Here is a 144179-nt window from a genome sequence, read left to right on the forward strand (position 1 = left end):
GGCTTTTGTGTCAGCCCACTGCTACCTTCACCCAGCTCCATTTCCTCATAGGAAACTGCCTACAAAAGAGATATACACCCTTTCCCAAGCATGCCTCTCTCTCAGGCATGGTTACCAAAGTCCATTAAACTTGACTAGGCCTGACTTCCTTCTTGTCTATGAGGCCCCTGGGGCTACTCAGGTGCTGCCCTTCTCCTCACTCATTCAGCAGGTGCTGCTAAAGTCTGGTCCATGCGGTTGCCTACATGGCACATCGACTATCTGAACCCCAAGAGTGGGAAGATGACAGCCCCTCAAAACAGAGTGACCTGACCCTTGTGAATGACACAGTCACATGCCCTGGAGTTACTAGTTGGAGAGACTGAGGCATTCAGTGCTTAACTAACTCCTAAGACCTGGGGGGAGTTCAGTCCGATGCCTAGCTAGTATCTGTTATGTTCTGTTACTCCACGGGATGGAGAAAATTTCACTGGTTCCCACAGTGACTTTTATGAGTTTTATCTACATGTTTTTCTGTATCAGCTGGAAATTTTTAGATTATCGGTGTTAAATTTAAATAAAATATATCTACCATGATTGCAAAGAAGAAATATGTTACCAGCAGGGTCAGGATTAGTAAAATTGATTGGGAGTAATAAGCAAGATGTGGTTGTAGGGGCATGAGGTTATATTGGGACCCCATTTTTCTGTTGACCAATCTCTTCTCTTCCTCCAATTTTATTTATAGATTTATGACATACATGAGTGTTTTTCCCACATGTGTATATGTGTACCATGTGTGTGACTGGTGTCTGAGGAAGACAGAGGAAGGCATCAGATTTCCTGAAGCTGAAATTGATGAGCCACCACGTAGGTGCTGGGAACCAAACCTGAGTTTTCTATAAGGGCAGCAGGTGCTTTTAACTGCTGGGCCATCTCTGCAGCCCTCCTTCCTCCATGTTTTTGATAGGGAAAACAGGATCTCATTTAGCCAGGTCTGGCATTCAGCTCTGGAGTTCACTGTCCAGCTGAAGATAACCTTGAACATCCTATGCTTCTGCATCTGCATCTCAAGGACAGAGATTACAAGAATGGTGTACCACACAATTTATGCCATGCAATGGATAGGGCCCAGGGCTTTGTGAATGCCAGGTGATGTTGTAACCTGGAGTGACAGTCATCACATCTTTCATGGGAACAGTAAGACAGGTAGAGGAGAGTTGCCTGGGGAAGGCAGAGAGGTCCTGAGGAGGTCTTTGCTATGGAGTCCTGGCAGCTGTCTCTGTTTTGATGTCTGCCCAATCTGGTTATTCTTCCAGCCTCTGGGATAGGGCCCCTGATGTGTCCTAGAACTTCTTCCCTCAGCTTCCCTGGGTGCTCATGTCACAGAGGGTGCAAGTGGGAGAGATGTAACTTGGGTCACGCCCACAGTCCCATCCCAGACTCTGGTGCACACAGTAAGAGCTCCAAGCAACTTCCAGAGTAGCACTTATGTCCTGTAAGAGAAGCTGAATGTTTGGCTTTCATACGTTTTTCAATCAGAACACCAGAATTTCAGCAGTTGGGCCTCCTTTCTTCCCCCACAAGCTCCTAGTATGTGGGAATATAGGCCTGCTGTCCCTCCACCGGGGGTGTCCCACCTATGTCATGGTTTGTGTCATTCCAGAATAGCTATGAATACATTTGTAGATAAAATATCAGCTCACAACGTCAAAAGGTCGGATATTTCTGAGTTTTCAAGTTCATCAGACTTTGAACAAATAAGACTTGTCTAGAAAGGAAGAAAAAAAAAAGAAAAATGTAACTTTTCCTGGGAAAAGCCTCTGAAATCCCCAGAAGTAATTGTCAATACCATGTTGATATGCCCATATCAGGCATGGCATTTTCCATGTAAGTGCATTTCTCTTACACAGGTCCACCTTCCATTAAAGGGTCCTGTGGCTCTCAATAATTTTGTTCTGAATATGTGAATCACCTTGGTATTTTGAGAGTTGAGGCACCGGGCAGGTCACCTGGATGGCTGACATCCTGCACCCCATGATGATCATCTTGACAAGAAGTTCAATTTCAAGTACAACATGGGGTGGCCTGGTTGCATCTCAGGGGACTCGAAGGAGCTCTGGGGTAGTTCACGCCTGTGCAGTAATCCTGCAGTGAATTAGGAAGAAAGTGCAAAAACACATGCCTGGGAGGAGGCCGGATCCTTCACATTTCAGCCCCGGAATCCCAGGGGATGCTCTGCAGTGGGGGCTTCTCCAAGCTCTGCAAACAACTGAGACGTTTTCCTACAATGTTTTCCTCCTTTAATTTGTAGTGTGAAGTCAGCCTGGCAAGTTCTCTGGTTTGGTTTTCTGGATCGGAAGGCAGGGAGAGGAAATTGATTTGAGCTGGATGAATCTGGGGTTCATTTGCTTTTAGACAATCAGATAGCGGGGTACAAGGGAGGCTCTCCAAACTCACAGAATGTGTGTACTTTGCTTTGGGGGAAGTTTAAACATCAGGGCTTGGGCTTAGCCTGGGGATGACAGGGGTGGTAGTTCTAAGCCAGAGTATAGGCTGATGTTCCAGGGAAACTTAGAGTCCAGATGCAGCCCCTGGAGGAAGCCAGCGGACTCCAGGAACACAAGAGAGAAGCCCTTTCTACTGACTTGTTGGACAATGTTCTGCAGCCTTCTTCTTCTCCTTATTAGCACAAGCTCTTCAAATGAGTCGTGCTCCCGGGAAATGTCCCAGACCTACCCGGGAGAAGTGGGGGTGTGATGGCCACAGTACCTCCCTGGGAAGTGACATTTGTTCCCTTGACCAGCACGAACTGCTGGTGCAGACCTGGCAGGTCCTAGAAACAGGGGGATGTGGGGCTTGTGTTCTCCTCTTGTGCTGTGTGACCTTCAGGGTCTCTTTGGTCCTGTTGGGCGACACTTGAGTCTGTAAATGCTCACACTGAAGGGATGATGCATTCAGCAAGGTCTCTTCGATACTGAGTCCCATCAACTTTCAGTTTGAAGATAAGTCTGCGAAAAGCTTGAGCAGTGAGGATAGATTTCAACCAAGTTATTTGCTAAAGGTTGCCTCTTTCTGCCTCAAGACAATGCTCAGCATTCCTTTTGCTTGGCTTGATTTGTCTTAAAAAAGAAACATCTCATCAGCACAGTGCAGGTTCCCCATGTCCTTACATGTTTTCAAAATGTCCACTGTGGAAGAACTGGATAGAAACCTCCAATGCTCTAACTCTCCCTCTCCTCATCACCAAGTGGCCCCAAATGAGAAGCAGCTCAAAACTTGAGCCATCCTTGGTGAAACTGAGGCGTCAGCGGCAGGGCAGGGTGGGGGTCGCAGAGATACTGCAAGTAAAAGAACGTGAACATCTTGACCAGAAGAGGCTGGATCTGACCAGCCTTAGACTTGGCCATGTTGGTGGTGGATGGTAGATACCACCAGGACTCCAGATCCTCTGACTTCTCTTTCTGCTTATGCTGAGATGGCTCTGTTCTCGCTCAGACCCACAGCCCCCTTCCCATACAGTGCTAAAAGGGATTCTGTCTTTCTGCCACTATCTAACAATGAGAACCATCTTCCTGGAAGGCCACTGGTGACTCTTCTTGGACATCCTGGACCTGTGGCTGTCCCTGGAGCAGGCACCAAGGCTGGGCACTATGATGTGTGGAAAGGTTCTAAGCAAAACAGTCATCAAAATCCAGGGGTAGTGGCACACATGTGTAAGTAATCCCAGCACCCAGAAACAGGGCAGGAAAATCGCCTGCTGGCTTCCCAAGGTGATTAGAGTTGCACTGTCTGAGATGAGGCTATAACTCACCAGTAGAATACCAGCCAGCTGCTGTGAGGCCCTGATTTCAGTGCCCAGAGTGGTGGAAAGATTTTTTTTTTCAATCAAAATCACATCACCTTGTGCCCCCATACTCAAACCTATCTCTGCCTGCTGTTCTCTACTTTCACCAGCATTTAGTAATGTCAGTCTTTCCAACCTTAGCTTCTCTGGTGGGCTCTTGGTGTCACATCCCATGGATTCGATATTTGGTGGCGTCGGGACTCACAGGATGTAACATCTTCTCATGTCCCTGTTGCTAGTTTTTACATCTTCTTCTGTGAGGCATTTAATATGTTCTGCCTATCTTTAAAAAGGGGGGCTGTCTTTTTCTTGGTGAATTCCAAGAGTCCTTGGTGGAGACACACATGGTGGAGACAGGCTTTTGATTCACCTGCGTGTCCATCCCAATACTTTCCCCAGACGGTGGCTTGCCTTTTCACTTTCTTAGTAGAAGTTGGTTGATATCAGAGTTGCAGGTGTTAACGTGTTGATGTTCAATTCATGAATTAAAAAAACAGATGATCTTACTATGCAGCCCTACTAGCCTGGAACTCAAGGCGATTTTCCTGCCCTGTTTCTGGGTGCTGGGATTACACGTGTGTGCCACCACCCTGGGCTTTTGATGACTGTTTTGCCTAGAACCTTTCCACTTTCTCTTCTAAATTCTTTCCTGACTCAAGGCTGTGAAACAGAATTTTTTTTCTGCTCTCCCTGACATTTCATAGTCTAAGCTTTTATGTTTAGACCTATAAGCCACCTCAAATACATTTTTTTGGCATAGGAAGTAGGGGTTGAAGTTGACTTTTTTTTTTCCTATGATACTTCCCTGGCTGCCCCAACACTGCTAGATGAAAAGATGAGACTTCCTTGCTGAATTTCTTTGGGCCTTTATCAAAAGTCGCTTGACCATACATATGTAAGGCTACTCCTGGGTTTCTCACTGTGCCTCTTTGATCTGTTTATCAGTCTGTACATCAAAGCCACACCAGCTCACTAGCTACAGCTGACAGAGTTTGATATCGGGGGGAGAGAATTCTCCCTGCCCGTTTTCAAGATTGTTTGAGCCATCCTAGATTATTGCAAATACTGTATAAATGTTAACGTTTTCGTGTTAACTTTTCAGAAATGTTTGCAGGCATTTCAGTTTGGATTATGTTGAATATACAGATTGATTTGGGGTGGAGGTGGGGCTTCTTGGTAACATGGAATTTAAAGTCCATGAACTATATTTCTCCATTTTTTTAGCTTATAAAAATTACTTTTAGAAACTATCCTTTTCCTTTTCTGCATAGATGTCTAGCATGGCTCATAGATTTTTATTAAAGTTATTCTTAGACAGTTCATGTCTTCTCAATGCTACTCTGTGGATGGGACTATTTCTTCAGTGGGGGATGTTCTCTGTGTGTGATCGTGTGCAGCATCCGAACACTTTGTCTGTCTTGTTTGTGATCTTGCTCAGCCACTTGCCAGTTCCAGCAGGGTTTGCACGCCTATGGCATCCTAGAATACTGCCAGGTCAGCAAAGAAAAGTAGTTTATTCCTTTTATAAGTTTGTGGCTTCTATTTTATAACTTTGTATTGCTCTATTCACTGGCAATGTTAAGAATAGGTGCATCACTTTATAACAGACTTAGAGAAAAAGTACTGGCAGTTTCAACACAGCATAGTACAGGGGTGGTAGATGTGTTTTATGGATGTGCTTTACCTTAAAGAGCACATCACTGCTCCTTATAGTGCAGGGTCTCTCTTCTGCTCATCAACAATTGGCTGTTGAGTTCAGCAAATTCTTTGGTCTGTACATAATGAAATGGTCATTTCTCCCTTTGTTTTGGAAACTTGGAAAAAGTTAAATTGACTGATTTTTTAAATCTTACATTTACCACGTAATCCAGACATAAAAATCCTCTTCTAAGGATATAGTGGATTGATTGTGAAATCTTCCCACAGGCTCAGGTGTTTAAACACTTGGTCTCCAGATGGTGGTGCTGTGTGAGAAGTTTATGGAACCTCTGGAGGGCGGAAGTGGGATGCTATAGAGCCTCAAGGCCCGGCCTCATGTCCTGTTCCTGCTCTGGCTCTTGAGGGGAGCTGTAGTGTGACCAGCCAGGATCCTGCTCCTGTGCTCCTGTCTGCTGCTATGACGGCCCCACCATGGTGGATTCTTTCAAACTGTGAGCCAAAATAAGCCCTTTCTCCTTTAAGTTGCTTTTCCCAGGGTTTTTTTTGTTTTTGTTGTTGTTGTTTCCCTCACACTGGAAAAAAGAATGTAAAGTAACTAAGATGGATGAAATCCATTTTATTTATGGCTGAATTTTTAAGAATATTTTATTAACTGTTTTACATGCATGCTTTACAAAGAACATTGATCTTTTATTTATATAGTTTATATTATCTGTTTTAGTTTTTAAGATCAGGGTTATGCTGGTCTCAAAAAAAGAATGACCAGAAAGTGGCCACTCCTATACTACTTTCTGAGGTTTGTGTGTTGCAGGCCTGATTCTATCCTCAAATGTTTGCTGCTGTGTACAACCAAAGCCTGTAGTGTCTGAGTGCATGCGTAAGGTTTCCCATGAATTTAGTGAACTTAACCAATATAATTCTATATACATTTTTGAAATGCTTTTAAAACAAGTAGATTTTATATGCTATCTGCACTGCACCAAAAAAAAAATGAGGGAAGTCTTAGGTTTGTTATCTCAGCTCATCTAATATGGGGAAATTTAGCTATTCACAGTGTAGAAATGTTAAAAAATAATGTTATACACACAATTTGCATTTAGAAAATTTCAAGTCCTTGTTTCAATTTTGGTAAGTTACCTGTTTTGAGTAAGTTTTCCTGTTGTAGAATATTGTTTTTAGATGTATTACATTTGTTTATGCTGTGGAACATTTGTTTAATGATGCAAAGATGTGGTTGCATTTGTTTAACTCTGTGAAGCTGTGTTACTGTGCCTGTCTAAAACACCTGATGGTCTAATAAAGAACTGAACAGCCAATAGTGAGGCAGGAGAAAGGATAGGTGGGGTTGGCAGGCAGAGAGAATAAATAGAAGAAGAAATCTGGGAAGAAAGAAAAGAACAAGAAAAGGAGAGAGGACACCAGGGACCAGTCACCCAGCCATGCAGCCAGCCACAGAGTAAGAGAAGAAAAGTGTACAGAAGTTGGAAAAGGGAAAATCCCAGAGGCAAAAGGTAGATGGGATAATTTAAAGTTAAGAAACACTGCCTAGAAGCAAACCAAGCTATTTATAAGAAAGAATAAGCCTCCCTGTGGATTTATTTGGAAGCTGGGTGGTGGGCCCCCAAAAGGTAAAGAGCAAAGAGCTAAGAGCCAAAAAACAACCAACAACATTTTCCTGTTCTGATTTGCAGAAATCATTCACATAAAGTTTCCCATGGTATTTTGGTATTGTTTTTCTTTATGAATGTCCTGTGAGTAATTAATAGCCTTTTCTCTGTCATTGACACTGTTGATAACTAAATCTTGACTTCTCAATTTTTGCCTGATTAGTCTATTTGATGTTGACAAAATATCAATTTTTATCAGTATTTTAAAATACCTCAATTTATAATTGCAAAATATCTTTTTAAAAATTTCAACATTTTCTCTAATCTCTATTTATTTTTTTACATGAGCTTTGGAACTTTATTTGCTCCTCTTCTTCAACCTTTTGAAGAAGAAAGCTATTGGTTCTCACCTGTTTAGAGGAGAATATTCATGACAGCTGTGCCTGTATGCATACATCATATACAACACTTCCGCTGACTTCCAAATGTTTCAATACATCTGGTGCATATGAAACAGGATGTTGAAGCTCCACCTTTCCCAGTGACTTAAAGGTGACTTTTCTATATCTGATGGCCTCTGTAGTATGTTTTGTTTCATTCGCTGATGAGAAACTGGGTGCTAGGATTTTATATTCTGTGTATCTGGTGTTGTTTTTCCATAGTCTGTTTTGATTTTTTTCCTGATTAATCATTGGTTTTTCACAGTTTTTCTGTGATGGACCAGTTAGGGGATTTTTGTGTCTCTGGAGGCTGATGCTCTCTCCTCTCCTTCTGGCAGTCCTATTGTCTGTTTATTCCTTTGTTTCTGTTTCCTCTACATGGTATCAGATTGTGTTTAAACAACATATCCATCTCCTCTGTGTTACTCAGCTCGTGGAATTTCTACAGGTCTGCTTTCCAGTTTTGTGGTACTCCCTTCATCACCCTCTAGCCGGCTCACTGGCTATCAGAATGAATCTTCACTTCAGATGCTCTTGTTCCAAAAGGGAAGTCAGTGTTCCAAAAGGGAAGTCTGGAGCAAGATGGGAGCTGGGGGCCGGCCTCTAAGTCTCAGGAAGAGGCTTGGGGCTCAGGCGGATGGGCGTGGGGGCAGGGCGTGGAGACTGCAGGGTCTGCCAGGGGTCTTGGAGAAGGGGATCCTTCCCGGTGGGGCTAGCAGGGAACCTGCCCGGTGGCCAGAACCTGGGGCCGAGTTGGGCAGGTCTTCCCTGGAGTGGCTGGTGCCCAGGGATGGGGTCTGGGGCAAGGAAGGGTACTCACCAGTATTCCAAAAGGGACGTCCGGAGCAAGATGGGAGCTGGGGGCCGGCCTCTGAGTCTCAGGAAGAGGCTTGGGGCTCAGGCGGATGGGCGTGGGGGCAGGGCGTGGAGACTGCAGGGTCTGCCAGGGGTCTTGGAGAAGGGGATCCTTCCCGGTGGGGCTAGCAGGGAACCTGCCCGGTGGCCAGAACCTGGGGCCGAGTTGGGCAGGTCTTCCCTGGAGTGGCTGGTGCCCAGGGATGGGGTCTGGGGCAAGGAAGGGTACTCACGACTGTTCCAAAAGGGACGTCCGGAGCAAGATGGGAGCTGGGGGCTAGCCTCTAAGTCTCAGGAAGAGGCTTGGGGCTCAGGCGGATGGGCGTGGGGGCAGGGCGTGGAGACTGCAGGGTCTGCCAGGGGTCTTGGAGAAGGGGATCCTTCCCGGTGGGGCTAGCAGGGAACCTGCCCGGTGGCCAGAACCTGGGGCCGAGTTGGGCAGGTCTTTCCTGGAGTGGCTGGTGCCCAGGGATGGGGCCTGGGGCAAGGACGGGCACTCACCAGTGTTGTAAAAGGGAAGTACGGAGCAAGATGGGAGCTGGGGGCCGGCCTCTAAGTCTCAGGAAGAGGCTTGGGGCTCAGGCGGATGGGCGTGGGGGCAGGGCGTGGAGACTGCAGGGTCTGCCAGGGGTCTTGGAGAAGGGGATCCTTCCCGGTGGGGCTAGCAGGGAACCTGCCCGGTGGCCAGAACCTGGGGCCGAGTTGGGCAGGTCTTCCCTGGAGTGGCTGGTGCCCAGGGATGGGGTCTGGGGCAAGGAAGGGTACTCACCAGTATTCCAAAAGGGACGTCCGGAGCAAGATGGGAGCTGGGGGCCGGCCTCTGAGTCTCAGGAAGAGGCTTGGGGCTCAGGCGGATGGGCGTGGGTGCAGGGCGTGGAGACTGCAGGGTCTGCCAGGGGTCTTGGAGAAGGGGATCCTTCCCGGTAGGGCTAGCAGGGAACCTGCCCGGTGGCCAGAACCTGGGGCCGAGTTGGGCAGGTCTTCCCTGGAGTGGCTGGTGCCCAGGGATGGGGTCTGGGGCAAGGAAGGGTACTCACGACTGTTCCAAAAGGGACGTCCGGAGCAAGATCCAGATGCTCTTGTTTCGCCCTTAGCATTTACCTGTGTTCCCTTGACTGACAGTTTTTTATCCACCACTGACGTTCTGGAAATTTCTGTGTAGCGTTTCTGCAGCACAAACCGTGTGTGTGTGTGTGTGTGTGTGTGTGTGTGTGTGTGTGTGTGTGTGTGTGTGGTGTGTGTCTGTCTGTGTGTCTGACAATAGAAATGTGTCTCGTGTGTGTGTGTGTGTGTGTGTGTGTGTGTGTGTGTGTGTGTATGTTGTGTGTTTCTCTTTTCCCATGAGTCAAAGATCTCATTTAGAATATCATCAATTCCAAGAATAATCAACAATAAGTCAAATGACAGCATCAGACAGATGTTTTACCACCTATTTGAAGAAAACTAATACTAAACTCTTATTGTCAGACTTCAAAGAAAATGTGTGTCTATTTTGGTGACAAATAAATACTTGGGTATTCTACACTACATGTAAAACTAATAAAAATCCTAACAGTTTTTTTGTTTGTTTGTTTTTACTTTATCAAATCCTAAATTTTATAAACATGTCATTCTGGTAAATAGCAAGAAAAAAATCTAAAGGTAAAAATATATGTGGTTGAAAAGAAGCCTTCTCAAACGCTACAGGTACAGCGACAGTAGATACAGAAAGTGGTGGTTGACCTAGGAGTAGACGGTAGTAGATCCTTAAAGTCATTTCTGGTACACATATAAATTTAGTATATAAGAAATGCGGCATCAAGATCAGTGTGCCATGGATTATGCTAGAAGCTCTGTTGAAATCAGTAAATTATTCGACAACCTCAGCCAATGTGCTACAAACTACTCACAGTGCATGTTATACAAAGGTACATAAAAGAGTTAAAGGTGAAATTTTCAATGTAAAAAATAATTGAAGCCAAATGTGAAAGAACATTATTCATAGAACTTCAGAGTGGGAAAGAACTAAGCATCCAGGAGAAAAAGAATCTCCATGCAGTATTGAATAGCCTTCTCATTTTGGAATGAAAGTTTGGCCACTTATACATATCAACCTCCCTTCCTGGTTCGTCAAGTTCTGTTCAAGTCAAGTACAAAGTCAGCTGATACGAAATTCTGCAGAAGAGTGGAGTGAATTTCATGTGCAGAGAGATACAAACAGCTATATACTCATGGGAAAACACCAGCCTCATTCTTTGTTAAGTAAGTTAAGCGGACAAATGAGGAGATGCTGTCCTGGGTACTTTGTGTTGCTCTCACAGAATGCCACACTGGGAAATTTATAAAGAAAGCGGCACACTTCTCACTGTCCAGGGGGCTAGAAAGTCCAGTGTGTCTCACAGAGGCTGCATTTGGTGAGGGAACTTCTTGCTATGTTTTCCCTGGCAGATGTCAAAGCACAGGAGGCAATATTACATGCAGGACAGGTGTAGAGGAATCTGAGGAACTTCCTGTGTTTTGAGACAGGGTCTGGCTATGTAGCTCTGGCTAGACTTGTGCTTCTTGGCCCAATCCCCTGAGTGCTAAGACTACAGGGAGGTACCACTGTTCCCTGGTAACCTGGCCTTGCTCCTATCATAGCCCAATGTTTGTGATAACTCACTTCGATGCGTCTTGATTTACGACCCACCTCCTGACACTGTTACACCAGCAATGAATTTTGGAAGGGACATTCACGTCCCAGCAGATGGTCTATGAGGTTAATACAAAGCAATTAAGTCTTAATAGACTATGTTGGTAAAGTTGGTTGAAAATGGGTGTTTTGTAGACTTAGAGTATAACTATAAACCTGGACTTCGCCCATGTTTCTTTTTACCCAGGACCTCACTTTAGATACTCATTTTATAAAGATGTATGCACATGCTTATTTTAATAACAATAAAAGAACAAGAATAATCATTCAACAGTGAGGAACTCATTAAATAATTGTTGATCTATCCACAAAATAGAATACAAAATCAAACATTAAAAGAATGAGCTCTGCCCTGATATGAAACCAATCTCCAAGTTACATTTTTAATTGAAACAATCAAGACGTGCTAAAATATGCATACTATACACACACAGCCTCACATTCATTTGCATGTGTTTAAAGACTGTAAGACACTCCTGTGATGGCTCCAGCTGCCAGTGAGCTTTGATGATTGGGGCGGAGGGAGCCTTCCCTTCCTTGTGTACTCTCTCTAGTCTGTTCTCCAGTTTAATTTTTGGTAATGAACATAAATTATTTTTTATTAAGTATTGTAAAGCATTATTTATAGACCTTTACCTATTGACATTCTAAGAAGCATGGGCTTATAAAATGCAGCCGAGGCACCAAGATTAGAACCCTCTATGTCTGTAATTGTGTTTGAACCTACAAGTGTGGGGGATGGGGATCTCAGTGGGCAAAGAGAGGACCTGATTTTGGATCTTCCTCAGCCATATAAAAAGCCAGGCATGGAGGCAGATGCCTGTGATCTCAGCTCTGTGAAGCAGAGACAGGAGAATCCTGTGGGCTCACTAGACAACCAGGGTAGCCAATCCATGAGTGCCACATTCAATGAGAGACCCTGTCTCAAATTCTAAGATGGAGTGAGGAAGAGGACACCTGGTGTTGACTTCTGACCTCCATAGGTACGTGCATGGATACAAACACACATGTATACTTGAGCACATAGCACACAGACTCACACAAAACAATATGTAAATTTAAAAGAAGAAGTTTACCTGTTGTGACTGTGTAAGATGAGTTTCTAGTCCTTACCACACAGAACCTGTCTCTTGTTGTTAAGTGTAGAAATACACTGTAGACCACACGGTGCTGTTTATGCTTGCTGGCCCCAGTGGTGACATCAGGACAGTGTTATGAGGATTCACACTGTTTGAAGCTTTTCATGTGGTCCTTCTCCCCTCTTACATACTGATAAAATATTGCTTACACAATCTGTCCTTTGGCTCCCTCCTCTTGGCAAGCTTTCATTGTCTTCAGCAAAGGATGTTATTCTGAGCTGGACCTGCTGGAATGATGAGCCGTTAGCAATGTATTTGCATTATCAGACCAACTAATTAAAAGACACCAAATGTAAGGCAATGCTTCATGGTTTGGGGACACTGAATTAGGCTTTACTTTGGACAAGCAGGGCATATTCTGTGGCACCTAGGTATGGATGGCTCCAAGATCTGAGCTAAACAATGTAGCCTGTGGCATTCTGGCTTTTTCTCCTGTCTTGCATTTTCAAAACACTCTTTTGTTGGAGCTGTCAAAGCCACGTAGAGCTCCTATCCAGCCCTTCATTTTGAGTGATAGAGGTGACGATTGGCCAATGTCAATTTACCAACCTATCAGTACCCATAGTGTGCCCTTCTGGGTACCAGGGACTGTGAGATGCACACAAATGTAGGATGTAAGGTTCTGCTCTCAGGGAGGTGACAGCTCACTGGGGAACAGGCAGGAAGTACAATAAAGCAAAATCACAGACCTGCAGCAGAGCTTAAATCAGGACAGCCCTAAAGTCTGTTACAGGAAGGCGCCATGGCCAGTAGTCACCCAGCACACACTAGGAGGATGCTGGAAAACAGTTGGCCCTCTGTGACCTTAGCCCATCATGAGCTTACTCCCAGATGAGAGAGGATAGGGTCTCCTGAGAGAGCTCCCTGAGGAAAGCCTGTGGTGGCACAGGAGTTGAACCTCCAACCACTCTTCTAGGAGCAGGTGGCAGTTCTGAAAAGCACCTCTGGATTCCACATTTGAGTCTGTGGGCTCAGGCACAAGGTGGCATCTCAGAGGCCCAAGTGAGGGGCTACAGAGACAGCCCAGTGGAAAGCACTTACTACTCTTACAGGGGACATGGAATGTTTCCAAAATTCAAGTCATGTGGTCCAAAATTGCCTGTAACTCCAGTTCCAGGGGATCTGTCGAAGGCATACATATATACACATAAAAAAATAAATTAATCTCCAGGCCCCAAGTGAGACAAGTCAGAGAACTCATACCTTGGGGTCAGTGAGAACAAGTTAGTACAGTCAGGAACCTGGGTTCCTGGGACTTCCAGTGGTATGCTAGCACTCCTACTCCCAAGGAAATTCTTCCTTCAGAGAGAGAGAGACCACAGCATTTGGTCAGCTCAGAGCTGTGACTGTCCCTAAGTGGGTATAGGGAGATCACACAGGTAGCCTGAGTTCCTTGGTTAATGACTTGAGCCCTGTTTAGATGAAGAAGTGACGCAAGCTTGGCAATAGTCTCAATGTCGCTAGAAGACTCCTAGAGCAGAAGGCAGAGAACGATGTGAGGACTGAGCCTGGATGTACATTCCCACCATAGATGTCGACGGTGCACGTGCTGTGTGCCAGGCAGCTCTGACATAGCCAAGAGCACATTGACATGAAGAACAGGACCCCCGTGTGTTGTGGCTGTTCCTAGCAGTGCCACAGTAAACAGGACCACCCTGTCCTTGCAGGGTCTGCTCTCTTGGTTCATGGAGCAGGGCTGAGTTGCCATGCCAATTTGCCTTCCGTGCCCTTAACGCTGCTTTTATCCCCTCTCATGTTGCCCCCCTGAGCAGAGCTTGGACTGCAAAGGTCCAAGTCCCTCTTCATTTAGGATTCCTTCCAGGTCATTTGGAATTCATTCCCGGGACACGCTCCAGGCAGATTCCCATTTTGCTCAGTGCTGCAAACATGGAGAACACACTGGAAAGCTCACTGACTTTGCTGTTTAAACAATTATCTGCAAACTTAATGTTCCCTAAGTTAGCCAGGGCTCAGAGGTGCGTACATGTCTGGTTTGAGAAGCAGAGAGTTTTATGGGAAGGGCGCAGAACAAAAGCAGACACGCTGTTCTTGTACTCAGCCGTGGACGTGTTCCCAGCTCTCATGGAATACGGTGCCTTGAGTGTTGTCTGTTTGCAAATGTCTCCAAAGTGGCCCAGCATCACAGTGCTGCTCCCAGCACACAGTTCATTCACACAAACCCCTCCCTCCCAGTTCTCAGGCTCGGAAGGTGGAGGTGGCCCCAGCTCCCACCAGACTCGCCTATAGGGACAACAAGACAAGCTGACATTGACTGACTCCTTCCACTCCTGGCCAGGTTCTTGGTGCTCATGTTGGCTTTGTTTTCTCCAAGATGGTTCCAACTTAGATGTTTCCAATTACACTTGGCTCAGCCACACTGGCTGTGCTGACGTAAGCCTGTCATCAGCGTCACCATCACCATCCGGGGACATTTCCTGTGGACGTCTTGCCAACTGTTGCTGGTTCCACTAATGGTCCTCTACTGTCTGTCATGTGCCAGGCCTGGTGCTAAATGCTGGGCAGACAGCCATGCACACAGCATCTTGGCTTCAGGAGCCCATGCTATAAGGGAGCAGAGAAGCATGGTTTGAAATAACATAAACGGAGATGTGCAATACAGGGACCTTCCAGGCTGGGCAGATGCATCAAGGAAGAGGTTCAGAGCCACAGTGTCCTGGAGGGTGAGTCATAGTGAACCAGGGAAGAAGAAACCATGAGCTCGGGAAGTTCTCCAAGGAAACCTGAACTTGAGCCCAAAGCCATGATCAGATGTTGGAAGGGAGTCGTCCTGGATTTCTACCTCAGGTCAGCATTGCAGCTACCACTGACTGGAGCTTAGAAGCCCTTCCTATGAAAGGTGGTAGAGAAGAAGTGTGCCCTGTCTCCTCTCACTGGAATCCTCTCTTTAGGATTCTCAGCAGCCCCTCAAAGAACAGCATGCTGGCTCTTTGTTCCATCCTGCTTTACCCAGGGACTCCAGAATCCAGGCCCGGTAAATCAGTCTGTGCACATCTACAAGGTACCGGGGAATCCAGAATAATACTCGGTAGATTTAGCTTGGCATTGGTGAACAACTGGAGACTTGGAATACTCACTTAACACGGTTTCTTCTATTGACATATTTACCATTTACAGAATATTGATTGCGTGGTACAACAGATGAGTGGGTAGATACACATTATACACAAGCATATTAGTAATCCAATGTGCTAGACACAAACAGAACCTGTGAAACACTGAGACTTGGAGATTTTGAGTGACTTCCACACACAGTTCGTCAGTGATGAAGCTGAACTTCCATACAAGGCAGCCATAGTCCCAGGGCTTTACCTTTGGAGAGCTGGGAGGGCAGGCATTCACATGGAGCAAGAGTGCCAATGTGCAGGCAATGTGCACTCAGGCCCACCTAATAGCTAGGTGGTCCTTCGTGTTTCCCAGACTGGCTTGGACTTTTGAATACAGTGATTACCCATGTACTTGTCATGTGTGTTTGGCCACTGATCACATCTGCAATGTTCACTGTGTCCAGTAGACTATGACACTCTAGCATGAAAGTCCATAAATTAGAAAACTTCTTTCTCAGAAGAAGACCCTAGCCTAGGAGAATGAACAATAATTTCAAGTTCATCTACTGCTTTCTTAGTCCATACGTAGTTCATTTCCCCAGTTGTTCCTCCAATGTCTCTCAAAGTATTCATTCTCTGACTGAACTTAATTAAAGATCACCATGGCTGCGCTTTCTATAACTTCTTTATGTCTTTTAATTTATAATGACTCCTTCTAGTTAATTTTTTTATTTTACATTAATTTTATTAAAAATGAAATTTGTTGCCTTGTGGAAAGCTTCATTTTTAGGGTCTAGCTCATGTTTTTACCGTGGTGGTATGTAGTGTGTTTATCTGTCCTCTACATTTCCTGTGACTAGGAGTTAGGGCTGAAGACTTGATCAAGTTACAAACACTTGGTAAAAACACTTGGACTTCACATGGTTGGTCCATCAGGGGCACCTGACAGGTTCTCCCACCATCCCTGATGTTGTTGAAGATCATAACTGCGTATCATTCCATGATGATGACATGTTGTCCCCTCAGCAACCAGCAAGTAATGAATAGCATAGTAGCTGGCAACTGGCTGATGGTTGCAGCATCATCTGATCTTCCTTAGCTGATGCATGTCTTTAAAACCTGTGTGTGTATTTATGGACTAAGGGAATGGCTCAGTAAGTAGAGTGCTTTCCCTGCAAACGCGAGGACCGGAGTTTGGGCCCCCAGAAGTCACTTCAAGTTGAACATGTTAACTCATCAGTCATACTAGCAGTCCTCCTGTGAGACAGGGCCAGAGACAGGAGAAACCTTGAAGATGGGAGGCCAACTAGCCTGATGTATGCGGTGCTGAAACATAAGGCTGGACACCTGAGGTTGTCCTCTGGCCTCTACATGTGCTGTGGCATAGACTCACCTATAGACTCACCTATACTGAGGTTCAAACACACACACACACACACACACACACACACACACACACACACACACACACAATCAACTAAATTGTATATGATTTTATATTATATTTTGTGTCTATAAAGTACTGTCTTTTGACTTAGGATTCCTATGTTTTGTTTTTAATTCTTTAAAAAAAACTGGAACACTTCTAAAAACAGAATCTCATTCCATGGACACTTACGTATGCACTTAGTCCAATATCCTTGTGGGAACAATTGCTAGAAACAGAAATCCGATTTACTCACATGGAAAAGTTGGATAGAGTTGGCAAACCTCTCTCCTGTTTGTCAGATCCATTTCCTTGTCCCTCCTACAGCATGGTGTAGGGTGTACCTTCCTCCAGGCCTCCTGGTTCCCCAGGGCTCAGTGGCCAAATTCCAAAACACTGGTGGGTGTGTGAGGAATGTATGGAGAGACTGAAAAAGAAGGAAAGAAAAAGATGTTCCAGGGAACTTCAGAATTCAGAGGCTAGAGATCTTCAAAATCTTCCTAATTTGTGTTCTTCTGTAAAGAGAACATTATAGGATATCTAATAGTTAGATCTGTGTCCTTTTTTGGAAACTATAGGTCTTTTGTTTGTTTTCTTGTTTTTGAGACAGGATTTCTCTGTGTGGTTTTGGTGCCTGTCCTGAATCTCTCTCTGTAGACCAGGCTGGCCTTGAACTCACAGAGATTCCCCTGGCTCTGTCTCCTGAGTGCTGGGATTAAAGGCACACACCACCACTTCCCGGCAACTATAGGTCTTTCTAAAGAGACGATACAGTGCTTCTTAATGAACACTTTCCCTGTTCTTCTGTCTTTTTCTCTGTCTCTCTCTGCCCGTCTTTCTCTGTGTGTCTCTCTCTGTCTCTGTCCCTGTCTCTCTGTCTCTCTCTCTCACATGCACACAGAGTCCCCATCTAGATTTATGGATTATCATTATTTCCACAATCAATTCCAGTTATCATCACTTTTGGTGCTCACACAGCTGTCCCAAAGGTAGCGCCGGTAGGATGCGCTTCCAGCTGGTCCCCATGTACTGCTGACACCACCATTTATTTTTGATGCCTCCTTTATTTTTAATTAAAAAGTATGCTTTTTTTCCCCTCTCTGGCATGACTAGATGTCCCAGGATCTCCCAAGCATTTTCCAGAAGTAGAAGGAGCCATTTGTACCCTGGGGTCTCTACAGCCTGGGGAAGGATGCTTGGAAGGCAGAAGGCTGCTGTGTGTGTGCTGCCTGCTGTTGACAGTTCTTGTCTGGAGGGCCTGCGAGCGGATGAGTTGTGATTCATGCTACTTCACTTTAGATGCAGCGTTTTACTCCTTTGACATTTTAATTATACGTGTTTGCTCTTTCATGGAAAAAAAATTGAACTTTGTTTTCACTTTATCCTCCCATAATTGTATCATTTCAGATTTCAACATGGGTGTCAGTGCAGGAGACCACACAACAGAGGAAGCATTGCATCAGTTACCTTCAGATGCATCTCTCCAGGAGCTCATGGGATTGTTCTAGAAAAACCTCTATTCTGTGTCATTTGCAACCTAAGTTCATTTATTTGGATTTATATTCAATTATGCTTATTTTATGTTTGAATATGTAAAACACACGCCTAGTTCAGAATTCAAAAGTACATGACAAGGCTCTTTAGAGATGTTTTTCATTCGTTTCTCTTGACTCTGAGCCCCAGAGAGGGGTATGCATTATCCTTTTGATGTAACTTTTATATATACTCATTATTTACCCAAATTAGCAAAAGGAAGATAAATATATAGGTAGGTAGATGATAGATAGATAGATAGATAGATAGATAGATAGATAGATAGACAGATAGATGGACAGACAGATTTTGGAAGTTGTTATATGTAGCTAGAATTTTCCTGCCTGGCCCACAGTCGGCAAATCTCTCTCACCTGCCAGTCCCACAGTCGATCAGACCCGACCAAGTAAACACAGAGACTTATATTGCTTACAAACTGTATGGCCGTGGCAGGCTTCTTGCTAACTGTTTTTACTGCTTAAATTAATCCATTTCTATAAATCTTTACCTTGCCACATGGCTCGTGGCTTACCGGCATCTTCTTTTCACATGCTGTTTGTCATCGTGGCGGCTGGCAGTGTCTCTCTGACTCAGCCTTCCACTTCCCAGCTTTATTCTCCTCCTTGTCCCGCCTATATACTTCCTGCCTAGCCACTGGCCAATCAGTGATTTGTTTATTGATCAATCAGCAACACACTTAACATACAGACCATCCCACAGCAGTTATAAGCTAATTAATGGTATTTTTCTCACTCATTTTAAAGGATGACATAGATGCCCATTGAACGGATGTACCATAAGTTTCTCCAATCAGTGCCATCTAGTTGATTTTTTTAAAATAAAATACCATAAAGACTGCATATGTTTTTTGCTTTACATTCACAGCAATGAGTCTTCCAGATGCCTTTCTCTCAGTAGTATGTGGGTGTGTGGCTTGGTGATTATCCATAAGCAGCATATGTACATGCTGGTATAGTTTGATAAATATTGCTCATTTCCTTGTCTGCCAAGCTGTGGCATTCTGTTGTGGAATATTTGTTTACACCATGTGAAGATATATTGCTGTGATTAGTTTAATAAAGAGATGGATGATCAATCGCTAGGCAGGAGGCATAGGCAGGACTTCCAGACAGAAAGAGGAAGTAGGAGGGAATGAATCCAGGGGTGGGAGAGGACACACAAAATGGGATGAGGTAAAAGCCACCTGGTAGAACATAGATCAATAAAAATATAGGTTAATTTAAGTTATAAGAGCTAGTTAAAAACAAGCCTAAGCTAGAGGCCAAGCTTTCATAATTGATAATAAGTCTCTGAATCTTTATTTGAGAGCTGGCTGGTGGGACAAAGAAAGACTTATTACAGCATTCTGTGTCTACATGGAAAATGCATCAGCACACATGTTTTCTGCAGGGTCTATCCACAACATAGTGAGCCATCAGACCTCTGAGTCTTGGCCCATCTGAATTGTGGGAAACACTACTTCAAAAATGTTTTGCTCTGTCCTGACTGCATGTAAAACTGAATGAGTCTGTGGAGCATTTTCCATTCTGTTTTGATGAATTGTCCACTCAGTTCTTCTGCCCATTTTTATACGTCAGTTTTGGTCATTTATTACTTATGCTTTTTAAGAACACTTTAGGGGAAATACCCTGTTTGAGGTATATGGTTCATGTTTTCCTATGGTCTGTCACACTATTTGCTTAGAGTTTTTTCATTCCAGTTAAAAATCAATGTGGATATTGTTGGTCAAAATGCTATTCACTAACATAGTGTTACAACATGATACCCGTGTAATAGAACAAATGTTAGAAATAAGGCCCTCTACTGCTTTTGAAGCTGGTCAAGTGGATGGTTCAAGTGTTTCAAAACTCAGCCCTATTTTCCAGGTGACTCCCATATTTCATCAAGGATCCAGACTTATCCCATAGTAAGATTAATCAACAAACCTTGGGTGCTATTCCCTAGTCTATCTATTAAAGAAGAACTTTGGATGACAACTATGAAATCTATCAGTTCTGCCCTGGAAATGTGGCCTCATTGGCCTCAAGTGGACTATTATATAAGCTGCTAGCTTGTCAATTAAAAGAGAGAGGGCAGGAATTTCCAAAAATCACAGGAAGGATTTTCTAGAAGTCTGTTTTCATATGTTTGTTTCATGCATAGAAGTGTGACTATATCAAACTTCCTCCCAGCAGGAAACAGACATCGCACTGCCAATAACAGAAGGAGGATGTGTTTAGGGAAGAGAGGTAGGAAGTAGTGGCCTAGGATCAGTAACAGCCACATAGTCATCCCTGTTAATTCAAGGTGGTAATAGGGAGAAGATCCCAGAAGGAGTACTTAAGAAAGTCACCGTAAAGAAGAGATCACTTTGAGGGCAGCTAAACACTTTGGTAATGGGACAAAGTCAGTTCAAAGTGACTTTTATATGTTTTGGCTTCACCCCTCCCTGCCACATTCAGGGTACTCAACACAGTCACTTCTACCCTGCCAATGTGTCCCATAGCTATGAGCCTCCTGGGAAGCAGAGGGTGGAAGGACCAGACTGTATTGATTATCCTCATCAGTTTGGAGCTTCCTGTTCCCCCTTCACGGGAACCTTAGGCTTTGGCATGACCAAGTTCTCAGTTCCATTTGTAACACCCTGCTGCCCCGGTGTGGGAAGCCTGTGAGTGGGCATGGATCACTAGGCTCTAGGGTGGGCCTGTTAGAGCAGCAGCAGGCAAGAGCTAGCATCTTCCACTTCCTTTTCTCAGTGGTGGAAAAGCCAGAGAAACAGTGACGCTCAACCTGGAGGACCTGATGTGGCTGCCAGCATCGCTGCTTCTGAGGCCAGGGCCCCACAAGACACACCTAAAAGTGAGGAAGACAAGACCAAGGAGTCATCATTCCCCTGACTCGTTCACCCACTCAGGAAGGAAAGGAAGTGTAACTGGTTTGGAGTGTGTGTGTGTTTGTTTGTTTGTCTGTCCAAAGTCCTAAGTCAGACATAAATCCTTAAAGTCTAGTATTTTCTGTTTAATGATTCTTTAACTTTCAGAAAGGCCGTCTTCAAAATGTATCTTTTATTTGAAACCAAATCAAAGTAATTTGTGTTCACTTAGTGGACACTGTTCCCATTCACCCACCAAGTCACTGCTGTTCTTGGTTCACATGGCCTTCCAGGCCTTGGAGGCAGGACCGTAGAGTTTGTACAGCTTTTCTAAAGTTAGTAGATAGGCTCCCACACAGACTCAAGGAGATTTAGACACCTTAATTAGCAACCAAATTTGTGGGAAATTGTGACCACAATACTCCATCCCCTTTGCAGTAATGTTTGGGGCAGTTTGGAAGGACTTGGGAACCTGTCAGTGGGTCTCTCCTTTCTCTCACCCTTCTGCCTTTTCCTGTTTGAGAATTCTTTTCTGCCAATCTGCAGCCAGTGCTTAAAATTAAATTCTTCTACATTATTAAATTGAGTATTTGGCTTAATATTTTAAAATCCGAGACCAGTTGAGGCCCAAAAGCACTCTATCAGTGCCTGACATTCCCTGTTGAAATTAAAGCTTGCTGAGAAAGAAACTCAGCTGATGGATGGAGATGGAGAGCTCCCTGGTGGCGCTGCTCCGTTCATGGGGCTCTGAGCACTTCTCTCCAAGTTCAGTTCTAAGCTCTCAGGCCTCCAGAGAGTGTCTGGCAAGTTGGAAGTGCAACATGGCCCCAAAGGAATCTGTGCTCTGATTTTCTTCCCTTCCTTAATATCTCCCAATTCTTTCAATGGTGTCATATGCCTCACTCAGGACTTCCCCAGTCCCCCGAAAGAAAAGCGCTACATGCAGTCTGACCACTGTGAACACATTTGGAACCTTGGCTTTGTGTTTAAGCAGTTCCTTCTACACTCAGCCATGAAAAAGTGCGAATTTCCTATTGGCTGGCTTTCATCTAGTTTTTTTCTCTCTTTTACTTTTTTGTCCCTTCCAAGACAAACCAAACAAGAGCATTAAGGATGTCTTAGATATGGAAGTCCAGGCTCAGAGCTCACAATAATTCACTTGCCTTTCCTAGTGATGTTTTGCTTCATGTTAACTAGAGAAGAATCTGGCAACCCAGGCCCTGTATAGAGTTCCTGGGAAATATGTCCTTTTTATGTCTAATTTTTCTGACTAGGATCTAAGTGATCTAAGTGCAGGACATAATCCCAGAGTCTCCATTTGTCTGTTTGATCAATGTGTTTCATCTGCCTCTTTCAACATGGCTTTTGGGTTTTTTATCTCTACTCTAACAGTGTATGTTTAAGTTTATAACTGAAGTCAGCATCCTTGGTACCATTGTGAATAAGAAGGCTCGATGCCTTTAGGACCATGCCACAGTCCTCCAAGGCACTCGATAGTGAGCAGACATGGGAAGTACCACACTTTATATCCAGGCATGTCTTGGATGGAGCTGTGGCTATAGGCATGCAGTGAATTAAACTCTGTAAACTCTTTGGTGAGCTCCAAGTGGTCATTCCTGGGTTGGGGAGATAGCCCAGTTGGTACAGTGCTTGCCACACAAGGATGAGGATCTAAATCTGATCTCCAGAACCAAGGTAAAGGAGCCATCATGGTGCTATAATCCCAGCACTGGGCAAGTGTCCGGCACAGCAATACAATCTCAAAGACAGAAAACTAAAAAAGTGCAAAGGAAATCAAAGGTAGGGCCGGGTCCAGTGGTGCAGGCCTGTATCCCATGTACTGGGGAAGTGAACCCAGGAGGATCATAAGTTCAAGGTCAGCATAGACTAGAGTATGTTCAAGACCACCTGAATGACTTAGAATTATTCTCAATATTTAAAAAGAAGGGCTGGGGGTAGAGTAGTTCAGTGGGAAAGCACTGTCTACCATGTGTCAAACACTGAACTCAATCCCCAGGACCTCCAAAAGGAAAATCAAAACAAAACTAGACAGCAGCAGGATGACCTGGTGTTGCTCCCTGGGAACTCATTTATCTTGAATGTGTGATTTTTAAATTCCTTTTCTAGGCCCACTTTCCACATTTATCCAGATTCCCTAGGAGACCTTGTCAATGTCAGGTAGCACTTCGAGTGTTTTGTCCTTTGGAGTTACCATTTCCACCTAACTGGCTCACTACTGGGGTACAGAGTTACCATTTCCACCTAACTGGCTCACTACTGGGGTACAGAGTTACCATTTCCACCTAAGTGGCTCACTAGTGAGGTATAGTTACCATTTCCACCTAACTGGCTCACTACTGGGGTACATTCAGGATGCTTCCCACTGCTGCCATTATAATTAAATCTTCCTTAACTATATCCGAGTACTCGATCTCAATTCAAACCAAAACCTACAAAGAGAAATATTCTGTTAGATGATTTACACACCTTCCTTCACATTTTATTGTCAAAACTGACTTCCACCTACTACCTTCAAGCCAGCCTCCTTCCATCAGACTGTCATGGGAACTAAGCATGTTTGTTAAAATGTTTCAGTACAAGTAAGCAAACTTGAATAGATTCCTTTTTCTCATTTTTATTAGTTCATACAGTATATTTGGATCATATCCACTCCCCTCCCACAATTCCTCTCAGATCCAAGACCCATTCCCTATCTACCCAATTTTGTGTCTTTTGTTTTTAAAGCCCATTAAGTTCATTTATGCCTGCCTGTCCATATAGTCTTGGATGTGTGGCTTTCCACTGGAGCGTGGTCAACCAAGCAAGGGCCACACTCCTAAAGAACACTGCATCTCCCTCTCCCAGAAGCTGTCACTTGCATAATTCCTTGGCTAGGGGTGGGACTTCATGCTCGCCTCCATGCTGGGATTTTGTCAAGTTTATAATTGACATTTCTTTCACTGACATTGGGTTTGAACATTCATGCAATGTTTTATTGCCACCAGCGGTTCTTACTTGTGAATCAACTGTTTATGTTTCCATTGAGTTATCCACCTCTTTCCTGTTAGTTTGGAATAGGTCTTAAGCTAACACCTCTAGTCTCTTAATCTCTAAGGAAATGAGAAACCATTATTTTAGCACAGTATTCTCTCTAAGGATCTAGTGTGTTGGTCACTTCTTCTCATTCTAAAAAAAAATACCAGAGAAGGAATTTAGAGGATTTGTGCTGGACCTCAGTGTCTGGAGTTTCAGCAGTCCATGGTCAGCCCGCTCCATCGCTTCAGGTGGAAGCCAAGGTAGAGCATCATGGAGGAATGGGAATGATGAAGTAGGGCTTCTCACCTAAGGCAGCAGGAAGTGGAAGAAGAGAATGGGCCTGACGCAGTCATCCCCTGAAAAAGCATGCCTCCAATGACATGTTTCTGCCCATCATTTTCCTCCACCACCTGCCAACAATGCCATCAGAATATAAACCCATAGGTGGGTTTGATTAGATGATGGGCCTATGATATGTTATTTTAACAAACTAAAATCTACATGGAGACATTTTTAATTTTAGGGTTGCTCAATGGAACTAAACCTCTCACAACTGTAACATCAGCATCAGGACCAATTCATAGACTGTTAGGGGAACTCTTAAATGACAAAAGGTGGGTTGAACCACAGCAAAGTCCAGTGATTGATTTCTACCTATGTCATTAAAATGTCTATTGTTTTTTGTTTCTGTATTTTCAGTAGGAGCTTTGATAAGTAATGGTTCAATTGATTGGCAATGTTTTGAAATGTTCAAGTAGCTGGGGTTCAGCCATTCCTATATAATACATATCCCTACACATTCCTTACAATCTCATCACTTTCCTGAAGCCCAACTCTGTATGTGGGCCAAGCCTGCAAGAACATTTCATAACCAAACCATAGCACCGAGTGATGTGTTCATACAAAGCATACACTTAAAGCTACTTCCTTTTATAGTTGTCTGTAGGTGTGGGCTAAACACTAAGCTCTCTATTGGATGGTACACAATGAGATGGAGTACGAGGAAAGATGTAAACTTTTACTTTTTACTTAAATAATTACAATAAAAAAACCCACTTGACTCTTATCTAATTTGGATTTGGGGGTTGTTCAGAAATCCTAGATGTTGATGTGGTGGTGTGTGTTGATTGTTCATCAGAATGTTAAGAATGCCAGGGCAAGGAGTTAGAAGGAAGGGGGTGTTATATCAGTCCTGGAATGGTCTACCTCTGGAAGTCTTATTGCATGAAAAAAAAATAGAATCCCTTTTTTTCCCTTTTGTATGTTTTGTTAGTGACAGTTGAATGTATTGTGTAACTGTGCATTCCATAATCTATTCCAACATGCTGCCAATTAATAGACACTACAATAGTCACAAGTCTATCACTATAACAAATTATTCTGTTGTTGTTGTTTTGTTTGTTGTTTGTTTTTCTGAGACAAGGTCTCATTATGTAGCTCTGGCTATCCTGGAACTCACTATGTAAACCAGGCTAGCCTCAAACTCACAGAGATTTGCCTGCCTCTGCCTCCCAAGTGCTGGGATTAAAGGACCCCACCATGCCTAGCTACCATAAATTCTTGTAACAATCAACTTGTAAAGAGAATAAGGTGTATTTTATACCAAAGTTTTAGACATTTCAGTCTGTGATTCCTTGGATCCTTAGAGGCCACGGTGAGGTAGCATATCCTGGCTGTCTGGCAGAGCAAAACTTCTCAATGCATGATCAAGAAACAAAGAGGAACAGGAAGGGGCTGGAACCATTCTATTCCTTTGGAGGATATGATCCCAATTATCTAGAAGGATGTCAACATTTTAACAAGGGTATAAGTGATGTATTTTGAGTGAATTTGTACATGATGAAAACTTAGTACCTGAGAAATCTGAACTTTCTATTCATCATAAAGAACATAAAAAAACAAACATCTTTCCTCTCAGTCATTCTTAAAAGAAGGCATTAAGTGGGGCTTCCTTCTTTACACAGTGGGCCCTCTTGGACATTTCAGATCATGGTAAATCAATTGAATCATTACTTAACAAACATCCTACTGAAAATATTGGAAGATAAAATGATAGACACAAGTAAAAATGAATCACTGGGCATTCCTGTGGTTCACCTTACCCTTTATCTTCTAAAAGTCCTCCTGTAAGTCTATGAATTGGAGGGTCTGGTCCTGATGTTGCAGTTGTGAGAGATTCAGTTCTATGGAGCCATCCTAAAATTAAAACTGTCTTCATGAAGATTTTAGTTTATTAAAGTAAGCTATCATGCCAGGTGGTGGTGGTGCACGCCTTTAATCCCAGCAGTTAGGAGGCAGAGCCAGGTGGATCTCTGTGAGTTTGAGGCTAGCCTGGTCTACAGAGCAAGATCCAGGACAGGCACCAAAACTACACAGAGAAACCCTGTCCCAAAACAAAACAAAACAAAACAAAACAAAACAAAACAAAACAAAAAAGCTATCATTGGCACATCATCTGAGGACTTATAGTTTTAGCTGGTATCATGTCACTCCACATGAGGTAAGAGATTGACTGTGGTAGTTTGAGTGAGATGTCCCTGCTAAGTCACAGGCATTTGTTGGATCCTTGTTCTCCAGGCGGTGGCTGTTTGGGGATGAGGAGTAGGCATGGCTTTTCTGAAAGAAGTATGTCACTGAAGGTGAGCTTTGGAGTTTCTAGAAGACTTGCACCATTTCCAATGTGTTCTGCTTCCTGTTTGTGCTTTAAGCTGTGAGCTCTCAGTTCTTCCTCTTACACTTGCAACCTCTACTCCACCGTCATGGAATAGTATCCCTCTGGAACATAAGCACCAAATGAACCTTTCCTGTTAGAAGTTATCTTGAGCATGGTGTTTTATCACAGCAGAAAAGAAACTAATACAGCAATGCACATAGCTTATGTATTTAATTTAATTTTCTTCCTTTCTTTCTTTTCTTTTTTTTTTTTTTTTTTGGAGCATCAAGGGTGACCTTCATCCCAGTCTTTGCCTGTATTCTCAGTCTCCCATTAAACATAGTGATTTCACCCTGGGTGTTAGGCTTGTGTCCTGCAGGTTTTGCCCTTGACCCTAGAGTACCATACTACGCAAATACAGTTTCCAGCCTTAGGTTTGCAGGCAGCTTGGTCACGTGGCTGTCCCTCTCTGAAGGTTTGGTTCAATAGTAGAATGCTAGTCTTTGTTTCCTTTCCTATTCCATTTCCTGCAGGCAGAACTTGGCATGGGGAAGATCTGTTTTGGCCTCCATCCAGGTAATTTAGTAGCATGAGTGTCTCATTATGAAGTGGGCTCACCTGTAGGATGGTCCCATGGTCTGGACACCAAGGCTGGCATTATTATTATTAAGATGCTGCTTCTGTACAACATATGTTTTCAGTATCAACTGTTAATTTCCCCAAATACCAGCCTAGAGAGGTTCCTGGAGGGCCGGCACTTTTCTTTGTTCTTTCTGGGAATTGGGAGAGAAGCTAACCAAATTCCAGCTGTCCTCTTCACATGACTATTTAAAATCAGAAATGACAAAGACGGCAATTAGAAAAACATGTTGCCAGCACATCTCTTCATGGACATGAAGAAGGGTCTTTCTTTTGCTCTGAATCCTGAAGCAAGCATTTTAATTTGGGTCACTAAGGACTCTTGAGAATGGTACATGTAACTGTCCTTTTGTTTTAAAGAAGTGTGTATTCTCTTAGCCCATTTGCAACTTACTCCTACAAAGCTGATCTTTTCTGGGGTTAAAAGAGAAAGATTATGCACCAGGGTTACTCTGCAAATGTTTTGTATTAGAGCAGAAATTGCCTTCATGTACCAAGTCGTTTAAGCATCTATGACAATGTCGCCAGCCATCTGGGCTGCTGGGAACACTAAATCAACCTGTTGTATTCACAAAACCAAGTAATTTATCTGTCAGGTGGTATTTCATTTAAAACATATTTCTGTGCAAAATGAAATACGTAAAATCGCCCATTTCCATACCCAAGTCTAGCGCTTCCCATTATTTCCACAGATAAAAATTGTCTTTTTAATGGAGCAAGAAGGTCCTTGGGCACACTGGCCTACCACCCCAAGAAGGACCTTCTATTTGCATTATGTAAATGCCCATTGACAGTCAGAAGAACTGAGAGATTGCTTTTGATGACTGTGCCTCTCTCAACCAACTTTTGAGCATTACTTCCACGCGTGCCAGAGCCAGGAGGTCAGCTGAGATTTTCTGTGACGGCCTCGTGACGAAGTATCAGTCCATTATCCAATTTGATGCCATAAGAAGCCAGCGCTGTATTTCATAGCCTTATACTAGGGGCTGAGCAAGCTTTATGAAGCTTGAGCTTAATCTCCTTTCAGATTTATGCTTCCCAATTCCCCAAATGCACAAGTGTCTTCTCGCATTCCCTCTATGTCAGATGTGCGCGGTGGGAAAGGTGCCTGTGTGGCCACGTGTGCTCTTGCTCTGCTGAATTGCTTCGTTTCTCCCCCATCAGAAAGACCAAGCAGAAGCAGGAAGAGAAACAACTGGCTTCCTTCCACCACCTTTGTACTTTTCTCTCCCTAAGTAAATGAATCTTCCCCAACTTGATGCATTTAATATGGGGACCCCAGCCTAGTATAATTTCTCCAGACCTGGGTTCTGATAAATGACACAGTGTTTCAGTAGGATTTATGGACCCTGCTCACCTGGGGAAATGCAGTTTGCTCTTTCTTCACAAACAGAAAGGAAATGTGTGGGAATCAGGTTTCTCGTGCCCACGGATGCCAGGAGGAAGCAGAGGCGGGCTGCAGAGCAGTTCTCAGAAAAGGCTGTGTGGAAAGAGAAGAAACACATCTGTAGATCCGAAAAGGTTACCATTCCAGTTCTGGAATCTACTGGGTGAGTTTTCCCAGGTTCTGTATTGGCTTCGGAGTGTGTCTATTCCTACTCAAGGATGCTATGTGTCTCAGTAGGTCTAAGTGTCTGTCAGCCAAACTCCTAGACCAAGCTGGACATGATCATCAACTTCTTGGCTTCTTGCCTCACCTTGGGCCAGACAGTTACAGGAGCCTCTCCTTTGAGCAACTGAAAGTGACTAGTGATTTTGATACTTGACTAATTAAAAGGGCAGATGCCATGCAGACTGGTGCTGTCATCATTTTAGGGCATTATTCATTCATACTTTCTTGATTACCACTCAGATGTCACCTGAAGACTTCAGGAGTGATCTGATTCTCAGTTCCCTGTGCAATGAGTTTGATGATGACGACACTCCATGACTATTAAGAGTCAGGAACCCCTTGAAAAAATAAGGTACAACACACAGAAAAGTGGTCCAAAGGCTTGGCCAAGGTCTCTGGCAAGCGAAGCTGCACTAGGTGAGAGGAGAATAATTGTTCCCTGCCTCCTGCTCTTCCTTGCTGCTTTCTCAAGGTCCCCATAACAACCACCTCATACCCCAGCATCAGCGCCATCTTGTATCTGTGACTACTCTGCCTTCCCATCCTATGTCCCTCACAGTCTCCTGATGCACCTGACTAGCCTTCAGTGGTAGCCTCTCCATCCTGGAGAAAGTGGGAACTTTGGCCTCAGCCTCTTCTTGCCTGACTATCACCTTTCCTGTCACCCAACAGCTGCTTAGATCCCCAGATGTACCACATGGGCATACGCACCCCCATGTTTTACCTTGGCATACTGTTCTCCAACTTGGTGTTATAGATTCTTCAGGTGATAACTCACATGGTCATTCCCATGCATGCACTGGGGACTCTTCAGCACCTGATTCCTTGTATCCTTCCCTGAAATTTGATTGTTTTCTGTCCAAGGGCAGTCCTAAGAACAGAAGTATAGTGTGGTCCAGATGCCTGGAATGTCCAGTCCCCTCAGCCCAGGGAGTGGAACTATTTTCTCTTCCAGCAAACATAAAACAAAGCTCTGGACCACTTGCCTGTCACGTGCCTCACTGAAGCTGTCCCCCAAGACCCTGTTAGTGGGAAATAGCCAAATCAAGCCAGCTCTGACCACCTGGGAGCACAGGCTGTGAGGTTTGCCCTCCTTGGTTTTCATTCTGGGGTAATGGTCCTCTAAATGGTGGCAAGGCCACTCATTGGAACTGACACCCGTGATGGGCTCAGACAAACACTAGGGCCTAGCAGGCCTCCTGGAGCTGGATGATGGGGAGTGACCCAATGTGGTTATCATTTGATTGAAACCATCAGCTCATTTCCCATAGGTCGAGGGATATCAACGAGCCCCAAATCAGAACAGACTGGGCCTCATTGTTTGATTACCATAGCAGCCCCAGCTGACTCCTGGTACATGGACAGTCAGGGGAGTGGAGGGCGGGACTTCTCCGGGAAGTCTCTTTTGCATCTGCTCACTGTAGACCTGAGAGTCAGAGGTAGTCCTGGAAAGCAGGGCACCCTGTCTAAGAGCATGGGGACTGGGGGTGTAGGCCACATTACCCTGTGTGAATGCTGGGCTAGGGCCTAGATGTCAGAAAACTCCCTCAGTTTTTACTTTTTCTGAAAAACAGCCAATAAAGAAATTGAGTGGCCCAACCCCAAATCCTTTCTTGAGATCTTGACATGAGATTTGTGTTTAAACAAATATAAGAAATGATCCTCCATAAGCTGTTCTGGTCAGGTTGTGGTCCCACCCATCAGCTTGTTACTAGACTCCAGTCTCTCCTGCAAGGTGGTCTGACAAGTTGCTGAAAAGATGTGAGATCTCTTCCTGGGAGAGCAGTTCAGACCAGTTCCTCCTCAGACCCCTGGCTTAGCCTTTTCCTTCCCTGACATTAAAGTTTCTGATGAAACTTCCAATTTCCTCCTTCTTCTAACAATGATCCTAATTTTGTTTACTTTAAAAAATTTTAATTTTATTATAAAAAAACTTAGCAAATAAAAAAATCACATCCAGAAATTAACCAGACCGAGGACTGTACAACTCAATAAATTTCTAGACAATTGACTAGCCATTCAGAAGAGAAGCTGTGGAGTTTCACACTGGATTTTATACTTCTACTATCCAGTATGGTTTGGTTTTTGTTTGTCTGTTGTTTGTTTGTTTGTTTTTGGTTTGGTTTGGTTTGGTTTTGGTTTTTCAAGACAGGGTTTCTCTATGTAATGGCCTTGGCAGTCCTGGAACTCACTCTGTAGACCAGGCTGGCCTCAGACTCACAGAGATCCACCTGCCTCTGCCCTCCATGTGCTGGGATTTCTTCCTAATTTTTCCAGAGGCCTGTGTGACTAAAGCCTTTCAGAGAAGCCATTTAGGTATTTGTCCCACCTGGACTGGTCCCTCAAAGGCTGGTATGGGAGCAGTTCTGGGCCGGACCAATGATGACACACATCACTGGCACTGTGAACATGGCATTCCTCCTGTTCCCTATCTCTCTTTCCGGCAAGGAGAAACTAATTCTCAGGTTCTTTGTATTCTAGAGCAGGAATTCTCAACCTTCCTAATGCTGCAACCCTTTAATATAGTTAGTTCCTTATTGTGATGATCCCCAATCAAAAAATTATTTTTGTTGCTACTTCATAACTGTAATTTTTCTACTGTTGTGAATCATAATGTAAATATCTCTGTTTTCAAATGGCCTTAGATGACCCTGTGAAAGGGTTGTTCGACCCCAAAGGGGCAGTGACCCACAGGTTGAGAAACACTGTTCTAGAAGTTAGGGGTAGCATGCTCCTTTAAAGTGAGTAAACTACCTGAAAAAGCCATCTTAAAGGGGGAAGGTTTCCTTACAGTTCAAGGGTACAGACCATCATAGTGGAAAGACATGGTGGCCGAAGCTTGAGGCAGCTGGTTGCACTTCATCTGGACTCAGAAAGCAGAGGAAGGTGGGTGCTGGTGCTCATCTCACTTTCTCTGTTTTATTCAGTTCTAAACTACAACTCATGGAATGCTGCAGCCCATGTTCTTTCTCATCCCTAAGTAACCCGATCATGGAGACCCTCATGGCCACATCCAAAGTTGCGTTCCTCTGGTAATTATAAATCTCATTATATTGATAATCAAGAGTGACTTTCACAGGGACCTTATGGCACCAGGAAGTGTGTGATGTGAAAAGTGAACCCTACAGTTGTTGTGAGTGCTGAGAGCTCTGTGCATGACCAATGACTCAGGCACCAAGCCTGGGCTCACAGGACAAAGAGTAGTACCTCTGATTCCTGAAAATTTTCCTTCCAGTAAAAAGGTCTTGAGAAGTGGGAGCAGTCCGGACTTAGGCACCAGAGGAAGATCTCTTTTCCATAAACAGTTGTTTGCTCATATAAGCTGTGACCCAGGGCTCAGTGACCTGTGGATAGTTATATGGGCATAAATTAACACCGATGGAGTGACTTAAAATCTGCCACAATGTCGTTGGCTTTTTAAATTGTTTTTTAACATTAGCATGCAAGATAATGGATTTCATTGTAGCAGTTTTATACACACTTTGCTCCCGTTCCTCTTCCTCCCTGTTCCCTGCCCTTGTCACTCACCCCTTCCTGCACAGTCCTTCCTCCCCACTCCCAGTGCCCCTTTTCTACCCTCAAGTCAGGCATACTCCTTTACTTTCTCTAGTATTTTTTTCCCCTCACCACTCCTCCAGATCTCTTTCTCCTCTATCATAGTCAAGCTCAAAAAGTTAGTCAACATTCTCAGCCACAGGGAACTACAAAGTCAGGATGCTTTTAGATTCCATCATCCCAGTCAAAATGATTAAAATGTCATCAGGAAAACCAGTGACAAGAAATGGAGGTTGGGATGTGGGAGAGTGAAACTTTCATCCCTGCTGGTGGGAATGTAGTCATGCAGATCCTGTGCAGATATATATGGGGTGGTCTCAAACAGTAAAGCTAGAACTGCCATATGACCCAGCTAAACCATTTCCAGCTATATACCCAAAAGACCCAGTGGACCACAGAGACATTGCACTTACATGCGCCTATCTGTACTATTCACAATAGGCAGGAAATGCACCAGCCTAGACCACTGTCAAACCCTGAAGGGGAGAGTTTATAAATGTTCCATGCATGTGCAGTGGCATTTTGTTCAGCTATAAAGAAGAACGAGATGCCATTGGCAGGAAAACAGACATACAATGCCACTGACAGGAGCATGGCCATTGCTGCTACAAACAAAGGCGACAGACAATAGACACTGGGCATCACCTGACAGTGTAAGAGTTGACCTCAGGCAGGCTCTAGTGCAGCAAATGTATCCACAATGTTTCTATTGTCATGAAGATATTGGAAGGAGGAAGAAAAGGAAAATGGAGAGTTGTAGAGACAGGAGGGAAGTCAGTGTGGACACTCTATATATGCCCCATTCTAGGACACAGCCTTCACCCCCAGTTCCAGCTACAAGACATGCCATGCTAACAGCCCTGTGCTGGTATCAGGGGCACACAGAGTAGCAAGCATCTTACTGTGTGAACCTCCAGAGTCTAGGGCCATACTTCAACAGTCCCACTCTTCCTTCAGTCGTGGGTTGTTCATGGCACAGGAGTCCTCTCAGCTAGCCCCAGACATCTTCAAATGAGAAATTTGCAAGCTCCTGTTCCACAGAGAACCTGGCCCAACATCTACCACACAGTTTACTAGGGAATTCATTTTGCTGCCTCGGTTTACTTGATCTGTGAATGGGGGCCATAGCACTATCACGTCTCTCTTCTGCAACAGTTACAACAATTGTTTTTAAAAATCCTTAAAATGTGGGAAGAGGAGAAGGAGATAGGGGGAGTTGGGCATTTCCTGTAATCCTAGCACTTGGAAAGTATGAGCAGATGAGCACAGATTCTAAGGTCTTCCTCAGCTACACTGGGCTATACGAGACTCTGTCTCAAAAAAATGAAAAGAAGAAAAGAAGGGAAGAGAGAGGGGGAGGGAGAGAGAGAGAGAAGAGAGAGAGAGAGAGAGAGAGAGAGAGAGAGAGAGAGAGAGAGAGAGAGAGAAGGAGAAGAGAGAGAGAGAGAGAGAGAGAGAGAGAGAGAGAGAGAGAGAGAGAGAGAGAGAGAGAGAGAGAGCATATGAGCTACCTAGGCCTAAACTGACCCAGTTTACAGGCATCTACATTGAGCTTGGTACATCAAAAGGCTCTGCAAGTGATAGCTGTGGGCAGTGTCACTCAGGACAACTAGGGACGATGTAAAAATGACAGTAGCAGCAGCAGCAGCAGCTGAGACATTGCTCTCAGTGTTCTCACGCTGAGCTGTTCAGCTATGGGGCACCAGGGGGACACCCCTTGTGTTGCCTGTTTGAAGGGACACCTCGGAGATGCAGAGTTAAGCACTCAAGGGAAAGAGTTAAACTTAAAATTATCTGCACCCGTAGATTGATTCTCTATCCTGAGGTGGTTTAGGAGCACAGCTTTGTGTAACTGTTCAAATCCTTTGTTTCTGTTTAGCTGAATCTGGCCCCAATGGTTCACTAGGATGGGTAGCAGGTATCCATTTGTTCAGGGGTTCCCTATCAACTGGCTTAAGTCAGAGGGGGTCTGGGCCTGATAGATTGGGACCAGACCATCACATAAGCGTGTCTTCCTCCACCCATCTTCTGCCTTCTCTGCTGGCAAATCAGCGGGTGCTGAAGACAGGCCTTGCAGTATCCCACGGCTGGCAAACGGCTTCCTCTCCTCCCTACTGCTTGTTCCTGGAGCCAAATCAATAGTCTCGGAATCTTCCAATCTGCCCTGGGCAGAAAAGGGAGTTTATACAACACATCCAGAGCCCACAACACACTGCTTTTGTAAAGTGCCTGTGACCCTGACCTGTGCCACTGAGGTATAGCCTAGGCTGCCCTGAAAACCACGCTGGGAGACACTCTCCCTTCCTCCCACAACACAGAGCACAGCTTAAGCCAGCTTGCACGAGAGGTGTCCTGTGACTCAAAATGGCTATTCAAACCAGGTCCCGGTGGACTGCGGGGCTTTGGAAAACCTAGCTCTGGTTCCTGTGTGCAGGAGGATGGTGACAGGGTGATGCTTGCCCATTAGGCCGCTTCATTTCCCCTATGGTTCATCCCGAAAGCCACCCTTGTCTCCAAATACTGTAGTGGAACCCTGGAAAATAATAAAGGTATTTTGTGGAAAACTCCTTAGGCTGTGGGATAAACCCGGAGCACTGACATGTATAGCTGGAGGCTTATTTTTAGACCCTCTGGAGAGCGAATGTGTGTGAGGGAAAGTCGGGGAGGATAGCAGAGAGAGAACGGTTTAAATCATAATAACTTCATAAAACAGAGTTTTCTTGTAATATTCTTTGGTAATGTTGAGCTGAAAATAGATTTACAATCAAAATGGGCTTAATCTGATATTAAAGAATTCTTTTAAAATCCCCCAATCAATGGAGATTTTCCCCCCTTCAGTTTGTTTTGCTTTAGCTCCTCCAAGAGGCTGTGGGTGTAAAGAAATATATTGACATTAATTAAGGTGAGTTTCCTGTTGCTTAGCAGGGGCCTCCACAGCAAATAAACCCCCGTTAGCAGGGTTGTTGATCCTAGGGGGACAGGATTCAGGATGACATGAGGGCTTTGTGGCGGCAACACACCGGCATGTGAATGTTCCCATGGTGATCTGCATTTCTGAGTCCAGACTCAGTGCATGCAAAGGGTTTCAGTCTAAGCCTTCCCTAGGAGTTAGGCTCTGGGATGCACCTCGAATTCCAACCCAGTTCCCTGACTCCTCAGATCAGACACTAGGAAATGAGCAGGTATTAGAAAAGGTCTCCTCCAGGGCTAGGGCCCCTCTCCAGCCCCTTTATAGACAGTTTGGCATTGTCTTCAAGTACTAAAAGTAGATAATTTTTGCTTGGCACTTTGTCTTAATAAAGACCCTCTTGTACTGAGAAGCAAATGTATTACACAGCACACCTATAACTTGAGTTGATGACACCTAATAAAAATTCTTAATTAAACATAATTTGTATTAATGATAATATTATAATCCCAGCCATAATTCCTATATTTTGCATATAACATCATTCAGTTTTGAAACAAATCACTGTTTTACTCTCACTCATCTTCATATTGACCAGAAGAATGAAATCATAAGAAAATGTGCTAAGGAACACGTCCGTGTACTAGTCTCCGGACTAGTTGTGTTAGAAGCTGTCCATTTTGATGGAACCCTTTTCATGCACCACATCTCAAGTCATTTTAAGCTCAGGTCTTTGGAACATAGTTTGATAGCCGCATCCACTTCTTGTTAGATGCCACACTAGCTCGCCAGGGTTATAGCGTGTTGTCCAGCCACTCTCTGTGTCTTCCTGCTCAGACCGTGTCCATGCACCCAGGCAATGAATTCCACAATTTGATGAGTACAGCCATGAATACAGTTAGGAAACCTCACTCTTTCCCAAGATGCTTCACTCTCCAGCTTCTTCGGCCCATGCATGAGGGATCAGGGGACAGGAAAGGCTTTAAAAGAGACCCAACCACGATGGCTGGTGATCCAGATGTCCCCACACTTGGCTCTAGTGACAGCTCTGGGGTGAGAAGTCTGCAGTACATTCACTCGGGGTTCTTAAGGAGGCTCTCAGGCCTCCAGATCCCAAGGCACATGCACAGTGCCTTCTCTAGTGGCTTTCACGACTTCAGAGGAGTGTCACACATGATTGATGAACCCAAGAAGTGAAAGGCGAAGAGGCAATGAATGATAAGCTGAATACACCAGGCAGAATGTCAGATTTTTTTTTAACTCTAATGATTTCTTGTAGATCTATCTTGGCTATAGAGATCATGAATAAACTCAGGGCCAAATTCTGAGTCACTCACAGGTCCTCTGTTTTTCAGATATGGAGGGAAGAGTGACTGCCTTTGACATACCTGGCTCATGGCCCCTGTTGGCTTTACTGTGATTGGCAGATGACAGAGGACAATAGTGGCTGGAGTTGCTCTGGACACATGCACACAGGACTGGTGGCATTTGCTGAGGAAGAGCCAGGAGCTCTGCTGTTTGCTCTGTTCATGTTTGCTGAGGGCCTGCACACATGCAAATAAATAAGAACCACATGAAAGCTGAAGAGTTTAGAGATGTCAAAAGTCAGTGTAAGCTCAGGGAGCTCAGACCTGCTTCCTGTGTTCCCCAGGGATACCACTCAGACTGATGACCTGAACGTAATGGCTAGTTACAGGAGGGCCAGGAGCCTGTGTCTCCGAGAAGCCCTAGAGGGAAGTCTTGGGAAAATGTGAACATAGCCCAGCTTTGACCTAATAGATGAGAACTGACTACATGTGATAGTTGCTCAGATTTCAGAAAAACAAAGTAGGCCAAAAAGCCAGAGCAGCTCAAAGAAGTTCTAGAGCTTGCCCTTCGTTATGGTTAGCAGCAAACCCCCAGCACAGCCAGTAGTAGTAGGCTGAACCTGTGTTCTTTAAATTAGTGAGCAGAGTGCACCCAGAACCAAGAGAGGGACAGGTGAAGTTAGAGAACCCTAAAGTTACCAAAGGGGCTGCCTTTCTGCAAATCTAGACTGCTCATCAAATGACGTCACTGGAGACAGTCAGGGCCTTTGGCACCAACGTAGCACCAGAATCAGGCCACATCCTTTCCCCTTTCCCTGGTCTCCAGTTTCCAGGGGCATGTTCTCTTTTATCTTTAAAACAAACTTTTGAAAAGTAACTTGAATTGGGTAACTTGAATTAGGTAGTTTGTATTTCTTAGAATAATGGGAAATTGCGTCTTCTGTCATGCTATCTGACTTCTATCTACCCTCTAGGAGTAAAGGGAAGTACTCATCCTAGGACCATTGCTATCATAAAAGTATGAGGGACTCAGGCCACAGTTGACTCATGAGGTTGAGAAGAAATGAGAAACAGCATATACCTTTGGTGCAAGCTCAGTTGGGAATTTCCAAGAAGGGTAAGATATCAGGAAGTCCTTGGCTTATCTGCATGTGTCCATCTGGTAGTCTCCCTTTTCCTGAAACATTGATTGGAGATGACTTCTCACCTGTAGACCAGGGAACATTAGCCCTGTCATTGTGCTCACATGTCAACTCAAGTTTCCACACTTCACAACTTGTTCTCCAAATTTCACGGTACTATGGAGCTTCTGGTCTCCTGAGGAATTGATAGAACATTCTCTCTAATGAACCCAAGCCTGACTTCATGAGTTTCTCCCCTAGGAGTCTTGGTCATAGCTTCTTTGGATGGAACAGCTCAAATATGAATCTGTCTCTCAAAAAAAAAAACACAACTTTTCATCCTTTAAGGACATCAACTGGTCTCATCTCTATCCTTATCTTCCCAAGGAAAGCATCTTGGAGCACTGTGTACCTCCCTCTCCAGCCAAAGACTCCATGCCTTGCCCCCAGGCAGAAGCCAGTGAGTTTAAGATTCTTGAGTGAGGCACTCAGAACTGGACCCAGGTGTGACTAGACTGTGTACTCTAGATGCACACCTAAGATGATCAGCATTGCCTTGTCGGTCTCCTTTCATCTAGGTTCAAATTCTAAATGGTAGATGTGAGTATGGGCATGCACACACACAAAAAAAAGTGTGCCTAGCCAGCCTCCAGAGTGAACAGGAAGAGTTAAGGCAGCGGCCCCTGGTGACTTAACCACTTGCTCATTCCCTGTGATAAGCTGGAGACGCAGGCGAGGCAAAGCGGTCTGGTACAATGCTTATTTTTTCCAGATTCCAAGGCTGAATTAATTGTGTACACCTCAAGGAACGTGTAGAGGAAACAATAGGCAGGCTTCCTTTAAAGTCATCTTATTAAGGGAAACGCGTCCGGGCTTCTCTCTCGAAGGGAACCCCACTCTGCCTTATCAAACACGAGGTGCAGGCAAGATGCAACAGGTTCCTTCCTCCAGAGCTGTGTTCTTACATGCTTCCCACACCCTGTAGGCTTTGAAATCAGTGTTCAAAGTGGACTTCCTGAATTCATGAAAACCCACAGGTCTGTAATCCATCCCTAATGGAAGTCAAACATGACACCAGCAAGATGAAACACAGTGGCCTCCCCCTCTGTTCACAGTGGGTGTCTGCGGATAATAAATATTTTATTTTACTACAAAAACAAATAACTAAACATACCCCCTGTGTTTGTTCTGAACTCGACAGTAGCTTTTGTGAGTTTACGGTATTTCAAAGCCGAGCGAGCGAGGAAACCACAGTGTCGTGTCGGTAACGGGGTGCGCACGTTCAAAAGGAAACCAAATCTCTTTCATTCCCTACAAACCGCGTATTACAGGGATGCCAGCCAGTGCCCTCTGCTGAGGGACTTGGCACTTTCTCTGAGTCTTGGTCTAGAGGTGTGGAAGGGCCAAACAGGTGAAGAGCTCAGGGGCTTAGCATTGGCCATCTCCAGACGTAGGGGTTCTGACTGACTCTCATAAGCAACCTGCAGGAGAACCTAGACCTGCCTAGGCTTTTGTTGAGCAACCTGGTGCTCTCAAGCCCTCACATTCAGGTCATCAGAATGCCCAGCCTGGGGTCCTTCTGGTCCTTGAGAGTAGAGAAGAATAAAGGGGAACTCAAATCCAACTTTCATGAAAGTTAGCCTGTCCGTAGTCACCATCGGCTTAAGAAAATCTCAGAAACTACTCAATCATGTGGCTTCAGGTAAGCACGTCTAACATGTCATTGACTTTAAATCAGACAGGTAGTTGAGTGACTCAATGGAGCCATCCAGACATTTGTCTATTATGTCAACAACTTTGTTAATAATGGACAGTCTGGGTTGGTAAATGATGCTGATGAGTCTTCTAGAATATTGTTTGACCTTCTGATTCTTATTGGTCATGTTGATATGACAGGTCTGAATGAAAAAAATCTCCTGTGACCCTAATGTGGACAAACAGCTTATTAGTCAGGAGCTCAGTATGGCAGTGGGTTACTTGGCAAAGATCTCTGCTATTGAAGATATTATTTTAGCTTGCCATTCACTCCCTGCCCTGATTTTCAGAGAATATGTGGTGTTTGCTTTCCCTGAGAAGGGCGTCTCTGCTCATAACAGGATTTTCTTGGAAGGTCTGCTTAACCTCTCGGATGGTTGATGGCATCTCACCCTGCCAGGGCTTTTGAATGAGGTCGACATTTAATTCAGTGAATGCTGAGCCAAGTCAATTGTCTACTCAACTGTGGATGGACTTACTTTAACCAATTAATTGAAAGACTGAGTAGGACAAAATCTTGACCAAGAAGGAGGAATCCCTCAGTAGAATCCTCAGGACTGAAACTCAAGATGCTATTTGCACTCCTGATCTCTCACACACACTCCTGATCTCCACACACACTGCACACTTGGACTTATCAGCTTCCATAATTCTGGGATCTAGTTCTGTGGGATCTAGATATATACTTCCATGCATTCATCCATCCATGTATGTATGTATGTATGTATGAATCTATCTATCTATCTATCTATCTATCTATCTACCTACCTACCTACCTACCTACCTTTAATGCTTTATTTTAATGTCTAGTCAGAATCTCCTTGGTAGGGAAGCTCAACTAAGGAGTTTCCCTCATTACCTTAATTGATGTGGGAAGACCCAGCCCAAATGAGAGTGACATCTTCTGGTAACAGCACACATAAAGGACATGTCGAGTGACAACTATTGACTTTTTATTTGCTTGGGTTTCTCTCTTGCCCACTTGGCCTTCCTTCTTGCTGACAAGTTGATTTACCCTGTTGCTGCAGCTGCTGATTCCTTAGCTGATCTCAGAACTAGTGTTTCTGAGCTTCCATCACTGACTGAGGACCACCATCTCGCTGTGAACTCTCAAGGAACCCTTTAGATTACCAGTACCAGCTTGAGACAACTGAGGCATCTAGCCCCTTGCACTGAGCAATTATGAAATTATCAACCTCTCTAGGGTGAGACAGCCTCTGACTGGCTACTCAGACTGCTGAGGCACCCAACTGCAAGGACCAAACACCCAATAGGTTTTCAGCCTCTCAGGTGTAAGACAACTGTTATTATTTTAATGTAAGCTGGTTTAATTGCTCACGAGCATAGATCACAAACACACACACACACACACACACACACACACACACACACACACACACACAGAATTTTTTTTCCTTTTCCCTGACAACCCTGACTAATTCAACCTCATATCAAAACATGATGCCATCTAGGGAGTGAAGCAGGATAGCTTGTCTTCAGGGTAAATTGGACCTACTGGACTCACAGATCTCAAAGTCCAAGAAAACCTAATGCATTTCAACCCAATGGAGCTCCATGCCTGTGCAACACCAGCCACCATCACAGATAAGTCACAGGGGTAGCATGTCTGATTCTTTTCAATCAGCGGCCATAGACGCCTATTACTTTCTGACTCAACATTGTAGCTGAAGTTTTCCTGGTCCTGCCTGGCCCACAGTCAGGACAAATCTCCCTCACCCACCAGTCCTGCAGCCACTTGGACCCAAGCAAACACACAGAGACTTACATTACTTATAAACTGTGTGGTCATGATAGGCTTCTTGCTATCTAGTTCTTATATCTTAAATTAACCCATTTCTATAAATCTATACCTTGCCATGTGGCTCGTGGCTTACCAGTATCTTTCATCATGCTTCTCATGGCAGTGGCAGCTGGCAGCTTCTCCTGACTCAGCCTTCCACTTCCCAGAATTCTCCTCTCTCTTAGTCCTGCCTATACTTCCTGCCTGGCTACTGACCAATCAGCACTTTATTTATTAACCAATCAGAGCAACACATTCACAGCATAGAGAACATCCCACAGCACAACATCTCTTTTAAAAGCTTGTCATGGGAAAGTGAAAGTGTTCAGATCCCTTGAGGGGAAGGGAACACAAACTGTAGTGCTTTGTCACTGTGGTTCCTCTGGTGCCCAGCTTAAGACCTGTCAGCAGATGCCCTGCCTCCTCTTTCCCTTGTTGTATCTCTTCTGTCTTATCCTATCTCAATGTGGCTGGACATCAGATTGGAAAAAGGGGGGCTGGTGCTGAAGATCTTCCCATCATCCTTCTCAACGCTGTTCTTGGTTTCAGATTACTGCAGTGGGCTCTGCTCCTAAGAGTCAGCCCACTGAAGAGAGAGGGAGGTCATTAGAGCTGTCCTCATTGTGTTTACCAACTCACAGATCTACCTTTGGCTGCCTACGGCCCTGGGAAGATTAACTCTTCTCCCTCCGAGTTACAGCTGCTTTTCTCTCCTCTCTTCTTCCTCAGTCCTGGCCACCACTCTCTCACCTTGTTCCTCTGGGTCCAAGAGTTGTAGTGGGTCTTTGTGGGACCCATGGCACTGCCTCCTGGGGTTTCTAGTCACCTCTGCATGCAGCCCTGTAATTACATCCTTTGTAAATGAGCTTTCCTTGAGTTACTCTTTTTCAGTGAGCCATCTGTTTCCCACTGGGACTCTGGTTAGGGCCCATTGAGGATTTTTTTTTTGTTTGTTTTTAATGTATGAGGGGTTTGTTTGTTTGTTTGACTAGGAAATGATTTGAGGTTGAGGCATCAACCGCTGAAGGTCTAAATCCTGCCCGGAGGAAGCTGGTGCTAGTCTAAGTGAGCCGGGAAGGCTTTGGCAGGAAGATAGAAGTTTTTACTCTGTGAATAAATTAGTACTGCCTGTGCAAAGTTCCCAGAGAGAAGCACAGGGGCGAGCCCTGGCCCTTGACCTCCCGCCTGCAGACACAGCCACTGTCCTATGGTCATCACCAACCTCAAAGAGTCCCAGTACCGGAACAACTCAACACAATCCTCTTCCTACTGTGTGTGTATATGGAGGCAGAGCAAGAAAGTGCTTGGGGGGGGGTGAAGTTGGGGTACAAAAGAGAACCCCTCAGATGACTATTGCTTCAGTCGAAGAATCTCAGTGACATACTGTGTCATACATCAGGGAGGTACAAAGACCAGGAGAGTGTTGCTTTTTGATCAATTGTCAAATCCAAATGTCATCAGTTCTAAGAAATTTGTCCTCATGTCCCAGATGGTCAGGACAATGGAAGATGCCAGCTGGAGTGGTCTTTTGGGCCCTTCTGTGAAGACCAGAAGGCTGATGAGATTGTGGACCACTCCTCACCTTAGCATGGATGAGGATTCAAAAGATGTCTCCCTTCATGTGTTTCCATGTTCCACAGGGCCAGACCTGGGCCCTTCTCAGTGCCTGCACTCACACCATTCACAGCCGGGAAGGAAGGGGGCCCTGTTCATGTGGCACCTTCACCAACATGGGTCACTGGTGAGTGCTCATTGCCCTCAAAACCAACCAAAGAATAGAAAAGTTTCTAAAGTACACACTGATTATACACACACACACACACACACACACACACACACACACACACACACACACACACACACGTGTGTGTACTTCCTGAAGAGATGGTAACCAATGGTAACACAGTGATGACTGAAAACACCAGAAATGTGTCCTATCAAGTTCTCAAGGTCAGAAGGAGAAAGTCAGCATCAACCTTCTAAGGCCAAGCTGCCTCATGCCAGCCTGGCTCTGAGAAAACTGGAAGCCATTCAGTGCTTCTCTCAGCACTGAAGCTTTGCAATAGCTTGGCTCCAGTCTCTGCTTATGTGGCCACACAGCCCTCCTCTTTTCTTTTTGTTTTTTTTGTTTTTTGAGACAGGGTTTCTCTGTGTAGCTTTGTGCCTTTCCTGGATCTCGCTCTGTAGACCAGGCTGGCCTCGAACTCGCAAAGATCCTCCTGGCTCTGCCTCCTGAGTGCTGGGATTAAAGGCATGCACCACCACCGCCCAGCTAGCCCTCCTCTTTTCTATATGTCAATTCTCCTTATAATGCCTTCTTAGAAAGATTCTGTGGTTACATTTACAGTCCTCCCAGATCTCCCAGAGCAAAATTTTCCTTCCTCAAGAGCCAAAACTTCTGCTAAGTCAGCCAGGTACAGTGACATTCACAGAGTGGAAATTAGAACCTGGTGGACTTAGGAAGCTACTGCCTCCCTACCCCCTCACTCCCAACCCCAATCCCATGTACACACATTCTCAGAACTTTTTAAACACTGTATGAATAACTAGAAATAGACACTGAATGTTAAGGGTATTTTTTACATAGGGATATACCCTCTATAAATACTGCCTTCTTCAACTGGGCTTCTCGGGGGACTTTCTCTGCTTTGCTTCAGGGACACTATGTCATGCCTTCTGTCCTCTGACACCTGTACACAGGCCAGGACATTGTAAAGCTCTCATGGACTTGGCGAAGCTCCCACTGCCTTTCATTTTTCAGGCTTTCTGATTCTTTCCCTTACTGGGGAAACTTGACTGTACAGTGGCCCTTAGAGTCCCTGCAGAGCTCACTTCCATGTTTCCTGCTAGAAGCTCCTGGTCTGAGCTCCATCTAGTGGGGTTCCATGTGGCTGCATCATGGTGCTGTCCTACCATCCTGATCCTGGGCCAGAAAAGCAATCTGAGAGAGGTGGAAAATTGGTCTCTGAGACCTCAGAGGGAGCAAGGCCCCGTCGACACGCAGTTGTGGACTCTCTAGCCTCAGGATTGCAGGAAAGCCCATGTTTGTTCTCTTAAGTCATCAAATCAACACTGTCATAGCAGCTCTTTGACACTGATACTGACCCTGGAAGGTGGGGTGACAGCTTGGCTGGCATGCTTGGGCCTCACAGGGGCAGCAGTCACCTTTGTTAGCTGGAGCTTTAGAAGTATCTCAGCCTGTGGTTCCCCAAGGTAGAGTCAAAGGAGGCTGTAGGCCCTATCTGTGTAGACATATATGTCCAGTGTCCACACTCAGCCGCTGGGGGAAGAGTGTCCTTGGGGAACCCATCATGATCATTCTCCGTATAGCCTGCAGGTTGGTTTTTCACACGGTTCTTTAGGTGGCTTCCCACATGGCTCCCCGTGCTGCTCTTTGCATAGTTCCCCATGTGGTTCTCCACATGTTTCTCCCCCTGGTTTTTCAGGTGTTTCTACATGAGTTTCTTCCCATGTTTCTCCATAAGGTTCTTCACATCCTCCTCTACACGACTCTCTACACTGTTCAAGCAAAACGCCTCTTGGCATGGCTTCTGATGAAAGAGAGGGATCTGCATAACTTGCATGCTTGTGGAAGTCCTTGCTCCAGGTTTGACTCTCCGGAAATGTGGCTCACGACCCAGGCTTGGCCCTGGTGTGGACCTGGCCTGGACAACAGTTGCATTCCTCCTCTGTGTTGGTTACTGTGCAGTGGCCGCAGTAATCATGCAAATCTTCTCTTCAGTCTTGCCTACCTGGCTGGACTGTGGGTTTTGGGGGTTGAAATCAGACCCTAACTGCTCTTTTAGTGTAGTTTGGGAAACTTTTTTATGTGTTTCAGTGCTTTATATCATTCATACTGTACTAAAATTTACATGCGCCTTTCTAAAAAAAATTGTCCTGTAAATTTTTGTAAGCTCCAGCTTATTTTATGATCCATAAACTTAGACAATATATTAAAATCTTGGAACAATTTAATATCAGCAGCAGATTATCTTTAAAAAAACACCCACACCTAATTCGTGGGTATTATAGAGACAGGCATATCAAGTATGTTAAAAGGTTTAATAGCTGTTAGTAAATTTTACTGCTGCTGTCAATAATTCCATAATATATTAGGCCAGTTAATAGGTCAATGGAACGTATTTATATCGTGCTATAAACTGTTTACCCAAGAACAAACTAATTTCTAATGATAATGAAACATGGAGTCAATAAATATTAATTTTAGCATTTCTAATTTAAATACAATTTTTCACATCTGCCATAAACGTTGGGCTGGCAGCATTAAAGCCTGCATTATTGGCCTTGTACACCAAGGACAAATGTGTGGAGAATGAACTGTGACAGTTGCCCTGCATAGCAATGCCTGTGAGTGAGGGAATCTTCAAGGCGTGTGATCCTTCACTTTGTTATTCAGTCTGGAAGCGTAGTGAGGCTGTCACCTGGAGTGTCTGTTCAGCCACTGACATGTCAATAAGTTTCTTCAAAATAAACCTTCTTAAAATTCATCCTTTAAAAACACCTTTGAAAAATCAGGGCAAGTTTTCCCATCTAATGTAGTTTGAGTTCCAAGGCTGCCTCATGTTCTTCACTTCGCAGGTCTTTTCTTCGGTCGCCTGGGAGTTCAGGGATTTAGATCAGTTGCCATGGAGTGCTCCCTGCCTTCCCCTTTTAGAACTCACACAAGTCTTGTCACAGTCTGCACCAGGTAGGACAAGGTAAGCTGACTAGAAGCCAAGCAGAACAGCTCCCAGGAGAACAGCCAGCAGGCCCTCAGATTGGTGGTTTTCTCATGGAAAGAACCACGGACAGGCTGTGCTTTTGTGCACTTGAGGCCTGAGGATGGTCTATGGTGCATCATTAGTAAAACAGTGACACTTGGAAAATGTGTGAAATGCTTTTGTTTTGTGTGGGAACTCCTTTGAAAGACCATACATAAATATGTGCACACATAAAAAAGAACATAAAGGTAGTCTTAGTCTTATCCGGTCTAAACGGTAAGGATGCCACTGCCTATCACTCCTTCGTGGACCAATGGATCTTCGCACAGCTCTTCACTGGGTGTAGCATCCCTCCACCCTTCCATCTCTCCATTCCCACACCCATCCCTACCACCCAATGCTCTACCCCTCCTTCCACCTAAGTATTCCTCCATCTACCTATCCCTCCACCTCTCTCCACGATCTTTCCCCAGTCCCTCTTTCCATCAATTCCAGTGTGACTTCACCCCCTCTCTTCACTCCTCCCTCCATCCATTTCTTTATCATCTCTCCTTATGTTTATCCCTGTCTCTCTCACCGTCTCCATCCCTCCACCAATCCTTCCCTACATTCATTTCTCCATCTGTTACCCACTCCCTGCCTCTGCTCCTCCCTCCTTCTCTCTCTGCATCCTTGCCTCCATCTGTCCCTATATTCATTTCTCCATCCACCTCATCCTTCCCTATATTCGTCCATCATTCCTCATGTCCGTCATTCCAACCTTCCTCCTGACTATCCATCCTTTCTCCCACCTACCCATTGCCTCTTCTTATTGCTAAGTACCCACTACTGTCAAGACTTCTGATCTGAGGTTTTTTTCCTTTTCCTTACTTATTCTCCTAATGTGACTTACTATTATGGACAGCATGGTGTTCTCCCACCATTTATAATCTGAGGTCCTTACCCTCAGTATCCCAGAATGACTTTGTTCAGAGAGAAGGCTTTTAAAGAAGTAATTCAAGTAAAATGCTGTCATTAGAGTGGTCCTAATCCAGTCACCAGTCACTAGGGTGTACTATTACAGAGCATCATAGCCTCCAAATGCCATGTGCATGTACACACACACACACACACACACACACACACACACACACACACACACCACAAAGTCCCTGTTAAGACACAGGAAACAGAAAGGACATATCATCTGCACACAGTGGGTGCATGGGGGAATAATAGACTTCTGATGCTGGACTTTCATCCTCTAGAACTCGAGAAAATAAATTGCTGCGAGACATTTGGGAGACAGGAGCTCTAGCAAACCAATGCTAGAGTCCTAATTCCTCATATTAAAATTCTGTCATCCTGTTTAGTGTGGTGGATCACACATGTAATCCCAGCACACATGAGGCTGAGGCAGGAGACTTATGGATTGAAGGCCAACCTGGGCTACATAGTATGCTCTAGACAAGCCTGGGCTACTCTCTTTCACATTCACACCTCTCTCGGGTTTTGAGGATTCACAGTGAGTATATTTTTTTATGTTTATAAGTGGAAACCAGGATTCCTAGCCTTGAATTTTTTTTTACAATGGGATGGGGGATGGATGATGTTTGTGGGGTGCTATTTTGTGCATTATTAGATGTAAAATTTCTACCCTCCACTCACTGGATACCAGTACAAATCCAGCCTGAACAAATCAAACATTGCCAAACACCATCCAGTGCCACCTAGGGTGGAGGTGGAGAACAGCTACTCTGCATCTGTATTGACCATATTCTCCTCCTGTCTGACTGTGAATGTGTGTCTATGTGTGTCTATGTGTATACATGTGTGGTGTGTGTGGTCCTGTATGTATGTGCATGCATGCATGCTTGCATGTGTGTATTTATGTGTGCATGTGTATACTTGTGTGGTGTGTGCGTTTGCATGGGTGTGCTCACCTGTACACATGGGTGGGGGCGTATGTTTGTGTGTTTTCCACAAAGATGCGATGTCACCCACCCACCTAACAGAAAAACGTCCAGAGCCGAGGGGCCTATGCAGCCAGTCGAGGTCAACATTTTTCAGTTGGCATTGCAGAACCATCAGGAAAGTCCTTTCTGTCACTAGGCACTAAAGACAGGGCCAACACCAGACCATGGGCAGGGTGAAAAGAAGCTGGTGGGCCCAACAGCCCCTAACAGGGCTGCAAACATCAGAGGAGCCACTGGCCCCATGACTCAGCAGCCCGAGGAGCAGTCCTGGCCTCTTTCTAAAGCAAGCTGTTCACACATTGCTCTCCTGCCCATCTCCTGGCCACTCCAAGGACAGTAACTGGCCCCAGGTTGTGGTGGGGGAGGTGCTCCTTTTCCCGACTGGGTCTCACACACAGCTGTCCAGCAGAGGCTCTCTGACTGTGGAGTTGGGTTTCTTGACTTCTGCCTGACTCTCCCTTGTTCTGGGCTTCCATGTGAGTATGGCAGAGAGAGGGTCTGGCCAGAATGCTGAAGAAGGCAGAGGACAAGGGCTACCTTTGTCCTTTTTGTGAGTCAGTGAGTGGACTACAAATTCCTAAAGTCTTTCTCTAAGACCCAAACCGCCAATGTTCAGGCTCTACAGCTTTCCCTGTCCGAGGCAGCCAGGCACAGGTGGAAATGGCCTCCCACTTCCAGGAAAACGGGCTTTCAGCTAAAGCTTTTGCCTGCACCGCCAGTGTCTGTGGGGACCCAGTCAGGAAGGCCCCTCCATGACTTTACTGAGGAGACCTGTAAGCTGATGACTGTCACCCTGTTCCACACAGGCTACCAGCAACTTTCATTTTATCTTTAATATTTAAACTGACACAGTTCTCCCAATTAATGCATTTTATTAAATATTAGGCTTTAGTAATCTAGTATTTTATTAATATATTTTAATATTTAATGCTAGCATTTTATATGAAGTCTCTTAGTTGTATTAATCTAGTAAATTTTGCCAATAAAATTAAATTATTTTCCTATTTTTACTTCTTGAGTAGAAAAGATTACAGGAAAGTAAAAATAATTGGATTTCTTTGGGGTAAGTGATGAGGAGATTTATTTCCCTCAAGATGAGTCTTTCCTTATCCTCTTCTAATTTCCTGACTCATGTAGATACCTCATGTGATCAAAATGTAAGCCAGAAGTGCAGGTGTGTGGGCACTTGCCAAGTGTTTTTCTACCAAAGCTTGGGTTTTTAGACTTGGAAAAGGCAATAGAGCAGTGGCTCTCAACCTTCCTAATGCTGTGACCCTTTAATACAGTGCCTCATGTTGTGGTGACGCCCAACCGTAAAATTATTTCATTGCTACTTCATAACTGTAATTTTGCTACTGTTATGAATAGTAATATAAATTTGTAATATGCAGGATATCTGAGATGTGACCCCCAAAGGAGTCATGACCCACAGTTCTCAACCCATAGGTTGAGAACTGCTGCCATAGAAAAAAGAATCTCTCTCTGCTGTACAACCATGAAGAACACAGTTGAACTCCCAGCACCTATGTAAAAGGCAAGGTGTGCTGATGCATGCTTGGAACCCCAATGCTGGGGATGCAGAGACAGGTGGATCTCTGGGGTTTGATGGTCAGCCAGTCTAGCTGAACAAGCAAGCCCCAATTTCCAGCATGAAGCCCAGTCTCAAAAACATGGCAGAATGCTCCCAAGAAATGTCCATCAAGATTGACCTGTGACCTCCATGCCCAAGCACATGCATACACACTCACCTGCATACACAGGAACACCACAACCACCCCCCCACACACACACACATGCACATATAAAGAAAAGGGAGACCCCATCATTCTACAAATAAGAGCTTCCTGTGTAGAAAAATCCATTTCCCTCCCAGGTCTCCCTACACACACACACACACACACACACACACACAGGTGACATGAATCTTTATTTCATCTGACTGCTCAATCAGCAGTTCATTCTTACAGCAGGATGGCATAGACGTATCACCCCCTCCCCTAGGGTGGCCAATGCCTTCTCTGCCCCCATAGAGTTTGATGTGCCGTATTTCTATCTTCTTCCTTTGGGAACCTTCACCTATGAGTGATACAGAGCTCTAGGCTCTGGGCATGGGGAAGTCAGCTATCTCAGCTGGATCTGGGCCTGCTGCAGATTATGCTGTCACAAGGCCCTGTCCCTGGGACCCCACCATTCCCTCTGTCCTCCACAATGCTCAGGGCCCTCCCTAGTCTGAACCTGGGGCATCAATCCTACTTCACCCGGGGTTATCCTATTTCGTCTGCTTCAAATTTTCCTTTCCCTGGGGACCACCTTCTTTTTCCTGGCCTTTCAAGCAGCCCCACCTCCAGGGATGTTTGAACTTGGCACCATCTAAGAATTTGTCACTAATGAAGACCCTCATGGGATAACACTTTGCAGTGCCCTGACAGTGACATGTCTCGGATTTCTAGAAGAATCTCATCCGGAACTGCCTGTGCCTCTGCTCCCACATCCTCCAGCATCTCAGACATGGCATCCTCCCCTGCACCTTCGGCTCTCTCTAGCCATCTTCTCTTCAGCTCTCGCTGCTCTGGGACCGGCCTCAGGCTTTGACTTTGGCCTCTTTAAAGACAGTACTGCGTGTCCTCTCTCTGCCTGCCCTTCCTCTCTGAATGCCCCATTTTTCTCCTGTTCCACGTCACTTCATTTTAAATTTGCTATTGTTTTAGTTAGTGAATCATAAAAAAAGATGAGGGCATTTAGTAACCGTATTTCGGCACCCCAAGTTGCTAATTTGTTGTGCCTTTGTCTCGTGCCCTTTTCTGTTGCACATGCATTTTCTTGTGTGTTGTTTTTGTCAGGCTTCATAATTTAATATTCCAAGCTGGCTTCTGTGAAGCAAACAAAGCTTAAATCTCAGGGCCCCCAACCTCCACGCAGCTTCTTCCTCCACCGGTGATTTTTATCCTCGTCGAGGCCACACAAGTTGCACGATCTTCAGGCCCCCAGGAACCTGGCTCTGCCCCGTTCCCATGATTCATGACTTTCCCACGGTCCTGAAAATGCTTTGTGCTCAGGATCTGGTAGATGGAGGGTTGGCCATGAGGGACAAATCAGTTCACTCCCTCAGTGTGGGACCTTCGGTGAGCCAATAGTTGGCCATTACAAATCACACAGCTAGCAGCATGTTTGCGCATTAATCTTGGTCCATGTTTCTTGTTATGCCCTCGGAGTGAGTTTCCAGGAGGAGACAGGAGAGCAGAGAGATGGTCACTGACAGACCCTTCCCCAGACTGACAGTGCCCTGGGCAGTAGGGTCTGTCCCAATTACCCCCTGCTTTAAAAGTAAGCATTCAAACATTCCCATCCTTTTGATAGGTGACAGATGGCATCTCTCCTCTTAGCACTTATTTGTAAGGCTGAGCTTTTGATCTTGGCTATCCTTATAAATTTCCAGGTTAACCTTGAGTGTTAACCTATTTAAATGATGTAACCGTTACTTACTGTTACTTAATAATTTCAATGACACATTCAAATCTTAAAATATCATACCAGACCTATGTGCTGGTCTGCCTTCAGAATATACTTTTTCAAGTTCAATGCATACTTTCTAAAAGATTTGGTTTTTTTTTATATTTAATTATGTATTTATGTGTGTGCCTACGTGTAAGTACATGCGTGTGAGGGTAGAGACTGTGCATCACCTGGGGCTTGGATTACAGGAACTCATGAGCCTCCCAGTGGGCACTGGAAACTGAACTGGCTGGAAACTGAACTTGTGTCTTCTGCAAGACCAGCAAGTGCCCTCAGCTGCGGCGCTGTCTCTCCAGCCACACGGCATATACTTTTACACATTTACTATTGGAGCGTTTTGACGTCAGAAGTTTTGAAAGCACTTATGGTTATTTTCTTGCAGTTATGACTTTGTTGTTTCTTTTTTCTCTTTTACTTAGAATGCTGTCCTGCATCCAGTTGCCAGATTGCATTGTTATTGTCTGGTTTTTATAGTTAGGGTGTTGTTTTGTGTCCGGTTTGTGTTTTAATAGGATGCTGGAGGTATAGGTAGGGTCTACATTTTTTCTACTTAGCTTACCAGTTGTCTTGGTGCTATTTATTAAATGGCCCACTGCTCCCTCCTGGGTTGGGAAAGACTCCTTCATCACACCTTAAGTGCCTGCACAGCTGAGACATGGCTGTGGAATGACCCTCTCTGTCCCACTGATGGAGCCATCTGTTCCTGGACACTGTTTTCATTACTGCAGATTTATTATGGACATTAATATGTGGGAGGGCAGGAGCTTACTCATTACTCTTATCTTGACAAATTTATTATTTTCTAAAATTTCTCATTTTCCTAAAACATTTTATTATGAGATATAATTCATGTATTAAAAATGCATGGAACCATAAATGTAGAACTTAACAAATTATCAAAAAGCAAACACCTATGTAAATACCATCCAAGTCAGAAACACTGGAGTCCCTGAGGGTCCTCACAGGCCTGCTCCCAGCTGCCCAGAGAGGGGGTTGCCATGCTGATTCAGTAGGGGCTCAGAAAAGCTGTATATATTCATGTCTGAATTCTAAAACTCTGCTCTATGATTTGCACTTTTTGACTTTAAGTGAATTTATATATAAATAGACTTTATGTAAAAAGACTTAAATGTTATTTTTAAGCCAGTTTTTAAATATTAATGTTGTTTTTAATCCTATATATATGTGTGTGTGTGTGTCTGTATGTGTGTGTCTGTGTGTCTGTGTGAGACTATATGCACATGAGTGCAGGTCCCCTGGAGACCAGAAGAGGGTGTTGTAGTCCCCTGGAGCTGGATTTATAGGCAGACAACAATACCTGAGTTAGATGCTGGGAACAAAACCTAAGTCCTCTGAGCTATCTCTCTAGCACCTTAGAATCTCTTTTGCATCTGGCCTTTTCTATTCAATGTTTTGTTTTCAAAGCCCAGCCATACCACAGAGTATTGTTTTTTGCTCAATCACTATGAAAAATATTCCAACGTATCAGCTCTCTCCATGCATCTCTTTATTCGCTACTGCTTAAATCTTGCATAGGCTGTGGCTTGAGGCTTGTACTCCAGTGGATTCCTGTACATGTCTGCCAGAGTACATGTACATACATGTTATTTCCAATACACTGGAGACTCTGTGCACCATGGTATTTCATGTTGATGCATCATGCAAAATAGCTTTGAATATATCTGACAGTTTACACTTCCACCATCAGCATGTACAAATTTCTATGTTAGAACATTCTTACCACTACATTGTGTCGACAATCTTTATCATTTCAGCCTTTCAGGTAGTCATGCTACAGCATCTCCTGTGGTTTTAATTGTCCACTCCCCATGAACAATAGCATTGAACACCTAGGTATGTCTATTAGCTATTCAGATCCCCTGCTTTAAGTGCGTGTTCATGTCTTGTGTCCATGTTCAGGCAGATTGTCTGTCTTCTTTGTGCAGATTGATAGAGACCGAGTCTTTTGCTAGCATGTAAGTCTCACCTCTGCTTTTTTTGTCTGATCCCTCATACTGTCGCTAACCCCTGCTGAACTTCCCTAGGTAGGAATTTAGTAGATAGATACCAACCACTCAGAACTCCCCATGAAGCCCAACACCGATGCTCTGCTGCTTCCCTGGGGTTCATGAACATTGCTTACATCTTCCTTGTGGCCTCATCGTAATCTAATGAGATTCATTGCATAGTTGTTTGTGTTTAAGCCTTCCTTATTTGATGGGAAATGTCTACCCCACGTGCTTAAAAAATCATACTGCAAAGGATACCTCACATTTTTATTTCATTTTATGAGGCTATATAAATGGGTGCTACCTGTCTACTAGCTTCATCTATAGAAAAGTTTGTGAGTCACTAATCAATGTATTAATTAGTTTGAAAATTCTTAGGCGACATTTCTATTGTAGCTGTTTATTTTAGCTTATTATCATTTTCAAATGGAACCTTTGTTTATTCCTTGCCAGTCAATATCTCTGCTTCCCCTGACTGTCTTGCAAAACTGCACTGTGGAGACCTTTTTGAAAATCCCAAAGAGGGACAGGCATTGCGGACATGCTGCTCTGTCGTTAATACTCACCCCTCCAGAGGAATGTTAGGATACATTTTTTTTCCCAAGCTAAATAAAGATGCCTGGGGATTTTAGTTGGGAGTTGCACTTTGGCACTGGTGTCCTATCAATCTTCATATCCAGAATGCAGGTTTTATACTTATTTATGTCTTTGGGGAAATATTAGAACACTTCCTTTTTATGGAACCCATACATTGCCTTTTGCTTTTGTCCCAGTCACCCATTTTGACTTTACTTTTGAAAGTGGGAGGGACGTCAACTCCTAAATATCTAGCTGCACTGCTCTGTTTGCTTCACGCATGCCTCCATTTGTATTGTCTCTTATGGCTGATTCTTTGGATGTGCTAAAACAATACACTATTTTAAGCAAATGTACCTATTTGTATTCTTTTTAAAATACCTTATCTGTTAATTTTGAGTGAGTTAGGACAAGTTAATTTCCAAACTTTGAAGTGATGATTTTGGCTTACACTATTTCCACATTTAGAAATGTTATGTTATCTTTTACTTATGTTTTATTAAAATTTTGTTTACATTTTATTGTAAATATAAAGCAACTTCATTATATCTTATTTAAATTTTTCTCTGTGACACTGTGCATAGACAATAGGTAATCTACTAAACACTGAATGGTCATTTGAAGCCAGGTGAACTCTTCACTTGTTGACTGCAAATTTGTGTCACACACACACACACACACATCTGAGCAGGCATGTACTTTGACAGGTACACTCCTCTTTGGAATCGTAACTCTGGCATCATATACCTATATGATATATAGGTATACATAGTAACAAAACTTTCTTTTGCTAATCAAAGCTTCTCCAGGCTCAACCTAGTGTTTATGTTTGACTTTCTGATGCCAGAGACAGTAGGTTAAACCCAAAGTCCATGGCTGTGGATTTCATTAAGTCATAGTCAATTCACAATTACTTTTCTTAATACAGCTTGATTTAATCTGCTCCTGAGATGCAGAATGATGACTCTTATTTCTTTTATGGTTGTTAAAAGTTTCATCAATATAAAATGTTCATTTCTTTGTTCTACTGAAATATTCTGCCTGGAATCCTACTCAGCCTGTTTTGAATGGTGCCAAAGTCTTCTTTCTGTCCTTTTAGCTTCTTGCTGCCCACTGACCATGCAGCGTACCATCTGGTAGAATGGGTGCATCAGCAGAGCTGACCAGTGTGTCATCTATATCTACTCCTCTGTAATGGTTTAGTAGAATAATCAGTCAGTCCCAGTCCTTGTCTCTGCGAATATGAATTCCCTTCACTTCTGTCCTCCAGCTTTTGCTTTGCTTTCCCTGTGGTGCTGGACCTGAACTTTAATCCCTTTGGTTAAGCGTTGTTTTCAAGGACCTGAACTGGCCGCACTGCAGTTGCCCCATAGTTATGTTGGGGGGGGGGGGTTGGCATGTAGATGCCAGCAGCCTGCAATGGACTGCAGCCTTATGACAGGAGTCAGTAACTAGGTCCCTCTCCAGAAGCCCTTTAGCACTAGCTGCTAGCACAGACCTCTAGCACCAGCTCCTCTCCATCCCCAGGTTGCTTCTGTACAACTGGGGAAAAGGGTCATTCATTTTTAATGTATCAGGCCAATGCAAGGTGAAAAAGCAAACTCTTGGAGAACCTCAGTTGCCTGACAGAGGAAGTCAAGCTCCTATAGCTTGCAGGACTCAAATTAGAGAAGGCAAAGTCCGGCTGGAACCCGAGTGTGATGCTGGTGGCTAGCTCCAGTGGGCATTACCACTGGCTCACTCTCCATCTAGCAGAGACATGTGGGCTGTGCTGTTCAACTGGGAAGAGCAGCCCAGCCCATGTCCATCACCCTCTCCACTACCTCAAGGTCCTAGAGACAATAATATCACAGTGAGAAGGATGGACCCTGAACTCTCATTCATACACCAGCCTGTGATAACAAAATGTTGGACTAAAGGTTCCCACTTCCTCACTCGAGTTATTTCATAAGTGTAGCCACAAGGAATAAATGAGTGGTCTCAAAAGGCTGGAAATCAACTCTCATCTCCTCGTCTGTCAAGTGGGCACTGCTGTCCTGTAGTCCTGGCACACTGGGTACATGGAAGGAGGGTGGGGGTGTTTTGTTCTTATTGCTTGGTTGGGTTGTATTTGTTTGGAGTAGTTTTGTTTGTTTGTTATTATTGTTGCTGCTGCTAGAGGTTGTGTGTGTGTGTGTGTGTGTGTGTGTGTGTGTGTGTGTGTTGGTAGTAGTTGATGATAGATGTCAACCTTGCTTTTGAACATGGACTTAGAAAAGGTCAACATTTGGGCTGACCTCAGACAAATGAGCCTTGCCATATGATCACTTGAGACACATTATTGCCAATAAGGAACTACTCAACTGATTACATTAAAGGTCATAAAATACATACATGACACATACCTGCATAAATGTCATAGATTCCTAACTAATGGGCACAGATAAGGATAATGTACTAAAAAGATATAAGGTAAGATGAAAACCAGCAAATATGAATGCAGATGAGATGAGACTGGGTTTCAAACCCTGTCTTTTAAAGAGGATCCTGGAAATGGGGAGCAACATGTGCCAAAGCTAGTAACCGTGCGCTGTGAAGTCTGTGCTGATCTAGATTGCTGCTCAGAACTGGAGACAAGATAAATGCGGTTTCTACTTTTAAGCACCAAAAACATTCCCTGCTCTTTTGTGAACGATCTTCAAGCACTCTCTCCAGCAGCATAAAAATGTGAATTTGATAAAGACAAACACGAGATAAGAGAAACAATGATGAACAGAAATGCTGTCGAGCAACCACAGTTAACTTCAATGATTTTCTGATAATGTGATTCAAAAACTTCCATGTGTTTCATGTGTTACTATTAAAGAAGAACAAAGGTGTTTTTTTTTTTTTTTTGAGGCTGGAGATATGCCTCATCAGTTAAGAGCACTTGCTGCTCTTGCAGAAGAATCATATGTATGTATATATGATGACCATATTGGAGGGAAAAGATAAATTATAGCTAACAATGTTTAGTGTTTTATAAGGCAAATAAAAGGTGTGATAAAATAGAAGTAGCATATTTAAATTCTAAAATGTTCAAGCAAATAGTTTAAAAGAAGGAATCTTTACCTATCCATATAATGAATGGGAAAGAGGAAACAGGAAGAAAAATGAATATCAGCTGACCTAACCTGTGCTCACACAGACACACACAGCAATTTCAGTCACTAAAGAATAAGGAACAGGGACTGAGATATCTCAACACCTAAGAGCGCTGGTTGCTCTTGCAGAGGACTCCGTTTTGGTTCCAAGCACTAACATGGGAGCACTCTGCAAATTCAGTTCCAGAGGACCCGACACCCTCTTCTGGACTCTGTGGGCACTTGCCTATGGATCACAGACATACATGTGGGCAAAACATTCAGACACATAAAAATAATGAAGTCTAAATATGTTTAAAAGCATAAGGAACAGATTCAGTGAAAAAGGAAGCCAAATGGTACTCTATGGACAAGAAAATCAGGTGTGATGTAGAAAGACTGGGAAGCTAGGAGATACAGAAAAAAAAATGATAAATTCTGGAAAAGGGATCAAAAAATGTGAAAAGAGAAAGAAGAAGCAGTGAAAAAAAGCAAGGAAGGAAGAAAGAGTCATTGGCACATACAACATGATCTAGTCTGTGTGGTACAGGGTTCTACCCAGGTCCTTATACTACTAGGCCGGGGTTCAATCCTAGTACTTAATTTTATTTTTATTTGGAAACAGGGCTCTGTTAAATTGTCCATGCTGGCTACCCTTGACCTCACTCTCTAACCCAAGTTGTCTTTGAACTCACAATCCTCCTGCCTTAGGCTTTTTAGTAGTTAGGACTACAGGAGTGTGCCTTGGGCCCAGTGTAGACATATTTTTGTATGGTACTTGGGTCAGAATCCAGGGTGTCATATATACTAAACAAGAGTTCTATTCCCAAACTGCTCCCTCAGCCCTTGGGCATACTTTGAACTCCTAAGTAGGGAGTATATTGAAACCACCACAATGAAGAGGCACTATATTGAACTAATGCAGTGTCCTGTTGAGGGGGAGGCAAATGGTGGGGAGCAGTAGGCTGGTTTACATGTTCACTGTAAGTTAGTGCATGCTTCTGCTAGAGCATCCATGGAGAGCCATACAGCAGCCAGTGCCATGATTCATACTGTATATATCTTGTCAGCAAGAACTTCCCAGGGAACTTTCCTGGAGAAATATTCATGCAATTACGTAAAGCTGGAAGCACACAGGTAGTAACAGCAACATTGTTGATAACAGCCTAACTCTAGAGCCAACAGTTGGATGATGACTAAGCATCTTGTGCCTTCTATTCTATAGAATGCCTGCAAATATTAAAAATAATACCACTGAAAAGTAGTTCCATGAAGGCATCAAGAATCATAATATTTTAGTGGGGATTACAATGAATCTGTAGATTGCTTTTGGGAAGATTACTTAACTTCATGTGGAAAAACAAAAAATCCAGGACGGCTAAAACAATTCTGGACAATGAAAGAACTTCTGGAAGTATCACCAGCCCTAATTTCAAGCTCTACTACAGAGCTATAGTAATAAAACACACATGGTATTGGCATAAAAAGAGATGGGTGGATCAATGGAATCGAATCAAAGACCCAGACATAAGTCCATACAATTATGGACACCTAATTTTTGACAAAGAAGCCAAAATTATACAATGGAAAAGGAAAGCGTCTTCAACAAATGGTGCTGGCATAACTGGATGTCTGCATGTAGAAGAAGGCAAATAGATCCACATCTATCACCTTGCACAAAACTGAAGTCCAAGTGGATCAAAGAATTCAACATAAATCCAGAAGCACTGAGCCTGCTAGAAGAGAAAGTGGGAAATGGTCTCTAAGGCATTGGTAGAGGAGACAACTTCCTGAGCAGAACACCAATAGCACAGGCACTAAGACTGACAATTAATAAATGAGACTTCATGAAATTAAAAAGTTTCTGTAAGGCAAAGGACACTGTTAATAAGACAAAACGGCAGCCTACAGAATAGGAAAAGATCTTCATTAACCCTACATCTGACAGAGGACTGATTTCCAAAATATATAAAGAACTCAAGAAACTATATATCAATAAACCAAATAATCCAATTTAAAAATGGGATACATATCTAGACAGAGAATTCTCAACAGAAGACTCTCAAATGGCCAAGAAATACTTAAGGAGATATTCAACATCCTTAGCCATCAGGGAAATGAAATTCAAAATGACTCTAAGATTCCACCTTACATCTGTCAGAATGGCTAAGGTCAAAAATACAAGTAAGAGCTCATGCTGGAGAGGATGTGGAGCAAGGGGAACACTCCTCCACTGCTGGTGGGAGTGCAAACTTGTACAGCCACTTTGGAAGTCAGTGTGGCAGTTTCTCAGAAAATTGGGAATCAATCTACCACAAGACCCAGCTATATACCACTCTTGGACATATACCTAAAGGATGTTCAATCATATTACAAGGACACTGGCTCAACTCTGTTCATAAAAGCTTTATTTGTAATAATCAGAACCTAGAAACAACCTTGATGTCCCTCAGCAAGGAACAGAAAAAGAAAATGTGGTATATTTACACAATGGAGTATTATACAGCTGTTAAAAACAAGGGCACCAGGAATCTTGAAGGCAAATGAATAGAACTAGAAAAAAATCATTCTGAGTGAGGTAATGCAGACTGAGAAAGACAAACATGTATGGACTCACATGTAAGTGAATATTAATTGTAAAATAAAGGATATCTATGCCGCAATCCACAGACCCAGAGAGACTAGATAACAAGGAGGATTTATGGGGGGCACTTCCGGATCTTCCTGGGAAGGGGAAATAGAAGAAAATTCATAAGTAGACTGAAGGTGGGTAAGGATGGGAACATGAGCAATCAGGTGGAGGGATCACAGAGGGGGTCAAGTCAAAAGGAGACCTCCAAATATAGTAAAACTGTAATGAAAATATCATGAAATTCATAAAAAAAAATTCTTCACAATGCTATCATTCCACATCAACCTGAATCGGTCTTATAAGCTTCGGTGATGCAGATGTAATCTGGCTGTGGACAGAACATGTTCTCTAGCTGCTGAGTTATTCCATGTTACTGCTTATAAAGTACTACTCAGTATGCTGTTATGTTTTAACTCACTCTGAGATGCTTAATAACCACACAGTGTTGTGAGGAAGCTACTGTCTCTAGGCATGACATGACCATCAGCTGTCACAAAACAGAGATTGCTGTAGATGTACTGGATACCTTGGCCTCTCAGTCATGACAATAAAGTAAGGAAACAGAGATGGCAAGATGTCTCAGCAGGTAAAGGCACCTGCCGCCATACCTGGTGAGCTGAGTTCAATTCCTGAACTCCATGTGGTAGAAGGAACAAACCATTTCCCTCACATTGTTCTCAGGCCTCCGTGTGCTGTGGCCTATGCGTGGTCGTTTGAATGAGAAATGTCTCCTGTAGGGTCAGGCATTTGAGTGCGTGCTGCCCACCTGGTGGTGCTGTTTCAGGAGACATCAAGGGTGAGGTCTTACTGGAGGAAGTAAGTTACACCGATGTAGGTGTTGAGAGTATATGGCCTTTCCGACTCACAGTCTTCTCTCTTCTATTTCATGCCTTGAGGTTGAGACGCAATCTCTCAGCTTCCTGATGCAGACACCATGCCTGCTAACTGTGGCCATGCCTCCCCACCATGATGGACTCTTAACTTTCTGGAACTGTAAGCCCAAATAAATTCTTTTTCATAAGCTGTTCATGATGTTTTACCACAGTAACAGAAAAAGCAACTAACAGTGTAGGTGCCTACACACATACACACACACACACACACACACACACACACACACACACACACACACACACAAATGAGGAAATAAAATGCAATTTTAAAAATTATCATTATGGAAACAATGAAACGATTATGGGGTCTACGGCAGTGATGTTGGAGCTGTCACCACCCCCATTCAGAAGAGTGGCGTGTCACCAGAGCCTCCCTTGAGATGCTGCCTGTGGTCCTCCTGCCCCCAGGCTGTTCCTGGACTTGGGGAGTGAGTGGTAGAGGACCCAGGAGGTGGAAGGCCGGCTATGGGTGACTCTTCAGTGATGTAGTAAGTCATTACCCATGCTCAAGTGGGACTTTTGGGTGATGCAACTGCTTTTGAGTCACCCATGCTTCTTCGAGTAACCTCAGCAAATCCATCAGTTCCAGGCCTTGACTTGGATGGGTAGATTCTTTGGTATGCTAGCTGCTCTCTAGAATAAATATATGACTCTTCACATATCTCCAGGAAAAGCCACACAGCACAGGGTTACATACTGATGTCCTGGCCATAGCACAGCTGCATCTCTTCCACATCATACCTAGTGACCTAGGCTGGCACAGGCAGCCATCATTTGGGCAAGGAATAGGCATGACAGATGCCTAGGATGGAGCACACCTTTCACTCTCCCCAAGCATGCCTGAACTCAAAGCAGAAGATTAAGTATATTAATTATGTGTGTGTTTAGTGTGTGTACATATATGTATATATTTAATAAATTAAGTATATTAGCCCATCTACACATACTAGGATGCACAATACAAACAATGAAGATATACAATGTCATGAAGCACCAGAGCTTTACATCCACATGCTTTCCTTGGCTGATGTGAAACTCTCCAGACTGTCTTTCCTATAGCCCTCAAATAGCCACCAACATGATTGTGGAGTATGCTAGTATCCTAGCAGAAGACAAAAAGAAAATCAGAGGCCCCTAACTGCTCTGATCAAGCCTGCCCAGGAGTGGCAAGTATAACTTCCGCTTGCACTTCATTGGCTCAGAAAGGTCACGTGACTATTGCCAACCCTAGACTGTTGTAGGGAAGAGCTAACAGGTAGCTTCCTGGGCTGTATTCAACAGCTTAGGCACTAGCTAAGGGTTGGGCCCCATTCCTGGGATGTCACACCCACACAGATGAATATGACACATAGGAAGAAAAATGTTCTGAGTATTATTTTGCTCAAATCAGAACAAAATATAGAGAAACATGGAAAACGTTCATCAGATAGTACTCTGAGAAAAATGAAATGCTGACCTAGGGAGACATCACAAGAGTGTCTGGACACTGTGATGAGAACTGTTAGTGACACCCGTGCAATCACGGGCTTGAGACAGTACAGACTGAAGCCTTCAGCTTTGACTTCTGCTGAATTTACACAGCCTGTGTGTGCATACAAGGCAGGTACAGAGATGTGTGGAAGAGCGTGCTTGTGAATTCAACTCATTCGGAGTCTCCCTGTTGGGAAGTCCTGGCAGCAGCCGCACAATGCCTATAACCTGCCAGCCTTCCTCATCCTGATCTTCTGCATTTGCCCGAAGCACTCCACTGTGGGTGCAATACACCATGAGGTCGCCTCAGCTTGGCTTTCTAGGTGCCATTCTTCTTCTCCTCTTACCAGAAATACTCAACATCTGTCAACATCTGTCCACTGAGGAGCAATGAACCAAGAGAATCAAGCAGAACTCAAGCCTCAGAACCTGAAGGTTGGAGGAAGCGGCAGGGCTCTGGCATCTGTGGGCTGTGATCCCTCCGGCTGCTCCCACAGACAAAACGGGAACCATCTGCCTTTTTTCCTTTCTTAGCATGGGAACCTTAAAACCGAAAGGAAGGAGACAGAGGGCTGTAAGCTGTAACTGACCCCAGGGAGTAGGTGCTGGCAAGGGACAGTAGTGGGAGCAGCAGAGGGTGCTGGAGTCAGGGAGAGTTAAAAAAAAAAGGGATATGGCATGCTTGGAAACTTTGACACAGAGCGAGAGTCTTCTGTGTGTCCTGGGGTCTCTGAAGGAGAGATCTGGAAGGTTCTGCCGTGCTGCCCCTTGAAAATGATCACCAGAAAAGCCTTACATGCAGCTACTGGTGGCAGGCTCCATCTGAGGACTGCAAGCCCAAGAGATAAGTAGCAGAGAGCATCGCCACCCTTAGCCACCTATGGTGTGCAGCACAGAGTCACTGGTGTCCCTGCTGCCAACAAGGACCCCACATTAGCATGGTACCTGTCCTTGCAGAATAGGCTGGCCATGTCTTGGTTTCAGAATTTGCTAATGGATCCGGTTTTAGTCCTGCCTCTCAACTGGACATAAGGATTTTTCCCCCCTCTTGTTTAAATCCAACTCCATTTCTACACTGGCTAAATTGAAAACATCAGTCGACCCTCCAGAGTTAACCCACTTTATCATGATTTATTCGTGTGAACTCGGGGCTTGCCAAGAAGCACAGGACCTCTGCCCGACATTAATAATTGCAGTATGGAGAAGAAGCCCATTACATAAGATAATTCTGTCCAGGGCTGAATGTAGTTAAAGAAGAGGAAGGCTCAGAAAGATGAGACTCTTGCTTCCCTCAGACAGAGTGAAGGAATACGAGCTGACAGACATGGATGGGCTAAGGGTTCAGAAAGAGTGTGGGTGACGTCACCCTTTCCAAGTACTTCCCAAAGATCCCTGTATCCAGACTTATTGTACAATCAAGGAGGCCGGATGCTGATTTAACACCAGTTCTCTGAGCCTTGAATTACGGCATCTGCCAGTTTCCGTGGTGTCGATATTCCCACCAGGTAGCTCACCAATCTACCATCTTCTTCCTCTACAGGCAAAATTGGCATAATTAGCCTCAAGAGCACAAACATCTAATAAAATCATTAGAAAGTGATTTGTTTGGGGGCCTTCGTTCCTTTTTTAAACATATAGTTTTGCAGTTTTCAGTTTATATGGCTTAATATGTAATAGTAGCTGTGTTTAACAACTGCCTCACAAATTCTTAAAACTCTAACAAGTGCCTCTCATAAACCAGACAAGACAACTCCAGTGTGGTGCTGTACTATGGGCAGAGAATACGTGTGCAGCATATGCCTTACAAAAAATAATCTATGGGCTGAATCATGATGCCCAGTGCCCCACATTTTTTCATCTATTTTACCTTTTCTGGGATTTGGTTACAGCTTGGACTATGCTCAAAAGAGCAGTCCCCAGAGCAGCCAGGCTTTCAAGCTCAAGCCAACATTCCTGGCCTGTGCCCTGGGCTGAGTCCTCAAAAGACCCTCCATCTATTGGGTGTGTTTCTGAAACTCACTTTATCATACATATTTCCACATACTGTAGGATGTCCTTGCTTTGGGCAAGATGGAGTGACCCAGAGGGTTCTGTTGCTTTACCCGCTTTAGAGAGCCCAGGGGTTAAGAATCTTGGACTCATGTGTGAGACAGTCATTTATCACACAGCAGGTCTCCTGGAGTTGGAGGAAGGCGAGCTAGACATGACAAGGCCTTCACAAGGCACTTTTGGCAGTGGTCTAGAAGAAAAGGCCAGGACAACGAGGGCAGGGACTTCCCTGTGTTGGAAACTGCTGGGAGCGAGAGGGAAAGGAGCGTGGCTGATGCCTTGCAGTCTACACTCTGGTCTACCCATCCCCAGAACCTAAATGCAATCATTTGGAAAGCCTAACATCGGACTGGGAAAAGGGCACAGTGAATTCCCAGTTCTTGTGATGGTTAATAATGATTGTCAACTTAAAAAGATCTAGAATCACCTTAGGGATAAGCTTCCAAGCAACTCCTATGAAGAATTCTCTAGATTAAGATAGTCTCTGGGCGTGCCTAGGAAGGTTGCTCTTGATTAGATTGATTGAGTTGGGAAGATCCACCCTAAAAGTGGGTGGTGCCATTCCCTGGGCTGTGGAAAAAAACACTAACTAAGCACCAACCTTCATCTCACTATGCTTTCTGACTGACTGCTAAATGCAACATGCTCAGCTGCCTCAGGCTCCTGCTTCCTTGACTTCACCACCATGGTGGACTGTACCCTAAATCTGTGAGCCCAACTAAACCCTTGCTCCCTGAAGTCTGTTTTGCCTGGGTGTCTTGCCACAGCATCAGGAAAAGAAGTGAATGTAGTGCTTACATGTGGGAGGGAACCTACTGGTCAAGACTCGTTTCTTCACACTGGGAGAAGATCAAAGCACAGGTTCAGTGTCTGAGCCCCAATTCTCCACATTGAAGCCTAGCTCCTTCTCACAGGTGGTCACCCAAGTCCACATTCAAGATGGAAGTTTGAAGCAGTTAAAACCTCATAGATTGATTTGTGCAGACATCTTCAGGAAGTGGCTGTGGAGTGATCAGGACCAGACCCAGCAGGGACAACATGAGAAGCAGAGCCCAGTAAGCTGACCAAGTTCTTCACAGCTCTCTCAGACACATTGCCTCTTGCCTCATGCCTGGACCCCAGCGCTTGGACCAGGGTGGAGAGAAGACATCTCTTGAGGGTTCTGGGAGTGTCAATTCCAAAGCTCATTTGATGGTCAGGCCCCAGACAGTCCACATTGTCGCATGGCTAGATGAGGGGCTTCCATTCTGGGAGTATCTTTCAGCTGGCTGAGGCTGTCTTGGCAATCTGGACTTCTAAGTCTTCTTACTACTATCAATAACTGTAGAAAGCAGCCAGGTAATCAGTGGGAAGTTATGGGGGATTCTGGTTTCTGGGACTGTGGGAACCTCAGCTAACGATGTAAGGAGTTCTGATGAGGAGACTCTAAAATGACCAGAAGGTCGAAGGAGCATCCTTCTTTTTTGTTATATATGTTTAGAATGTGATGTAATTCTTTAAAATTCATTTTTAGTTTTTATTGTCATCTATCTGTGTGTGGGTGTGTCTGTGTAGGAGTTTTGTATCACACTTTATCCATCCACTGGTATATCAACATTGGATGTTTTTTTTGTATCCTGGCTGTTGTGGTTAATGCTGCCATGAATACAGGAGACCAGTGTCTTTGATAAGTGCTGATTTCATTTCTTTTGGGTTTCTCCAGTCCCCAAAGAAGGATACCTAGTCCTGTGGTACTCGGTTTAATTGTTTTTAAAGAGTGCCTTCCCTCACCCTGCATCATGTCTGTTCGGGAGACATTTTCCCCAGAGCTCTTCCTCCTGTGTATTGGATATGTCTGAGGTTCTTGGCTCAGCTCTACGGTGCAGGAGCGACTGGGCTTCTCAGTTCTCCCTGTGCAGAGGCAGCTGGGAAGTAGGCCTTGCCTCCTGTGCTCACACAGCAGAGTCTGTAGGAAGACATGAGATCAATGCGGGAACAGCTAAGAGCACGGGTACAATTGACCCGCTCAGTGACAAGGAAAAGTGCTCACACGGTAGAAGAACGGCGAAAAGTCAATTCCATTTTTGAAAAATCTGTCAGATTAATTAAAATACAGTGTAGTACAGGAGAGCTAATTAATATCCCCTCAGCCTGGCTCTCCTTATCTCCTCCCGTTCTGCTCTCTCCAGCCCCTCCTTCGCCCAGCGGCAGGGCCTGCCGCCTTTGCCTGAAGAGAAAGTTAAGCGCTGGGTAACAGGGAGGTAAACTGACACAAGCGATTAGTGTCTGCTTCTAGAACAAATAGGAACCAACTGGCTATTAATACTGTCATTTTTCATCCTCTGAAATTATTTGATTAAAATAAAAACACAAAAGCCCAAAGATGAGAACACACTTCATGGCATAATGGACCTTTAAGAATTGTCTACTTTTATTCTGCATATTGTCAAAAACAAAAGCAGCTCCTGGGCCTCGCATGAAGACATTTGTAGACATGACTAAAGCGGTGACACCAAATTACCTGAGCGATTACACGGGGACATTTGACTGGTTCTCCTGTCAACATGTAGGAAGCATCTACTGTGGTTATTAACCATTCTTGATTGGCAAAGACAGCCCTGCTTCCCAAGGGCAAACTTTTAGGATGAAAAAAATATAATCAGAGGGGACCCAGAGAAGACAGAAGCCCAAGGATTCCAAAATGGACTACGGTGGGTGGGACTGTTTAGAGGTCTGCACTGAGCCTGTCAAACCGTCTGTCTGCAGCAATTATTTTGACAAATGTGCCATGTGGTTGAGTCTTAGCACGTGGATTATTTCCGTTTGCCAACAGGAGCACAAGTCTCTATTTGGGTTTGGTGCTAATGCAGCTGAATAAGAGAAACACATGACTTTCCAGTCACAAGGTCTGTTTGAGAATTTCCTCCTGACATCTGCCGGGCTTTCTCCCACAAATCCTGGGATGTCATCTTTGGCTCTATGGAAGTTATCTTTAACTTTTTAGCAACTGGCTGCCATCTTTCTATCTTTGCTAAAAGAACAGCCCTGCGGTGACCTTTACCAGTGTAAAGCAACTTTATCAACATGGGGCCTTTGACCCATAGGAGTCATCATCATCACCTTGGGGGCTGCCTTAGTTACTTCTCTGTCACTGAGATAAAACATCATGACCAAGGTAATTTGTAGAAGAGCTTATTTTGGTTTATGGTTCTAGAAGCTTAGAGCCTTCACTGACAGAGACATCGTGGAAGGCTCAGCCGCTGGAGCGGGAAGTTGGGAGCTCACATCCCCAACAGCAAGCATGAGTCAGAGAGAGGGAACTGGAAACAGCTAGAGGCCTTTCATCTCCAAGCTTGCTCCTGTGACACACTTCCTTCAGCACAGCTGTACCTTCTAAACCTTCCCAAATACCGTCACCAACTGGGGACCAAGTGTTCAAGTACTTGAGCCTATGGGGGACATTTCTCATCCAAGCCACCACCGTGACTTACCAACAGGAAGAAGTAACTTCACCTTGGTGACCTTAGTCAATAGGGACTGTCTACGCCATCTTGATGACCTTTACCAATAGCATCTTCTTGTGTTGACACTCAACGAAGTGAAGCATTGTCACCACGGTGACCTTCACCAGTACGAAGAGTACCATCCCAGTGACCTCCACCAGCTGCAGCGTCTGCAGCAAGCACTTAAAATCATAAGCTAGAGTTTCAGTCAGAAAATTAGAACAAAAATCGTAAAGCGTTTTCTTTTTCAGTTAATAGAGACAATTTCCATCTTAAAAGGCCCAGTCAAGATTTAGTTGAAGAGAATAATGAGCTGACTGAATTGAAAACAGAAGAGGAAGTTAAACCACCAACTAAACATGCAAGCCAAGTGTGGAGCTCTGGTGTGGCCTGGAGTGACATGATGAGGGCATGGTTTTGTGTCAAACACCTTGCGTGATACAGAGTTTTACACAGTCTGTGTTAAATTCTTGAATAGGAATTTTTAACCTAAATAGAGTTAAGTTTGCTAAATATAGTAAGTCCCCAAATGGAAGCAGCTTTGACTGCAAGGCTCTGTAGTCTCTTGACAGAAGGCCACTCAGGGACAGCACTGAGGGACTGCTGAGCAATAGCAAGATGGCAGCCCCCTGAGGAGCAAACTCTCTCCTAACCCAGAGGAGGTAGGTGCACGCAGTGTGAGTACCTGGAAGCCAGCAAAACTCAAGCCTTAGTCCCAGTAACTTCAGGCCATGTGGAGGCATGGACAGAAAAGGTGCTCACAGTTGTCTGTCACAGGCTATTATTCACAAGCTGTGTGTCCTAGAGCAAGGTACTAAAGCCGGTGTCTCAGTATGCCTCCCAGTAAAGTGGGCATAATAACGAAGACTTGGAGGCAGTGTTGTTAAGAGCATCAATCGAATGAATGGCTTGGAACCACTTAGGTCTGATTAGCTGGAGAAGTAGGCACTCATTAGTGATGATAACAAATGTGGGAAAGGCTCAGATAAGAGGGGCAGCCAGTGTCAGGGACACAGTGACTGGAAGTCCAGCAATAGCTTAGTTGGCCAGTTGGTCACTCTAGTTGTAGAAGCAGAGGAACATGTCTTACCAGTTGGAGACTCAGCTTAGATGCCTTCATTGCTCAGCTGCTCTGTGAGGACCTGTGTCCAGGCTGGTTTTCCTCTGTGCCATCAGGGCCCAGAAGGCCATCTGTCACAGAGCAAACCTTCCCTAAGTGGTACGGGGTGGGTATGGTCGCACTAAATGCAAGGATGAATCCTGATCCAGATTCTGTTGGCATAGCTCTGTCCTCTTAACTCATCCTGAATCTAACCTCTGTCCTTGTTCTGGACCCATTGGTTCTGGCCTGGGACTTCCTTCCTCTTTTGTCTGTGGTCAGTTTTCTGCTTCCTGCCTCTCACCATCTGGGAACAGAGGGACACTCCCCAGGGTCCTTTTTGTGATGGAGCTTGCTGACCTTTGAAGCTGTGCTGTGAGGACCAGAACTCCTGGGTTATTTGTCCCTCTGTCCATCCTGTCAGAAGACTGGACTGAGTGTGCATTCCAGAGTTCTGCCACCACTAGGAGTTGGGTGGACATTAGCCCTGCTTCCTGTGGGTAGTTCTCACAGGATCCACTTGCCGATGAGTTTCACATCATCCCATCATGTTGTTCCTGTCAGGCTCTAGGTAGACTAAGCAAAGGTGGATATGGGGTATGGGCTTCTCACAGTCCCAGAGGAAGGCATCTCCCAGGGTAACCAGTAGAGAAATACCATTGCATTTGTCATGCTTAGGGCTCTAGTTTAGCCTCAGAGGGTCCCATGGGGCCTCCAAAAAGGACAGGACATCCAGAAGAAAACAAATGACTCTTGTGATATGTCAGAGCAAACTTGATATGCCAGAATCTGGAGAGTGTGGGATAGATGGGGTGTCACTGGTCACTATATAGAAAGACTCAGAAGCCCTGGCTCTTCTCCAGATACCCTCTCCCCAACTGCCTGCTAGATTTTTGTCTCTACAAGTCCTTGACCTCTGAGCCACCCTCCCCATGCCCTGTCACCCACCATTCTCAGCAACACCAATTTCACTTTTCCTAATGAAACCCTGTCCTTCTTTCCTGCTTTGCCTAAGAGGTGGTGGAGGGGATTTCTCACTACGCCAACTTTTTAGGATTGTCAGAGAATGTGAAGAATGTGAGTGTGTGGAGAAGAGCTGAAAGCCTGCAGAATGTGAACCTATGGCCGCAGTTTGGGTTTGGGATGCGACATGATAGAAATACTACATTCCCCACCATCCCTTAGACTTCTGACCTTAGCTTTTCTAGCTGCAGACTGAGTGTGTATGTTATTGCCAGTGTGATACAAGTGTCTCCGGGTGGAGTCTGGTGCTCTGGGTTCTCTTTGACTTTGACTTCTTCATCCGTGCAGTTGACAGGGCTTTGCCCTTCCTCCAGAAACCCCTGCCCGTGAGTTAGCCATATCTCATTAAGCCTCTTCCCTCTTGAGTGACTCTTCAAGGGCGGAGGTAGTGACTTTGGCTTTACTTCGCATTTCCTGCGGGAGCCGAGTACACAACCTCACATGCTGTTGAATGAGTTTAGAAGGATGCCTAAATACGCTTGGATTTTGGAGGCTGAATGGGGGATCTTCAGGCAGAGAGCAAACAAACAAACAAACAAACAAACAAAAGCATTCCCAGATCAAATAAGGTGGTTCATGAGAAGATACTCGTAAAGGAGTCCGATGTTTTCAATGGAGAGAGAAGTTGCTGGCTGCTTCTTCCTGCCAGCTGGGATGTGGAGTAAGTTGCTTCCTATGGGATGCACCAGATAGGTAATATCCAAGGCTGGGGTCTTGGCTACACCAGTTTTTTTTTGCTTTTCTGCTCTTGTAAAACAGCGTTTTAGTTTCTTTGTTTTTCGTTTGTTTTCTCTGAAGACAAGTAACAGTCCGTTCTTAGGGACAGCACACAGCTAAAGCCCACGAGACAGGAGGCTGGGGTGTCAGGCCTTAGTCACTCAGAAGCTGCCTTACAGCACCTGCAGGCGTGGTTCTCACCCTTGGAGGATATGTGAGGCTGTGCAGGACCAGAGAGGAGATTGTCCAGCCCTGTGCTTCACAGGGATGTTGACTTAATCCTAGTGTTTCTAGCAATTAAAGCAGTATATTTGGGTAGGGAATTTTAATTGAAGAAATATAAAATGTTCATTGGTATAATGTGCACATTAATTTAATATAATGTGAATAAGAAGTCACTGGAGACGGGAGCTGCAAACAGCCCCCGAAGGGCTATTGCTGTGATGGCGACGAAGCAAAGCCTTGTTAACCCAGCGGAAGGGAGCTCCCTGTTGTGGCTGGAAAAAGGCAGAGACAGCTGGGTGGCCAGTCAAGACCTCCTGTATTCCAGTTAAGGACAGTGTCCAGTCACAAAAAAAAAAAAAAAAAAAAAAAAAGTCAAAGCACAGCTAAGGTACCTCCAGGGACCAAGGAGGACAACAGCTGTTTCTCACCCTAACTCTGAAGGCAGAAAAGAATGATGGAAGATTCTGGTTCTGTTGGTATTTTCCTGTACTTGGCAATGATAATAATAGTGAGATAATAAAGTCTTTTAGTCCAGTAAAGAGAAAAAGGCTCAGTTCAGAAATCCAAGTATGTTGTTTGGACTATGTGTAAGACCACGCACACTTGGACCACCAGTTTTGTCGACATTGAAAGCAAAATCAAATGGACTTACTACAAAGGGGTAATTCCTAGAACTGGTTTTAGAAATATCTAAAAGCCTTACTAGATTCTTAGAGCCCCAGCTATGTATGAGCTGGCAGAGATTGGCATCCCTGAATTCCTTACCCCAGAGGAGCATGTAACAAGGCAGTGGGCTCCTTGCCACAGGTGTTGGATCAACAGGTATTAGCCATAACCCTCTGTGGCACCAAAAATAGACACTGTGGTTTTAGGTGAGTTCCTCTTCAGAGCTCATTTCCAGTGATTAAATCGGCTTTTCCTAGAAACATTGGCTTATTCCCATTTTCACATTCAAAGTTGCCAAAAATGAGACATTTAAATCAGTTTCAAGCCTTCTCAGCCGTGCATCAATCATATGTGTCTGCCAGCAAATGAATATAGTAATCAGTATGTTAACCTGGTGGGTGACTCAGAATGCCTCACAAAGCGCATGCTTCCATTTTCCCATGTGTTTTTTCCAGGAGGGTCTGAGATGATACCTACAGGTCTCCTGATGGCTATTATGGGAACACTGTCCTTGTATTTGGGGGCTCAGTTTGACCCCTGCTATGCCTGGTATTGGAAATGAGGAGATTCTGCCTCCCTGACCTGAAGGGGAATTTCTGCCTTTGACTCTGTCTTTGACAATCTGAGGCTTGTCCTGCCGCTGTCCAGCCTCTCTGGGTCCCACTTTCTCTTCCTGTGTACACATTGAACTTTATTCCATCCTTCATGGGTTTCTGCCCACAAGTGTATCTTAAAAGCAGGGAGAATTCTTTCATTGATTGGTGAAGACGTGAGAACCCCTGGATCCCAACCTACCACCTGTCTCTCCAGCCTTCACCTCTGCGTCAGCATGGCATCCTCTGGTCACACAGGACTGGCCTCTGGGATTTCAGATACTGAGGGCAAGAGGTTGGAATGCTATGAGATGTGGCATGGACAGCTACATGGAGCACTCTGATGAAACAGATAGGTGACGAGGGTGGAAACAAAGGTACTGGGAAGTTCAGATGCGTAATAAGGCTCTCATCCGTCTTGTAAAAGAAACGCTCAAAGGTGGCAAACTCCCACCATCATTATCCAATGTGCCCTGGCTGCTTCACAGGCTGGATAGTTCCTCTGCCAGTCTTTTCTTTTACCTAATACCTAGGCAACTGTATATGGGAGGCTGGTCTACATAAGACCTTCTTCTCTTCACTACTGAAATTAGATAATTCTAACAGTATTTCTTTCTTTCTTTTTTTCTTTCTTTCTTTCTTTTTCTTTTTTTGGATGATGAGCTCCCTCCAACATCTTCCAGCTCATGTCCTTCTTCTGTGTAACCAGAAGAAGCTAAGCAGTGTCTAGGTACAGGCATAAAGCTTCTTCTCTCTCTCTCTCTCTCTCTCTCTCTCTCTCTCTCTCTCTCTCTCTCTCTCTCTCTCTGTATCTCTGTGTGTGTGTCATGTGTGAGCATGCATGGGTACACATGTGAGCACTCACTTCTCACACTTGTCCCCAAATTCTTACTGGTTGCCTTTGATTGTCAACTTGATACACTCTAGAGCCACCTGGGAAGATGGGAGCTCCGTTGAAGAATTGCCCAGATCAGCCTGGCCTGTGAGATGCTATTTTGATTGTTGACTGATATAGGAAGGCCCTGCCCACTATGGACTGTACTATCTCTAGGCAAGGGGGCCTGAGCTGTATACAAAGGCTAGCTGACATGAGCCAGAGACTAAGCTAACAGGCAATGTTCCTTCATAGTTTTTGTGTGAGTTCCTTCCCTGACTTCCCTCAGGGATGGACTATAATCTGGAAGTCTTAACCAAATAAACTCTTTCCTCCCCAAGTCACTTTTGGCCTGAACAACAGACAAGAGCACTGGGTAAAAGCTACTGGACCACATGGCTCCTTGGAGAAGGAACCAGCCTTTGGAGCATCCTCTGGACCACATGGCTCCTTGGAGAAGGAACCAGGCTTTGGAACATCCTCTGGACAACATGGCTCCTGGGAGAAGAAACCAGGCTTTGGAGCATCCTCTGGACAACATGGCTCCTGGGAAAAGGAACCAGCCTTTGGAGCATCCTCTACCAGGGTTCATCCCTGTGCTGGTCACTTGCCATCCCTTGGAGAACTAGAAAACCACACCAGGCCAAGAAGGCTTTGCTGGAAGGGCTGGTCCTGCCTACTTCAGGGATCTACCTTCAGGGAGAAACACACTTTCCAATGACAAGAAAGCCAGGGCAGTGAAGGATCCGCATAAAGAAACCCATGCCTGTTTAGATGGCAGATACGGCCCTTGCTTTGCTGGGTACAGCTGAGGGTGCTTTGCAATGGAAATGGGTCCCAGACAATGCTGAAGGAATAAATGAGCCGAGGCCATATCCGAAGATACCCTGTGGCAACATGGACATATTTCCAAACACTTCTTGAAAGGTGACCTCTTCGGCATGTAATGAGATTAATTTTCTCATTATTTGTTTTTAGTTTTGTTTTTTCCTTGAAGAAACTGGTAGCATGGTAAGGGCCCAGTCATTACACATTCATCCGGTATTCATGGAAATAGCAGCAATCATAATGAATTCATTTGGTATTCATGCAGCTGTCATATGCACTTGCATAAAGATACTTTTGTAATGCAGCCTTCCTTTGGCTGGACGCCTTTGTATGACTCTGGCTATTTCATCTTGTCTGATTTCACAGCCTCTGAGAGGGAGTTTCTCTCAGTATCTGGGGCTTTGTGTCCCATTCTGCTCAGGTGCTTAGAAAACATCTCACGCCTTACAGATTCACCCCTACTTGAACCATGCAAAGTCCATGGCCTTCTGCTCCCCCTCTCCTTACTCCAGCACCCCAGTTGGCTCATTGAGCATTGTACAATCCTGAAGTATTGAATGAATTTATTGCATTGTTGGTCACACACCAGGGATGCTCTTGACTGGTTATGTCCAAGCCATTTTGGACAAGAAAAGCAAGGTGAGTTCCTGCTCTTTTCTCTGAATGTGATTTCAACAGCTCATCTTGGACAAGAATCTACCATTCAGGTATCTGGTTCCCATGTCAACACCTATCAGCACTGGCTTAATGAGGTAGATGAACAGCAATTACTGAATCCTAGAAATTCAACTATTTTTTTTTTGCTTGTTATTTTGAGATAGGGTCTTACTATGTGGCCACGGCTGACATGAAACTGACTGTGTAAATCAGACTATCAAGGAATTTGCAAAGATCTGCCTGCCTCTGCTCCCATGCTTGGATTAAAGGTATATGTCAACACGCCCTGCTAGAAATTTAGAACAAAACCACCTGTGTTGTGTATCTTGAGGAACACAAGGCTCAAAGTCTCCTCGTGTTTTCTGATGTGTGGCTTTTCCACTTTTACTGATATAATTAAAAGACTGGAAAATAGTATATTACAAGTGGCCTGGAGTCAGGTGAAGAAAATTTGAAGGTAATTGACAAGATACTCACAGCCTGTGGTAAAAAAAAATTGATTATTTGAATTGATTCTTTGCCCCGTTCAACAATCCAAAACAAATGGTGATTGCCTCTCACTTCATGACTGGGAAAGATTTGGCTCCACAAGCTAAGAACTAGGGTTGGAGCCATAGCTCAGGGGACCTAGTGCTTGCACAGTGTGCTCAAAGCCCTGGCTTCCATCTCCAGTGCCACATACATGGCGTATAGTGTCTCACGCCTGTAATCTTAGCACTTGGGTGGTGAGAGGCAGAAGGACCATAAGTTTAAGGTCATTTTCAGCTACAAGCCAGCAGGAGATACATGAAACTCTGCTGAAGAAAGGAAGGGAGGAGGGAGGAAAACAGGAAAGAAAGAAGGGAAAAGGAAGGGGATGGAAGGGAAGGGAAGGGAAGGGAAAGAAAGGGCATTCGGCTTGGTGGTATCAGATTTATAGTCTCAAGTGCATCTGCTGGCTTGTTAGGGACACCTGCTGGGTCTGCTTCACTTGACCCCCCAGAAGAAGAAAGATCTATGTTTGATGAAGAAGGTCACTGCAGGGTGCTGTCTTACCCCCAGAACTCAGGAGAGGCAGAGAGACAGAGTTTCCCCTACCTGCCCGCCTCTGCACTCTAGGGAGAAGCATGTCCTTAGATGCCCCCAGAGATACCCCAGAGTTAGTGCAAAGGTAAATTTCTTTCAGGCTGCCTCTCCGAGACTCGTGTCTTGAGGCATCAATAAAGCCACAGCTCCAGGGCCCAGCAGTCCAAGAGTCTGGAACGGCTAAGCCAGGCCTGTGGAGAACCTCTCAGAAGAGGCAGCAGCAGAGGGACAGAGGCTGAGTACCGAGTACGCAAGGGACTTCCTGCCATCCCCATCATGACGGCCTCCAATGTTTTCCCTTCCCTAATCAGATGCATTACCACATATTTAGTTTAATTACCATATCGGATGGAAATTCACTTTTACTGATACAATTAAAAGACTGGAAAATAGCATATTACAAGAGGCTTGGAGTCAGATGAGCAAAAATTTGAAGGTAATTGACATGATACTCACACCCTCTGATAGAAAAATTGATTATTTGAATTGTCTCAGGAGGCATTTCTTTGCTAGCTTCTTCCACGCAGCACCTCCACCCCCATCCCCAACAGCCAAGTGACAGGCAGCAATTGCTACATTATTCTGTCTGGAGCTCACCAGGAGTCAGGTTGGTGACTGCTCGGGCTCCAGGGCAGGGGGCATGTGCACAATGCCCCCGTTTCCTTGGCATTATTCCATATTCTCTGGCAGACATGGGTGCTCCCAGAAAACATGCCACACGACTAAACTGTAACGAGTCCATTGCACGGATTGTACTCAGTACACAGACCTCAACATGCTTAGTCTGTTTGCCCTTACCATAGCTCCCGGGTGATGTCTAGCTTTTCAGATCTTTACGAATTAAGTCTTTTCTCTATCAGTACATTCCAACGAAAAGCTGTTCAAATATGTACCAAATATCTTCACAGGACACTGAAATTGGCCGTCTCTCCACTAGGTGAGCGTGTTATTAATTTCTTCACAAAATATCTGAACAAGATTTTTCAATTAATTTTTTTTTCCTGTTGTGTTTGCCTCCACCTGACACCACAGATGTGATGTTGTCTTTTTCACAGCTGGAGACCAACTAAAACGGCCTCTGGGATAATTCGAATATGTCAAGGACCAGAAATGTGGCATTTAAAGCCTGAGAATTCCTAGATTTGGGCGGGAGCGTTGCCCTTTCCTGCAGCTCCTTCGCTAGCTCATTCAGACAACGCCTGCAGTTTCCTGACCTACCCAATTAGTGCTCAAGTGAGCAGGTTGGAAAACAAGCCCACGTCACCTCGGTAGCTAATACCTTCATTTACGGGACATTGACCTCAGCCAGCCAGCCTTCTCATGCCACACAGAGTGACTGAGGAAGAGGTCCACAACAGTTTAATTGCAGTTTGTATGCTAAATCCTACTGGGGGGGTTCTCTCTCAACTCCTGTACCATCTTAAGCCTTGACCACACCCTGCCTGAATGACATGTCCTCATGGCTTATGTTCACTCTAGTGTGTGCACGTACATGATGAACATATGAGGGGCCAGCATTGACACTTCCTCCTTAGCACAGAGCTGGTGACAACAGCATAGCCTGTGTGTTTATCTATTGCATCTGCAAAACATTACACAGTGGTAAGGAAACAAATCCACTCAGGCTGATGACTGTGCCTCACCAAGGCCGGCAGAGCTGATGGTCTGAATCTAACATTTTCAGAAATGAAGTTTAGACTAGGGCCCAGCTTCTTCAGCTTTTATATTCCTGTATGAAGGTACCTGAATCTGAGGGTCCTGGAAAAGCTGGTAAGAGTAAATTTTCCTAAATGTGTAACAACCAAAAATTAATTCTAAGTCAAATGCATGGTGAACCTGAAGTGTTTGTGCAACACTCAATAGGGTCTCCTTGTTCAGTTTCATGCAGCCCTGCCTAGGGCTGAACACATAACATGCCCACTGTGCCCTGTGCCCACCACACAATGGTGTGAAACACAGCAGCTCAGATCTGAGACTAGTCTTTGTTATGAACTCCAGTTTTGACTGTACACACAAAGCACTCTGGTTTTACATAAATCACTGAAAACATCGATGTTTGGTAGTAATTATTATGCAAGTGTCAAGGTCATGTGTGTTTGGACTGTGTTATATTAGAATGTTTGATTTTAAAATTTGCTGTTTGAGGGACTGGAGAGATGGCCCAGAGGTTAAGAGAATGCTTAATGGATGCTCTTCCAGAGGACCTGGGTTCAATTCCTGGCACCCACATTGTTGTTTACAGCCATCTTTAATTCTGGCACCAGGGGATTCAATGCCCTCTTTTGGCCTCTATGGACACCAGGCACACAAGTGGTGTATAGTCATACATGCAAAATACCCACACACTTTTTTTAAAAAAGTTGTTTGAGTTGAGTTACTGACTTAAGATTCATTAAAAAAAAGCATTCAATAAATTTTGGTGTGGGATTATGACAGAATTTCAAACAACTTCTTAAATGGCCCCAGACATTTCTCTGCCATTTTGTACTATGTATTTATGCAAAACAGTGTTTTCAGCACTGATTATTGTAAAACCAAAATATCAGTCAACTCTGAAAAACACTGAAGATGCTCTTCGTCCTGCAGGATCAAATAGTCAGCCAGGATTGAATTATTTATGTAAAATAAACAAGCACATCATCTCATTAGCATGCAAATTAGCTTTCATCTTTGATAAGTGGTAAAAAAAATTATGTGTGTACCAAAGAATTGTCTCAAAATAAATTTCTTTATGATTTACAACCAATAAAGGTTTGTCACCTGTACCTATTTTAGATGCTTTTATACCAGGGGTCACAAGGGTTTCTCTAGTGAAAAGGGATCATGATGGAAGAGCTTAAGAAACCATGTCAGCAGCTAGCAGTGCTGACCCAGCTTGGCTTCACTTTCAAGTTGTTCTCCGAAGACGCGCAGGCAGGCACAGGCACGCTGGTCTTTAATGGAGTCTACTCAACTGTCCTGGTGAAAACAGTGAAGCGTGAGACGTGCTCAGGCCTTTCTCTTCTGGGCTTGGTTTGGAGCTCTGCCTTCACTGCCGCTCTAAGGAGGTTTTCTGCTCAAACTTTGAATCATGTAGTCAGTTAAAATAATGTGTTGAGCATCCACTCCAAGCAATAGCTCCAATTATTCATTTATTCATTCATTCATTCAAGAAACGGTCCCAGGCTCTTATAGAAAGCTCTAGCAATTCTGTAAAAGAGAAAAACACATGCCTCCTTCAGCCCTCCGATTGTCACTGGCCAAAAGGTAGATAAAAATCACAAAGTTGTTTTCTTCTGGTACCAGGCTTCCAGGTTCCACAACTGAGTGACCCTCATGTACCAGCCTCAGACTTTAACCTTCTAAATGACTTACTGTGTGACTCGCTAGTGGTTAAAATAGTAAACCTGGCCCCAGAATAACCATCATCACAGGAAGCATGCTTGGGGTTCTGTCAGCCACAAGGCTCTATTCATCAGCTCTTTCCCACAACCATCTTTAGTTGAGGGTCTGTTCCCACATGCTCTCAGCCCAGAGCCTGCAATTAAGGTAGATGTTGGCCACTGATCTGTCCACTCACAATGCCTCTTCAACTAGATGGGAGACTCATGAGAATCCAAGGACGAGACAGCCATGGGGAGTCCATTCAGTATGAGTCACACTTCCTAGCAATCCATGGTGACAAGAATGGTTCCCTACAGGAAGGCCTTCACACTCACAGGCAAAGCCACTGCAGTTCCAAAGGGCAGAGAAAAGATGGCCAAATCTCTCACTCATGCCAGGATGGAAACCAACCCAAGTCTGCCACAGCAGGATTGACCTACTGGGAACTGAAGCGAGTCCACTTTATAAGTCTGAAGCCCTTTTGGACTCTGCAGAACCAATGGTGAGCTGAGTTGTTTCCTATTGGTTTAACACATAACTGCACACTCATACCCTGGGACATCCTCGCTTCAACCCTTACTTAGTTCTCCTGAGATGGTCAACCAACCCCTGGCCAATTACAGCCATGCAGCTGTGACACAGATGAGGCTGGCCATAGCCCACACTGCTGCTCCATGTACAGGAGAGAAGGTGTGGGTCTGAGGAGGCCTGAGGCTGTGAGTTCAAGCCTGTGCCTTACTATCTTCCCAGCTGTGTGGAGTCTGTCTGTCTTTGTATATTAATAAAGGCGGCCCAGTGGTATCTAAAGAAGAGATAAAAACTGCATGTGGGAAAAGATGACAGCCTTGGTGGCCCTGAACTCCCCATGCTACTCTGGGGTTCCTAGCTGCCACAATTCTCTTGTTTGTAAACAGACTGTGTTAATTTCATATTTGTAAACTGGCTGTATTAATTTTATTTTATAAATATCACAATCAAAAGTAACTTGGGGAAGAAAGTGTTTATTTGGTTTACTGTCCAGGTGAAAGTCCAGCACTGAGAAGTCAGGACAAGAACTCAAGCAAGAGTGGAGACAGGAATCGTGGAGGAACACTGCTCACTGGATTTCCCAGGGCTTACGATCAGCCATCTTTTTTACATAGCTCAGGCTTGTCTGTCTAGGGATGATCTGGTCTGCCTTGGGCTGGGCTCTCCTGCATAACTTAGCAGTCAAGAACACCATACAGACATGCCCATCAGCCATTCTGATAGGAACAATTCTTCTGCTGCAGTCTCGTCTTTCCAGATGTGTCAAGATGAAACCCAAGATTAGCCATCACTATGACCCAGCTCCCTGTCCCACTCTGGGAACTGATGCATTCATGTTTTGCATAACTTATTTCATCCAGATGTCTGTTAAAATAACTAATAAGATGCCTGACCACTGGCAATGGTTAGGTGCATTTTCTAGAAGGTCTAGATTTTTCTGTGCTTCCATGGTCTGAAGCATGGGGCCCAGCCCAACCTCCCCACCCAGTCCATCTGGGGAAAGAGCTTTAGCCCATGTGCTGTCTTCCTCCTGTCTTCAACAGGCTGCCATGGAGCCATTTCCCTCATTAGAATATTGCTAAGTATCACTGGATGGGGATGGATGACCTCTCTGAGCAAGCCCGTGTCTGTGACGGACCCTGACTTCTGTGGTCTCTCCCATCACAGGTTTTCTAGTTTCCTACTTTAGGAACCAGGATGACTGATTTGTTTCTCCAAGTTTTTCTTAATCTCACAGTAATGCTACAGTACTTTTCTACTACCAGAGTCAGACATAACTATACCACATCCCTCTTCCCGGTTACCCTCCAGATTAAACTTTCCACAAGCTACAGTTTGCTGTCCTCCAATCTGTTTCCCCTCCTTTTAATGAGAATAGACTTTTTTCTTCTCAAATAATACAGCCTGATTATGGTTTCCCCTCCCTCTACTCCTCCCAGGTTCGTCTCACCCCCCCCCCCCCCATCTGGATCTACCCCCTTTCTGTCTCTCATTAGAAAACAAAGAGACTTCCAAGGGTTAATAATGAAATAGTATAAAACAAAAGCTAAAACATCAAAATTGAACAAAACAGAAAAAAAGGAGCCCAAGAGAGACCCACACCATAAATTCCATAAAAATATTGAAATGGAAGCTATAATATAAACACAAAGGACATGCAGGGTAAAAAGAGAGATGAAAAATATATAAGTAAAATAAAATAAAAAAATAATAATAATGTGGAATTTAAAAAAATGGAAAAGCCCTGACATGGTGTTATTAGATACGAACCTCCGAAGACGTCATTGAGTTCATTTTCTGTTGGCCATGTACTGCTGGGCATGCAGCTTAACCTTAAGAGTAGTTTGTTTCCCAGGGGAGACTCCTTGAAAGAAATTAAATTTTCATTTGCAAGTGGTTATCAATTGGAGATTACATCTGGATTAGGGATTGGGGTTTGTGTCTGTGTCTCCTTCAGCACTGGACCCCATCTGGTACAGACCTATGCAGGCCCTGTGCAAGCTGCCAGAGTCCTTGTTAGTTCATATGTGCACCGCTCATATTGATTTAGAGGGCCTTTTTTTCTTGGTGTCCTCCATCCCCTCTGAATCTTACACTCTTCCTGTCTCCTCTTCTTTAGGGCTCCCTGAGCCCTGAAAGGAGGGGTTTAATAGAGAAATCCCATTTAGGGACAAGTGTTCCAAGGTATCTCACTCTCTACATAACACCTGGCTGCCAGTCTCTATATTTGTTCCCGTCTACTACAGGAGGAAGCTTCTCTGATGATGGCTGAGCAAGTCACTGATCTAAGAGTGCAGAAGAATGTCATTAGGATTTTTTTATTGCTATATTGTTTTTTCTTTGTTTGAATGATAAAGTACATGTTTTCCCTGCGACCCTGGGTTATCTAGTCTCTGATGCTTGGTCATTCAAGTCGTGTTGGATATGGGTTCCACTTCATGGAGTGGGCTTTCAGTTAAATCAGTTATTAGTTGGTTACCCCCAGAAGTCTTGTGCCCTCATTGCACTAGCACATCATGCAGGCAGGACACCATTGTAGATCAAAGGGTGTGCAGCTGGGTTGGTGTTTATGTTTCTTTCTGGTAGCTGCAGAGTACATTTCTGTATTAAATAGCTGGCACATAGGAGTGAAGGCTCTATGTAGGCACCAGCTTGACTCTCCATGTTCATTGAGTTGTGTAGGTGTTGTCTTCAAGGGGCCTTGCTGTCAGTTTGTCGAGAGCAACCTACAGTCTTAGCAACAGTTTGGGTTGTTTGGGGATTCCCATGGGACCCCTTTGGCCAACAACATTATTAGTTGTAAGCCAGTCCCAGTACCAGAAGGTTCACTTGGTGATAAGAGATGGCTACTTGGGGCTCTGTCTCCCTTATTATTTGGCAATTTCATTTAGATTGCCTTCATATATGTATTTACTTTAGGAAGCTTCTACTCTATTAGGTTTCCATACTACCCCCCAAATGGCCTTAATTTTAGCTGTCTCTTCTCTTATTCACTCCCTTGTGTGCTTACTCCCTCCTTCTCTCCACTTTTGATCTTCCTTTTCCAGCCCTACCCCATCCATCCATTTCCCGTTCCGAACAAGACCTATTGGTCCCCACTGGTCCCTTACTCTATGCCCAACTTCCATGGTCCTATGGCTTGTAGCATAAGGCAGAGACTGGATTGTGAGCCAGACACAGAAAAATTATCATGAGAATTATGGACTGAGAAAAGGTACCAAGCCACGTGGCTAAACATAGACAAGAATTACGGGTTAATTTAAGCGTAAGAGCTAGTAAGTTACAAGCCTGAGCAATAAGCCAAACAGTTTATAATTAATTACTATAAGCTTCTGTGTGTTTATTTGGGACTGAACAGCTGCAGGACTGGGCAGGACAGAAACTTCCATCTACATCCACCATTTACCTGTGAATTTCATGGTTTCATTTTTTAATGGCTAAGTAATTGTCCATTATGTAAATGTAGCATATTTTCTTCATCTGTTTTTCAGTTGAGGGACATCTAGGTTGTTTCTAATTTCTGGCTATTATAAATAGAGCAGCAATGAACATGGTTGGGCAAGTGTCTCTGTGGTAGGATGAAGCATCCTTTGGGCATATACTCAAAAGTGGTATAGCTGGGTCTTGACTAAGATCAATTCCCATCTTCCTGAGGAATTGCCACACTGATTTCCATAGTGGCTTTGCAAGTCTGCACTCCACCAGCAATGGATGAGTGTTCCCCTTGCTCCACATCCTTGTCAGCATGAGCTGTCACTTGTTTTATTGATCTTAGCTATTCTGACAGGTGTAAGATGAAATCTCAAAGTAGTTTTGATTTGCATTTCCCTGATGGCTAAGGATGTTGAAGATTTCTTTAATGTTTCTCAGCCATTTGAGTTTCCTCTATTAAGAATTCTCTGTTTAGATCTGTATCCCATTTTTAATTGGGTTATTTGATTTCTTGATATTTAGTTTCTTAAGTTCTTTATATATTTTAGGTATTAGACCTCTATCAGGTATGTAGTCGGTAAAAATCTTTTACTGTTCTATGGTCTGCCACACTTTGTCTGAATGACAATGTCCTTTGCTGTACAAAAACCATGAGGTCCCATTTATTAATTGTTGATCTCAGTGTCAGTGGAGCCTGGAAAGTCACAATTGTGTCTCTGCTTCCTACCAAGATTTATGACGTTAAAAGAGTCACACCATGAGGCAGTGTTTTAAGTGTGTTAGGATTTCAATTGCTGTGATAAAGTGTTATGATCCAAAACAACTTGGAGAAGAAAGGGATTTTGTCTGTTGTTTGTTTTTCATTTTATGCCTTGTCCATCATTCAAGAAAATCGGAGCAGAAACTCAAGGCAGGAACATGGAGGCAAGAACTGCAGCAGAGGCCATTGAGGGGTGTTACTTACTGGCTTGCTCCTCATGACTTCTTTAGTTTGCTTTATTATAGCACCTAGGACCACCAGCCCAGAGGTGACACCACCCAGAGCACCCACAGCAAGACAGGCCCTTTCACATCAATCATCAATCAAGAAAATGCCCCATAGGCTTGCCCACAGGCCAATCTGGTGAGGGAATTTTCTTAGTTGAGGCTCCCTCCTCCAAAATAACTCTAACCTCTGTCAAGCTGACATTCAAAACTAGCCATCACAACAAACAATTCTACACCCAGGTGAAGCACCTCCACAAGAAGAAGGCCATTGTTCTAGACACACACAGATGCTCTGTCATCATATCTTTGGCATTTGACTTGACTTTTAAGAGCAAGGCTTTATTTCTCAAGACAAGAAAGGTGTTTCTCATTTCCATTCATGATGCAGTAAATCAGGAAAATCACAGGCAAAGGTTTGCACTAAATAACAAGATGAGAAAGAAAATCCCCAAGCACTTAACGCAGCTCCCTGTCACACTGAGCAGGAGCCCGTGTAGAGGAGGGATCCCCAGGCCCAGAGGCCCTTCTGCTCTGGTGCTGAAAAGTACTCAGCTCAATGAAAAGCCAACCTGGACTACAGCTACAGTCCCCTATGTTGAAACTGAGCTTAGATTCTGGGCATCAAAATCTGTTAAAGGAGATATCCAGGAAGGCATCCAACCTGCACTCTTGTCATAAAGGCAGGAGAGGCTGCTTGCTCCCAGGCTACCTGATGACAAGGAGCCATGAGCAATTGACTGCAGAGTGTTAATATCAGCAGCCTGAGAGCAGGCTTCCTTCAGAGCACAAAGGACCGTGCCTCTAATTTTGAAAGGGTACATTTTACTAAGATATGGCTAATTAGCTATAATCTTCCTGCAAGCAGCCAAAACATGACATTTGGTCTCAATTTTTAACCAGCCATTCAGTGGGGCTTGTTTTCCTTTTTTATACATCAATATTTATTTATTGACATATTTATTGTGTACATGTGAGCATACAGTACATGCATGGGGTCAGAGAACAACTTTGAGGAGTCAGCTCTGTCTTCCCTTACTGACACAGAGTCTTTGCTGTTCTCTTACTATGATGCATACTTCGAGCTAGCTGGCTCAGAGGCTTCTGGGTGAATCACCCATCCTCGCCTCTCCTCATTCTGTAGGAACGCACAACACTGCATTGAGCTTTTTACATGGAATCTGGGAATTGAACTTGTACCATCAGACTTGTGCAGCAGCAATACTTTTACCCACTTAGCCCTCTCCCCAGCCCTGGAACTGCTTTTTTTTTCTAAACCTGTCTTCCTATGATGGCATTCATATCTCATCTCTTTCTCTAGAGTGGTTTATATGGCCTCTAGTTCTGCCTCCAGGCTGTCTTCTTTGGTCTCACCTTCTGAACAGGTTGGAACGCCAAATCACTTTGTGCTGTGGGAATGGACCCAGTCACCTTGTTTGAAACCTTTTCTTTTGAAGGCTCCCACTACAAGACCATCATCTTATTTAGAGTCACTAATATGTCTCAAATATGTCAGGAAGGAAAGCCACACTCATTGAGCTCCCACAGCCATAGGACATGATACATGATTGGGTGAGTGGCAGCTCAACCTGTGAACCCTAGTTGGGTCTATTTTGATTGACTGTTTGAAGTTATATTTATCTGAAACCTTCATGTTGACATTCTTTTCTCTTTACCCCCAAAACATGTTTTGAAGACAATACTGACTCTTTTACCCTAGGAATTTGTAGCAGCCATCGCCTAGGCTGGCTGCAGGTTCTACAGGCCTGTGAGGCTGGGGTAGCCTCATCACTTTGGGAGGGTGGCGATTGCCACAGCTCCAGCTGCCAGCTTCAGCCGGCACAGATCCAGTTCGTGTTTTCTGTTCTTGTGAGAGCTGTGCTCTCTCCTCCGTGATTGTTGCTGTAATTACACAAATGATCTGCTCTACTGTCACTTCTAGTCAAAGGTGTCATCTGAAATTAAAAATTCATGGAAAATCCAGAGAATCAACTTTTAAGCAGACAGCAGAGACCTGACCGGATTTCACAATGTTTTACTTAACCCTTTTCAGAACTCCTGACTCAAATTGAGGCTGGGACAGTACATAGACCCTGGTTGATGTCACTGGCCTACCACCAGAAGACATCTGCATCAACTGCTAGGACTACCATAACCAAGTACCACAGGCCAGAGGATTAACAACCCTTTGTCTGGTCACCCTTGGGGCCTAAAGTCTCAGAGCAAGGCACTGACAGTGTAAGGCCTCTGCTGAATGAGTCCTCTCTTCTGGCCTCCAGATGCCCCCACACCCTTTGGAGCCTCTTTCTACAATGACACCAGTCATCTTGGATTAGAGTCCAATCAGGTGACTGTGACATTGTCTTGTCTTCATTGCCTCTTTAAAAATGCCTTCTCTACATTCAGACACACCCCGAGGTACTGGGGTAAGCTTTCAGCCTGTGAACTCTAAGCAAATGGAATTTATTCCACCACAAGGTCACACACCCTCTAAGGAGAACAAAAGAGAACACGGGAAGTGCCAGTTATCAGCAGAATTCCTCCTTCTGAAGATTCAGCCCTAGGATATGAGTCTACAGAAAGTAACTACATAGAGGAGGGAGCACAGAGCCTGATAACTCCATGGGCACCTTAAATCCTAGGAATCTAAGAGCAAGGTGATGAATCTATTTACCCAGGTTTCAAAATATTGCAAAGATGAGTTCAGGAACAGGACAGGGAATCAATACTATTTTGTCTTATTTTTAATTTTAAAACATTTTAAGTGACATGGTGCAAAATTAGCCTTGCTAATTATTAGCCTGCACCTCTGTGTATTTTACACATACAAAGTGGTATAACCATTGCTATAATTGAACAGCCACATCACCCCAAATGTTCTGATGCTCTGCACACACCCCTGAAACCTTGGCAACCACTGATACCTGCTTATCCTCATGATTTAGTTTGAGAATGTCATAAAGATGGAGACAAATAATGTGTATGACTAGTGTCCTGGACATTAGTCCTTGTTGGGTGAATAGAAGAGTCATTTCTGTTCTTTACAAAGCACCACCCACTATGCTGAGGAGCCTTCCTCTTCAGCTTTTCACTCACTGAGAGGTTGTGTCTGCTGTTAGAGTGTGACAAGGTATGGGATAGGACTGCTTCCATCATCCATGCACAGGCTTTTGTATGAAAGCACATTCTCATTTCATTTGGGATACGAGATATCCAGAGGGCTTTACCTCTCTTTCTAAGAAACTGTATCCTCTCCTGGAGGGGCTGGTCATGTTTTGTTTACTCCACATCCACAAGAGTTCCAGCTGCTTTGCATCACACCAGTGCTTGGCTTTGCCCACACTCTTGTTGGTGTTTGCTTCTTCCACTCTGATAACAGTGACATTGGTGTTCTGGTCCACAGCTCCTTGATGGCAATGGATGTTGAGCTGGCAATATCTTCATGGGCTTATTGGCCATCCCTATAGCCTCCCCCATAGAATGTGGGCTCAAATTATTTGCCACTTTTTTAAAGTTTTTTTTTTTCTTTTTAAAGATTTGTTTATTTTGTGTGTGTAGTCAGAAGGTTTCTTCGGTCTGGCCCAGCCCACGGTCCAGACAAATCTCTCTCATCCACAGTCCCGCAACCACTTATAAAATAATTACTCAGAAGCTTAATATTAATTATCAACTGTATAGCCTATGGCAGGCTTCTTGCTTGCTCTTATAACTTAACCCATTTCTATTAATCTATATTTTGCCACATGGCCATGGGTGATCGGGACTGTCACATCTTGCTTCTCCTGGTGGCAGCTGGTGTCTCTTCCATCTCTCCTTTCCTCTTCCTCCCTCTCCAGTTGGAATGTACCACCTAACCTTATTCTGCCTCACCATTGGCCAAATAGCTTTATTTATCAACCAATCAGAGCAACACATATTCACAGCATACAGAAAGACATCCCACAGCATTGTGTGAGTAAATTTTGCCAGCAATTGCACATGTGTACCATGTGTGTAGCTGGTGCCTTCAGGGAACAGAGTGTGGGATCCCTTAGGGCCAGAGCTACAGACAGCTGTGAACCACTGTGTGGGTGCTGGAAACTGAACTGGGATCATGTGCAAGAGCCACCAGTGCTCTCAACCATAGAGCCGTGTCTTCAGTCTCATTTGCCATCTTTTAATTGCTTTGGTCTGTTCCTTGTCATGGACAAAGGAGCCCTTCACACCTTCTGTGTGCAACCCCTCTTTCTATTATGTGACTGGCAGACATTTTTTTCCACTTATCCCTTGTCTTTCTAGAATTTTGTTTAAAGTCTTTTGCCCAACCTCAAGTCAGAGATGATGTCCATAGTTGTGTTTTTCCCTTTTCTGAAAACCTTCAGTTTTAACACAAGTATTTGGATTGACCATGTATTCTGAACTAGGTTTTGTGGAAAGGAGGAGATAGACAATGAAATAACCTTTTTGTCTGTGAATGCATTTGTTGAAAAGATTTCCTTTTCAACGCCTGGTCAAATATCAATTGATCATATTTTGTTTCATCTGTTTCTAGATTTCTTGCCCCTCTATTGTTCCACCAATGAACACATCTTTCATGTCATAAAACTGTGTCAAAAAACATTTTGATTCCTATAATCTTATATAAAGCTTTAAAATTGGGTCTAGTTAGCTCTTTGGTTTTTTGTTTTGTTTTGTTTTTACAGTCCTTTTGGCTATTTTGATCTCTTTTCCTTTATCTACTTGTTTACAGTCAGTTCACTGATGCCTCTTAACATCTTGCTGAAGTTTTAGTGAAAGTCATGAAACCTTAGGTCAACGAGGTGGGAATGGTCATGATCAGAGCAGAGCATCCAGTTTTCCCAGCGTGCACTGGTCCCCATTGGCTTATACCCACTTCAGTCTCTATCATCATGTTATTATAGTTTTCCTTCTCAGATCATATATATATATATATATATGATAAATATATATATGTGATATATATATTATATATATATGATAAATATATATATGTGATATATATATTTTATATATATATATATATATATATATCGCTATAGTTACACCTGAACATTTTGGGGGCACTATCATAATTGTTAAAATACTAGTGTCCCCAAAAATTCTATCAGGGAACTCCTACAGCTGATAAAAATCTTCAGTAACATAGCAGGATACAAGATAAACTCAAAAAAATCAGTAGCCCTCCTATATACAAATGATAAACAGGCTGAGAAAGAAATCAGAGAAACATCACCCTTTACAATAGCCACAAATGATATAAAATACCTTGGGGTAACTCTAACTAAGCTAGTGAAAGACTTGTATGACAAGAACTTTAAGTCTCTGAAAAAAAACTGAAAAATATATCAGAAAATGGAAAGAGCTCCTGTGTTTAAGGATAAGCAGAATTAACGTAGTAAAAATAGCAATCTTACCAAAAACAATCTACAGATTCAATGCAATCCCCATCAAAATCCCAACATAATTCTTCACAGACCTGGAAAGAACAATACTCAACTTCATTTGGAAAAATGAAAAACCCAGGATAGCTAAAAGAATCTTATATAACAAAGCCACCTCTGGAGACATCACCATCCCTGACATCAAGCTTTACTATAGAGCTTGGTATTGGCATAAAAACCGACATGTGGACCAATGGAATTGAATAGAAGAAGACCTTGACATTAACCCACACACCTATGAACACCTGACTTTTGACAAAGAAGCCAAAACTGTACAATGGAAAAAAGAAAGCATCTTCAACAAATGGTGCTGGCATAACTGGATGTCAACATGTAGAAGATTGCAAATAGATCCATATCTATCACCATGAGCAAAACTCAAGTCCCAGTGGATCAAAGACCTCAATATAAAACCAGTTGTACTGAACCTGATAAAAGAGAAAGTAAGAAGTCTTGAATGCACTGGCACAGGAGACCACTTCCTAAATATAGCACCAGTAGCACAGACACTGAGAGCAACAATTAATAAATGGAACCTCCTGAAACTGAGAAGCTTCTGTAAGGCAAAGGGCACAGTAAATAAGACAAAATGGCAGCCTACAGAATGGGAAAAGATCTTCACAAACCCCACATCTGACAGAGGGCTGATCTCCAAAATATACAAAGAACTCAAGAAACTAGACATCAAAATAATGAACATTTAAAAAAAATGGGTTATAGAGCTAAACAGAGAATTCTCAAAGGAAGAATCTCAAATGGCCAAAAGACATTTAAGGAATTGCTCAGCATCCTTAGTCATCAGGGAGATGCAAATCAAAATGACTCTGAGATACCATCTTACACCTGTCAGAATGGCTAAGATCAAAAACACTGAAGACAGCTTATGCTGGAGAGGATTACAGCAAGGGGAACACTCCTCCACTGTTGGTGGGAGTGCAAACTTGTACAGTCACTTTGGAAATCAGTGTGGTGGTTTCTCAGCAAATTGGGAATCAATCTTCCTCAAGACCTGGCTATCCAACTCTTGGGCATATACCCAAGGAATGCTCAATCATACCACAGGAACACATGCTCAACTATGTTCATAGCAGCATTATTTGTAATAGCCAGAACCTGGAAACAACCTAAATGACTCTCAACTGAAAAATGGATTAAGAAAATGTGGTACATATACACAATGGAGTACTACTCAGCAGTAAAAAAACAATAGCATCATGAAATTTGCAGGCAAGTGGATGGAACTAGAAAATATCCTCCTGAGTAAGGTAACTCAGACTCAGGACAAACATGGTATGTACCCACTCATAAGTGGATACTGGATGTAAAGCAAAGGATAACCAGACAACAACTCACAATTCCAGAGAAGCTAGCTAACAAGGAAGACCCAAAGAGGGATGCATGGATCACCCTGGGAAGGGGAAATAGATGAGATCTCCATTAGTAAACTGGGGATGAGGGATGGGCAATAGAGGGTAGGTGATAGGCGATAAGAACACAAGGGAATGGGATGGTTGATCTAGAACAGGGATGGAGTGGGAAAGCAATGAAAGAGATACCATGATAGAGGGAGACATCATGGGGATAGAGAGAAACCCGGTGCTAGGGAAGTTGTCAGGAATCCCCAAGGATGACCCCAGCTTGGACTACTAGAAATAGTGGTGCCTGCACTGAACTGGCTTACCCCAGTGATCAGATCGGTGAATACCTTAACTGTCATCACAGAGCTTTTCTCCAGTGACTGGTGGAAGCAGATGCAGAGATCCACAGCCAAACACCAGGCAGAGCTCCTGGAGTCCAGTCAAAGAGAGAGAAGAGGGATTCCATGAGCAAGCGCATCAGGATCATGATGGGGAAATCTGCAGAGATGACCAAACCAAACTAGTGGGAACTCATGAAAGCTGGATCAATGGCTGTGGAGACTGCATGGGACTGGACTAGGCCCTCTACATGGTGAGAAAGTTGTGTAGCTTGATATGCTGGTGTCGGGGGGCCCTGGTGGTAGGATCAGAACCCATCCTTGGTGTATGAGCAGGCTTTTTGGAGCCCACTACCTATGATGGGACACCTCCTGCAGCCTTGAGGCAAGGAGAAGGGCTTGGTCTTGCCTCTATTGGATGTGCCTACTCATGGGAGGCCTCGCCTTCTTGTGGGGGGGAGTGGGGGTGGGTTGGGAGGGGGATGCTGGGAAGGTGGGAGGAGGGAAGAGGAGGATCTTTCATTGGTGTGTAAAATGCATGAAAAAATTTTCTTAATAAAAAATCAAAAAAAAATATAATACTAGTGTCCAGTTAATAATTACTTGTAGAAAAAAATATGATTGATGAGGGAAAGAGGAGATGGGGGAGGATAATACATGTGATGGGAAAGGAGAAGTGGGGACCATTTGAGGTGGGAGGAGGAATCTGTGGCATGAATCATAATAGGTCTTATTAATAAAAACAAACCTGGAACCAGGTATTGGGGTGAATGCTGGAAGATCAGAGAAGCAGAACAAGCCACAGCTACCTCACCTCTCCAGTTCCTCAGCTGATCCTCTTTCCTCAAACTGGAAGCCTCTGTGTCCTCATCTGAATGGGTCTCAGCTAAACTGTGCTGCTCAAAGCCTAAAAGCTTAACCAGCCAAATGCTTCTAGTTTCTGGTCTTCATGCCTTATATATCTTTTTGCCTTCTACCATCACTCCCTGGGATTAAAGGCGTGTGTCACTATGCCTGGCTGTTTCCAATGTGGCCTTGAACTCACAGAGATCCAGAGGGATTTCTGCCTCTGGAATGCTAGGATTAAAGGTGTGAGTGCCACCATATTCTAGCCTCTGTATCTAGTGGCTGTTCTGTTCTTTGACCCCAGGTAAGTTTATTAGGGTGCACAATATTTTGGGAAACACAATACCATCACAGGAATTGACTTAAAGGAAAAGAGGGTGTGGGAGGGCTCTAGGAGAAGGAGGGAAATTAACACAAACCATAATGAGGAGTAGGCATTAAAATGCCATAATGAAACACATTACTTTTCTGCTAATGTCAAAAAATTACAAAATAAAATCATGTATGTTGTCCTGGACTCATCTGACCTTGCTACTGCTTAATCTAATAGTTTTCTGTAGATTTTGTGAGATTTTCTACATAGCAACCAAATCTTCATTTAATATTCAAATATTCAAATAAGAATAGCTCCATTTTTCCATCTTGTCAACATGGCTTTTAATTCATTTTCCTTAAGACACTAGTTGAATCTTTACCTTTATATGTTTCAGTTTTCTGTTTTCTTAATAAATGGAGCAGCGTCCTTTGAGGCACTGGAGGACTTACCCATGGCCACATGATTAGCTCATGTCACAGGAACTTATGTGCTCAATCTACATTCTTAGAAGTGATTAGGTAAGAAGTTAGGAGTCTATAATATTAGTAAGACTATATAAGAAAGGAGAGTCTCAACTTAAAGAAATAAAGCTCTCTGCCTAACCTAGAAGACAGGCATTGTTCAGGAGGTCATTTGGCCTTGCATGCTTGATAGATATTTTAGATAAATACACTGTTAGGAGTTCTTGGAAGCATACAAGAAAATCATTTTAGGAACCAGCTAATATGTATACAAAAACTAAAATATCATCAAGACTTCTTAAACCACGGCTTGACCTGTGGAAAAGTCCTTGACTTTTCCAAGTAGTAGCTTTTATAATAGTAGCTGAATTCCATTACATTTTCCTGCAGCTTGCAGCAATTACAAAATTTATGGGAAAATGGATAGACTTGAAAAATATAATATTATGTGAAGTGACCCATACTCAGAAAGACAAAATCCACAGGTTCTCTTTCATATTAGGAGTTTAGCCTACAACATTCATATATATGCACACACACACACACACACACACACACACGTTTACATGTGTTAGTGTGGGTAAAGTCAGCAATTTCAAAAGGACACCAAGAGAGGATAGTGTTTGGTGATGATGAAGGCCTGAATGTAGGCAACAGGACATGAATCTCATTTTTACTTAATCACAGTTTTTATTTATTTATTTTTCTTTTCTTTTAAGATAGATAAGTAAATTCAGCTTCCGGGTATTAAACTATCAAGTACCATACAAATAAATGATAGTACTAAGTGATAGTGAATTCATAAAACCCTAAACGAAGCTCCAGAGCTTCACACTGGTTATTCTAACCGTATAAAGTTCACTGAGATGTATAGATTTTGGCCCAGGCAAGTGTATGAGTAGCTTCCTTAAACCAGCTCTGCGATGTTTTTATTTGTTAGTTAATTAGAATAAACTGATGTTATTAATAAAGTGCCTTACAAATGGTTGAGCCATGTGTTTCGTTTTGCAACGTCAAGTGCAGGTTAACGCGACTTCATTGGTCTGATGAATGATGTCGTAGAGACACTACTTTCTCTGCTGTTGAATAAGCCCTTAAATCTAAAAAGGGTTCCCACAAAGGAACCCAGAGCCTGGAAGGGATGTGTCAATCTGTTAATCTTCCCTAAACGCCCTGGAAGCAGAAGCTCTGCGAGTGTGACGGCGCCATTATTAAACCATTGTTTGCCCTGACAGTGACAGGAGCAGCTGCTGTCTGCCTGAGCTTTTAGCACCAAGACAGAAAGTGTCAGGATGCCCGTGGTACTCACTTGTAATGTGAGGGAAAGAAAGTGGGCTTTGCTGCCAGGACCCCGGAACCAGATCCAAAGAGGTGGCAGAGATTCAGTAAGAACAAACTTTGCTTCTGCAGTCCATGGGAAGAGGCCTGGGCTTCCTGATGCTGAAGTGGCGCTTGGCTTCCTCCTCTCCTAAGGCCAATAGGCTCTCCCTTTCCAGTTATCTGAGCTCCCTGGTACTGGACATCAAAGGAGCAAGCCTTCCAACTGGATTTGACAGGGACACCCAGAGCAAACCGATGTTGGTAGGATGATGTTGCCAGGGTGAGAATGGCACATCTGTCTTCATTGCTGCAGATTGGCAGGATAAGTGTCACTGGGTGGGAAACAGATCATCAGTGGTGGGTGCAGAGACAGCCATCAGAGGGCTGACCATGGGGGAGTGTCTCTAGGGGCTTTGAGACAGAAGTCATATCTGTGTGGCTGATGACATCAAAGCATAATAGAAGCTCTCCAAACACAGAAGCACAGCTCACACACAGGCAGGGCCAAGATCAGGTGTGTTTTACCCATTGACATCAGAGACAGTGCCAAGGGCAGAACAGTGATTGTGGCATCACCAGTGTCTCTACTGTGGTCCAGAAGCTCTTGGGGCTCTGAGGATGAGATCCATAAGGCAGCCTTCTCCCTCCAGATGTGCAATGCAATGAACAGAGGTCCCCTTTTGATGGGTTCCCCCTTCTACTTGGGAATCAGAGAAGGGACTTTGTGGGTTGCATATAAAAACAGCAGTTGCATACACAAGAAGTTAAGTCTTATATTGGAGGAGGCTGAGTTAATGCAAAGTCTACTTTACAATCCAATTTTATTTCTGAGTTTGGAAAGAACTCTCATAAAAAGAAGCAAGCTTCTAAAACCCAAAAGGCCAACAGACCTGCAAGCCGCTACTTAAGGAAGACTGACAGACAGCCAGAGTGGTCTGATATGAGCCCTGGCTTCGTTGACCACTGTGTGACCCAGGGCACGCTGCTTACCTTTTCTGAGACAAAAGATTGAAGAATTCCAGTTCTGTAGGTCTTGTGGCATGAGGAAGTATTTGAGGCACTTTGTGGGTGGTAGCTGAAAGAGTTATGCAAAATTTCACCTAAGTGCCATGCACACAGATGTCAATCATTCAGATAGTAAGAAGGAGAACTCTGGGCTTGTTCCTAGTGCTTAAGAGGGAGTTGGAAGAAAAGCTGGCATGATTCACAGTAGGTGCCACCTGTGTATCCTGCTAACTTTGATCATGCTGTGAGAATGAGCGTATCTGGGTGGGCAAAGACAAAGACATAGCCAATCACTGTCCGATTTAAACAAATGTCATTTAAATTGGGAGCAATTGGGGTTGTGAGAAGATGGCTCAAGCGATTCAAAGTACTTGGTGTGCACACACAAGGATCTGAGCTGGATCGCCTCAACTGTGAGAAAGCTGGGTACTCTGCTGTAAGCTTGTGATCTCAGCACTGGGGAGGCAGAGACAGGAGGCTCTCTGAGGCTCACTGGCCACGCTGGCTGTATGACTCTGTGAGCTCTAGTGTCTGTGACAGACTGTCTGAAAAACAAAGACAAAGAACAGGGTGACACCCAAAGTTGACCTCTGACCTCCATAAACAAACTCGCATATACATGCATGTGTACCTGCACACAAATCTCAGCTAAGTGGGCAATCTAATATAAATAACATTACTGTATTGATTCTGAATTAAAACAGTTTCATTAACAGTCTAGCAGCACTTTCACGCATCCCTGCCAGCTGCACCATCAGACTGATTATTGGACATGCACTCAAGCAATGACATCTAACTTAAAGGGAACTGGACAGATCCCCCAGGCTGTGAGACCATTCATTCCCCATCTAGTAGAACAGACCACAGGGGAAGGAGCTCCAGTTGCTGGCAGATGCTACCATAGGCAGGAAAGAGGTGAAGTGGGACTCTGAACTGCATCTCTGTGCAGGGCCTGGCTGTACTGCTCTCTTGGCTGACAGCGGCTGAGCCCATATCGATGTGTTGACTTGGATACGGTCCCCTGTCAATGGAAACTACAGTTCTCTCCCTCTGCGTCTATACAACCTCTTCCATATGTCACTCAGAAAGTCGTGTTCAGCCTCGTGCACCAGCTTGCCCATCACCTCAGTGTCGTGTTGCCCTTCTGTCAGAATGGATTTTCGGGTGAGAGCTCTAGTCATTCCCTAGGCATCACCGTGTACAACACTATTGATTTGCTGTTGACTCTCAACCCTTGCTCTGGGATGCATTCGTACAGGTGACCAGAAGACAACACCTTCCCCAGAGGATCAGGGGACACAAATGGCAAGAGGCCTTTGAAAAAAATAAATATCCTCTTAAAGCAAACTTCTCAAGGCCATGTCTGATGACAAGGTGGCCTTCCAGTTGCCCAGGGCACGTTTTGTGCAGAGAGAATAAGGAAGTGGCCATCACAGGAGAATGCACTTCTGGAGTCCATTCATCCCTTGATCCCAGGGATGACTTCAATGACACCTAACATCTCCCAGCAATGGTCTCTCTGCTTTTAAGTGATTTCCTGTCTGGAGGTGGCCCTTGGCTTTCAGCTAGCAAGCGTTTTTATTGGCCAGGAGTCCCTTTCACTCTGAGTGGTCTCTGGTTCCTTTGCCAGCCCACAGGCAGGGTGCACACTGGGTTTACTGCCCTGCAGGGTATCCAACGCTTAGTGAACACTCACCGGGCACTGTCCCCTCCCAGCTGTGCCTGTTCTGACCCCTGTGTGGGCTTCCAGGCACAGAGCCACCTCTGATTCTTGCCAGCTGCCTGGCAAAGGGCAGGGAATGGGAGTCAGTACACACTTTGGAGTCCTCAAATCACCCCCTTCTTTCTCTAATTCACTTTCATTCCCCAGAATGGGATGCTAAGGAAAGAGTTGATAAGGATAGTGTGTATGCTGTGTCATCCCTGCTGCTACCAAATGCATCACCAGCAACACCTTGCTGAAATTCTTGAGCATAAAACCTCCTGCAAATGTCTTTTCAGTGTGTGGAATGAATAATACATTACACACGCCATACAATTGGGCGTCTGCTTTATATTTTCCTGTGTAGTTTCTGTAGCTAATTAATCAGGTGACCACCTTCACCAAAAAGCTATAAACCCTTGAAAGTCGGTGGGAATTTTCACACAGGGAAGGTGTTACAGGCCAGGGGGTAAGGATTTTTCTAGCAAACTAATGAAAACCCTGAAAAGTGATGTGATAGGCTTTCTCCCGTCAACAATTGTTCTTGCTCTTAAGAGAAAAAGTTGCTGAATTCATGATAAAATTCTGGCTTCTTTTCTTCTTTCTTTTTGTTTTTTTAAAATGGGGTTTCATGTTGCACAGGATTGCCTCAAACTCTCTATATAGTCAAGGGTGATCTTGAACTCCTGATCTGGCCTCTACCTCCTAAAGGCTGAGATTACAGGAATAGATAACCACATCAGACAGTATGTGGTTCTGGGGACCAAATCCAGGGATTTGTGCATGCTAGGCAAGTACTCTGCAGACCAAGACAGGCTTCTAGTTAGTATACATGATTTTAGTGAAAGGATTTGCGGACTTTGTGTGTGTGTGCGTGTATGTGTGTGTGCGTGAGAGAGAGAGAGAGAGAGAGAGAGAGAGAGAGAGAGAGAGAGAGAGAGAGAGAGAGAGAGAGAGAGAGAGAACTTATAGAATTCTTAATTTCAACTGATAAATTTGCAGGAGAACAAGACAACAATCTGGCAAGGGTATAAAGGTTACATTGTGCTTTTAAAAATTTTCCTAGTTTAGTTAAATAATTTAGAAATATGACAGTTAAGATCTCTGTTAGCTTTCCCAATGAATAGCACTGGATTTATTCCCAAGCACGTACACACAGATGTGCATCTTCTAGCATCTTCCATGAGGTTGTATGGGACCCAGGCTCCCTTGGCAGTCCATCTCAGGATCAGCCTGGCTTAGTTACCTTGTGAGCCCTGAGTTACTTTGTTACTCCTGAGCCCTCTCCTGTTGCTCTGGGGTACTTTTCCGCCCTGTCTTTTCCTCCTCCAGGCACAGTGGGCAATTGGCAAGCCTTGGCCCCCTACTTAAGCCTTTGACATCTCCCTTAGAATCCCTGGCCAAGATTCAGCACCCTTAGCCCATTTGGGGATGTCGGAGTATCATTCCTATGGTCTGCACTGTGCCGGCATAGCTTGCCTGAACCACCCTGTTCAGATATACAATGTTCTCCATCACCTGCAGGTCACAACTCAGATCTTAGAGTTCCCATGCCTCTTCAACTACTTATTTGCCTTAGCATGACACCTCCTCTCCCCTGCAAGGACTCCCTGCAGTAACAGGAATCCCAGGGCCAGCATGCTTTTTAGACCTGTTAAGCCAATCCTTCCCTTACTAATCATTTTTTTCTGTCATGGGAGCTCTTTATTTCCTGCTCTTGACTCCTCTGTAGCTACGTTCTCTGTGAGGCAAGAACAGTGCCAAATACCCAGCTGAACCTGTCTGCTATGTGATCAGTGTAGGGGGTTACTGATCCCTCCGTGCCTCAGTTTCCTCACCTCAATAACATTTAAACCTCTGTATAGTGATCTGCTGTGATGGTTTCTGGGCTCCCAGTATCATGAGGGTGCAGGGGCTGCACTGGTTAAACTCCTGGGGCTGTGGCCTGCCTGTGTTGCAGCTCTCCCAGAAAGCTTCCTCTGCTCCATAGTCCTCAGCTAAGGGTTCACAGTCCTGGAGAGTTTCCATGAGTTTCCATGCCACCTGTTTGCAGTGAGCCTGATGCTAGAAGAATCTCTCTCTCTCTCTCTCTTTCTCTCTCTCTCTCTTTCTCTCTCTCTCTCTCTCTCTCTCTCTCTCTCTCTCTCTCTCTGTGTGTGTGTGTGTGTGTGTGTGTGTGTGTGTGTGTGTGTGTGTATGTGTATGTGTATGTGTGTGATGCTGGTGTGCATATGGAGGCCTGAGATCACCTACCTTGTTTTTTGAGACAGGGTCTTTCACTGGCCTGGAACTCACAAATTAGATTAGGCTGCCAGGCCGGTGAATCCCAGGAGTCTGCCTGGCTCTGCTTCCTAGGTGCTGGAAGTATTCTTGCATGTTACCACCCTTGTATTTTTTTTTATTCAGGTTTTAGGGGTCAAACCCTAGTCTCATGTTTGCATGGCATGCTCTTTACCAACTGAGCTATTCCTGACCCTAGAGGTAGCGTCTCCTGCCACCTCCACTAAACTGTAAACTTGGAGGTCAGAAGACATGGTCGCTGACTTTTTTGCTCTATGCACCAAGACTCCAAAGTCCTTAAGGCTCCTGACAGCATTTCTGCTAGATGCCCATTGATTTGCACAGTCTGTAGAGGGTAGGACACAGGATTCAGAGCTCTTGCACACCATATGAACTCTACTAGGTGGGTAGAACAGACTCCCTGGCCACAATTCCCAAGCAAGACAGAGCCAGTAAGGCTGTAAAAAGCATTACCACCTTTGCCAAGATACGGAAGAAAGGACATTGTGCCTTCTCTATGCAAAAGACTACTTAGTAATCCCAAGAAGTGTAAGTAGTTCACAAGGGTCTTCTGTCAGGCCTTTGAGTCAGCCACCTTCTGTTGCCTGAATTGAGTCAATTTCATCAAAATTGAAGAAGCAGTTGTGCATGTAGATACAGTCTCTGATGGCAAATTTAATAAAACCCAAATGTCACTTCTTGAGGGATTCAGACCATACTACTAATTTTACCTTTACTGCCAATTCAAGAGAGCATGCATTTTTTTCTTAATATGGAGATCTTAGTTAGTTTATCTTCCTTGTCTTATGTAGCAAAGGAGTTAGGTCTCCCAACCAAGGGCAAAGGAATAATCCCACCAACACCCATGGGTGGACCATAGCTTTAAGGGGAGCAGTTCTCTGTCTCCGTTAATTATCTAACCTTTCAGCCTGATCCTGTAATGAACGGCAGTGTGTGAAACCCTCTCTTAGGACAAGAGGAGTCATCACATAGGCAGGCGATTCAACGTTTGCATGCCATTTAGAGTGCAGAGCAGGACATACCCCTAATGGGCCAATAGAGCATAGAAAAATGAAGTAAATGGTCCCTACTCCATCTTTGTTGGAGCCACCCCTGTGTCACCAAGGACTCCCAGTACCCTGCAGCTTTACTGTCCCTTTGCCAAGTATTGGGCAGAATATACATACAAGGCAGTACTGAACACAAGCCCTGACTCCTTGCAAGTCAATGCTGCCCACTGTCTGCTGCTAGGCCAGCAGCCTCCCTCAACGCATAGGCCCATGTCTACCCTACCTGTTCCCCAGTGTCTGGAACTTCGGAACATTTTCCAATGGCATTGTGTGCTCTCTCATGCTCTAAACAAGGTTCGCCCAGTAAACCCTAACAGAGCTTTCGTGTTTTAAAGGCAATGTCTCCACAACACGAGTCAAGTGATCCTCTCCTGGTTGTTTTTAGTATCTGTGGCTCCTAAATGAAGTAGATATGCTGTACAATGGAATTACTAGATTTGTATTAAATTGTAGCTCTGGGACCCATCACCACTCGATGCTAGCTACTACCCTCTTGCTTTGTTCATCACAGAGAGGAAAACTGAATTAGCACAAAGTGTTCCAACCAGGTGGAAAGGATCCTCACACCCCCTACCTCTCTGGCCTACTAAGAGCATGGTCTAATTTCATATTTTCTCTGGGATATTCTAATAGATGGGTTTCCTTGTTAAAACTGGGTTGGTTTAGAGAATTGTCACCAATCATTTCTCCTGTTTGGAAGGCAGTCATTTTTGCTTCCAATACAAAAAAAAAAAAAAAAAACCTTTGTCTTCACTGAGATCTTCCCTGATACCTAAAAACACAGGAATTCCTTTGTCTTGTGCAGTACTAACTACATAAGCACCTATGGTGATCAGCGCATGAGTGTTTTCCCAAGCGGTGCCTCTCTAAGCCCCTGAGAACAAGATCGGTCATTCACAAATTGCCTATTGATCAGTTCCAATGGGAAGTCAGACACAGATCTTTGAAAGGAATTATTAGAATTTGAGTAACATTTGCCCCAAACACTTAGAGGTCTGAAGTGCAGTACTCTGGCAGGCTTCTGATTAATAACTGCTTTTATGCACAGTACTGGGAAGAGGAGAGACCAGGCCAGGCGTCCACTGCTGCTCCACAGTGGCCCATGACTCTCCTCTGGACACCACCTCTCCCCAGCTTCATGAGAGACCTTTTTGAGGCAAGAGACTGACAAAATGGAAAAAGAGGTTCATCCAATTGATTTATGATTTGACCAATGTTTAGACACTAGACAACTGTATAGTTGGTACAGTGGTTGGTTTAGCCTTTGCGGATGTGTTTTGTTAAGCACAGGTTTAGTCATTTTCCTGACAGAGGTGTGTGGACCTTTGACAGCATGATTGGTCATCCTCCCATTGTGTGTGTGTGTGTGTGTGTGTGTGTGTGTGTGTGTGTGTGTGTGTGTGTGCAAAAGACACATGGTCGGGATCTTTAAAAATAAAAAAAGCACACAATTGCAAGAGCTCTGTCAACCCCCGTGCTGATTAATTGCAACACCAAACAGCTTTATTCTACTTAATAAGAAATTAGATCACAACGGGGATTTGCAGAAATTACCTTGAAATGTTTGTATGTTTGAATGATTGAACAATTTGTGCTAAAAATTACATTACCCAGGTTTGACTCCTAAGCTTGTGAACAAATGCATGTTGGGCTAATCGGAATTCCAGAAGGAAATCTTTCCAGCTCTCAGCCTGGGTGAATGGCAGGGACAGAACTGACTTCAGCTCTCTGTCCTGAATGGCTCTTCAGTTCTGTCCGGATGGCTCTTCTAGTCACCCATCTGGAAGGACTAATCAAATCTTAATACTCACCCCTGGATAAACTCAGAGCCTGGGACAGCATCGCTTAATTATTCACCGACGTTCTCTATTATACATGCATTTTGCAGGCTGGTGTCAGAAACAATGTCCAGCCTGCTGAAACCCATGTGCTTTGAATGCATCTGCAGCACTGCGAATTCAAGGGTGCCCACTCTGTTTCACTGGGAGGTAGAGACCTAGCCTCATGCCTGGCTCCTTGAGCAACTTCTAAAAATCTTTTAAGTCAACCTTGTGTTTTAGTCAACAGGGGAGGTTTGACCCCTAACCTCCCAACAACTACCCGTTTCATTATTTATCTGAGGGAATCAGTCGGTTTTTGTTCTTCTACGAAAGTCCCTGACACGGGGATATTTTTAATAGCGGAAATTTTTCATTCCTGTCACTAGGCCTTTTGAAAATACAGGTATTTTCATACATTGTGTGGCTAATGAGTGGAACTTCAGAACCCAGCCTCTGCTCAGAACCTGTGGAAGGCGGCTGGTGAGGACCGCAGAAATTAATTATTGAGCTCCTTGTTGTACGCGCCTTTCTGTTTGATACTCTCCATCACAGACGGAGCCAGACAATTAAATCACTCCTCCCTCTGCTGAGTCACAGTGCTCCTCATCTCTCTCTTCTCCACTCTGAAGGCTGGTTCCAGTCTGTCTACAAAGGGCCTGTGTGGGGAGACTGGGAGACCGAGGCCATAGCCAAAAGACAGGGCACTTCCTCAAAGTTAAGATTTTTAAAAGCCTCCACAAATGTCCCTCTTGGATGGCTGCTTTCTAAAATGACTTTCAGGTCCATTTGTTGCCAGAGTCTCCCAGGGAGGAGCCAAAGGCTGAGGCTGCTGCGCTGTCTGCCCAGGGCCTTGGCTTGCCATCCATGGGGAGCTTTGAACCCTATCATTTCACCATCTCTTCCTGTTTCTCGGATAAATACAAAAGCTCAGAGTCACTGGTGAGGACAGCCAAACCAATTAATTTGTTTTATTGAACAATAAAGCTGTCATTCTCTAAACTAGGGTGATTACATCTAAATCCAAGACAGTGTGTCAGCACACGTCTGATCACATCTGAACACATGATCAGAAAGTGGGATAGACACACACACACACACACACACACACACACACACACACACACACACACATTTGCCCTCACACTCTGGGCTGGGGTAGTTATTTTGTTTGAGGTGTACCAGAGAAGAGAACAGGATGACTCCTTTAAGCTCAGAGAAAATGACACTTGAGTCCTTCCCCTCCAGGGTGCATTGATCATTCCGTTTAGGGATCATGTGTCCTCTGAAAGACTCAGAAAAGCCAGTGTTTGGCAGGTGCAGTCAGCCTTGAGGATTCATGAGCTCTGTGTGTGTCTATGGCATCAATATTCCAAAGTCATGTATCTGCTTTGGGCATATACACAACTTTCTGTTTGCATTATTCCCTAAATAATCCAGTGTTAGAATTGCATGTAGCAAACTATTGTAGGGCAATCAGGGGTAACTTTGGGAGTATGGGGAAAAAGTGGGTAGGATACATGCATATATTTACATCAAGTTACATGTGGTTCCTGTTGGGGTCTAGGGCCAGCATCTACCAATATCAGGACTGGACACCTAAGAACTCCACTAGGAATAAAGAACTTACTTTGATCAGATGGAAAAAAGGGGCCTGGGATTCCCCCAAGGCCTGAGGACCTTGGAGCAGCCAGACTCCCCTGTTCTCATGGTCTGAAGAGGACACTTAGTGCCAGACTCTGTTATGGGGTCAGAAGCCAGAGTTCTGAGGTCAGAGACCAGCACGCTTTGCCACCCACAAGGGCTCCCCAAGGATGAGTGGATGCTGAACTTTCTGGCTGGAAGCCCAAATTTCTTCATAATTCCATCAGGATGTGCCAATCAAGCTGGGGATTAGATTTCAGCTGAACACTCTTTTCTCATCCTCTGCAGCTGGTTTGGAAAGGTTTTCAGATTAGTGGTATTGCATTGTGGTGACACTCATACCCACTGAGTAAGTGTCACTGTGTAAAACCCAGAGGAAAACAATCAGTTTCCTAAGCAAATGTGTGATGAACAAAGCTTGGAGGCCCATCCACCAAGCGGGGGTTCTCCCACTGTTAGGACCCCCTTTTCCTTGTTCTGTTGACTGCAGACTTGCACAGGCTGGATGACGTTCTTACATCCTGGATGCTAGCCTTCACTTTGCACCCTGCTGCTCTGTGACTCCCAGGAGCAACATGGTGTGGTTTTCTTAGCACATGGCACCCAGAGCCTGCTAGAGGTGCAGGATTCTGATACTGTGCTGGGCCCCTCTTCAGACTATTCTCAATAAAACATCACTCCCCTCCTTACCTCCATGACTCTTCTTCCCACTGTCCCAACTTCCTGGGAGAAAAACAAAGAATTCACTCCAGACAGCACAGGCTCAGTGCCATACGTACAAACAACTCATACAAACCCTCATACACAATACTTCTTTTCATGCACAAGCACAGGCAAAGGATATTCACACCCACGCGCTCCCACACTCACTCAGGCACACACTTTTGTAAATGCATGCTCACACATGTGAACCTACTCTGTCGCCCATTGTCATGCCCCTTCCCATGCTGCTCTCCTCCTACCCCACCCAAGCCAGAAGAGGTGGAAAGGTTCTGGAAGCTGGAAGATAGCCGGTGAGGGTTTGTTAGTGCAACATGTGAATTCAGGGTGTATCTTAGCACTGGGCACAAGGGCTGGAAGCATGGAAAGGCCTAGCTGATGCTCCCTGAGCTCTAGGGGAGCTGGGGACCACACTGATGGTGCTCCCAGTGTGAGGAAGGGGCCTGTTATGCCTCCAGAATGAAGTCAGAGCTCTCAAGATTCCTTGTTTTCAGCTCACCTTTTCCTACTTACTTGTCTTTCTCTATAGGAGGAAGGGGAGAAGAGATGGAAAATAGAAAGAGAGAAAAATCAGAGAGCTAGGAAAACTCTCCTGCTTCCACTGCTCCCAACACACACACACACACACACACACACACACACACACACACACACACACACACACACAATGCATATGCACATGTGAATTTGCACACATGTGTATGCACATACATCTTCCAGGCAGGTAAAACAGTGATTTTCTTTCCCCAAGGAACTCCCATCGACATCTTCTCTTACCACTGGAATGAAAGGCTACAGGGATCCCTGTCTGGGGATGGCATTAGGTCAGAGCAAAGAGCTACCTCTCACCTGCAGGGATCACATCTGTGAAGCATGGCTGCACAAGGAAGGAGAGGAGCCAGAGATATTTCTTCCCAAGTTTCACATCTGCCCGACTGTCATGCCACCCTCCCTCTTCAGACCATGCGAGAATCTGAAGTGATAATGGCCACAGGGTTGCTTGGTGTCCTCTAAGACCATGGGACACTGGGGTCAGGAGTCTCAGCAAGCTGGGTTGTCTTGTGCTGCCGCCAGACCCTTCTTCCCTAGATGCTTCTGGGACTATGATGCCATCCCCAGTCCAAAGAGAATTCAGTTCTGTTGCATCAGGGAAAGCAAGCTTTGAGAAGAGAGATTTGAGTTGTCACTTTTTGTGGGGTGTGTTGGCTTCCTGCATCTTTAGCCACAGATCTAAGACTTGTATTTAAATGTATCATCTGAACACAAAGGATGATGAAAGGGAAGGTTTGAGCTGCACACTGTTGTGATCTACATGGAAGAAAAAAAAAGCTACTGCTGATCAGCCTGCACTCAACGCTGTTCATGCCCTTCCCAGTGCTGCTGCAGATTCGGCTCCTCGGGACCACGGTTGAGCAGGGCAGACTGTTTGCCTAGGGGAACCCCATAGGGTAGCCTGGTGCTGGCTTCATCCTGGGCAGCAGGCCCTCCTCCCAGGCTGCTTCTGTATCCAGCGTCCTGTCACCAGGGTGAGAGGAGTTCGCTGATAGAAATATCAAGAAAAGAGGTGATGGAACAAATTGAGAAATTAAATTGTAATAAATTACTGGGGCCAGATGGTATTCTTCTGAGAGTTGTTGAGGAATGAGGAGCGAAATAGCAGGCAACTAATAAAAATATATAATTTAGCCTTTAAAGTGGCAGTGGTCACCAAAGCCTGGCCAGTCACAGAGCTGGCGTTCCGGGGCAATCACAGGCCACCGATGGTGTGGGAGCCTTTTAATTATTTTTCAGTTGATGCCTCAAAGCCATGGCATATACAGAAATGCCCCTGAGTTTGAGCGTTAATAACTCAGAAGCGATGATAAATGGTTGTGTGGAAACCACGCCAAATTATTTATGTTGGAAAGGAAAAAGAAACAAAACAAGAACTGGGCAACTCCACCAAAGCTCCAGCTGGAAAACGTGTCCATGCCATGTCTGCACAGAGTCAAGGTGGCATCCTGTGAAGCACTCAGCTGGACTTGGGTCCTCAAGCCCCTGGTCCCCAGCTTCCCATCTATGGTGGCCTCTGCCCCCAGCATCTCTGCCACAGTCTTATGCCTGATACCCTGGCCTGTTCTGAAAACTAAACACATTTTTAAAATCTTTAAAAGTCAAACAAGAGGCCTGGGGAGATGGCTCAGTGGGTCAAATCATTTGCCACATCCAAGTAAGAGGACCTGAGTTCGAGTCCAGGAACAGCTGGCTGCAGCGAGCTTCTGAGATCCCAGAGATGAGAGGTAGGAACAAGAGAACCAGAGATGGCTGGAAAGCTCACAGGCCAGCCAGCAGAGCTTGCCACATGTGGTGAACAACAAACAGAGCCTATGTCAAACAAAGTGCAAGATGAGGGTCAACACATGAAACACAGGAGGTTGCATGCTTCTGGTACCTGTATTCCCACATGCACACACACACACACACACACACACACACACACACACACACACACACACACACAAACTGGGTGAAAATACTTGCAATGAATATGACCAAGCATTAACCTTAATGTACTAAAAGTGGTCGTGAATCAGGAAGAAATTCTGAATATTCCACATAATAAATGGGCGAAGACTAGCAATAATTTACTAAAAAGAAAACACACCACTAACAAGTGGGAAAAATAAATGCACAGTTTTAACTAGATACAAAAACATGTAAATGTGAACAAATTTTAAGATACAATTCTCTATCTGTGATGCTAAGAAAATATTGATGGGTGAAGGATGCCACTAACCCTTTCAAAGGATGCTGGGAAAACATGCGCTACCAGGATCTTCAGGGTACACACTCGACAGGAAGTTCCAAGAACCTTAAAGGACTTGTGCGATGTAAGTCACGATCTGGAGATAACCAGAATACAAGCACGTGATTCCAAGGCAGAGCTGATTTTGTACAGAACTGCCCATTATGAGAGTACCATCCATGCTCTCACTGAGCATGGGTGGCTAGGAAGGGTGTCCTGTCCAGTGCATGCCACATTAGCCAGCCTTTGAAACTACTAAGGGCTGGGGAGACAGCTTATTTAGTAAGTGCCTGCCTTACAATCATGAGGACCTGGTTTGGATCCCCAGGACCTATGTAAAGATGCTCATAATTCCAGTGCTGGAGAGGAGGAGACAGGTACATCCCTGGGGCTAGCTGACTGGCAAGACTAGCCTATTCATCATCAAGATTCAGGCAGATGAGAGAAGCTGCATTAAAAAAAAAGAATCAAATTAAATTAAATTACTTTTTAAAAAGTAGACCGCACCTAAGGAGCGACAGCTAAGGCTATCCTCTGGCCTCCACACTTCCGTGCATGTACACACATACAACTTACACACACACACACAATATTAAATAAAAGCAGATTACACGCTTGGCATGTTGTGAATCTTGAAAGGTGTGAGCTGAAGCATCCATCGTGGGTGTCCCTGGATGGTCCACATGTAGATGAGCCTCACTTCTCTACGGTTTTCTTACCACTTACTCTCACTCATGAATGTCAAGAGCGGGTCACTCTGGCTCTAAGAAAATCAATTTGACCAACCGACTCTGATGCCTTCATTTTCTACTTCCCAAAGCAAACTAAACCATATGCTTAATGAGGCTCTTCAACTCCGAGAGATTAAGCTGTTACCTAAGTCAGGAGCAAGTCAGCCATCGAGCCTGCTTGTTGCATCTAATAGCAGCATTGTCTTTACCTTGCTGGCTTGATTTTCCCTCCCATTTAGCAAATGCTCACTAAATGCCAGGTGTTCAAGGACATTTTCAAATAGTGAGCCAATTATTAGCCAAATGGCACACACCAGGATCATCTCCCATCTATAGATGTGAATAGAATACGGAACCTAGAGGGTTTATGGGCAGGCCTATGTCTGCACAATTCTTGGTGCCTGATGGGTTTCTCCAGAATTGGGCCCTGCCACCTACACCACATGTAAAGAATTCTGGATTTCAAACAGAGTGATGTGCTAATAGGCAGGAATGTGAAGGAGAAAAAAAAAAGTACAAATTATGCAAAATATACCCAGTTTCACACAATCTTGACAAATCATTTGCACATTTTATGTGGTTGTAGTACCCAACCAAGGACAAGGACGTGCATTTCCCTGTTAGGAGACCTGTGCTGTTTCCTCTGTGCTTGATACTTCTGAGCCAGGACAAGTCACAGAAGCAGAACCCGGCTTAAGGCACCAAAGGTATGTCTAAGCCACATCGTGAAAGAGACTCCCACCATACACAGCTCTCAAATCATGTTCTTCGGGGATTTTCCCAAAGTGCTCTGCTTTGGATTAAGCAGGTCATGTGGACTGTGATCCCACTGGCCTCTCGGGGGGGGGGGGGGGGGGGGTATGCACACAGCCACAACAGATCTGAGCGATCCCCTGTGAGGTCCCAGCCCTGGGCCCAACTCCAGTCAGGACATGTGTCAGCACGCTGCTGGCTGCAGACTGCCAGCTCCTGTCTGGCGGGTCGATTAGTACAGCCGTCAGGTGTCTTGCAACACCGGGCCTCTCTGCTGCTGCCCTCCCATCTGATAGGTAAGCATACAACTAGTTAACTCCCTTCCTTCTTTCTCCTTTTCTCACCGACTCCGCTTGAGGCAATTACAGCAATCCTGCATTTGTCAATCACATCCATTCGTGCATGGTCTCCTGAAATAATTATCAGGTGAGTGGCATCTCTGTGCCTGGAGAGCCGGCTCGGAAACCACAAGCCCCAGAGTATTAATTACTGAGCGCAAAAATTTGCAGAGAAGCAAGTCTTTTAATGGTAGAACTGACGTAACATGATTGTTTTGATTTTTTTTACTAACATGACAATCATTGCTGTCCCCCTGGTCATCACCACAGATCAGCGCGAATTATCTGGGGAGGCCATTACCAAGCCGGGTACCATTTGATAAAATGAGGCGCATGCTTCCTGGCGTGATGTTTGTTGATTTTCAGAACACAGCCAAGCCTGAGAGTCAACAACAGGAATGAACGTGGACTCTGGCAAGCGGGCCAGAGGGGTGCTCTGGCGTGGCGGAGCAAGGCTTTGGTGGCTCCATTTTGCTGCAAGAAACACTTTAAAGAAGGTGTTTCTTCCTTTCTCGAAGCTGCACTGTTCTTAGCAGCCCTGCTCCTGTTTCTGGGGAACGCAGGACATCAGCGTTTTGTCGAATTTAACATGAAAGGCGTGGTGCACATTTTCTGAGCTTCGGTTCACGTCATCAAAACACATGTGTTGCTTGGTGTGGTGAGGTGAGCCTGTAATCCCAGTACACAGAGGCTGAGGTACAAAAAAAAATCACTACAAGTTCAAAGCTAGCCAGGACTACACAGAGAGTTTCAGGCCAGCCTAGACTACAAGACCTTAAAGTCAAAACAAAACTGTGAAAATGTCTATGTCACAGCCCATGTCTGTCCTTGAAGGGGAAAGAAGAGAGCTTTGTTCTGGGTTGTATGCTGCCCTCTTGAACAGAAATCCACTCAGTCAGGGGGAAAAGCAGAGATGAAACATCAAAAGAAGGTTCCAGAATGTGTTCAGAGAATTGTGTGGAGGCGACTGCTTGGAGCCTGGCTTCTGTTGTACTCCGTTTCCTCCCCTGACCTCCTCCTCATGTAAAATCCTTCCTCCTTTCCTTCTCATTCAGAGACTCTCCTTCCCTCCCTCCCTCCCTTCCTCCCTCCCTCCCTCCCTCCCTCCCTCCCTCCCTCCCTCCCTCTCTATATTTCCTAGGCTTAAAATAGACTTGTATTCCCTGGGTGCTAATGGCATGTTCCAGAAAGTCTGGGTCCCATTTAGCTGGTCCCCAGGGTGCTTTCCCAAATATCTCAACTCTGTGGCCTCTTTCTTCCTTGGATTTTCTCTTTTAAGGACCTGATACAAAGATAAGATGCAAGGAGCACTCTGGGTTTCAAGAATGGGCACCTCCTTGCCTCCTTGCCTATAACTACCATGCTGTGGGCTGGCTCCTTCTGAGCAACGCCCCTCTATTGGCCTCTTGACAGAAAAGCTGGGGCCTTACCCAGCACCAGCTCCCCCAGAACCTTCTCCCTCCACACATGAATCACAACCCCAGTTTCTGCTAAAATGAAAGAGTCATGGTTTCTATTTTATACCTTTTGTCAAGTTGTTAGGACTTCGACACGATTTAAACTTTTATTGGTTGTTTGTGGAAAGTTTTTACTGGAGGACAATATCTTTTGGTCCTTTGTGTTCATTATCTTCTAAGAGTCAGCCGGGTCCATCAGCCATGAAGTCCCCAGGCTCAGTGATGTTACCTAGTCAGCCACAGTTGGGGTTTAATAGTCACCAGAAGTGCAGCTCTTCCCCAGGCAAAACATAGTGGCTTCTCTCAGTGTCAGTGGCTTCCACGGGTGGCTCATTTCTCATTAATGGGTGGCACAGAAGCCAGGAGGGAGGGCAAGCCCTCCGATGGAAGGGAGGGCACAGAAACTCAGCAGTGCCTTCTCCCATTTTCCTTTCCCGTCTGCAAAAGCTGGACTAGAAAAACCCAGATCTTGGCCCATTTCAAACTCCCGTGCAGAATCTGTCACATATAAACTCAGCAAGCACTGAATGCGAATCTGGGAGATTCTATTCCCACTGAAATGAAAACGCTGACGAGAGAGAGCCTCAGAAGCTGGAGCCGTACAGTTCTACCTCCACGGGCTCACACGGGCATCTGGGTGTGCTTGCTGGACTCTTGGCCATGAGCACAGTAGGCCCTTCCTGAGTGACAAAGAGACTGTCACTCTCCAGCTCCATCAGGTTCCCAGAATCTCAGTGCCCTTCCTGCTACCTTTCCTCCTGACCTGACAAGGGCTCTGTGGATGCTATGTCTGGGCACCGAAGTGTGTCCCCGTGTCCCAGTCCCTTGAACACATTTGTCCTATAGGGCTTTATAGGGGACATCAGGTTAACATCGGTTGTAAGAGACAGTTCAGGCTCCCTTTGAGAAGGGACTGTCGTGGCTGGAGGTGCAATGATGATGTGACCACCATTCCACAGATGGCTCTACTCACCTTTGTTCCCCTCAGCTCCTCAATCACCAAGCAGGACCTTCATTCTAGGCGAAATCAGCAAATGTTTGGTGGCCCAACAAACGTGGGAAATATCTGGTTCATCAAAAAGACAAAATTTTCAGGCTTTTACTCTGAGTCCCGAACATATGAATCACGACACTGATCCATGGAAAAGGAACAGATGCAATCAGCCAACTCATTCGGCCAGACCACACCTATGTGCAACACCACTCACGTCATCAGGAGCCCATGGAGAAACCCTGGGAGCCGCTGTGTCCATGGAACCTGCTGACCGCAGAGTTCTTGTACACAGTCGCTGTGTACAAGCCATACCACCTACCAGGGGGCACCACTGCACACTTTTCTGAGGCTGGCTAAAGGGGCAGGTTCTGGGAGGGCACACGAGGCAAAGACTCACAAAGACACAAAGAAGAACAGCTTATCAACAACTTTATAATGATTATGTGTTTCTGTTATAGTAAAATTCATCTATGTTGGAGCAAATAGGATCTAAAATTAACATCAACTGGTTCTTCTAAACTTTATTTTAGTAGATCCTAAGGTTATCAAGTTACATAGGTGTATAGGTGGCTCACATAACATTCATTCATTCATTCATTCATTCATTCAGAGACAGGTTCTCACTGTGTAGCTCAGGTTGGCTTGGAACTTGCAATGTAGTCCAGGCTGGTCTCAAACTCATGTTCCTCCTGCCTCAGGCTCTGGAGTGCTGGGATTACAAACTGTGCTTCCATACTGCATCATCTTTTTATTGGACAGCACTGGCTGTAGATATAAGCCTACTACTTCCTGGCACGTTTATAACCTCACTCAGCTCAATCTAGAATAAGCAAGTCCATATCCTTCTCATCATTACCCAGAGACACACACAGTAGCAACCAGGCCCCTGCAGGTACTGTCCTGCTAGCTTCCTGGGAATGTAGCCTCTCCTCCCTTGGGGGGATTCAATGGAAGCAATACAACTGTAAAATGGGAGCGTCCAGGTTCCTGGTCTAAATCAGCCTGCCGAGGCTTCTGACGCTCAGGCTGTCTCTGCAATGGCCATGCAGAAGGCTGCAGGCTGGACAAAGTCGTGCTGTCTTTAAGTGTGAACAGATGTACCTCCACGTGGGTTCCTTTGAGACCTCCATCTGCAGACATCCTTGGAAACACAGTTTTCAAAGTTCAAGCCTGCAGTTTCTAATCATATCAGTGTATCCAGGGGACAATGCCAAGAGAAGACTGGCCTGTGCACGGCCTTGTGGGAAAGAAGTCAAGGTTCTCTCTCTAATTTAGAATCCTGCCCTGACTAATGAAGACCAGGGTGAGAACAGATATAGATTAAAGCAGAAGCTAGGAGTTGCTGCAGGACGGCCCCAGGGTAATAAACCATGGACAGTTCCTATGACCCTAAGGAGCACTCACTGGGCGCTGCGCACAGTCCTGGCTTAGCCACATGACCTTGAGCAAGGCAAGGAGCGCCTCCAATGGGGACCTGGGAAGGAAGCTTATCAGCCAGCCCTGTGTAGAGCACATTACCAAACACGGCTCTCACATGGGCTTGCCAGCAACGCCATGGATTGGAGTTTTGTTGTTATGGTGGTCTGCTTTGGGCTCTAGGCGGGTCTCTAAACCTTCCACTCCATCCCCTCCAAGGAGCCCTGAGAGCCCCGGGCTGGGACAGCAGTCACTTATGGCCCCCCTTCCCCAGTTGGGTAGTGTCGGTGAGCACCCTTCATCTGGCCAAGCTCTGGGCGTATTCTTTATCATCCATGGGGGCAGGGTACCCCTGTCTGAAGAACCCTGGGAAAGTTTTTAGTATTGCTTTTTATAATCCTCAGGTCTCTTGGGGCCCATAAGAATCCCTCGGTCTCACTCTTTTCCCCAGAAAGCCCAGCATGTTTTTCTCCAAACTATTTCTTCCATCTCTTGTTGTCTCTCACATACTGCCTTTTACTCAACAGTAAAGAATAATCATGAGGGGCCAGGGTGGGGATGGGGGTGGGAGCTCAGTCAACAAAGTACTTGCCTTAAAAACATGAGGACCCGAATTTAATCCCTAGAACCCATGCAAAAAATGCTGGGTGTGGTGGTGTGTGTTTGTACTACGAGTACTGGGAAGGCAGAAACAGGAGGATGTCTATGGCTCATTAGTCAGCCCGTCTAGCCTGGTTGTACTGAAAGTAGTGGGTGACACATGAAGTTGTCCTCTGGCTTCCACACAAATGTGTGGAGGCCATACACCACCATCACTATCACCACCGCCGCCACCAGCCACGAGGGATATGGGAATTACAGAGGCCCCTCAAAGGGTGTGATTCCCAAGATAGGGAAGAAGGGTTTGGGCTCTCAAATACCTCCCAGCACTGGTTCTGAAAAGGAGAGGCTCTCCGTGGCAGCTGGTGATACCACCCAAATGGAGTCCCCAAAGAACTTTATAGTCACCGTATTCACTGTGCCTGACCCCGAGGAAGGAGCAGGCCCACAACCCAGGCACCACACTATCAAGAGGCTGGGTGTGGACCACTGGCCTTGAGCTTGATTCCCTGATGCCTGGTCCAGACTGGTGACCTGGACACAGGTGCAGAGCAGAGCGTCTAAAGATCTGTGACACTCCAAGATGACACTTTAGTACTTTGTCTAAAGTGCCTGAACAATGGGCTGTCCAGGCATCCCTCAGCACTGCTCAGAGTGGCTGCACTCCATCTTAGTTCTTTTTTTAAAAAAAATTATTTTTAAAAATTTTATATGATATGTTTTGGTCATATTCCTTCCCCTTCCCCAACTTCTCCCAGGCACCCTCATACCATTTCATGTTCTTTCTCTGTCTCAAAAGAAAAAAAATTATGCACATGCATGAGCACACACACACACACACAGAATAAATAAATAATAAACAAACGAACAAAGCAACCAACCATGGAGTCCATTTCATGTTGGCCGACTATCCCTGAGCTGCAGCCTGCCCCGGGGTGGGCTTAATATTCCCAGGGTCACTCCATTGAAGAAAACTGATTGCTCCTCTTTCAATAGCTGTCCCAAATAGCTTCTTAGTTGGGGGTGGGACTTTGTGGCCATTTCCCCTTCTTCATCCTGGGGTTTTGTCTCGTTTGAGCTTATGTAGGTCTTGTGTGTACTGTCTTGGTCTCTGTGAGATCATATGTTCACCAACTGTTGTTGTATCTGGAAAAACCTGTTTCTTTGGAATCACCCACCACCTCTGGCCCTTACAGTCTTCCCATCGCCTCTTTGGCCTTAAATTCTTAAACTCCATGCTTAAAAAAGCTCTTCCTGGGTCAGCTCTGTTCCTAATACTGCTTATTTGACTGCATGGCCTACCCTGCAGTAATTATTATCTTAGATATTTTGGGATTGTATCTGGAAAACTTGAGGAACATTCTTAGAAGATAGTGAGACAGGCCGTACCCTCATCCCTTGGCCTCTGCAGCTACCAGCAACTACGATCAGAAGGCCACATGCACCTGAGCTTTGAAAATCTCCTATACATAGGAACCCTTTACAACTGAGCAGGGTACTCTCTGTGGGAAAAACCAGGTAGTCTGACCATTCTGCTACTAAACATAGAAGTGAGCCATGTTTTATTGAAGAAGTGGGAGCTGGAACACAGACAGGGGAGTTTGGTTTGTCTTCAGGGGCACATGGAAACTCCCCTAACTTTTATTCTCATCTCCAGAATGTTCTCCTACCAAGATGTCTTCAGGTAGGCATTGTGAGGAAAGACTTTTCCAACTGTAATGTCTAAAGTGAGTGACATCCAGGCACAGACAGAAGCCCAGTTCCTTGTCACACCTAAAGACCAGAAGAGCCTTTTGCTTCTCATGAGCTGTTTTCCCAAAAAGCTGTTCTCAGAGGCCAAGACTTGCTGTGTACTTAAGAGCAGGCACAGAGGGGAGGTCAAGATCCCAGGGCATTTGGAACTCCCAGAGATACAGTCAAAAACCCTTTCCCTTTCCTAAACAATCCACCTGGTCTAGCCTGGGACAGGACACTGCCAAAAGGACTCAGGTTACCCTTCTGAGAGGCAAGCCAAAGGTCTTTCCATGGGTCAGTTCCTATTAGAAGCCATCAAAGTGGGGCCATGGAAAGAGCACCTTAGAATCTGTTGCCTATAGAAACGAAGGTGGTTTTCTCTACAGAAACCCTGGCTCAGTGGGATGTGAATTCCCCCAAACTCCCACATTCACTGCTTTGTACATATGTTAAGAAGGGCACGAGAAATTCTGCAGGTGCTCTGTGTAATAGTGGCTGAAGCAAGAGGTACCCGCGGCCACTGAGGATGGACTGCCATAGACATGTTAGGCAAAGACGGTGTCCTAGCTCAGGGCTTGGAGGAGCTTCCAAACAATATGGACAAGTGTGACGAGAGGTGCTGTACAGAAGTGAACAGTGAGTAACAGAACAAACCACTGGGGACTTTAAAGTCTCCAAGAGATTAAAACCCAACTATTATACATGGAACAAGAACACGAAACTATGACAAAAGATGAGGTGAGTATAAGACAAGAAGGCACACTTGCAGAAATGGAACCAGTGGAGACTTACAAAAAATAAGGGAGTAGAGAATGTGTAGTTAATGAGATGCTGTTAATTAACTAAAAGAGCCAGGGAAATGGCAGGGGACCAGAGAGGCAAGATGTATAGAAAATAGTAGATGGTGATATGAGGCTGGAGGAGGTCCAGGTTGAGAGAGAGAGAGAGAGAGAGAGAGAGAGAGAGAGAGAGAGAGAGAGAGAGAGAGAGAGTGAGAGAGAGAAGGAGAGGAGAAGAGAAAGGGACAGGGAGAAGGGGGAGAGAGAGGGAGGAGTGGGGCAGGGGAAAGGAGAGACAGAGAGGGAAGGCAGGAGAGAGAGGCAAGCGGTGATGGAGGTTTTCGAGAACCAGGATGAGTTAGGTTTCAAACCGTGTCAGGTTTGAGTTAAACACAGCAGGACTGAGTTTAAAAAAAGACACTCCTAGACACAGGACAACACAAGCGCAGAATGCCAGAAAGAGCGCGGATGCTCTCCACCAGATAAAAACCACAGTGAGCATAGAAGTGTGTGTAACAGGAGTGCACAATGAGAATGAGAGTGTGTAACAGGAGTGCACAGTGAGGAATGCAGAGTGTGTAACAGGAGTGCACAGTGAGGGTGGCAGAGTGTGTAACAGGACTGCACAGTGAGGATGGCAGAGTGTGTAACAGGAGAGCACAGTGAGGATGAGAGTGTGTAACGGGAGTGCACAGTGAGGATGAGAGTGTGTAACAGGAGTGTAGAGTGAGGAATGCAGAGTGTGTAACAGGAGTGCACAGTGAGGAATGCAGAGTGTGTAACAGGCATGCACAGTGAGGATGGCAGTGTGTAACAGGAGTGCACAGTGAGGATGGCAGTGTGTAACAGGCACTGCAGAGGTCAGAAGAAGGGGTGTCATCTTCATGGTGCCAGGGTAAGTTCAGTCAGAAGGACCCACAGGTCTCCATCATTCATTCACCACTAAGAATGTGATACCTTCAGACAGACCAAGAATCAGAAAGTCCCGACTTTAGAAAGTACTGGCAGACACATCATAGCAAGGAAAAAAGTGAAAAAGAAAGTGTGAGCCATGTAAACTAAAGGAGGAATAGCAAAAAGTAAAATAAAATAGAAGACCAGAGATTTTGTGGGAAAAATTAAAGCTGACACTATTTTCATAATAAGTTGTAGTGGGTAGCTGTTCCAGCTTTGACCTGGAAGTTCCAACCCCCCTGAGGCTTCGGTAACTGTCACGCCTACAAGGCGGGCCTGAGAGAGGAAGACCCGAGATCAGGATGGGCCGGCTCTCTTGGTTCCTGGACCCTGAGGATGGAGGTAGACCGAGCAGAGTTCTCCAGAGAACACCGATGGACTGCGCCACACCTTTCCCAGACCCTGTAAACTATCCCTTCACTTGTAAGTTACCCCACAAAATAAACCTCCCTCTTAACTAAGTGGAGTGGCCTTAATATTTTAACCAATAATAAGTGTTAATGTTCACATCAGTATTATTGACTAATTGTTGAAGACTTTGACCTCACTGTGACCATATTCAGGTTTAATGAGGCAAAAATGGTGAGTCCTGGCTGTAGTGGTAAGAAAAGATACCAGTGTGCACCCTGTCCCTCCGCAGGAACACACCTAGGACATCCTGGGGCACGTCGAAAGGTGGTAGCCACCGCAAGCCAGGAAATGAGTCCTCACCAGGACTTGATCTGCCTCCCTCTTACTTGGGACTTTCAGTCTCCAGCGCTGGAAGAAAGAAATGCCTGCTCCTTTGTGTTACAGGAGTCTGAGCTAACCAAGACAGTGTTTATGAGTTTTCTCACAATGCACTCTACCAGACAAGGTTGGGAGAAATCTAGGCATAAAGGCAGACAAACTGGGGGCTTTGTACATTACCTTTAGTCTCGAGTGCAACATGTCTATCTAACTTTTAAGGTCTATCATTAAGTGTTAGAAAGGAAATGGAAGTTACCCCTCCCCCACCCCATCCAATGAAGAACAAAGAAGGCAAAATCCACAGAGATTGAGTGAACAGGAAGAAATGTGACATTCTTTGAAGGACACGTGGTGGAAGACATATGAAACACAGTGGCCAGGGCCACTGACATGCCTCAGAGGGTGAAGGCATTTGCTCTACAAACTTGGTGATCTGGGTGTGATCCCTAAAATGCATGTAAAGGTGGAAGAGGAGAACTGACTTCACCAAGTTGTCCTAGACCTCCACAAGCACACCATGGCCTCTGTACGCCCACCCACCCCTGCATAAACAATGGATGAAATCAAAAGCAGAAATGCTATGCTCACTGATGGGTATGAGGTTAAAATAGTAGATTATTCTGAAGGAGGAGAAGGGAAGAGGAGGAGGAAGAGGGGTAGCATTGCTTTGGCCAAAAGAGAAAACAAATTCTCAAGAGCTAACAGCAAAGGCTGTGAAGTACGTTCTAAGGTCCATGGATACTAGTTTATTGGCTCCATTTTGCTATTCAGTTTTATTTTCCCTCCAACTTAATGTAGTTCCCATTTTTTTTAAATTAATTTACCTAATAATTCATTGTGCAACACCAGGACTTAACGAGCTATTTTATCGTGTGTGTGTGTGTGTGTGTGTCTTTGTTTATGTGTCAGGGTAAATGTGTGATATATGTGTGTATGTCAAGGTGTATAAATATGTATGTGTATGTGTCAGGATGTATATATGTGTATGTGTGTGTATATGTCAGTGTGTGTGTGTGTGTGTGTGTGTGTGTGTGTGTGTGTGTGTGTGTCTTTGTTTATGTGTCAGGGTAAATGTGTGATATATGTGTGTATGTCAAGGTGTGTAAATATGTATGTGTATGTGTGTGTATGTGTCAGGATGTATATATGTGTGTGTGTGTGTGTGTGTGTGTGTGTGTGTGTGTGTGTGCACTCACACATGCATGTGTATATCACTCATATCTAGGTCACACAGGATCCTGGGAAGCTTAATAAAGACGCCTGTGACCTTTTGCCAAAATTATGAGGACTAACATTTTCAGATATGAGTGACGGGGCCAAGTGGAGAAGAGTCACTGATAATACTTGAAGCCTGGGAAAGAGTGAGACACACTCAACTGAAACATCCTCAAAAGAGAGGCATGTGCTGGTGTGCTGGTGTGCTGGTGTGCTGGTGTGGTGGTGTGTTGGTGTGCTAGTGTGCTAGTGTGGTAGTTTAGTGGTGTGATGGTGTAGTGGTGTGCTGGTGTTGTGGTGTGGTGTGTAGTGGTGTTCTGTGTAGTGGTGTGCTGGTGTGCTAGTGTGCTGGTGTGCTGGTGTGGTGGTGCATGCATGCAACCCCAGAATCTGGAAGAGAAAGGCAGGATTGTGAGTCCAAGTTTCCTTAACTACATAGTGAGTTTGAGGCCAGCCTGGGCTATATGGAACTTTTACTTACACACACACACACACACACACACACACACACACACACACACACACACACACACACACTGAGAGAGACAGAGATCTGCACCTCTTCAATGAATGAGCAGAGAAGTTAATTTGCAGGAGGCTGGGCCTTAATGAGCAGACCCCACCCACCCACCCCAACCCTCCCACCCCGCCACACACGCAATTGCTCACTGGACAGAAGTTCAGATAGGAACGGAGTCCATGATCTCCCAGGTAGTGTATCACAAACATGAGCATGCTGAGAGATACACAGGAAAAACAAAAACAAACACAAGGTCAGGGGTCAGAAGGCCCTGCCTATCAGTGTCCTATGGACAATACCATTGGCTCCCAGGATAGTAACAAATGGGAAATGTGGAGATGGGGACCCTGATTAAGGAACAGGACCAGCAGGTAGCAAACGTGTCCACATTCCATCAGGAGCACTGCCCACAAATGGCCTTCAGTCCCTACTCCTCACATCCTGGGACTTAGAACAGCTACATACATCTCAGCATATGCTGGAGCCACCAGTCCTGGTAAGAGAGGAATCCCAGTGTGGCCAGAGCACAGCAGGGATCCCACTGTCCCCTTAGGGTGCACTGCCATCTGAACAAGGAAAACCCAAAGAGACCTGTGACCTGTTCCCTGAGAGTAGTGCTCCCCAGAAACTAGACAGAGCCCCACTTGGCTCCAGGGTGACAGTCAGGTCATCAAGTAAAGCCTGAATTCTGCTATATGAGAAGGATTCCACAAAGAATCCACAACACGGAGGATTCTAACACAGCCAAATGTTGATAGCCAAAGGATGTGATGACAGGTTCTCAAGGCAGCACCTGGCACCAGACATGCTGGTACGCCAGGCCTGTCTCAGCATTCAGGCACTCAAGAGACAAAGACCATACTACATGCTTAAACGACAGCTCCCAAACAACCTTACATTTATTTTTTTTTAATCTCCGCGTCTGTATATTCTACAATATGATGCTGCACACGTGTGTGAGATCACACACAAGTAGAAGCCAAGGATCTCACTCAACCTGAAGCTAGACTGGGAGCCAGTAAACCCTAGAAATCCCATCTCCTTTCCTGCAGTCTCTAGAGTTACAGGCATGCACCTGGCCACACCTGCCCGTTTACGTGGGTGCTGGGATTCAAACTCGGGTCTTCCTGTTTGAGCAGCAAGCACTCTCACTCCTTGCACCATCTTCCCGGCCCATAGCTCTGCTTTGAAAGAGAGCAGCCTTCCTAGTGCACAATTAGAAAACCGCTCCTTTTCATTGCCGAATGGTATTCCACTGCATCGATGAGTTATAGTCTGGTTGACCCTTTATCTGTTAGCGGACAGTTCAGCTATTGTTTGGTTTGGGTCCTTGCATATAAAACTGAATTTTGAAATGTTCATATTTTGAAAAAAATGTGTGTGTGTGTGTGTGTGTGAGAGAGAGAGAGAGAGAGAGACAGAGAAATGATAGACAGATGAGAGAGAGTATATAGTAGCCCAGATACTTGCCCTGCTTATGACTGGCCAACAGTTCCCCCTGACACCTCCTGACGGTATACACTTTGGCTCCTTGCAGGGCCTAGTTGAGGCCCAATTAGCTGTGTTTCTCCAGCGACTATGGGACATTAACTCTTGATTGCAGCCTTGGATCAGACTCTTCCCCTTTTGAAACTTAGCAAAGTGGGGGTTTCTGCTTAAGCAGAGTCAGAGGAGGATTACCAGTGGCCATGCATAATTTATGTGGCTTTTGTGGGGCCTTGAAAGAGGCCCTGGCATAATCTAGAAACTGAATTAGATTTGTGAACTGAAATGCTCTGGGGGCATGGTTCCCTTCCAGGGGAGCCCATACTGCCACTCTTAGCCAGTGTGACTCAGTTTCTCCCTACCAAAGGCATCTGAACTGCCAGCCTTGCCTGTGCCAGCAGGGCCTTTTGCTCACCGTGAGGCTGCCTGCTGCCCTCGCAGTGGTATCCCAGGCTGCATGCTCTGCCCTCACCAGAGAACCAGGGACAGACCTTCTTAGAACAGTCTCCCCTGTGGCTCCGCAGTTCCTGTAAAGAACCAGGGAAAGACTGGGGCCGACGCTTCCACCTGCATGTGAGTGGTGGCCCTCTGAGCCACTGAAAACAGGGCTGTGCGCCTTTAAGAAGCAAAAGCCAATTCGAAGCATGTTGCAGCCCTGGTGGTTGCTAAGGCTCTCTCTTCCACTGCCCAAGTGTCTGGATCTCAGCTTCAGATGAGTGTGGCCTGCTGGGATTTGGGCTGCCAGTTTAATTAGTGTTCAGTAATTTCAATAATGAGTGACAATTCATCCGGGCTTTTAGGTTGGTCTTCTGTTCAGCAGCAAATCAATAATCCACAGTTTTTCCCTTCTTTAAAGACAAGGAAGTGGCATGTGAGCTACATCAGATGAGAAAAATAAATGAGGAAGCGCTCGAGTCCCTCAGTAACTTGAGAGGCAATTGGTTTTAATGGTGTGGGCAGCCTCCCCAGCTTGTTGATGTTATTGAAGGAGCAAAGGTCATTAGGAACTGGAAAGAGGCTCTCGCATCCTTGCAGTAAACAGTTTGCCCTGGCTGTAACCATAGTGATTTGGGTAAATGAACACAGGTATACGGATTACTACCCTATTCCCCAGGCTGCCTGTATTATTGCCTCTGAAGATATAAAAACAATTGAGGCTAATTGTATGAGAGAGAGTTTATTACAAACACAAATGGAAAGAGAAAAAGATAACCAGGCATGTTCTTTCTGAGGTTCCCCCACCTGGCCCAGGTGCCTTCATGTGCCCTGTGTCCCATGCACTTCGTTGGCTTCTAACCCAAGGCTACGACTGGTTTGTCCAGCCTGTTAGTGCGAAGATGTCCTCGGTGGCCCTGCGGATGATTCTTTCTTGGCTTTGGAAAGCCTCCTCTAAGTGGGCAGTCACTGGGCTCTGAAGCACGATCAGAACTCGGCAATTACTTGTTTGACTGCCGGTGGCTCCTCGGAGCTGAGGCGCTTCAAAGCCGAGGAAAGACATTTATCTCAGTGACGAAGACACGGGGTACAGCCTCTCCCCAGCCAGTGGCTGAGAAGTTCCCTGCATTATGGTGGGGACCCTGCCAGCTAGAGCTGCGGCTTTTTTTGTAAACTGGTGGGCTCTCTTTTGTTGCAGCTACAAAGAGGTTTCATAAGGTGTTGTGATTCGCGGTATACAAACCCATTAAAAAAACACCAGTGAAATCCCCAGCTGGGAAGGTCAAGCCTAATGAAGTGGGCTGTGGTGAGGCGCGCCGCTGCACAGCATCCCTGATGTAGGCTAGAGGTGCTCCAAGTGAACAGCGCTTATAATTATGATCATCTGACACTTCCCATTCACCTCCGGTGCTATTTTTTTTTTCTCACAAGAGAACAGATTAATTGTGTATCAACTGATACACATAAAAAGGATTTGATAGAAGGCTTAATAAAGTAACATTAAATAGGCAATCCCACTGAAATTCTAATGTGTGTATTCTTAATTAAATTCCCTGGCATGGTACAGCCATGCAGGTACATTCTGGTTGCTTCTGCACCCACTGGCTGAGCCTAAAAGATGGTGGGAAGGAAGACAGCCGCACAAAGAGGCCTCCCTTTCCTCCTTTACCTCTGCCCAAACAGGAGCAGGCTGAGCAGAAAATGAAGAAAGAGCACCCGGCCTGGGCGGGGCCTGGACTAGTGTTGGAATCTGTATCCACACAGGTGCTGGGGCTGGACTCCTAAAAATCCGGTGCGTTCGTCAGCCCTGGGTTTTACGTTACTATTCAGTGCCAGGTGAGAAAGGGTAAGATGAATTCAAGTGAAGACACTTTGAAATGAAGAGAATAAAAGAGAGGAGGAAGATAAGGATGCTTTTATGAAGAGGAGGAAGAGGTAAAAAGGGAGGAGGAAGAGGAGAAGAAGGGTACCTAGGTGGAGGAGGAGGAAAGGGTGAAAGCAGAGGAGATGAAGAGGGAGGAGAAACAGGGGAGAGAAAGGCTGTGGACTAGGAAAAGAACAAGAATGAGAAGAGGCGTGCTCAGCAGTCCTGGCTGCATCCTAGAGAGTAACTGTTGAGCTGGAGCAGAATAAATATGTGTTTAAAAGCCACATGTAGAGGTAATGAGGCGACCTGATTCATTAACTGCCTTGAAGTAGTCCGCAAAACCTCTCCACTCCGTGCCGTGCCGTTGCATCCACCCCACCAGCTGGCTTGGGCTCTGCTCCTTCCGTCTCCCAATGCTGCTGCCACAGGGAATTGGCAGATTTCTCCCCACAGGCCTTACACGTCTACGAGGAACTCATCTGCTCAGTGGGAAAAGAAAGCGGTAAAACAGGGCATGTGAGGCGATGTGCTTTTGCCCAAAACACTGCCTGGAAGTGACCCATAGCATTGGGAAAAGGCAAAGGATATTGCTGAGATGTCCAGGAAGAGAAGTAGCATCTGCTCAGGCACAGGCTAACCACACAGCCCGCCTTGTGCTCAGCTTCCCTGTGCATAGTTCAGGGGACTTGCCCTGTTGTCGGGAAGATTTGGGATGAAGATACCACCTAAAGTGCCTAGGAGGCCTAGGAGGACCCGAATGCCACCTGTGGGAAGAACATTCCAGAACTTTCTGTGTCTACCCTGGGCATAACATTGTCAAGTGGCATACTAGCTTAGTAGCAGAACGATGATCGCAGCCGGGCTCTGCAGTATGGAAGCTGTGAGGCCTCAGACTGAACACTGAACCCAGTCAAGACTTAGTTGCCCTTCCTGCAGAGAAGCTAATACTCCTCTTTCCAGGGTGACTCACCCTTTCTGGAACATACCACTACTCCAGTTGCTGACCTTCCTGTAGCCTATGTGCTCCTGGAGGGTGGGAAACAGACAGACCATATTCTAATGCTCAATGGCCACTATAGAAGGAAAGAAGACATGAGTCCAGTTCTCCTGGGGCTGGGAGGACCCCTTCACCTGTGTTTAAGGAAGAAGCCTGGCAAAGATGCTGAGACTTGGAGCAAGGAAGCCCAAGGACCAAGAACAGTAGCAGAAAAGATCTGGGCCTTCAGGGAGGCCAGGGCTGGGCAGCAGGAGAGGTGGAAGCTGTGAGCACCGCTGGCGAGGCATGGCAGGGGATGATCACTCCAGCTTCATATCAGAAACCAGCAGAGCCTGCCAGATGCATAAGTCTGAGACTAGCATTGGCTACATAGTGAGGTCCAGTCTGGCCTGGGCTACAGAATGGCACCCTGTCTCAAAAAAAAAAAAAAGCTAGAAACAATACAACACAAAACAACAACAAAACCAAAACAAGACAATAGGCCGGGAGTGTAGCCCTGGCTGCGGAGGTAAAGCTCAGGGGTGATGGCAAGATGGCAAGATGGCTACAAGAGATTCCCCGGGACTAGGTGATGGTGAGGGCTGGGCTGAAGATGACAGCTGAGACTTGACCTTGACCCTGGCATCAAGGACTACTCTATGGAACTTTGGGTGACACTCCTGGAAACCTCACTCCTAAAAGACATATGAGCCACTCTTTGGGTGATGACTACCGTGTCCTTTCCTTTTCTGAGACTAAGCAAGGATTGCTTCTCCTAAGTCCCCTTCCTTGTCAGAAGCCAAGGAAAGCAGGTTGGTCTGTGCAGCATTGCTGGGTCTGTCTAGAGGCTCCACAGAAGATAAGGGCTCAGTTCCCATAGTGCCCTTGGCCACCTGCCACTCACTCTCAGCCTGGGATGCTACAGACGCAGTCAAGAGCATCATGGTCAAATGGACCTCTAGAGGGAGATGCTATAAGGCTCTTCCTGGCCACAAATCTCATGGAAACACTTAGTTCCTAAGCTAACCCTGGCTCAACCACTGTCTGCCAAGTAAGGTCACCATGCTTTGGGTCACCTACCCCATCCTGCAGCAGCACTCTTCCTGTCTGATTTCCCCCATTCCTGAGTTTCCTGGACTCTTGGATTGTTGAAGCTGAGCTACAGGCTGTTCTCTTAAACACTGCCTCTCCCCCACCCCTGCTTTGGTTCTAACTTCCCAGATCATAACCCATCCTACAAACCTTGGGCTGAAGCTAGCCCTGAGCCTGAGAGGCCAGAACCTGTGATAAGGCCAATATCCACATCACACCAGTGACTAGGTGGAAACTATACATCTTCAGATGTCCAAGATGGACTGTCTCCGAGTGACCAGATGCCATTTCATGAAGAGAAACAGTGAGCCAAGAAGAAAGCTCACAGTAACCAGCACAACTGGGTAGCTGGAGAGAAACAGCTCCAGGCTGAGAGGGCCCTGCCATGAGAAGCTGACAAAACCTAACAGATGTTGTTCTGGTGGCCAGTTTAGCGAGTGGCTGAGAATCACATCTGTCCATGAAGAGATGTCAGTGGGATTGCCTCCTGCCTGCTTATACTGACTGGTTCCAAGGCAAAGGACAGCCACTGAGACAGGGTGACCAACAACTAGGTTTCTATTGAACCCTTGGGATAGGAGACTCTGTGCCTGGGTCTGTTCAGATACAAACCACAGGGAATCCTCCCCCAGCCTTTCAGACAATATAGTTACAGCCCCTATTTTTAGATTAGGAAACCTAAGTACAGGAAGAGCCAGACAGGGAGATGGTGGGGCCTTGACGTTGGGGTTCCCCAGGAAGTTTCTTAGATTGACCCTGACTTGAAGCAGATGGAAACATACTGTCTACCAATCATAGTGAAAGGGTTTTGTTTGTCTTCGGTGGGGTCTCACACACACTAGACAAATGCCACACCACTGAGTGATACACTTAGCCCTTTCTGCTTTTAGTTTGAGCCAGGCTGTCATTAAATTCCTCAGACTGTCCTTGAACTGAGTAATTCTCCTAGCTCAGTCTCCAGAATAGCTGGGACTACCGGCCTGTGCCACCAGACAATCAATTCACGGCAAAATCGAAAGCACAAAACCAAGAGTACCTTGCAGACCCCAACCACAAAGGGTGCATTTTAAGATGCTTTAAGCTCTGTTGTGGTGGAAATGACCAGGACAGGCTGGCTGTGGCTTGGAGCTGACCAGACAGTGAGAGCCTCCCAAGCTTTAGCTTCCTCTTCCAGCAGTCCAGGAGACTGGCTGGCACAAACTGGTTCTCTGGAATTTAGGATGAACTGCAGTAGGAGGCCACACAGGTGTGCTGGGCTCTCCCTGCTGGGCCTGCAGGTGTCTGCCTCAGGGAGGGCACCACAGCAAGGATTAGAGCACTTAGGAGGGAGCCTGGTCAAGATCACACTGCTGTCGTCTGCCTGCCTCGCTCTCCCGCTGAGTTCCTCGGTTTCTCAGCGGGATATGGCTGAACCTTCGGACTTTCCTTATAAGCTTAAGTCCTGTTCTCCTGTGAAGAAGAAAGACCACAACCCAAAGCTCCAGTGGGAACAGCATCACTCTCAGAGATCCATTCTACAGGTACCTAATGTGTGTGCAAGGTACCGTGCCTACTGTGTATGAGACCTATGCTCCTGAGTGTGAGGAAAGAGTGTCCACTGTATGTATATGAGGAATAACACTACATGCAGGCCACTGAGCCTGCTGTAAGGCATGTGTGCCTACTAGGAATGAATAATAAGGACCCACCATGTGTGAAGCCAAGTATCTAGTGTGTGTAGTGTGTGCCGGGAAACATGTCTTCGTGAATGAAGCCATAGGCACAGCATCAGAGTGTCAAATACGTGGCAAATGGCTCTAGCTGGCATTCAGAGGTCTCTCTGTCATGCCCTCCTAGCTCAGCTGATCTCCCGATGCTTTGCTCAGGAGGGTTATCTAACCATTGCACCCTGCCTGACTTTTTTTTTTTTCCAGAAACAGGAAAGGCTAAAGATGTTTCCAGAAGGAAAGTTGGAGCTTAGAACATGGCCCTGGCTCTCACTGCTGTGGTGGCAGGAACGCCACGGGACAGGGCAGGATAATAGGAAGTGGCTTCTGCATTCCTGCTACAGCATGGTGGGCAGAGCAGGGAAAGGGCCTCCCAGCTTTCCCTGGCCGGATTTGAGTTCTCAGTCTCTTGTCCAGAGTACCAGGCTTCAAAGAGGTGGTCTCTGTGTTGTTTCTCCCCTAAGAACCATTCTTTCCTTCTATTCCATTCCTCCCTGGGTTAATCCTGGGCTATGGGCAGCAAGGCCCCCCTCAGGGCAGGTCCAGAGTGACTCCTATTGGTCTGATTTCCAGTGAAGGTATGGCAGGGACCCTGTAGAGGAGGCCAGGTAGGCAGGAGGAGGGTAATGGGGAGCAGTGACTCTCAGCACAGATTGCCACCAAGTCCATGGTTCCAGTCAGAGGGAAGCAATAAGACCTGTGGCTTTGTATCCAATATGTGCCCATGAGAATTAGCAGGCAGAGGCAGGGGTGGGACCACAGCTGGAAGGGAAGGGCAAAAGTCAGTCAGGCGTTTGGAAAAGTGTCACTTTAAAATATGAGGGGACCCCCTCAGGCTTCCAGGCAGGGCCAGCCCCCTGCTGATGTAGAAAGGGGCTGGTGGAAAACAAAACCTACAAGTAGCCTGACTGAGACTCAGCTGGCCCAGAGAACCTCATTTGTTCTTTAGAAAGGGAAAAAGAGAAAGGATACTTTAAAACTCTCCCCACAACACCAACACACAAGGAAGAGCCTGTACATGTTCACATATGTGAAACACACACACACACGCACACACACACACAGAATTCCCCTTCACACTTAGACTTGACATCAGTCCTGTTACCCTAGAAATATGGAACCAGCAGGTTCCTACTTCAGCAGTGATTTTGGAGAGCCGCGGAAGTCTAGCTTGTGATGATGAGTCTCAGAGGAAAGCCTGGCCCCCAGTGGGGTCATACGATCAAGTTTCATAAGCTGACTTGGACCAAAGTCATGTGTGTGGCTCTTATAGCCCAAAATTGCTCTCCCCCTCCCCAATATCTACCAAACAGAACAATGAGGCCCTTTGAAATCCCCCAGAGACCAACTATTAAAACCACAATTTACAACTGCACATATCATCTAATGTGTTAACCAGGTGTTCGGTGTTATTGTTTGAAACTCTACCTTGGTTTAAATCAAATGAAGAAAAGCCAAAAGTCCAATTAAAACCCACATTGCCTCTTTATCGAGGGGAGGTGAAAGACATTCATTACAGAGTTAATGGCAGAAGTCTCATAAAACGTTAGACCATCCCTTTTTCCTCCACTTTCTGATTTCTTGCTCAGGGTCTCACAGCTCGCTGGCATTTCCTGTTCTTAACTCAACGGGGTGGGGTTGGGGGAGTGCTAAAATAAATCTAAGAGTTTCCTGGCTTAATTGTTGTAGCATCTTGGACACTCTGGCTGAATTTGACAATTGAATGTTGTCACGGGGTATTAAGATCCTGCAGTGGGCCCATTTAGGCGATTATTTCCTAGGCTGTCCCTTAATACCTTCCAGGCTCTGGCTGCATCCTCCCTGCCAACATGTGTCCATTGTATTTAATAGATCAATGACAACAAATTTATGTTGCTAAGCTCAAGAAAAAAAAAAAAAAGAAAGAAAAGAAAAGAAAAGCAAACCCCACTGAAAGCTTCCCTGGACCTGCCTTTGCAGACACTGACCAACCGACGTGGAATTCTGTCGTCTTCACTTGGAGGTAATGACTTCCAGACTTGGAGTGCCTGTCTTTGTCTTTGACCATTTTTCACATTCCATCTTGATCTTGAAAGCCCTGTTCCATTGTGCCTGTGATTTTCTGCTTAGATGTCATGGTCACCTCCCCTCCTGTCATTGAATCTTCTCTGGGTCTTGATACTGGCTTTTCTGCTGTCCCCCACAGATGCTCTGCGTTCATTGGCAGCCTCGGCTGCATCGCCTGGAAGCGTCTCACCCAGTTCCTGTCCAGTCTTCTTTTTATAAGGGACTAAAAACAGACAACAAGGATTTTTTTTTTTCTGGCCTCCTGGCTGCTGTACTGAAATAAATAAGATAATCTGATAAATCAGATCCATTTTTCTCTTTTCATAGAGTTTGTGAAGCTGGGGGGAAAGTGTCTGTTACAGCACATCTGTTCCCCTTTACGCCTTATTTAAGAAAATAATTCTTGCCAGATTTTTACCCACCCATAATAATTACACCATTTTTACAGATGTGGTTTTTAACAGCTTCATCCTGGCCCTGAAACTTTTATACAATTTGCAATGAATTTGCTTCTTGGCTTGCACTTCGTTATTAGCTGGCAATAAAGAGAGGGAGGTCAAGGAGGCTGTTGCCAGAACTGCACCTTTGATGGGTGTTTCTCTAAGCCAAACTCCTAGAGCAGAAGTGGCCGCTGCCATCATCCCCGCCCGCTCTATTGTCCCAAGAAGCACCACTCTTGGGAGCCATGCACTTGAGCGCTGCCTTTGGCAGTCCCTCCATCAATGTCTTACTTTATCCCTTTTCACTCCCTTTCTGAGCCTTAGCCCAGAGTTGTACTGTTCGGAGTCTCTGGATGCTGCCAAAAGAGCAGGGCTTTCCACAACACCCAGCCTCACACTGAGAGCCCTAGCGAAGGTACCCCAGCACTCTGGGCCTGACGCTGACTCTGAGAAGGAAGACACAGGCCACATGAGCAGTGTGAGCCTGTGCCCTCACACTATGTGCCAAGTGGAGTCACATACAAAGTCAACTAAGAATCAGCGAGTTCAAACAGAGCAGGTGGGGGCACTTCATGGTGGTGGGATATTAGCTGGATTCCACACACAGGAAAGCAGCAGACAGTATCTCCAGGCAAGGAGCTTGTCAAACCATCCTGTTCAGTGGTCTTGTAAAAAGTCGGACAGCAAATGTGATTGTCTCCATGACAGGAGGGTCCATGGCTGAGCAGAAGTACTCAGCTTATATGTGTCACGGTGTAGCCACACTGGAGCACAGGCCATTCTTTTGTCTTCCCTGTGTATTGTATATTCTGAGATTCCAGCTGGAACCAGTAGCAGAGCCTCTGTAGCCACCCAAGCAGAGATCACAAAGCCCAGAGCACCCCACCTTCACCCCAGGGTGTGTGATTGTCCCCCACTTCCTGAGAGCCACCTGAAGACAAGGCCCAGTGCAAGCATGCAAGACCCCAAGGCCAACAGTCCATGGGCAGAAGAACTGTGGCGGCACCCGGGCCAGCACAGGTTCCCTCTCCACAGTCACAGGAGGGGTCCTGGGACAGCTGGTTATCATCCCCAAGGGGCCCCATGGCCAGAGTGGCTTGGCTTTCTGCTTCCCACTGGATTCCATCCATGTTCCTTCTCTCTGTCTTGCACTATATTAATACAAACAGAAAAATCATTTGTTTGGTTGATTTTTTTTTTTCTCTGCTAAAACAGAACAAAAGCAAAACACAAAGCTCACTGCAGAGCCAAACTGTCCTGAGCTGGGGAAGATGGAGAAGAAGTGGCTGTCACAGCAGAGATGGCGGGGGTGGGGGGGGGGCAGTCAGAGGTAAAACTTTTTAATCTCCTTTCTTGCAGACATGTCTCTTGACCCTGGCCAGGGCTCCGAGCGCAGCTCCCATGCTGTGGACTGAGGCTCCCTCCACCCTTGCCTCTTCTTTTGTTTCCCTCTTCTCCCTTCTCTTCCGTGATGGCAACCAAACTCCTTCATTTTCTTGGCATTGCTCCATTCCAGAAATGTGAATCAAATTCAAGTCTATAGCAGGAGGAAGCTTAGAAATCGAGTTCATGATCACATCACTATCCCTGGCTCAGACGACGCTGCGGGTGTTGGCCTTTTTCAAGATAGACAGAACTCTGCTGTGCAAAGGTAACATGTGATGTGTCAGTAAGACCTTCTGGGGCAGTCCAAACGGAAAGACGGTGTAGACCTGGCCATGACAGCTGTTGGGCTGCTGTTGACCCTGGTCCTGTGCAGACACCCTTGAACGTTCCCTCTGTTAGGCAGCCAGGTCCTTCCAAGAAACAGATGGGTTTTCTCTTCAGTATCTGCACACAGTAGGCATGCAGAACTTTGTATGGAATTAATAATCATAAAATACCGTGGAGAAAGCTTCACTGTCCTCCCATATGTGACTCCAGAGACAGAAGGGAGAAGACAATTGGATATCGACAGACTTCAGGGACCCCAGTCCTCAGGAGAGATGTCTGTAAGAAAGGCCATGGAAGCAGAGAGTAGGCATCCAGGGATGAGTACAGAGCCCTCTCAGTGACCCAGCCTCCTCCACCATGGCAGTCCTTACCCTCCCAGCCTGCCTCTAGACTGGTGTTTGTAAGGATAATTTTCAGTCTACAGTTAACAAAATGAGCAGCAAAGGCCAGACAAGACCAAGCAGTAAAGCCAAACCCACTCTCTTCCCAAAGCCTGTATTTTTGTTTCATTTTTCTCTGCTTGAAAGGGAATATTTTGGAATTAAGCATACCAAGTTCCTGAACGGTTTCTGCTCTCAGAGCCCACTGATTGCAAAAGGACCCCAGAGTCAGGTGGAATCCTAAGGAAGTCCCAGAGCTTGACTTGTGGGGTTCCTAGGCACTGGCCCAGCTCAGGACACCCCAAAGCAAATGGAAACACCTTGTGCAGTACTCAGGCTCTGGGCTGCATGTGCATTCTTGTAGGAGTGTCAGGTATGGTTGAGGAGCAACATCCCCTCCCCCTGGTCTCTGTGACAGAATGGGAGAAGCATCCGCTAAGAGAAAACTAAGATCCAACAGCCTGGGTCACGGAAAGAGGAGTTCTCTCCAGGGGCTTCCAGAGAACTTAAAGTGTGCGGGGCGGAGCTCAGTTGGCCAACCTCAGAGCCTCAGGTGGGACTGCCCTTCCCTGACCAGTGTCCCTCATTCAAGCTCAGACTGAGCTCAAGCTGGGGCTGCTCAGCTAACGGAACCCAGAGAGCCCTCCCTTGGGTGTTCACAGTGGCTTCCTAATTTCAGGTAAACAGCCTGCCCCTGACCACACACTGCTCCCCTGTATACAGAAGACCTCGGCACATCCTATTGCCCTCAAACCCAGGTTGCTCCCTTGGCTACAGTCCTGCATGCCAAAGGCTGAGCTAGAGGCCATGATTACCCACTCCTCGGGCCAGCCTGGCTGCTATCCTACCCCCACCCAGACTGACTCCGCAGGGACTCCCTAGCTGCTGCTGCTGGGGGTGAAGGGGGTGTGCATGGGCCCTCAGGGGCCGCAGCAGTGTAAGGCCCACAGAGGGCCTGGAGCTTGCACAGCCGGTGCCTTGCTCAGAGCTGGAGGGAAGCAGCGGTTTGTCCGCTAATGAATTTAGATGATATTCAGCCTCTGCTGCTTAATTCACTCAGTGGCCTTGGCGTTGCCAACGCTGCGCACAGGGACCCCGAGTAAATCTCCTCGACTCGGTGTCAGAGTCGCCCCGACAACAGGCAGGCGCCCCGCAGGCCTCGGCGGCCACCGCCCCTAGCCTGGGCCTCGGCAGGGCCGATGTCCCCAGTGGCCCCCGGCTCCCCGCCCGACAAGGCGAACAGCAGCGCAGGCTGGTGTTCCTGTGCCCTGCTCTGGGTGGTCTGGGCACTGGGGCTGCTTCCGAGCTCATTTGCCTGCAAACGCCCTCACCTTGTCAGCGCCAATAATTATCCAGTCTGCGCTCCTCAGCGCTGCCATTTCTTAAGATTGGATTAGATTGAAGAGGCTGAGGCCTGGCTCCTCTGTGCATTTTCTCAGTCAGTTAGCATAACCACTGGGGGCCTCGCCGAGGCCTACAGCACAGCTACACTAACTTTCTCTCCCCTTCCTTATTACGGAGCTTAATAACAGCAGGCAGTGTATTAATATGTAAGAGATCAAGAGATTATTGATTAGAGTCACTTGCCTAATATCCCCTGTCCGTCATGTAGTTCAGCAATTCTTTCATGATTTTTTGTGTCAGGCCATTTAAATATTCATGACCGGGTTGCTTTGTACCTCCACGGCTGAATTTCTAATTAATCTGTCAAAAGAAATACAATATGCCCGGCAGCCTTATTATTATAAGGGTCAGCTGAAACAGAGATGGCCTGGCGAGGCCTAAGGGGTAATTAATTATAACAATGCCGTGTTTACCTTGTGTGGTACCTGCGGCCTAAATGAGCGCTAAATTAGACTCAAGCCACTCCAGTGCGCGTTTGAAGCCTCCTGGATGTACCAGACTAGATCATAATGACGGAGGAGAGAGGAGAGACTCCGCTATGTAACAACATAATCAGCAATTATAGCTGCGAAATGGGGAGAAGGGGGAATTTTATCTCATTAGAAAAGCGCAAGCCGAAAGTTTTTTTCTCTTCTGTCACCAGCTCTTTTCTTTAGAATTCAAATGACTCCACTCTAAAGGTGAGGGATCTCAAATCTAATTCCAGTGCAGATAGCTGGTCTAATTAGTGGTATACTTTGGCTAAAATATGAATGACATTTGTTCCAGCTTGGAGCGGCCTATTAATAGCGGGTGTCAGAGAGACACATTAAGTGTATCATTCGTCTGTCAATTTATCTCTGTCATTATTGTTTCTTTATTTCCTCTGCCACATTATGGTCACTAATTTCTTCTCACTTTTATGAGATTCTTAATGTGGGCCTTTAATGAACTCCAAAAACTCATCCAAACTCTAAAATTAAAACACTAGGCTCCTGTCAGGGTAGCACGGCAGAGTATAACTTGAATAGTATCATTCTCCTGTCAATTTATTTCCATCATGATTTTTCTTTATTCCCTGCCACATTATGCCCACTAGTTTAATTCCATTTTTATGTGACTTGTTAATGTGAATTTTAGGTGGCTTTTAATCACCTCCAAATTTGTAGAATATCACAATAAATCATAACTGTACCCCCTCTTATGACAATTTATTTCTGTCATTATTTTTTATTTCTCCTTCCTTATTACAACCTCGTGTTTCATCTCCTACACTGTGACCTTTACATGGCTGCATTTTAAAAAGCAGCACACAGAAAGTTTGCTCTTTCTGGAGAACTGGAAGCAGGAGATGTTGAATGGGTTTTGGTTTTGTTCACCTGCCATGGGCCACAGGTGTGTTTTCCACCACCATGAACTTAAGCTCTGCTCTTGGTTGGCAAGGTGCATGTAGTGTTGAAGAGTCGGAGCAGAGACAGAATGGAACCTGGAGTATGATGGGTAAAAACATGCACTTTAGATGGACATAGGCAGAGACCATGGGTCAGGTTCAGAAGACGGCAATTAATTCCAACAATAAGAACCTTGTGATTGCAGAAGACAGCATTTAATTCCAACAATAAGACCTCGTGATTGCGAGCCTCAGGGAAGAGGATGCCTTCCCATACAGAGGTTTCTCCTGTACCTGTGGATCCTGGGTTCTTCTTGTTCAATCTGTGTCTGAGTGAAGAGACTGGCCAAGGATAACCCATGATTCAATAAATCAGGATAAGCGTCATATTTGGGGACATGTAAAAACTACAGAGAATTCAAATTTTAGTTTCTACAAATAAATTTTTGTTAGAACACTGTGGACGTTCATGTATGTGTTAGCCATAGCTGCTTTCATAGTTAAGGAATGAACTATGTTGCTGCAATAAAAAAAATCTTCTGGCACTCCACTGATTGTTGAATTTCAGTTCAATTCTCAAAGAGATGTTTGGCATTGTTTTTGTTCACCTCTTCAGACAGGATGCCACTCTAGCCCAGGCTGGCCTAGAGATCACAATTCTACTGCTTCAGCCTTCAAAGTGCTGGAAACCCAGGTCTGTGAGGTCCCTGAGACGGTTCACTGTTGCTAGAGTTTTCCTGCCTGGCCCACAGTCAGGACAAATCTCTCTCACCCGCCAGTCCCAAGCCGCTCAAACCCGATCAAGTAAACACAGACACTTATATTGGTTACAAACTGTATGGCCGTGACAGGCTTCTTGCTAACTGTTCTTACAGCTTAAATTAATCCATTTCTATTAATCTATACCTTGCCACGTGGCTTGTGGCTTACCGGTACTTTACATCTTCCTTATCCTGATGGCGGCTGGCAGTGTCTCCCCCCTCTTGCTTCTTGTTCTCCCAATTTTCCTGTTAGTCCCGCCTATACTTCCTGCCTGGCCACTGCCAATCAGTGATTTATTCATTGACCAATCAGCAACACATTTGACATACAGACCATCCCACAGCAGTTCACAGCACCTCACAGGCCGGCTCCCAGCCAAGTAAGTAGGGAGGAAGCTGATGCCTATGACTGAAGTCAGGGCTATGTTCTGGGGGACCAAATATGTATCTTGGAGGAGCCTTCACTCATTTATAATCTCAAAATTATTTTCTGTGTTTTATATCTGTGAGAAGCATTGCAGGGGTACCAGGCATTTGAGAAATAGAGGAGCTGAAGGCAGAGGCCAGAGCTGATTAACTGTGTTCTACTCCACTGTGAAAAACTAAGATTTAAATCTTGCAGAAAGTAAGACTCCCAGACAGTTCTGCTTAATGTGAATTAGTGTTTTGGACAGGGTGAGGGCCAGCGGGCCTTTAAGCTACCCCAAAGTTCAACATAACAAAGTTGTTAGTAGAGCACACAGCATCCACCAAGGATTTTGCTTGGCAATGAAAATTTCAAAATGTGTTACTTAAGAGATACCTTCCTCCAGGGAGCTCCGTTCTTACCTCTGACCTTCAAGTCAGTAAGGGAGATGAGGTTCTTCCTGAATGAGTTTCAAATGTCCTTTTATCTGCAGAAATGAAAGGCTCTGAGTATAACATCTACCAGCCCCTCATGCCATAGAACCCATGTCTTCTAGGCACGACTTACTTTGGCCTCTGAAATATCAACAACTCCCTTATCTACATGATCAAGACAGCAGAATGAATGCTCCCTGCTGCGCTGGGGCAGGTGACTCCCTGCTGTTGTGATACTCTCAAGAATGGGGCTAAATTCTCTTCCGGGATGCTGTCTCTGTGCTCTGTGGGTGCCCATAGCTGTCTCACTTTCTCACCCAGAAACCAAGACACCTGCCATCTATTCCAGCCACTTGGGATGGAGCCACAGGGCCTAGCTGCCCCAGAACACATGATTCTCTCTCTCAAATACAAAGTAGTTTTATCTATTGCAGATTACTGTGGTTCTTTGGTTCCCTTTCTTCTGATAAAGAAAGTAATATACTCACTTATCAGAAAATAGAGGAAATTATCCAGAAGAAAATATGAAGTCCCTGCAGCCTTCCCCTCCAGACAGTGTGAATTCATTTTGGTTTTCTTCTTTATTTATTCCCATTCATAACTGAAGTCTACTGGATAAAATTTAAATTATATGCTTGATATTTTATTGGACACATTCCATCGACATGTTTTTCAAAAATCTGTTTATAACATTGGAATGGCAAAACACTCAGCAGATTAGGGACAAAGAGCAAAGCTCTCACACTGTCAAGGAGCCAAAATTGACATTGTGCTTAGTGACAAAAGACTGTGAGCTTCCAAGGCTGAGCCCAAGAGGAAGGTATCCCCACTTCCAACTGTTGTCAGCGTTCTCATCATTTCATTGGAGGCTCTAGCCCAGGTAGCCAGGCAAAGAAAAGCAAGAGGAGGCTTCCAGATTGGAAATGAAGTAACACTATCTCTATTTTAAAAGCAGCAGCTTCTTCTGTGTTTCTAATTCTCTTAAGAGAATTGACTGAAGAGAATTAGAAATAATCATCAAAGTTTCAGGATACAGGACTGAGATGAAATGTTGACTGTATTGGTATTTTATTTTTATATTTTGTTATATTTCTATAAAACACTAGTGATAAACAGTCTAAAAACATAATCAAAAGGCAGTTCCGTTTATAACAGTGAAAACAAGAAAGAAATCATAACAAAAGAAATGGAAGACCCATACACTAAAAAGTGGAGATGTTCAATGAACAATACTGAAGAAGACCCAATAAAAAGACCCAACATGGTGAGGCAGTCTATGTCAAAGGCCTGAACATGGAAAGAATGCCGATATTTGTCTAATGGAGCTATAAAGTCAGTGCAATACTTATCAAATGTCACTAGATTTCCCATTTTTCACTTTTCGAATATTTTTTATTCTTTGGCAATTTCATACATGTATAGAATGCATTTTGTTTACTCACTCACCCCCAGCTCTCCATTTCCTACGCCCCCTGGATACCTACCAATTTATTCTGTTCCCCACCTCATGTGCTGTTTACTCCTGCAACCCACTGATTCCAGTTAGTGCTGTCTGCTGGAATGTTAACTGATCTTGTTCATTTGAACTTGTACAGGTTTTGTGCAAATAACTGTACCTGCAGAGAGTTCATGAGAGTGATAGCCATGTTATGTCTGGAAGATAGCTTTTCTTAGCATTTCTCCCCATCCTCCAAATCTCATCTTAATTCCATCCCTTCTTCCTCCATGTTCCCCGAGCCTAGGAGGTTGATAGGCATTCCATTTGAGGATACACACTCAATGATCATGATCAGCATTTTGACCAGTTATAAGCCTCTACTTGACTGATGCCAACTGTAGAAGAAGCTTCTCTGGTCAAGGCTGAGAGCAGCACCAATCCACAGGATGTACACATGGCAACATGTCCATGTAGCAAAGCACTAATGGTAGTTTCCCACTTAGGACCTGACCTACAGAGCCATGGGCTTTTGACCAGCTTTACAGAAACAGACAGGAACTCTCTACTGATTAGAAAGTAGTTGGTTACCCTATATCCTTCAAGCCATTGCATCAGTACCACTCTGACTTTCTTACAGAAATTAATAATTCAATTCATGTGAAAACTCAAGGGACTCAGAATAGTTAAATAGTCTTAGAAAAATAACAATGTTGGCAGAATCACACTTCCCCCCTTCAAAGCTTAATATAGATCCATAGTTGTCAAGATAGGTTGGCCTTGACATAAGGATACACATAGAGATCAGTGTAATAGAATTGAGACTCTAAAAAAAAAATGCACACATAAATGGTCAGCTGATATTTCACCCCGAATGCCAGAACATTGCAATGGAGAAGGGATAGTCAACAAATGGTCCTCCAGGTAGATGTCCCAAGAGTGAAGCTGGACCACTGCTTCATCGAGTCTGCCAAGAGTAACTCAAATGGACTGAAGACTACAAGCAAGGAGCTAAAACTACAGAACCCCAAGAAGAAAACATAAGTATTTGTTTTTATGGTCTTGAATCAGGCAATGGTTTCTTAGACATGACACTGAAGCAATACAAGTAGATACTTTTCATTTTTATGGAAAAAAAATATGCTTTAAAAGACAGTATTAGGAATGTGGAAAAAAAAAAAACAATCCCCAGGACAAGAGAAAAATTGGTAGGTCATATACCTTATGAGGACCGAGTATCTAAAATAAGTGAAGAAAATTTTCAGCTCACCAATCAAAATGCAAATAACCTAATTAAAATATGCTAAGAGTTTGAGTAGACCATTCTCTAAGGAATATGGGAAAATGGTCTGTAAGGAAATGGGAAGGTGAGGTATGGTGGCACATCTGATTCTAATACTAGGAGGCTGAAGCAAGAAAACCTCAAGTTGAGGTCAGCTGGAGCTATAGAGCTATGTTTTGTCTCCAAAACAAACAAATGAAAAACTAGTAAAGAAGAAAAAAATGGTTGAAAAAATTCAAACAAAGTAGACTCATTCAACCATCGAAAGAAGTAAAATACACATGTTTCAACATGGCCAAACCGTTAAAACATCATGCTAAGTGAAAGAAACATTCACAAAAAATTGCGTGTCTTTATTTGAAATGTCCAGAAGAGTCAAACCCATAGATACAAATAGGAGATCAGTGATTGCTGGGTGGAGGACCAAATCGGATGACTGCTACTGAGGACAGAAGTGGGGGAAACGAAAAAAAAATTTTTTTCTGTACACAGACAATGATGATAGTTAAAAACATTTTTTAAATACACCCAACCCATTGAATGCACACTGTAAAAGTGAATTGCTTGGTGTATGAGTGTTGCTCTTGAAATGACTATATGTAATTCATCATTATAAAAGCCTATATGTAGCTAATCATTATAAAAGACTACATGCAGTTAATCATTATAAAAGACTGTATGCAGCTAATCATTAAATTGCACTGATCTTTCACAACGTCTGTTCAGTTTTGCACCAGGTGAACTCCCATCCTCAGACTGAAGTGTCTCTCCTCGACATTAGCCCCATTCACAAGTCCTCCTCAGCCACACTCTTGGGAAGACAGCCTATCCTCAGGGATCCCTCAGCTTCTAGGGGGCCACAGCCAGCTGCTTCCTTGAATCAGCAGCCCTGTTTGACTTGCAGCCCATTGAGTAGGAGCCTTTTTGAAGGGTCTTCCTGCCCCTAAATACAGGGTTCTTATGAACACCTGCCTGGATTCTGAAGACCACTTTGAGGCTAGAGAGGCACTGATTGGTGCTGACTGTTCCTCTCTGTTCCCAGGGCTCTATGTCTGACTGTTAGCTCTGCACAGGGAAGTGCTTTCTAGATGCTGAGGTGGGTTGGGCACACAAAACCCCAAACTGTAGCAGAAGCAGACATTGGGGAAAATAGGAATAATTCAGGTGACAGCAACCTGAAGCTTCCCAAGGCTCCTGGGCCTGCCCTCTTCAGACTGAGGCTAGTAATATGTGTGTACCCACAGATACTCACACACGAATACGTTTGTATGAATATTTATCTTTATTTTAAGCAGCAAGGACTTAAGAGAAAGAAGGGAAGCTCTCCAGTCTCAGGACAATAAAGCTTGCTTCACAAAAACCCTGCCCAGGGCAAGACATTCAAAATGAGTCCAACCAGACAAATGTGACAATTTTCACATTCAGTACAGACTTCCTATGAACCACTAAGAGGCAGGCCCAGAGGTCCGGGCCAGGCCCCGTAGGGTGTGGATGGTGATTGCTGGGGTATGCTGAGAATGTTCCTAGTCCTATAGGTTCCCACACCAGCATCAGCCCTGCAGCTGAGAATCCCCTTTCTTCTCCACCTCACTAGGTATCATGAGGGCACCGTACATGATGCTGGACAAGCAACTGAAGATATTCTTGCCTCTTAAACATCTACGTGTGTTCTAGAATCTTCTTTCAGGTTTGTTACCCACAACCCTAACACCATTGTTGAATATTAGTAGTTTTATTTGTTGGGAATGGTGTGTTATCTTTATAAGAACAAGAATATGTTCTTCGCCGGGTAGCGGTGGGGCACGCCTTTAATCCCAGCACTCAGGAGGCAGAGCCAGGTGGATCTCAGTGACTTCAAGGCCAGCATGGTCTACAGAGTGAGATCCAGGACAGGCACCAAACCTACATGGAGAAATCCCATCTCGAAAAACCAAAAGAGAGAGAGACAGAGACAGAGAGAGAGAGAGACAGAGAGAGAGAGAGAGAGAGAGAGAGAGAGAGAGAGAGAGAGAGAGAATATGCTCTTCAAAGCAAGGTTTGTGATTCTTCTGATGATAATGTAGACAAGTACTGCTAATTTTTTTAAACTACAAGCATTTATGATTGTTGAGCTTGTATGTGTTGACACAACTATGTAAGGTTACAAGAAGGGCTGCAGAATAGGAACTGTCAGTGTGCACCATCTTTTAATGGCTACATGGTATTTTATTTTGTGAATGTTTGACAATTCAGCTAACCAGGTTTCGTTACCCAGTGTTTCAGTTGCTTAAAACACTTTTATTTTACAAGTAATAGGAAAGAACATTTTTATATTATATTCCATTACTTCCCATATATTACTACATTAAAGCAAAATCTAAAGAAAAGCACAGTATTAAAGTTTTTGCTATATGTCAATGGTTTTCTTCAAAAAATTTGTGACAATTTCTCCCTGGCCATTTACCCATTTTTCACATATTGCATTTAACACTGCAGATTATTTTATTTTTGTTTTTGGTTTTGTTTTTTTGAGACATGGTTTCTCTGTGTAGCCCTGGCTGTCCTGGAACTCGCTCACTCTGTAGACCAGGCTGGCCTCAAACTCACAGAGATCCACCTGCCTCTGCCTCCTGAGTGCTGGGATTAAAGTAATGCACCACCACCACCTGGCCAGATTATTTTATTTTAACGTGGCATTTTTGGTTTCATGGGTAAAACCAAATTTTCATAGTTTTGGTTTTTTGCACTAACAATCATACAGGATATCTGAAGCACATTTTCGTTTCTGATGATGGGTGAATCTTAGCATCTTTCTGTGTCCTGTCTCCTCTTCCATTCACTTGGCCATTTCTAAATTGGGATATCACATTATCCTGTCCAGTGCTCTGAATAAGCATTTCTTTCTAATGCCACCAGTCTTGTTTTGGGCTCATGGTCCCCAGTCCTCAGTTTATCAAGGGACTTCATATTTTTCTTGCAGTTTTGTTTTAACCTTACTTATTCTATTTTTGTTTACTTTTGACTACAGATTTATATATTTACATGTATGTGTGTGAATACACACACACACACACACACACACACACACACACACACACACACACACACACACATTTGATTTCCCCCAATAACTAAATCTTTCCAATTTTTAAATAATGCCAACCTATAACTTAGTCTTAGAATTCTTTCTACTTCCCCAAGATCCTTTATTTATTTATTCTGTTTCACTTGGGGTTTTGTGTGTGTGTTGATGCTGGTATACTACAGGTCTGGAGTTACTTTTTTCTTACACTATATGAAGAAGTAGAGTGGCTTTACCCTAGAGTGTCCTTGGGAATACAAGAAATCCGTAATGTCCCTGGGGTATGGAGGGACAGTGAGTTAGTTTATACTTTCTCAGAAATAATAACCAGCATCTTACTTTTTTATGAAATTAATTCCTTCATGAAACAACCCCCAATGTAGTTAGAATTCAAGATCTTTACAGAGATGCACCTGCCCTGCCAGCCTGTCCTAAGCAGGACAGTTCCTCTCAAGCATGTCTGAGAGAAGCTCTTGAGTTTCACACACTGGAAAATTGTCGTAATAAACTAACTTATGTTCCAGCAAGAGTCCTCCCTGCCATCTGCTTGAAAATCATCACATACAAAAATATGCAGAGCACTCCTCTTGAGACTCAGCAAAGCCATCCTACAAATTTGAAAAGCTTTCACAAGTACAAAGTGACCAGTACCCCAAAAGCAGCCCCTTGTCATTCAGAGCAGACATCTCTGAATTGCCAATCCCTACCTACGATCCCATCATCTGCCATTATACAATTTGGTTTTCACTCTGATTTGAAACCCATCTTAAAGTGCATACTGAGTTCACATATACACTGGGTATATTTTCTGGAAACTTCTTTTTGCTCACTTGATCCGTTTGTATTTTCACGATGACTCTACTGAATTAATTCTACTGTTTGTACAACACACAATGGGATGCACTCTTCACCATTGTTTGGGGGGGTTCTTTTTTCCCCACAAATTTTATGATTGTTCAATTTATTTTTCACAGTGAATTGAGAAGTCACTGTGGCTCTAAAACCTCCCTCCACCTCACTCCTGCTGCCTCATGGCATGCACACAGACAGACCAAGCCTGGGGGAATTTTATTGGGGGAAAGTCCAGCGTCAAAAAATACTTGGGGTGATATTATCATTTTATACAATATCGAGTCCTCCTGAAAACATGGCATCTCTCTCCACTTATTCAAATCTTTTTTATGTCCCTTATTAGGTTTTTATCGTTTTCTTCATACACTTTTCCTTTTAATTTCTTGGCAACTATTCTTCGGTATTTTATGGGATGTTTTTGCAATTGTCAATAGAATCCTATATCCACTTTATTATCAAAATGATCATCATGGGTGTAAAAGAAAGCAATTTATTTATTTGTTTCAAACTGTATATGTCACTGAAATCTTACTTTGAATACTTTGAGGGAAGCTTTCAAATTTTTCAAGTTTCCCAAATAAGCCGTTATTGTTTTTGAAAATCACAGCCCACAGACATCATATCTTACCTCTCTTCTGTTGCTCTTTGCATGCAGTTGGCACAACAGACAGAGAAAGCAGAGTGTCTGTTAGTTCCCTGATTCTCTGGAACATGTCTACCCAAGGCAACTGACTGTCCTTGGTAGCCTTCTCTTTCTCTCCCACACCCGAGGGGCCGAGCACTGGCTGGCTGTAGAACTTACAGTGAGAGTCTAAGCTGATACAGGAGGATATAATGGTCCTGTCTGCTGGGAGAGAGCAGAGGTCACAAAGGATGCAAGAGGCTGCCTCATTCCTTAAGGTGATCAGATCTTAAGGTCGCCTGTCCCCATAATCCACCCCCATAGTGAGCTAAAGATTTTCCCACACTGGTAGCACTAAGGGGATGTGGGCACCTCCGTACTTCATAATGGGCATTGAGAAGAAGCAGGTGGTCCTGAGGGGCTCTTGTGCTCATTGAGAACCCTGCCATTTTCTACTTTGACTGTTCACTGCTGATTACATGGTTCCATTGTCTCTATTCTCTCTGTATCCACAAATATATGAAATACTTATGCTACACTCAAAGCTAAGCCCCGAGAATGCAGAATCAAAGTCACGTTCCCTCGTCATAGGAAGACGGTCTTCTTCAGTAGCCAACTGGAAGTTTGGCTGGGTGGGAGTACCTGCCTTGCAAGTGGTAGCAGAAAGCTTGGTTGCTGACTTAACATGCTGAACTAAACCCAACAAAGTGGTTACAAATTCAGCAAGCAGGTGAGGGAACGTGGCTTGGGACAGGATCCGCAATATCAAAGCAGGGACCAGGGTGGTAATCTAGGGGTGAGGGTGGGTGTCTGGCAGTGCTCTCAACAGAGAACTTGCTATGTGTCTCCACACAATGTGACTGTACCTCTGGACACGTGCTGCAATGGCTTTTCTAGGCTCCTTCCCACACGGGTATGACCTAGAAAGGTTGAAGGTTCTAGAAGCTGTCGTCTTTCAGTCTGACCTCAGTCATTCTCATATGTCACAGATCAACAGCTTGGCTCTTTGGAATTTCAGGTCCCTCAGCAGCTGGGTGATCTTCACTGTAACATCTGTAAAAGCCGCAAATAAAGCCAGGCTGAGTTCTGAATGCTAGCTTTTTGGGTCACCTCTCAAATTCTCTTGAAAGCCCATGGATCAGGGTGCCAGATAAG

The sequence above is a fragment of the Peromyscus californicus genome, unplaced genomic scaffold (assembly GCF_007827085.1).
Source record: "Peromyscus californicus insignis strain IS unplaced genomic scaffold, ASM782708v3 Scaffold_4__1_contigs__length_199733344, whole genome shotgun sequence".
Taxonomy (NCBI): Eukaryota; Metazoa; Chordata; class Mammalia; order Rodentia; family Cricetidae; genus Peromyscus; species Peromyscus californicus.